The sequence below is a fragment of the Hylobates moloch genome, unplaced genomic scaffold (assembly GCF_009828535.3).
Source record: "Hylobates moloch isolate HMO894 unplaced genomic scaffold, HMol_V3 SCAFFOLD_14, whole genome shotgun sequence".
Lineage (NCBI taxonomy): Eukaryota > Metazoa > Chordata > Mammalia > Primates > Hylobatidae > Hylobates > Hylobates moloch.
Genome location: NW_026652289.1, coordinates 53,496,601 through 53,638,689, shown reverse-complemented (window position 1 = coordinate 53,638,689; position 142,089 = coordinate 53,496,601). Strand labels below are relative to the sequence as shown.

General features: G+C 48.5%; 2 protein-coding genes across 8 annotated transcripts; both read left to right on the top strand.

Moving 5' to 3' along the window:
- Window positions 1–34,109: 34,109 nt before the first annotated feature.
- On the top strand, window positions 34,110–60,560 carry SCAMP5 (secretory carrier membrane protein 5). Of its 3 annotated transcripts, none has more exons than XM_032174977.2 (8): window positions 34,111–34,234; window positions 48,644–48,693; window positions 50,850–50,904; window positions 51,736–51,864; window positions 55,664–55,820; window positions 56,940–57,041; window positions 57,488–57,605; window positions 57,858–60,560. In XM_032174977.2, the coding sequence occupies exons 3-8, from the start codon at window positions 50,898–50,900 to the stop codon at window positions 58,050–58,052; spliced, it is 708 nt and encodes a 235-aa protein (XP_032030868.1). In that variant the 5' UTR covers window positions 34,111–34,234; window positions 48,644–48,693; window positions 50,850–50,897; the 3' UTR covers window positions 58,053–60,560. The 3 variants fall into 3 exon arrangements, with proteins under 3 accessions (XP_032030865.1, XP_032030868.1, XP_032030867.1); XM_032174976.2 differs by lacking the exon at window positions 48,644–48,693 and adding an exon at window positions 46,442–46,509; XM_032174974.2 differs by lacking the exon at window positions 48,644–48,693 and having other exon boundaries at window positions 34,110–34,234.
- A 2,331-nt stretch (window positions 60,561–62,891) lies between these two features.
- PPCDC (phosphopantothenoylcysteine decarboxylase) lies at window positions 62,892–95,611 on the top strand. 5 transcript variants are annotated; one of them, XM_058427835.1, is made up of 6 exons: window positions 62,892–62,992; window positions 67,634–67,840; window positions 83,139–83,234; window positions 84,084–84,212; window positions 88,168–88,336; window positions 95,375–95,611. In XM_058427835.1, the coding sequence occupies exons 2-6, from the start codon at window positions 67,655–67,657 to the stop codon at window positions 95,485–95,487; spliced, it is 693 nt and encodes a 230-aa protein (XP_058283818.1). In that variant the 5' UTR covers window positions 62,892–62,992; window positions 67,634–67,654; the 3' UTR covers window positions 95,488–95,611. The 5 variants fall into 5 exon arrangements, with proteins under 5 accessions (XP_058283818.1, XP_058283819.1, XP_032030862.2 ...); XM_032174970.2 differs by lacking the exon at window positions 95,375–95,611 and adding an exon at window positions 88,766–90,484 and having other exon boundaries at window positions 62,895–62,992; XM_058427836.1 differs by lacking the exon at window positions 83,139–83,234.
- Window positions 95,612–142,089: the final 46,478 nt, after the last annotated feature.

Sequence of the window (142,089 nt, the reverse complement as noted above, 5' to 3'; positions counted from 1 at the left end):
AAAAGGAAAAGAAATTGGGAAAGCCTCAGAAATAATAGCAGTTTTCACTCACAGTGAACTGGTGAGTGGCAAGCTAGACTCCTTTCACCCTGGGAGGAGGTGGTGGTGTAGCTGGGCTAGAGCCCAAGCCTAGCCAATACATATCTGTTAAGGTTCCCTGGGACCTTTCCAGCAGCACACCCTACTTCCTGTGGACAAATCTCTCATGTTCACACTGGAGGGGGATCCCTGGTACAGCCCCTCTCCTCTGTCTCCTGTTGCAGGAGGAGGATGAGGAGCTCTTAAAACCCCTGACCCTAATCCCAGCCTCTTTGGGCAGGGGCTTGGGAGCATGCAAGTAGAGTCAGGAATTAGAAAGTTAGCAGGGCCAGAGGGAACTCAGATTTAGCAGGCACCCACCGAGTGCCCAGCATTGGGTCAGATGTGTTTAATCTCCATACTCTTCCTTTCCAGGAAGGTATCATCATTGTTTGACAGATGTGAAACTGAGACCCAGAGAGGTTAAATAACTTGCCCTACGTACCACAGCTAGAAAGCAGTAACCACAGATGTTTGAACCCAGAATTCTGACTCCCTTTACTATCTCAGCTGAATATAAGAGAAAAATAAACTTTTAAATGACTCAAACTGCCCAAAGGGGTTAGCTTTGGGAGATGAGGGTGTTTCCACAGTGGAAAAGATGTGTTGGTGATCTATTGCTGCATAAAAATTACCCCACAGCTCAGCAGCTTAAAACAGCAAACATTTGGCCAGGTGCAGTGGCTCACACCTGTAATCCCAACACTTCGGGAGGCCGAGGCTGGAGGATCGCTAGAGACCAGGAAGTTGAGACTGCAGTAAGCTGTAATTGCACCACTGCATTCCAGCCTGGGCAACAGAGCAAGACACTGTCTCAAAACAAACAAACAAAAAAAACCCCAATAACAACCATTTATTATTGTGAGATCGCACAATTTCTGAGGGTCAGAAATCCAAGAACAGCTTAAAGAGGTCTCATCTAGCTCAGGGTCTGTCATGAGGCTGCAGTCAAGATGTCAGCTGGACATGGAGGATCTACTCCCAAACTTACTTCACATGTCTGTTGGTCAGAGGCCTCCGTTTCTCCACTGGTCTGATCATGACCTGGCAGCTGGCTTCCCCTAGAACAAGTGATCAGAGAGAGACAAATAAAGAGAGGGACAGAGAAAATAAGCAGGAAGCTGCAGTGCCTGTTATGGGCCAGCCTCCTCTGAAGTTGCACACCATTTCCAGTTTATCATATTAGTTGAAGGTAGCCCAGCCTACATTCAAAGGGAGGGGTTTTAGACTCCATTTCCTGAAGGGAAGGGTATCCAAGAACTGTAGGCATTTCAAAAATCACAACAGAGCTGGGCACGGTGCCTGTAATCCCAGAACTCTGGGAGGCCGAGGCGGGCGGATCACAAGTTCATGAGATCAAGACCATCCTGGCTAACACGGTGAAACCCCGTCTCTACTAAAAATATAAAAAATTAGCCGGGCATGGTGGCGGGTGCCTGTAGTCCCAGCTACTCGGGAGGCTGAGGCGGGAGAATGGTGTGAACCCGGGAAGCAGAGGTTGCAGTGAGCCCAGATTGCGCCACTGCACTCTAGCCTGGGCTACAGAACGAGACTCCGTGTCCAAAAAAAAAAAAAAATCACAACAGAAGGGGAGTGTTTGGGAGGCAAATTTAGGAGGAGACGGAAGAAGGAATCAACATATTGAAGCAAATACATGGAAAGAACAGTGGCCTTGAATCAGGAGAGCTAGGTTTATTTCCTGGCATACAGCAAGCACTTAATAGATGTTTAAGTGAATGCATGATTGACAACTTTTCTGAGATTGTTTTCACAGACATAATAGCAGTTACCACCCCACATGCTCTCCTGAGGATTGAGTGGGATTATGGGTATCAGAGCTCTCTGTAAATGTTAGTGCTGGGTGATGATGCCTGGAAGTGGATGTGGTCTGGGAGACAGGGAGAGGGCTCTGCCATACAAGAGCCTCTGCCCAGGCCAGGCATCTCTTCTGTCAGACCGAGTCCCAGGCCCTGGGGTAGTGCTCTGATTCCAGCTCTCCTTCTCAGCTCTCTATCTCAGCTCCAGTCCAACCTCCTCACCATGGCTCAGCTCTAGGTATTGCTTTTCTCCTTCAGCCAGTCAGAACAGGACCCAGGAGCCTTACCATTGGCCAAGACTCTCGCCTTCAGGCCACTCTTCCTCTTGTGCTGGCTCTGGCCCCACAGATGGGGAATCGGGGTTTGCATTGCAGACCCAGTGAGCTATGCCATTTGAGGACAAGAACCATTAATCTTGCATGAAATTCAATTGCTCTCCTAGCAGATAGGCCAAGTCATCCGAGTCCTGAGAGGAAGAGGGGTGTGTGGGGCCTAGAATGAATGAGGAGAGGTGTCTGTGGAAGGGGAAAGGAGAGGAGAGGCAAAAGCATCCATGGGACCTCCTTTTCATTCTCCTCAAGATGGGATGCTGCCACTAGTTCCCTTATCTTCCTTCCAGACTCTAGAGGCAAGTGCAGCAAAAAGCCACTCACCTGGGCAACATTAGTGTTCCCAGGAGAGCTCCTATTCCTGAAAGACTTCCCCAGAGCCTGCTGTGATGCCCCAAATCCTCCATTATTGCTTCCCTCCTTAGGATCAGTTTTGTCCTCTGAAGATAAGGTCCCTCCAAAATGGGAATTGGTCAAAACAGAATAATCAGGATGCTTGAGAACCTTGGGATGGGAGGAAGATATAGAGCTGATAAAGTGAGGAATCATTATCAATTACAGCTGACATTTAGTTAGCATGTACTATGTGCCAGACACTATACTAAGCACTTTACATGTACAAACTCATCACATGCAACAAGCACTATGAGGTAGCTGCTACCCACTTCATACGTAAAGTAGAGCCAGATCCAGAGACAGATGGTCTGGCTCCAGTGTCTGCTCTTAACCATGGCACTAGACCATTGCAGGAGGAAGGGAAGGCAGGGCAGAAAGCCACCAGCTATCATCAAGACCTCCCTGGCTGTCCATAATGAAGGGCACAGGACTCCAGGGCAACTTCTGCTTTGCATTTGCCTGGTGTGGAAGGCATCAGGGCTGGTGCTTCTCCAGTACTGACCTGGGGCAGAGATAGGGAGCTTGGTTGGGTCTGCTTCCCTAGAAATATATCATATGCCCTTCAGGGTGCAGTGAAGTTTGTTTGTTTGTTTGTTTTTGAGACGGAGTCTTGCTCTGTCACCAGGCTGGAGTGCAGTGGCGTGATCTCGGCTCACTGCAACCTCCACCTCCTGGGTTCAAGTGATTCTCCTGCCTCAGCCTCCCCAGTAGCTGGGACTACGGGCACGTGCCACCACACCCAGCTAATTTTTGTATTTTTAGTAGAGACGGAGTTTCACCATGTTGGCCAGGATGGTCTCCATCTCTTGATCTCGTGATCCAGCTGCCTCGGCCTCCCAAAGTGCTGGGATTACAGGTGTGAGCCACTTCGCCCAACCGAGGTTTTTGTTTACAACTCAGAAAATGCTTGCCCATCTGACACCCAGAAGCAGCTAATGGGGTGGTTACGAGTTTGGACTCTAGAGCGCCACTGCCTGTGTTGGAATCCCAGCTCTGCCACTTACTAGCTGTGGGTCAAGCTATGGAACGTCTCTGTGCCTTGATTTCTTTCCCTGTGAAATAGAAACCATGACAATAGTACTTATCTCTTAGAATTGGCTCAGGTTAGGCTGGACGTGGTGGCTCATGCCTGTAATCCCAGTACTTCGGGTGGCCAAGGCGGACAGATCACTTGAGGTCAGAAGTTTGAGACTGGTCTGGCCAACATGGTGAAACCCCATCTCTACTAAAAATATAAAAATTAGCTGGGCATGATGGCACACACCTGTAATCCCAGCTACTCAGGAGGCTGAGGCAGGAGAATCACTTAAACCTGGGAGGCGGAGTTTGCAGTGAGCCGAGATTGGGCCACTGCACTCCAGCCTGGGTGACAGAGCGAGACAGAGCACAACAAAACAAAACAAAACAAAACAAAAATGAAAAACAAAAAACAAAAAAAGATTGTCTTAGGTTATACCCCAGTACTTCCATGGGGTTGTCACCCCAGTTTTCAGAGATAGGCTAAATCCCTTGTCTATAGACTCAGCTACTGAGCATTAAAGCTTGTAGGGAAACCCATGGTGGTGGGGGAATGGGATAAAAAAACAGAGGAAGGCAGAAGGGGGATGTTGATTTCCATGTGGCAGCCAGCACCGTTGGGCCTCAGCTGTTCGTTGACAGGCAGGACTGCAGGCCCAGTGGTTTTATTTTGATTGTGTGTGATTAAACATTTTCTGCTTCATTTCAATGAGAGTTGGCTCTATCAGCTTTTCTGAGTGTTACATACATAGAACACTTCTTCTTTCACATCTGGTTGAGTCAGGCTCATGACAAACAATGTAATTTCCTTGCTGTAGAGTCCCCTAGGGTCTGGAGTACTGAGAAGAAGCCAGGAAATTTTTCCCTTTTTCCTGGGTCACCTCTCTTCCTGACAGTTGTTCCTTTCCCACTTTCCCATGGTGGTGAGAGTGGAAACAGCATTTTTCACATGCTACCCTTGACACCTCCATCCACCAGCCTGCCAGCCTGGAACAGAGCCCCCAAATCAAGCTGGATGAATTGGGGTTCCTCTCAATTCCAGGAGACACTTGGTCAAATTCCCTTTATGGCCATGAGGATAATTACAACCAGATAATTGTCTTCCTTCTCTTGAACCAATGATGAGGTAAATCAAGTGTGCCTGCCTTCTACTCTGAAGTAAATCACAAAGCACCCTGTATGTATTCTCCCAGAAGATAAATTTTATACATTTCAACAAGGAAAAAGAACATATTTTGTTTGCAAAATTCCCAGGAGAACTCTCTATCTCTCTCTGCCCAGAAATCGTGTGTACCTGTTGTTGAATGACCTGCCTGGTGAACCTGCTTTGGGAGAGATAATAGAGTTGTGATTGGATGTCACCAGCTCTCATCATTTCTGCCCTGGGAGAAGTCACGGGAGCAGGCAGAACTCTTCCCTCCAATGAAGCAGTTGTCTTGTTGTAACCACAGATCTTCTTCCTTCACTGGGGTTGTGGGCACATGTTTAAGATTCTGCCCTGCACCGGGCACGGTGGCTCACGCCTGTAATCCCAGCACTTTGGGAGGCCGAGGTGGGTGGATCACAAGGTCAGGAGATCGAGACCATCCTGGCTAACATGGTGAAACCCCGTCTCTACTAAAAATACAAAAAATTAGCGGGGCGTAGTGACGCGCGCCTGTAGTCCCAGCTACTCGGGAGGCTGAGGCAGGAGAATGGCGTGAACCTGGGAGGCGGAGCTAGCAGTGAGCCGAGATTGCGCCACTGCACTCCAGCCTGGGCGACAGAGTGAGAGTCCGTCTCAAAAGAAAAAGAAAAAGAAAAAGATTCTGCCCTGAAGTCCAAGTGAGCTACACAGGTCCAGTGTTTTCCAAAAAGAAGCCCCCAAACTCATGTTTTTATGTGACAGTTTCAGGTTTTTATTTTTTATTTTTTTTATTTTTAATTTTTTTTTAGATGGGGTCTCACTCTGTTGCCCAGGCTGGAGGGCAGTGGCACGACCTTGGCTCACTGCAACCTCTCCACCTCCTGGGTTCAAGTGATTCTCCTGCCTCAGCCTCCCGAGTAGCTGGGACTACAGGCGTGTGCCACCATGCCCTGCTAATTTTTGTGTTTTTAGTAAAGATGCAGTTTCACCAGGATGATCCCCATCTCTTGACCTGGTGATCCTCCCACCTCGGCCTCTGAAAGTGCTGGGATTACAGGAGTGAGCCACTGCACCCGACCTATTTTTTATTTTTAAATTTCTTTTAGAGACAAGGTCTCATTCTGTTGCCCAGAGCTGGAGTGCAGTGGTGCGGTCATAGCTCACTGCAGCCCTGAACCCCTGGGCACAAGGGATTTGCAGGCACATGCCATGTGGGCCAGTTTCAGGTTTTTAAATGTTGTCGACTGTTTCAGTTATCTATTGCTGAGTAACAAATCACCTTAAAATCACAAATCACCAGGCCAGGCGCGGTGGCTCACGTCTGCAATCCCAGCACTTTGGGAGGCTGAGGCGGGCGGATCACGAGGTCAGGAGATTGAGACCATCCTGGCTAACACGGTGAAACCCCGTCTCTACTAAAAATACAAAAAATTAGCTGGGCGTGGTGGTGGCCGGTGCCTGTAGTCCCAGCTACTCAGGAGGCTGAGGCAGGAGAATGGTGTGAACCTGGGAGGTGGAGCTTGCAGTGAGTGGAGATCGCGCCACTGCCCTCCAGCCTGGGCAACACAGCGAGATTCCATCTTACACACACACAAAAAAAAATCACAAATCACCTTATTTAGTGGCTAAAATAGCAATGAATTTTTTTTTTTACTATTATAATTTTTTTTTTTTTTTAAATAGAGATGGGCTGGGTGCAGTGGCTCACGCCTATAATCCTAGCACTTTGGGAGGCCGAGGAGGGTAGGTCTCCTAAGGTCAGGAGTTCTAGACCAGCCTGGCCAACATAGTGAAACCCTGTCTCTACTAAAAACACAAAATTAGCCAGGCATGGTGGTGGGCACCTGTAATCCCAGCTACTCGGGAGGCTGAGGCAGGAGAATTGCTTGAACCCAGGAGGTGGAGGTTGCAGTGAGCTGAGATCAGTGTAGCCTGGGCAACAGAGCAAGACTCCATCTCACAAAAAAAAAAGAGATGGGGTCTCACTATGTTGCCCAGGCTGGTCTTGAACTCCTGGGCTCAAGTGATCTGCCCACCTATGCTTCCCAAAGGGCTGAGATTATAGGCGTGACACACCATGTCCAGCCAATGATGTACTATTTCTAATGACTTTGTTTTGGCTGGGTTTAGCTGGGCAGTTAGTTCTTCTGCTTCACTTAATGCTGGCTGTGGTCACTCACATGGCTTCATTCAGCTGGGAGCTTGACAGAGGTCAGAACACTCAAGATGGCTTCATTCATATGTCTAGTGCCTCTGCTGGGGTGCCTGGAAGGCTGGGGGTGCTGGCTGGGCCTCTCTTTTCATGGACTCTAGCCTAAGCTTCTTTCTTGAGTGGCTTGATCCCAAAACAGTGAAAATGGGAGCTGTCAGGCCTTATAAGGCCTAGACCTAGATGTCACACGTTATCACGTCCTCTACATTCCATTAGTCAAACCAAGATACATGTCTAGACCAGATTCAAGGGATAAGGAAATAAACTGCACCTCTTGGTGAAAGGCCTGACATGTATATACAGGAATGGGAGGAACTGTTGACAGCCATCTCTGCAGACAATCTACCACATGAACTAACTCATGTTTTTTGTTTTTGAGATGGAGTCTCGCCCTGTCACCTAGGTTGGAGTGCAATGGCACGATCTCGGCTCACTGCAACCTCCGCCTCCCAGGTTCAAGCGATTCTTCTTCCTCAGCCTCCCAAGGAGCTGAGATTACAGGTGCCCACCACCACGCCTGGCTAATTTTTTTTTTGAGGCAGAGTCTTGCTCTGTCTCCCAGGCTGGAGTGCCGTGGCGCAATCTTGGCTCACTGCAAGCTCCGCCTCCTGGGTTCATGCCATTCTCCTGCCTCAGCCTCCAGAGTAGCTGGAACTACAGGTGCCTGCCACCATGCCTGGCTAATCTTTTTTGTACTTTTAGTGGAGACGGGGTTTCATCATGTTGGCCAGGCTGGTCTCAAATGCCTGACCTTGTGATCCGCCCACCTCAGCCTCCCAAAGTGCTGGGATTACAGGCATGAGACATTGCGCCTGGCCTAGCTCATGCTTTTAAACAACGTATCTGTAGGTCAGTTTAGCCCAAGGTTGCAACTTTTTTTTTTTTTTTTTTGAAACAGAGTATCTCTCTGTCACCAGGCTGGAGTGCAGTGACGTGATCTCGGCTCACTGCAACTTCCACCTCCTGGGTTCAAGCAGTTCCCTGCCTCAGCCTCCCAAGTAGCTAGGATTACAGGTGCCCACCACCATGCCTGGCTAATTTTTGTATTTATTTATTTTTTTTTAGTGAGACAGGGTTTCACCATGTTGGCCAGGATGGTCTTGAACTCCTGACCTTGTGATCCACCTGCCTCAGCCTCCCAAAGTGCTGGGATTACAGGCGTGAGCCACCGCGCCCAGCCTCCTTTTATTTTTTTAATTTAAATTTTATTTTTTTGAGACAGAATCTTGCTGTGACGCCCAGGCTGGAGTGTAGTGGAGCAATCAGGGCTCACTGCAAACTCTGCCTCCTGAGTTCAAGCAATTCTCCTGTCTCAGCCTCCCGAGTAACTGGGATTGCAGGTGCCCACCACCACACCGGCTAATTTTTTGTATTTTTTGTATTTTTTTTTTTTTTTAGTAGAGTAGGGGTTTTACCATGTTGGCCAGGCTGGTCTTGAACTCCTGACCTCAGGAGATTTGCCCGCCTTGGCCTCTCAAAGTGCTGGGATTACAGGTGTGAGCCACCGTGTCCGGCCACGCCAAACTAATTTTTGTGTTTTGTTTGTAGAGATGGAGTTTTGCCATGTTGACCAGTCTGGTCACAAACTCCTGGCCTCAAGTGATCCACCCGCCTCAGCCTCCGAAAGTGCTGGGATTACAGGCATGAGTAACCATGCCCAGCACAACTTTTTTTTTTTTTTTAAGACAAGGTCTCACTGCTGTCACCCAGGCAGGTGTGCAGTGGCACTGTCACAGCTCATTGCAGCCTCAGCCTCTCAGGCTCAGGTGATCCTCCCACCTCATTTTTAGATTTTTTTTTTTTTTGTAGGGATAGGGGTCTTACTATGTTGCCCAGGCTGGTCTGGAACTCCTGGGCTCAAGCAATACTCCTGCCTCGGTCTCTTAAAGTGTTGGGATTATAGACGTGAGCCATTGCTCTGGGCCAAGGTTGAAACTTCTACTTGAAACTTTCAGGGAATTCACCTGGAAATGCAGGGGCTTTTTTTTTTTTGAGACAGAGTCTCACTTTGCTGCCCAGGCTGAAGTGCGGTGGTGTGATCTCGGCTCACTGAAACCTCTGCCTCCCAGGTTCAAGCAATTCTCCTGCCTCAGCCTCTCAAGTAGCTGGGACTACAGGTGTGCACCACCATGCCTGGCTAATTTTGTATTTTTAACAGAGACGAGGTTTCACCATGTTGGCCAGGCTGGTCGCGACCTCTTGACCTCAGGTGATCCTACTTTGGGATTGTTTCTACCCATCAGCCTGAATCCCAAAGCTGCCTAGTTCCTAACCTGAAGGGAAGAAGGCCAGGTGATTGGCCAGGCGCAGTGGCTCACACCTGTAATCCCAGCACTTTGGGAGGCCAAGTCAGGCAGATCACCTGAGGTCAGGAGTTCGAGACCAGCCTGGCCAACATGGTGAAACCCCCATCTCTACTACTAATAAAAAAAAAAATTAGCCGGGCATGGTGGCACATGCCTGTAGTCCCAGTTACTTGGGAGGCTGAGGCAGGAGAATTGCTGGAACCTGGGAGGCAGAGGTCGCAGTGAGCGAAGATTGCACCACTGCACTCCAGCCTGGGCAACAAAGTGAGACTCCGTCTCAAAAAAAAAAAAAAGAAGACCAGGTGATCAATGAAATCTATTTATTTTATTTTATTTTTAGAGGGAGTCTCACTTTGTCACACAGGCTGGAGTGCAGAGGTGCAATCTCGACTCACTGCAACCTCTGCCTCCTGGGTTCAAGTGATTCTTCTGCCACAGCCTCCCTAGTAGCTGGGATTACAGCCTCGTGCCACCACACCCTTTTAGTAGAGACAGGGTTTCCCCATGTTGGCCAGGCTGGTCTCAAACTTCTGACCTCAAGTGATCTGCCCTCCTCAGCCTCCCAAAGTGCTGGGATTACAGGCGTGAGCACCACGCCTGGCCTATTTTATTTTATTTTATTTTTTGAGACAGAGTCTTGCTCAGTTGCCCAGGCTGGAGTACAGTGGCACGATCTCAGCTCACTGCAACCTCCACCTCCCTGGTTCAAGCAATTCCCCTGCCTCAGCTTCCCAAGTAACTGGGATTACAGGCGCATGCTGCCACGCGTGGCTACTTTTTTTGTATTTTTAGTAGAGACAGGGTTTCACCATGTTGGCCAGACTGGTCTTGAACTCCTGACCTCAAGTGATCTGCCCTCCTCAGCCTCCCAAAGTGCTGGGATTACAGGCATGACCCACCACGCCCCGCCTATTTTATTTTTTGGAGACAGAGTCTCACTCTGTTGCCCATGCTGGTGTGCAGTGGTACAGTCATAGCTCACTGCAGCCTTGATCGCCTGGGCTCAAGGGATCCTCCTGACTCAGCCTCCTGAGTAACTGGGACTACAAATGCTGCCTAATTTTTGAATTTTTTTGTAGAGACAGGGGCTTGCTATGTTGCCCAGGCTGGTCTCGAACTTTTGGCCTCAAGTGATTCTTCCACCTTGGCCTCCTAAAGCTCTGGAATTATAGCTGTGAGGCACTATGCCTGGCCTGAAATCTCTTTTATTTATTTATTTATTTATTTTTGAGACAGAGTCTTGCTCTGTTGCCCAGGCTGGAGTGCAGTGGTACAATCTTAGCTCACTGCAACCTCCGCTTCCTGGGTTCAAGTGATTCTCCCGCCTCAGCCCTCCGAGTAGCTGGGATTACAGGCGTGTGCCACCACGTCCAGCTGGCTTATTTTTGTATTTTTGGTAGAGATGGGGTTTCACCATGTTGGCCAGGCTAGTCTCGAACTGCTGACCTCAGGTGATCTGCCCACCTCGGCCTCCCAAAGTTATGAGATTACTGGCGTGACTCACCACACCTGGCCCTGAGATCTCTCTTTTTTTTTTTTTGAGACGGAGTCTCACTCTGTTGCCCAGGCTGAAGTGCAGTGGCACCATCTTGGCTCACTGCAAGCTCCACCTCCCGGGTTCATGCCATTCTCCTGCCTCAGCCTCCCTAGTAGCTGGGACTACAGGCACTTGCCACCACACCCAGCTAATTTTTTTTATATTCCTTTAGTAGAGATGGTTTCACCGTGTTAGCCAGGATGGTCTTGATCTCCTGACCTGGTGATCCACCCGCCTCGGCCTCCCAAAGTGCTGGGATTACAGGCGTGAGCTACCGCACCCGGCCCCTGAGATCTCTTTTAATATCCTGTAGTGCTCACCAGTTTTGACTTTAGCCTGAGGAGTCATTGCAGGATTTTAATCAGGCCTGTCTTGATTAGATTAGTACTTTAGAATGTTCACATAGGATGCTAAGGGGCCTTTGTTCCAGTTATCAACTGCTGCATAACAAATTATCAAAAATCTAGTTGTGTAAAACATTTATTTATTTATTTATTGAGACAGAGTTTCGCTCTTGTTGCGCAGGCTGAAGTGCAATGACACGATCTCGGCTCACTGCAACCTCCACCTCCCGGGTTCAAGCAATTCTCCTGCCTCGGCCTTCCACGTAGCTGGGATTACAGGTGTGTGCCAGAACGCCTGGTTAATTTTTTTGTATTTTTGGTAGAAATGGAGTTTCACTATGTTGTCCAGGCTAGTCTCGAGCTCCTGACCTCAGGTGATCCACCCACCTTGGCCTCCCAAGTGCTGGGATTACAGGTGTGAGCCACGGCGCCTGGCCAAAGCAATTATTTATTATGTTCACAGATTCTGTGGGTCAGGAATTTAGGCAGGGCACATTGGAGATGGCTTTGTTTCTTCTCCATGATGTCTGAGGTTTCAGCTTGAATGCTGGGGCTGAATTAATGGCAAAACCTTATCTCTAAAAAAAAAAGTTAAAAAAATTTTTAAAAAATGACCACAGCAGTGGTCCCAACTGCTAGGATTACAGCTGTGAGCCACCACACTCGGCCTATTATTATTATTATTATTTATTCTTTTTTTAATGATTTAGTGCCAGGCATGTTAGCTCATGCCTGCAATCCCAGCATTTGGGAGGCCTAAGTGGGCAGATTACTTGAGCTCAGTTTAAGCCTAGCCTGGGCAACATGGTGAAGCCCCATCTCTATAAAAAAATACAAAAACTAGCCAGGTGTGGTGGTGTATGCCTATAATCCCAGCTACTCAGGAGGCTAAGGTGGGAGAATCACTTGAATCCAAGAGACAGAGGTTGCAGTTAGCCAAGATCATGCCACTGCACTCTAGCCTGGGTGACAGAGCAAGACTCTGTCTCAAAAAAAAAAAAAAAAAGTAATAATAAAGAGAAGCATTAATTCAATGAAATCATTAATAGCCTTTCAAAGTATACCCAGAACTTGAGCACTCCTCCCTCCTCTGGCCTCATTCCCCACACCTTTCCCCTCATCCATTCTGCCTGAGCCGCACCAGCTTCCTTGGGTTCCCTCAAACGTGATGAACACGCTTCTGCAGGGCCTTTGCGCTGGCTGCTCCTTCCACTAGGAATGTGGGTCCCCCTGGTATTTCCCTGACTGTCTCCCTTGTAGCCTTCAGTCTCTGCTCAGATGTCTCCTCCTCAGAGAGCCCACCCGACCATCCTAATATAACAGTCCCCTCCTTCCATCTCTTTTCCTTTCTTTGGTTTTCCTTTTCTTCATGGCATTTACCATAATCTGGCATAACTGTAATTGCTTATTGTTTATTATCTGTCTCCTCCCACTAGAATGTCAGCTCTCCAGGAGGATAGGGACGTTGTTTTGTTCCTAGCTTCATTTCCAGCACCCAGAACGTGTCTGGTACTCAGTAAGTGCTCAAATCAACGTTTGTGGAGTGAACGAAGGATGGGCTTCTTTGGGTGAGAAAAGTCAGCAACCCATGCCTAGGACATGATCTAGAACAGTGGTTATAAAGTGTGGTCCTTCAAGTGTGATCCAGGATCTTTGAGGGTCCCCAAGACCCTTTTGTGAGAGGATCTGCAAGGTCAAAACTATTTTTTTTTTTTTTTTGAGACGGGGTCTTGCTCTTCTTGCCCAGGCTGGAGTGCAATGGCACCATCTTGGCTCACTGCAACCTCCGCCTCCTGGGTTCAAGCAATTCTCCTGCCTCAGACTCCCGAGTAGCTGGGACTACAGGCATGTACCACCATGCCCAGCTAATTCTGTATTTTTAGTAGAGACGGGGTTTCTCCATGTTGGTCAGGCTGGTCTTGAACTCCCGACCTCAGGTGATCCACCTGCCTCAGCCTCCCAAAGTGGGTCAAAACTATTTTTATAAATATACGGAAATATCATTTGCCTTTTTCATTCTTATTTTTTCATGAGTGTACTGTGGAGTTTTTCAAAGGCTGTAGAGCATGTGATGTTTCAACAGATTGAATGCAGAAGCAGATATGGTCCAGGCACAGTGGTTCATGCCTATAATCCCAGCACTTTGGGAGGCTGAGATGGGAGGATTGCTTGAGTCCAGGAGTTCAATTCAGTCTGGGCAACATAGCAGAACTTCATCTCTTTTATTTTTATTTTTATTTTTTGAGATGAAATCTCACTCCATCTCCCAGGCTGGAGCGCAGTGTCGTGATCTCGGCTCACTGCAACTTCTGCCTCCCGGGTTTGAGCAATTCTTCAGTTTCAGCCTTCCGAGTAGCTGGGACTACAGGTGCCTGCCACCACCCCCAGCTAATTTTTATATTTTTAGTAGAGACAGAGTTTCACCTTGTTGGTCAGGCTGGTCTCGAAGTCCTGACCTCAGGTGATCTACCCAGCTTGGCCTCCCAAAGTGCTGGGATTACAGGCATGAGCCACTGCGCCCCGGCTCATCTCTTTTATTAAACAAAGAAAGGAAAAGAAAAGGAAGGGAGGGGAGGGGAGGAGAAGAAGGGAGAGAGAAGAGGAGAGGCAGAAAGGAAAGGAGGGAAAGGAAAGGAGCAGATATGGGAATCCAGCTGTCTTCTATTAAGCCAGACATTAAAGAGATCTGCAAAATTATTAAATGATGCTACTCTTCTCACTGTTTTTTTTTATGCAACTAATTTAAATAAAATGTTTTTTATGTTAACGTGTAATGAGTTTATTAATTTTTTTTTTTTTGGAGACAGAGTCTTACCCTGTTGCCTAGGCTAGAGTGCAGTGGCACGATCTCAGCTCACTGCAACCTCCACCTCCTTGGTTCAACCGATTCTCCTGCCTTAGCCGCCCGAGTAACTGGGCTTATAGGCACGCACCACCACACCCAGCTAATTTTTGTATTTTTAGTAGAGATAGGGTTTCCCCATGTTGCCCAGGCTGGTCTCAAGCTCCTGACATCAAGTGATCCGCCTGCCTCAGCCTCCCAAAGTGCTGGGATTACAGGCCACCTCACCTGGCCAAGTTTATTAATTTTAAAAAGTGAATTAATAATAAATGTTTTCTCTGGGTGTGGTGGCTCACGCTTGTAATCCTAGCACTTTGGGAGGCTGAGGCAGGCAGATGCTTGAGGCCAGGAGTTAAAGAGCAGCCTGGGCAACAAAGTAAGACCTCGTCTCAACAAAAAAATACAAAAATTAACTGGGTGTGGTGGTACACGCCTGTGGTCCAAGCTACTAGGAAGGCTGAAGTGGGAGGTTGCTTGAACCCAGAAGATCAAGGCTGCAGTGAGCCATGATCACGCCACTGTACTCCAGCCAGCCTGGACAACAGAGCAAGACCCTGTCTCAAAAAAAAAAAAAAAAAAAAAAAAGAAAGAAAGAAAAGAAAAAACCTCCAAAACAAAACAAAACAAAATTGAATGAATTAATAATAAATATTTCTGCTGGGTGGTGGCTCACACCTGTAGTCCTAGCACTTTGGGAGGCCGAGGCAGGAGGATTGATTGAAGCCAGGAGTTCAAGATCAGCCAGGCAGCATAGTGAGACCCCCTGTCTATAAAAAATAAAAAAATTGGCCAGGCACAGTGGTTCATGCCTGTAATCCCAGCACTTTGGGAGACTGAGGTAGGTGGATTGCTTGAGCCCAGGGGTTCAAGACCAGCCTGGGCAACATGGTGAAACCCTGTCTCTATAAAAAATGCAAAAATTAGCTGGGTATGGTGGCGCGTGCCTATAGTTCCCAGCTGCTTAGAAGGCTGAAGCCTGAGAATCACTTTAACTCTGGAGGCAGAGGTTGCAGTGAGCCGAGATCACGCCACTGCACTCCAACCTGGGTGACAGAGCAAGACCCTGTCTCAAAAAAAAAAAAAAAAAAAAAAAATTTGCCAGGCACAGTGATGTAGGTCTATAGTCCTAGGTACTCAGGAGGCTGACGTGGGAGGATCGTTTGAGCCCCGGAGTTCGAGACCAGCCTGGGCAACATGGTAAGACCCCATCTCTACAAAAAATCAGAAATTAGCTGGATATGGTGGCATGTGCCTGTGGTCCCAGCTACTTGGAAGGCTGAAGTGGGAGAATCGCTTGAACCTGGGAGGCAGAGGTTGCAGTGAGCTCAGATCATGCTATTCCAGCCTGGGCAACAGAGTGGGACTCTGTCTAAAAAAAATAAAAAAGCGATGAGGATTGGAAGGAGGCTGAGAGACCTGGACCCAGGGAAGAGTTGATGTGTGCAAAGGAGTCCAACAACATGATGCCTGTGCACTCATCGAGGAATAATCTCAGTGCAGCAATCTCTGGGTTCAGAGATGACCAAAAATGCTCTAGGAATAGTCATGTTTAATATTGACTGTTGTTTTATTTTATTTTTATTTTTTGACTGTCCTAGATTGTTTATTAGGTATGAATTTTATAAACTTTACTTATACCAGTGGTAACGTTGGAGCTGGAGAGTATTGTGCCTTCTTCAAGCTGCAGGGGAAGAACCACCAATAGTGTGGTGGAACTTACGGCCCTTTCCAAGGCCACGGCTCTTTCAGCCTGCAGGTGTCAGCCTACGCATTTCCCTGTGCTTGTGGACTGGTTTGGTGATCCACTGGGTGTCAAGATTTCTTCTGATAGCTTTATGGAATGGATCAATGAGGATAACATCAAAAAATTTTTATGTGGAATCTTCATCAACCCAGTAAGAATTCAGGACTCTTAGAGCCCCACAATGGCATCCAGCTTGCTCCTCTGGAAAGGACTGAAGGATTTAAGCAAATATAAATTATACTAAATATATTATATCAAAATATATAAATATAAAAATATAAATATATTATATATTTTATATAAATTATATATAATTATAAATTATATATTATATGTTAGATATAAATTATATATAAATATAAATTATATATTATATATAAATTATATTAAATATATAAATATAAATATATAACATATTCAAAGAGTAAGTTGCATGTAATAATAATAGAATACAGCATCCAGATCCTTGAAATAAAAAAATGAAAAACATAACACTGGTGAATATTAGCTTCAGTTTCTAAAATTGAAAGCCAAGCAGGGAAAGCAATTTTTTTTTCTTATTAAAGTATGAAGATCACAAAATTAACAACTCACAAAAGACAGGCTGATGTATAGCCAATTAGTGCACAAGAGACGGATGGATAAACCAGACACAAACTGTTAAAGGGCCTGGCAATCACATCCTCTGAGTGATTACAGACCTAGGCAAGGGCCATGGGAGGCCAGGTAATGACCAGAGTTATGACTAATGGATCTTGAGTCAGAATGAGAGAGCTAGTTTTATATTTTCTAAATACCATTTCTGCTCATGTTAGCTAGAGGTGGCTTCTTCACATTTAATAACCAAGAACTCTGATTGATCAATCTTTAGCACATGGTGGGTACTTACTGCCTTGGGAATGGCTGAAATATTCCAGGTGTAGGAGTTAAAGAATGACTTGGGTGAACAGAGGGATAACAGTTTTTTGTTGTTTCTATTGGGAGATGCTTGAAGGATAAATAAAAGAAACAAGGAGAAGTTGACAGCGCTGAGGAAAAAGGGTAATTGATAGATCAAAACCCCTGAGGAGATAAGTGATGAGAATCAGAGCACAGTTGTGGGGCTGGCCTGAGCCTGTGAGGAGGGAGGGGAGACATGTCTTCCTCTGAGATAGGTAGGAAGGAGGAAGGGATACAGGAGTACATTAGTAAATGCATCTCCCTGAAGAGGTTCAGGTTGCCTGCAGAGAGTGAACAGAATGGGCAATACTGGGGAAGAATTATCCCTAGTGGGCTTTTTGCAGGTTCCACATTGAAGGACAATAGGTGATAGGAGTTTATTAAGAGGATGCATAGGATACAATGTGGAATACAGTAATGAATCATTATTCATTTATTTTGTTTGTTTTAAAGCCCTGAACTTAATTTTCTATATTAATTCATTCAAAATATTAATTGTCTGTATCACATGACAGGCACTGTTGTGGGTGCTAGGGATATGGCAGTGAACAGCACAAAAGTTGTTTCTGCTCATGGAGGTCACATTTTTGTGAGATGAAAACAACCAAGTGTGTGTGTGCATCCCTGCCCCCCGCCGCCCCCAACCGTGGCACTGAGTCACCAGGAGAGCTGAACTCTCCGTTGCCTCTGCAGCCAGCACATGAAATGCAGCTCAAAGCCACCTGAAAACACTCACTTGGTAACAGGCCTCTCCCTAGTATGGCAGACACCACTGGTGCCCTACTCAGCATCCATTCTCCTTTTCTTCCTTACTAATACAACACTGATTTTATTGGCAGAGGCAATGTGCCCAGCTAAAAGGTATTTTCCAGCCTTCCATGCCAAATAGGAGTGACTGTATGACAGTTTAGGCCAATGGGAGATAAAAGGAAATGGTTGGATAGGGCTTTTTGGAGCTAATTAAATGGGGACGCAGGCTTGGCTGGCATGCCCATTGTCCCTTTGCCCTTCCTTCTTCCAGCTTCTTGCAATGCAGCCATGATGGCTGGAGTTGAGAAGCCCTCTCAAAACTCTGAGGGCAGCTGGGCACAGTGGCTCACACCTGTAATCCCAGTGCTTTGGGAGGCCGAGGCAAGCTGATTGCTTGAGCTCAGGAGTCTGAGACCATCCTGGGCAAAATGGCAAAACCCAGTCTCTACAAAAAATACAAAAATTAGCTGAGGTTAGTGGCATGCGCACGTAGTCCCAGCTACTTGGGTTGTTGAGGTGGAAGAATCGCTTGATGCCTGGGAGGTGGAGGTTGCAGTGAGCCAAGATCACGCCACTGCACTACAGCCTGGATGACAGAGTGAGACCCTGTCTCCCTGCGCCCCCCCCCCCCACAAAAAAAAACTCAGGGAAAGGCCAAGAGAATTTCAGAGACCTCTACCCTGTATCTTAAAGTCACTGAGTCAAGTCACTTATTTGGATTTCTCATTATGTGAGAACAAGAAGAGGTATCTCGTTTAAGGCATTGCTATTTAATATTTGCATTTTCTGTTATATGCAGCCAAGCTTAAGCCATACTTGATATGCAAAGAATCAGTTGTGTTTGTTACCTGTGGCAGCCACGAGAATGGCTTCTCAAATCTCTGACTGCAGGAAGTATAATTAACTAAGGACTCCAGCTGCTGGCTCTGAAATGCATCACTGCATTTATGCCAAGGCCAGATTTTCCATGGACTGCTCCCGGCTAATGACTGAGCATGGATGGGATGCTAAGGCAGTCTCGTTCTTGGGAGAAGGGTGAAATATGGGTGACTTTAAGTGAAGGATGCCGCAGTGGACTTGCTGAAAACTTTCCTTAGAGCTGCACTGCAGTTTAAGGGGTGTCCATTAACTTTTTTCCTTCCCTCTCTTCTGCACTCAAGAGTCAGACTTCTATCATGCTCTGATGTCTCTCCCAACCTTTCTTAGCTCCCTCCTCATTCTTCCTCTCTCTCTTTTTAAAATAGAGATGGGCACTTTGGGAAGCCGAGTTGGGTGGATCACTTAAAGCCCGGAGTTCAAGACCAGCCTGGCCAACATGGCAAAACCCCATCTCTACTAAAAATACAAAAATTGGCCGGGCGCGGTGGCTCATGTCTGTAATCCCAGTACTTTGGGAGGCCGAGGCGGGTGGATCACGAGGTCAGGAGATCGAGACCATCCTGGCTAAAACGATGAAACCCCATCTCTACTAAAAATACAAAAAATTAGCCAGGCATAGTGGCGGGCACCTCTAGACCCAGCTACTCGGGAGGCTGAGGCAGGAGAATGGTGTGAACCCGGGAGGCGGAGCTTGCAGTGAGCCGAGAGTGCGCCACTGCACTCCAGCCTGGGCGACAGAGCGAGACTCTGTCTCAAAAAAAAAAAAATTAGCTGGGCATGGTGGGGCTCACCTGTAATCCCAGCAACTTGGGAGGCTGGAGAATGAGAATCGCTTGAACCCAAAAGGCGGAGGTTGCAGTGAGCTGAGATCACGCCAGTGCACTCTAGCCTGGATGAGAGAGTGAGACTTTGTCTCAAAATAAATAAAATAAAATACAATAAAATAAAATAAATAAAATAGAGATTGGATCTTGCCATGGCTAAATAGAGATTGGATCTTGCCCAGGCTAATATGGAACTCCTGCCTCAAGCAATCCTGCCTCAGCCTCTCAGTGTTGGGAATACAGGTATGAGCCACCATGCCCAGCCCCTCCTCATTTTCTCTAACAGTTGGTTTCCTAATAAATATCTTGCATATTTAATTTTATCTTGGGATCCCACCTTCTCTGAGGACCTGGACTAACACATCCCCAAATCTGTTTATGCCTGTTGCAGGTGCTATTGTAATTACATAATTTAACTGAGCCCTAACTAAACCATAGAAATATGGATACAGAAGGAAAGTGAGTTGTTATTTCTATGAAAACCAAGTTGACTACTTTAGAAAGTTTTGAAAAGGGTATTTGCTTAAAAGAAAAAAAAAAGCTGTTCACGAAAAGACAAATAAGGTCTTTTTACAAAAAGACAAATAAGGGTGTTGCGGCTCATGCCTGTAATCCTAAGACTTTGGGAGGCTGAGGCGGGCAGATCATTTAAGCTAAGGAGTTCAAGACCAGCCTGGGCAACATGGCGAAACCCCATCTCGACAAAAATACAAAAATTTGCTGGGTGTGGTGGAGCAAGCATGTAGTCCCAGCTACTCAGGAGGCTGGGGTGTGAGGATCGCTTGAGCCCAGGAGATTTCAGCTGCAGTGAGCCGTGATTGTCCTACTGCACTCCAGCCTGGGCGACAGTGCAAGGGACTGGAGGGAGGGAGAAATGGGAGTTGTTTAATGGATATGGAGTTTCAGTTTTGCAGGATGAAAAAGTTGTGGAAATCTGTTGTAAAACAATGTGAATATACTTAATACTACTGAACCATACACTTAAAAATGGTTAAGATGGTACATTTGGCACACCTGTAATCTCAGCACTTTGGAAGGCTAAGTAAGGCAGGAACTCAGGAGTTTGAGCCCAGCCTGGGCAACCTGCAGTGAGCCATGATAATGCCTCTACACTCCAGCCTAGGCAACAAGAGCGAGACCCTGTCTTGAAAATAAAATACAATAAAAATAGGCCAGGCGTGGTGGCTCACTCCTGTAATCCCAACACTTTGGGAGGCCAAGGCAGGCAGATCACCTGAGGTCAGGAGTTTGAGACCAACCTGGCCAACACGGTGAAACCCCATCTCTACTGAAAATACAAAAATTTGCCAGGTGTGGTGGTGGGTGCCTGTAATCCCAGCTACTTGGGAGGCTGAGGCTGGAGAATCACTTGAACCCAGGAGGTGGAGGTTGCAGTGAGCGAAGATGGCGCCACTGCACTCCAGCCTGGGCAACAGAGCAAGACTGCATCTCAAAAAACAAAAACAGGCTGGGTGTGGTGGCTCACACCTGTAATCCTGGCACTTTGGGAGGCCGAGGCAGGCAGATCATGAGGTCAGGAGATCAAGACCATCCTGGCTAACACGTTGAAACCCCGTCTCCACGAAAAATACAAAAATTTAGCCGGGCGTGGTGGTGGGCGCCTGTAGTCCCAGCTACTCAGGAGGCTGTGGCAGGAGCTGATTTGCATGACTGAGATAGCCACTGCACCAACCTGGATGACAGAAGAGACCCCATTCAAAAAAAAAAAAAAAAAGGGCCTAATCCCAGCACTTTGGGAGGCCGAGGCGGGTGGATCACCTGAGGTTGGGAGTTCGAGACCAGCCTGACCAACATGGAGAAACCCTGTCTCTACTAAAAATACAAAATTAGCCGGGCATAGTGCCGCATGCCTGTAATCCCAGCCACTCAGGAGGCTGAGGCAGGAGAATCACTTGAACCTGGGAGGCGGAGACTCCAGCCTGGGCAACAAGAGCGAAACTCCGTCTCAAAAAAAAAAAGACAAGTGCAGTGGCTCATGTCTGTAATTTCAGCACTTTGGGAGGCCAAGGCCGTAGAATTGCTTGAGCCCAGTAGTTCAAGATGCTGGGGTGAGACCCCATCTCTACAAAAAATAAAAACTTGGTCAGGCATGGTGGCAGCATCCCTAGGCTCAGCTACTCAGGATGCTGAGGTGGGAGGATTGCTTGAGCCTGGGAGTTCGAGGCTCCAGTGAGCCATGGTCCTGCCACTCCAGCCTGGGCAACAGAGGGATACCCTCTCAAAAAAAAAAAAAAAAAAAAAAAAAGAAATATGGAATTCCAATCAGCAAACCCATACTCAAAGAAAAAGCCTTGGCGTTACATCAAAAGATTGGTGAGTTAGTATATATTTATATGTTTTACCTTAAAGCAAAATGTACAAATACATATCACTTTTTTTTAGGCCAGTCAACTGAGGCAGTGGGAGTGGAGAAGGAAACAAAGAAACCTGTAACTAGTTATAATCAAATACTTGTAAACACCACTGCACTCGGACCAGCCCACATATCTTTTGTTTTTTGTTTTTTGTTGAGACAGAGTCTCGCTCTGTCACCCAGGCTGGAGTTCAGTGGCTTGATCTCTGCTCACTGCAAGCTCCGCCTCCCGGGTTCTGCTGCCTCAGCCTCCCAAGTAGCTGGGACTACAGGCGCCCGCCATCATGCCCCGCTAATTTTTTGTATTTTTAGTAGAGACAGAGTTTCACTGTGTTAGCCAGGATGGTCTCGATCTCCTGACCTCGTGATCCGCCTGCCTCGGACTCACATATCATTTTTAATGATCCTTTTAAACTTACTGTTTTTTTTTGTTTAATTGACCAACTTCTGGTCTCAATTGCATCAAATAAGAAAGCTTCTACCGAAATAACAGTAAGTGTGAATTGCTTTATTGTGTAATTACTATACACCTGGGTGAAAGTCTCGAGTGTCAAGTGTCGATCCAGTAGAAGAAAGGCAGGGAGGAGGGACGTCCCAGGGATCAGGAGGAAGTCACTAATAAACAGAGACTAAGTGAGGGGTTGGAGAGCGGTATTCTTCAAGGTGGAAGGACATGCATGGGGGTATTGAGAGGGCTGGAACAAGAGGAGGCTGTAGTCAAGAAGCAAGAGAGGAAACTGTGATTCAGTGGGTGAAACAGTTTTTGGTGATGACAAAACCTCTGGTGAGGCCAGGGGAACAGGTGGGTGACTGAAGGAGAGACAAAGGTCACCGGAGTTGAGGAGGAATCACAAACCCCGGGTATTGGGTGAGTCATCCTATGAACTCAGAAGTCTACTAGACTGGCATCAAGATTGGGCTTGGAGAGGAAATTGGGGGCAGGTGTCCAAGCAGTAGTGTGCTAGAAGCAGCTCGTATCGGCTCAGGAAAACCAATTGTTAAATTTTCAATTTTGTGGGCTGGTTGTTACACATTGCCATTATTAAAATGTAGTTATAAAGGCCAGATGCAGTGGTTCATGCCTGTAATCCCAGCACTTTGAGAGGCCAAAGCAAGCAGATCGCTTGAGCCCACGAGTTTGAGACCAGCCTGGGCAACATGGTGAAACCCCACCTCTACAACAACAACAACAACCAAAACAAAAAAAAACAAAATTAGCCAAATGTGGTGGTGGGCACTGTAATCCCAGCTACTCAGGAGGTTGAGGTGGGAGGATCGCTTTAGCCTGGGAGGCGGAGGTTGCAGTGAACTGAGATCACGTCACTGCCCTCCAGCTTGGGTAACAGAGTGAGACCCTGTCTCAAAAAAAAAAAAAAAAAGTAATTATATAAACTTACAATTAAGTAAAGTATATTAAAACAAAGGTAATGAATATTCAAAACTCATTACTTTCTAATAACTTTCCTACATCTTACTACTATTCACGCTCTTGGAGTTAATTTCTGCTTCTTGCATCTGTATGGTGGAAATACTATATAATGGTGTGCTATGGTGCATCTCTGCCCAACTCTGCATTCAGTGGCATCATGTTATTAACTCAAAATCAGCTGTGGTGGAAATATTTACACCATGGAAATTAGCCAACACTACAGATACAGAGCTTAAGTTACTGAGTTTTTTTTTTTTTTTTTTTTTGAGACAGAGTCTCGCTCTGTTGAGGTTGGAGTGCAGTGGTGCGATCTCAGCTCGCTGAAACCTCCACCTCCTGGATTCAAGTGATTCTCCTGCCTCAGCTTCCTGAGTAGCTGGGACTACAGGCATGCACCACCATGCCCGGCTAATTTTTTTGTATTTTTAGTAGAGACGGGGTTTCACCGTGTTAGCCAGGATGGTCTCGATCTCCTGACCTCGTGATCCACCCGCCTCGGCCACCCATAGTGCTGGGATTACAGGCCTGAGCCACTGTGCCCGGCCCACTGAGTTATTGTTTTGTGAAATACCTATACTCATTCATCAACTGCAATCATAGATATGAGTTCAGCAAAAAACGACAGCATTCTGTGAGAATCAATTGGTTATATGGAATTTACAATAAAGGGAGTTGTATATTATGTGTAAGTTCTGTGTTAAGCATCCTTTCTATCAGTAAAATTTATAGTAAATATATTTGCACATTATATATATATACACACATATATGTAAATACACACGCACACATACACACACACATTTTTCCCTAAAGAGCTGGTTGTTAAACATTTATGAACACATCACTGAGCCAAGGACTCCTTTCCCTGAGACTGGCATTGGGGTGATGGTAAACAATACCATCATGGTGGGGCTGACCCTCCCTCTTGCCCCCGAGCTCGAGGTCTCATGGGGAGTCAGGAACCGAGGTAACAATACAGCACTGGGTGGCAGGGAGGGAAGGAACTGAGACCAAGTAGAGGTAGGGAGATGTTCAAAGCAAGTGAGATTTATGTAGGCCCTCAAAGGATGAGTAGGAATCAGCCAGCCAAAGGAAAAACATGAGCAAAGGCCCAGCTGTTTTCAGAAACAATGGGAGGCAGGCCGGGTGCGGTGGCTCACACCTGTAATCCCAGCACTTTGGGAACTGAGGCAGGTGGATCACCTAAGGTCAGGAGTTCAAGACAAGCCTGGTCAACATGGCAAAACACTGTCTCTACTATTAAAACAAAAATTAGCCAGGCATGGTAGTGCACGCCTGTAATTCCATCTACTCGGGAGGCTGAGGCAAGAGATTCACTTGAACCCAGGAGGCAGAGGCTGCAATGAGCCAAGATCACATCACTGCACTCCAGTCTGGGCAACAGAGCGAGCCTCCATCTCAAAAACAAAAACAAAAACAAACCAAAAGCAAAACCAAAAAAAAACCCACAACAGGTTATGATGTGCCTGAGGGCAGTGGCCATGGGATGCTCCTCCTGGAGCACCTGGAGAGTGGAGAAAGAGCAGCCTGTACTGGAAAGGGTTTTCTGAACCCTCGACCTAAGAAGAGTAAACATTTCTGGACAAAGGGACAAAGATGGGAGTCAGGTGATGGGAAGAGAGGGTATTCTAGACAGAAGGAACAGCATGAGCAAAAGCAAGGAGGTGAAAGAGAATCTGAATACATAGATCTGCAGGCAGTTCTGGGTGGCTGGAGTGCCTGTCGGGGAGAGTGTGCAAAAGACGAGGCTGGAGAAGTGGCCGTGGCTGAGGCCAGGAGGGCTGAGAGCCAAGCCCAGGAGAGGGTGTGAGTTCTTAGGAGCTGTGGGGAGCCTTAGGAGGGGACTGAGTAGGGAGTGACATGATTAAGATCCCCTCGGCTGCTTGAAGGAGAATGGCTTCAGTGGGTGTCAGGTAGGGAAAGACTGGAGGATGTGATACTTTTGGGAAGATACTGTAGTCACGTAGGTGAGAGATGATGAAATAGGGTAGTGGATGTGGAGAGGGAAAAAAGGAAAATTGATTCCAAAGATATGGGGGAGCGGAATTGAAAGGACTTAACTTCCAGGAGTCTGGCATTGAGGGCTGATGCAGTCGTTTTCGAAGAGAACTGATCCGTTATTTCGTAGAATGTCCCTCCACTGGAGTTTGTCTGATGTTTTCTCATGATTAGACTGAGGTTGGCTGGGCACGGTGGCTCACGCCTTTAATCCTAGCACTGTGGGAGGCCGAGGTGGGCAGATCACTTGAGGTCAGGAGTTCAAGACCAGCCTGGCCAACATGGTGAAACCCCATCTCTACTAAAAATACAAAAATTAGCTGGGCATGGTGGTGGGCTCCTGTAATCCCAGCTACTTGGGAGGCTGAGGCAGGAGAATCACTTGAACCCGGGAGGTGGAGGTTGCGGTGAGCCAAGATTATGCCACTGTGCTCCAGTCTGATGACAAAGTGAGACTCTGTCAAAAAAAAAAAAAAAAGATTGAGGTTACACATTTTATGCACAAATATCACACAGATCAGTGAATCCTATCAGGAGGTACCTGATATACCCATGTCTTATTACTGATGATAGAACCATCTTTGGGGGCAGGGTCACAGAAGGAGGTACACTTATAGGGAAAAGACCTAGCGTTCTGGCTTGGGGTGGGGCTGGAGTGCAGAAGAGAATCAAGATCAGAGACACAGCTTTGGGAACACTCAGCACCACGGAGGTAGCTGAGGACTGGGGAGGGGGCAAGGTTGCCAGGGCAGAGGGTGTCAGAAGGAAGAGAAACAGTGGAAGTGGAAGCAAGACTGGCTTTGCATTGTATCCGAGTGGTCAGGTGGGCGAAGACTGGAACGTGTCCTGTGGATTTGGTATCCAGGGGCTTGGCCAGTGCTGGGCTTAGTGCTCACCAGGGCCAGGCCCAGGCTGGGACTTGTGGAGGGCGTTTTTTCTTTCTGGGCAGTTAATCGGAGCAGATTTGGATGGGCACTCCTGGCCGCACTGTTCCTGTGTGTGTGTGTGTGTGTGTGTGTGTGTGTGTGTGTTTGTGTTTGCTTTGTTTGTTTGTTTGTTTAAGACAGGGTCTTACTCTGTTGCCCAGGCTTGAGTGCAGTGGCACGATCATGGCTCACTGCACCCTTGACCTCCCTGGCTCAAGTGATCCTCCCCCTTCAGCCTCCCGAGTAGCTGGGACTACGGGTGTGCACCACCACACCCAGCTAATTTTTGTATTTTTAGTAGAGATGGGGTTTGCCATGTTGCCCAGGCTGGTCTCAAACTCCTGGGCTCAAGTGATCCACCCACCTAGGCCTCCCAAAGTCCTGGGATTACAGGTGTGAGCCACTGAGCCCAGCTCACTACTTCTGATTTAACTCAACCAGTGAGAAGTGGGCAGTGTTCTGGATTCCATGTTAAGAACTCCTGGCTAAGCTGCAAGAGGTGACAATGAAATTGGCTTGTGTGGAGGCCAGCGGGCTGCCTAGCCCCCAGCACTTCCAGCTGTGGACAGAGCCACCTAGCTGGTGGAGAACTAACTCTGTGGGCGTGGGTGCCCCCAAGTGGTCAATTGGAGGCCCTGCTGTTGGAAGGGAAGCAGTGAAGGGTGGCCATTTGTAAATCTTTGGAGAAATTTCCATTCAGATCCTTTATGCATTTTTAAGTAGATTATTTGTCTTTTTATTATGAGTTGTAAGAATTCTTCATATATTATAAATGCAAGTCTTTTTTTAGATATATTGCAAGAGGTAGAAGGTGGAGTCCTTATTCCCTAGACTCAGGCTGCCCCAGGGATCCGTATATATATATTTTGAGACAGGGTCACACTTTGTCACCCAGGCTGGAGTGCAGTGGTGTCATCACAGCTCACTGCAGCCTTGACTGCTGGGGCTCAAGCGATCCTGCCACCTCAGCTTCCCAGTAGCTGGGATTACCGGCATGTGCCGCCATGCCAGAGTGTTTTTTGTTTGTTTGTTTGTAGAGACGGGGTTTCACCATGTTGCCCAGGCTGGTCTTGAATTCTTGGGCTCAAGTGATCACCTTGCCTCAACCTCCCAAAGTGCTGGGGTTTCAGGCATGAGCCACATCGCCTGGCCTCCCCCTGACTTTTAAAAATGACATTACTTTACTGAGTTCTAGTTCACATACAATAAATTGCACCTATCTTAAGTTTTCAGTTTGATGAGTTCTGATTTTTTTCTTTTTTTTTTTTTTTTTTGAGCCATCTTGCTCTGTCACCTAGGCTGGAGTGCAGTTGTACGATCTTGGCCCACCACAACCTCCGCCTCCTGGGTTCAAACAATTCTCTTGCCTCAGCCTCCCAAATAGCTGGGATTACAGGTGCCCGCCACCACAGCCAGCTAATTTTTGTATTTGTAGTAGAGATAGGGTTTCACCATGTTGGTCAAGCTGCTCTCGAACTCCTGACCTCAGGTGATCCACCTGCCTCGGCCTCCCAAAGTGCTGGGATTACAGGCATGAGCCACCATGCCCGGCTGAGTTCTGATAATTTTATACACTTGTAACTATCACCCTAAACAAGATCTAGAATTTTTTTTTTTTCCGAGACGGAGTCTCGCTCTGTCACCCAGGCTGGAGTGCAGTGGCGCGATCTCAGCTCACTGCGACCTCTGCCTCCCAGGTTCAAGTGGTCCTCCTGTCTCAGTCTCCCAAGTAGCTGGGAGTACAGGTGCATGTCACCACACCTGGCTAATTTTTGTATTTTCAGTAGAGATGGGGTTTCACCATGTTAGCCAGGCTGGTCTCAAACTCCTAGCCTCCAGCAATCAGCCTGCCTCGGCTTCCCAAAGTGTTGGGATTACAGGCGTGAGCCACCGCACCCGGCCAAGATCTAGAATATTTCTATCACCCCCCCCACAACTTTTATTTTTTATTTATTTTTTAATTTTTTAATTTTTAATTTTTTTTTTTGAGACAGAGTCTCACTCTTTCGCCCAGGCTGGAGTGCAGTGGCGCGATCTCGGCTCACTGCAAGCTCCACCTCCCGGGTTCACGCCATTCTCCTGCCTCAGCCTCCCAAGTAGCTGGGACTACAGGTGCCCGCCACCTCGCCCAGCTAATTTTTTGTATTTTTAGTAGAGATGGGGTTTCACCATGTTAACCAGGATGGTCTCGATCTCCTGACCTTGTGATCCGCCTGCCTCGGCCCCCCAAAGTGCTGGGATTACAGGCGTGGGCCACCGCGCCCGGCCCACAACTTTTATTTTTGCCCCTTTCCATTCAATCCACACACCTCCCCAACCAGCAACCACTATTCTGACTTCCATCACATTAATTTTCCTGTTCTTGAACTTTATATAAGTGGAATCATATAGTTTGCATTTTTTTTGGTCTGGCTTATTTTGCTCAACATAATATTTTTGAGATTTATCCATGTGCTGCATCAGCAGTTTATTCATTTTAATTAAGTCATATTCCATTGTATGAATATGCAATGATTTGTCTATTCATTCTCTTGTTGATGGTTGTTTCCAGTTTTTAGCTACTAGGAATAAAATCATAATAAATATTCTTGGCCGTTTTGTGAATATATTTTCGTTTCTCTTGGGTATATACCTAGGAGCAGAATTGCAGGGTCAAGTGATAACTTGTTTAAAAATGCTTAAATTTTGGCCAGGCGTGGTGGCTCACGCCTGTAATCCCAGCCCTTTGGGAGGCTGAGGCGGGTGGATCATGAGGTCAGGAGATCGAGACCATCCTGGCTAACACGGTGAAACCCCATCTCTACTAAAAATACAAAAAATTAGCCGGGCATGGTGATGGGCGCCTGTAGTCCCAGCTACTCAGGAGGCTGAGGCAAGAGAATGGCGTGAACCCGGGAGGCGTAAGTTGCAGTGAGCCAAGATCGCGCCACTGCATTCCAGCCTGGGCGACAGAGCAAGACTCCACCTCAAAAAAAAAAAAAAGTTTAAATTTTTTAGCAAATGCCAAACTGTTTTCCTAAGTGGCTGCACTATCTTACTTTCTACCAGCAGTGTATGAAAGTTCTGATTTCCCTACATCCCTGCAAATATTTATTATTATCTATCTTTTAAATTATAGTAATCCTAGTACATATAGAGTGGTATCTCATTGTGGTTTTGATTTGCATTTCCCTGATGACTAATAATGTTGAACAGGTTTTCACATGATTATTGGCCATTTGTAAATCTTCTTTGGAGAAATTTCTTTTCAGATCTTTTGTATATTTTTAAGTGGGTTATTTGTCTTTTTATTATTGAGTTGTAAGAATTCTTCATATATTCTGGGTGCAAGTCTCTTTTCATATGTATGATTTGCAGGTATCTTCTTGCAATCTTTGGATTGTCTTGGGAAGCTTCCAGTCTGTTTGGGCGAGAAGGGACAAACACACAGATAGGGCAGTGTGGAGCAGTGTAAGGAGAAGAAGCACTGTTCAGGGAGATCGAGGGTGAGCTCTCTGAGCCTCAGGGTTGCTCACTGCTGGAGGAGCTGATCTGACATTTCTGAGGCTCTGTAGCAAGAATGTGTGTCCCTGTATGCTTGGTGCTGTGTAATCAGGCATACATGCTAAGTGTCAGGGAGATGGCATCTCACAAGACCAGGAGCATGGGGGAGACTGGGGGAAGCAGGAAGTTCTTTCTCTTCTTTCTTTCTCCTTCCTTCCTTCCTTCCTTCCTTCCTTCCTTCCTTCCTTCCTTCCTCCTTCCTTCCTTCCTTCCTTCCTTCCTTCCTTCCTTCCTTCCTTCCTTCCTCCCTCCCTTCCTTCCTTCCTTCTCTCTCTTTCTCTCTTTCTCTCTTTCTTTCCTTCTGAGACAGGGTCTCGCTTTGTTGCCCAGGCTGGAGTGCAGTGGTTGAAGAACATGGCTTACTGTAGCCTCAATATCTCAGGCTTAATGTGCTCTTTCCACCTCAGCCTCCCAAGTAACCAAAACTACAGGAGCATGCTACCATGTCCAGCTAATTTCAAAAACTTTTTTTTTTTTTTTTGAGATGAAGTCTGACTCTTGTCCCCCAGGCTGGATTGCAATGGCACAATCTCGGCTCACTGCAACCTCTGCTTTCTGGGTTCAAGCGATTTCCCTGCTTCAGCCTCCCAAGTAGCTGGGATTACGGGCACCTGCCACCACACCCGGCTAATTTTTGTATCTTTAGTAGTGACGGGGTTTCACCATGTTGGCCAGGCTGGTCTCAAACTCCTGACTTCAGGTGATCCACCCACCTTGGCTTCCCAAACTGTTGGGATTACAGGCGTGAGCCACCGCGCCAGTCAGGGGAGGCTCTCTGTTAAGAAAGAAGACTCCATATTGTAAACTTCCACAGGACTAACAGCATGGATAATAACGTGATTAACGGGATTATCATGGAGGTGACATAACATGGCTCAGGAGCCAGGCTGATGGGTTTAGGTCCTGGTTGTAGTAGATGTCACGACACAGTGCCCTTCCCATACCCCCTTAGCCACTCCTGATTTTTTTTACTATAAGCCCCTGGGATTTTCTGCCTGAAGGTGCTCTCTGCTCAGAAGGCACACCGGCAGGCTGGAGGTGCCAGGAACAGCTCTCAACTAACGAAGAAACCATCAGTGTCATCACTCCTTCAGTGGGATGAGTACATTGTCTTCTTCACTCTCCCAGAGATGCCCAATACAATCAAGCTCCATTTGTCCACAGTGGTAACCTGCTAATTATTGCACCCTATATTGCTTTTCTTCATTTGTTTCACTCCCCCTCTCTCCTACTAGTGCTCCACGGAATCATCTCTCAAATGGACCATTTATATGAACATCCTTATCTCAGAGTCTGCCTCTAGGGAAACCCAGCCTAAAGATAGTGGTTCTTTTATTTCTTGGATCTATCCATCCAATTTCCTTGGGCAGATCACTTTACCTCTCTGAATTTCACTTGGCTTATCTATAGAATATGGATAATATCACTTATTCCTTTTTTTTTTTTTTTGAGACCGAATCTCGCTCTGTCGCCCAGGCTGGAGTGCAGTGGCAGGATCTCGGCTCACTGCAAGCTCCGCCTCCTGGGTTCACTCCATTCTCCTGCCTCAGCCTCCCAGCAGCTGGGACTACAGGCGCACGCCGCCACGCTCGGCTAATTTTTTGTATTTTTAGTAGAGACCGGGTTTCACCGTATTAGCCAGGATGGTCTCGATCTCCTGACCTTGTGATCCACCCTCCTTGGCCTCCCAAAGTGCTGGGATTACAGGCATGAGCCACTGCGCCCGGCCCAATAGCACTTATTTCTTAGGATGGTCATGCAGTTTAGCATCTCACTCAGACATTAAAAGTTCAGTAAATACTTCTATTCTTTTTATTTGTTTACTGGCCTGTAACATAAATATTCTCCCAGAGACTCTTGGATGGACATGCCTCATTCAGGCATAGCCAGGCACGGAAAGATAAGCAGCCTGGAGCTGGCCCTGTGGGACACTGATTGATTGGGTTCCTGTTCCCAGTTACTTGCTCCCTCTTCAATGGGATTAAATGTCCCCACCATTTGTCATGCGACTTACCTGGCATCCTGTCTGGGTAGCATACCTCCCTGACCCCCATGAATTAATTTTGGGCTTGCCCATGTGACTTGCTTTGAGTAATGGCATATGAGCAGATGTGACATTCTCCACATCTGCAAAGAAGCTTGAAATGTGTTACTGCATGGTTTGGCACAGGCTCTCTCACTCCTGCCCTCCACTACAACAAAGACATGTCTCCAGTGCCTGCCACACAGTTTGAGCTAGCACCTTTAAATACTTTATTTATTTTTTTGAGAGGAAGTCTTGGTCTGTCACCTAGGCTGGAGTGCAGTGGTGTGATCTCAGCTCACTGCAACCTCTATATCTCCTGGGTTCAAGGGATTCTCGTGCCTCAGCCTCCTGAGTAGCTGGGATTACAGGCGCACGCCACAATGCCCGGCTATTTCTGTATTTTTAGCAGAGATGAAGTTTCGCCATGTTGGCCAGGCTGGTCTTGAACTCCTGACCTCAAGTGATTCGCCTGCCTCGGCCTCCCAAAGTGCTGGGATTATAGGCGTGAGCCACCGCGCCTGGCTTAAATACTTTATTTTTAATTTTTAAAAATTGTTTTATCCATCCATTTACAGATCATTACTTACTGTGTACCAGGCAGTCCCATATGTTACATGTGTCTGCATGTATTAATTCATTTCATCCTTGCAGGAACCCTAAGACACAGGTCCCATTACCACCATCCTTATTTTACATATGTGGAAAACTAAGGTTCAGTGAGGATTAATACCTTGCTCAAATTCACACTGCAGGGAAGGGGCAAGGTCTGCCTTCTAGGTTCATATTCTTAACCACTGCTGTATGCTTCTTCTCATGGTAGGCAATCAGCAAATGCCTATTAAGTAAACGTTTGTTTAAATGATCATTGTTCCCTTCCATTTACCTAATAGGGAAGGTACAATCTACTGGGAGAGAGGTGGGCTTCTGACTTTGGACCTGCTCACTCTTCCTACGTTAGTTGTTTGTCAAATAGGAGACCCTTCTGATTCTTCTGAGTGGAGAAAAATTGTCCGTGGTCATCAGATGGGAACCCCACTATTTCCCTTGTAGGACCTACATGAGCCACAAGATATCTCCTATAAATTCCATGTGGTTCCCAGACATCTTCCTTGTGGATCCCAGTGTGGACCTCAGATCTCTCTCCTAAAGGCCTATGTGAAACCCTATATCTTTCCTGAGGCCCACATGTACTCCCAACATTTTCCCTGTAGCAGCCACACTTGATAACTTCAACAGGTTCCCAGTTGTCATCTCATTGGCTCCTCTCCACAGCTCTGTAAATCAGCCTTGGCTTGCATTATAGCAGGGATAGAGAGCATGTGGGTCAACCAGGGACAGGACTGACACAGAACCCAGTTGTCCTGCCCTGAAGCCCAGGACCCTTCCTTCCTGATTGGCCTGGTGGCGGGATGATGCTTTCTGCTCAGCCCTTCCCAGGCACTGAGGCTCTCTCCCTCCTTTTCCTCTCTGCCACACTAGTTCTTGTCTGCCTTTTTTCACTGCCACCCCCTTTTCATACCAGCTGTGGGAGTGAGGCCCCACTCCTGGCAGGCTGGAGCCAGACAATGGGCCCTTATTCTAGGCAAAGAATCCCTGCAGTGTCTCCCACCCACTAGGGCCCCCTTCCAGGCCTAGGATGGTGTGGGTGGGGGGTGGAGGGTGGGGGTATGGTGTGGGGGAAGGAGCAATTGGCTGGCAGGACAGAGAGTGGCCCTGGCTGTAGAGATCCCACGGAGGTTTACTATGTAAACACCAATCACAGTAAAATCCTGTCTTCACTCCCAGCCCATCTCTCCAAGTGGGTGTCTCTCAAACCTCCAAAGCTCTGGGTTTTTAAACATTTACCCTGACCTCTACTCTCTCTTGGTGTTCATCTCTGCATATCACTGTCTTCTTCATTCCTTTTTCTGAGTCTTTTTCTTTTTCTAAGCCTCTCCTCTCTCTCTCTCTCCCCGCTCCTTTGCGTAATTTGTCTCTATTTCTTGCCTCTTTCTTGCTTCATTATGCTCCCTTACCTATCTTATCTTTCCATGTCTTTTTTCTCTCCAGGCCTTTATCTCTCATCCCAGTCTCTCTCTCCGTGTGTCTCTGTTTCTGTTTGCAGCTCTTCTTTCTCGTCCTCCTATGTCTTCTTTCCGTGGATCTGTGTCCTTGCCTCTCTGAATATCATCTCCGATCTTCTGTCCTCTGTTCTCTGTTTCCCCCTGCGCCTGCAGATCTGAAGGACCTTCCGCAGTCACCACACTCAACTGCTCACCTGCTCTCAGCTCTTTCTCACTCCTTTCTGGCACGTCCCAAAGGCTCCTGGCATTGGCATGGGAGGTTATTCTTCCCAGTTTACAGATATGGAAGCTAAGGCTCTGGCTGCTGGTGCCAGGCTCCCATCTCTGGGTCTCTTCCTTCCACCTACTCGCCATGCTCTTGTCCCTGAGGTGCCCGCCAACCACCTGATCCGGCCGGGGCCCGGGAACTAGCACCTCGGACAGCTCCTGGAAGATGCCGGGGCGGCCGGGTCTTCCTTCTCGCGAGCTCAGGAGGAGCAGCCTTAGGAGTAGAGCGGAAGTCTCGCGAGAGTGACTGCTGCAGGCAGTGGCGGCACGGGCGCGCGCAGAGACGGCCTCGGGCCGGGCGCGCGCAGAGACGGCCTCGGGCCGCGCGCGCGCGCTCCCCGCCCCCAGCCCCGGAGCGGCTCGCGGCCGGCTCCGCGCCGCATCGCTCGGGTGCAGCGCAGCTCAGCACAGCGCGGCGGCCTTTCGGTAGCCGAACGGCCGCGGCAGGTGAGTCTGGGCATGAAGGCTGGGAGGAGAGCTTTGCAGGGAAGCTGGGCGCGGGGCGAGAGGGGTGGGGGTCGCTGGCTGCAGCTTTGTTCCCCCTACACTTCACCTTTGGATGCAGGAAGCAGGCCGAACTGCTGGAGAGGTGGGAGTGGAGGTGACCTTTACTGTTTGGGGCTGGAGGAGAGCGCTCAGGGTGCTCCCAGGTCCCCCAAGCCCCCCAAGCCCCCCCATTCCCATCTGTGGCTCCCGCAGAGGGAACTAGGCCTTTGGGTGACGTCAGACCCTGGATCTGGAGCCTGAGCTTTGGGCCCTCCATCCCCCCGCAGCCCCACCTGGCGTTCCCTGGAAACCGGCCTTCTGGAGATGGCGCGCGCGGCCGGGGATGGGGGCGCCTGGAAGGGGGTGCCCGTGGCTTCCTTTGGGCCTTTCCTTCCAACTAGCGCCTACAGGTGGACCCGGCTTGACTTCCCTCACCTCCCTCGGGCGGCCAACCTTTGGATGGCGGACCTCAGCCGCCCCAGGGTTGCGAGGCGACGGGCGCTCTGGCCCAGGCCACCAGGCGGGCTCCATCAGGGCTTTGGGTGGTGAGTTGGGGGCGCCGGATTTGGCTCATTTCAACGCTGGCCGGAGTCGGTCACGAGGATGGAGGTGAGGTGTTTGGGAACCGATCCTTGTCCCCCGCCTCGGGGAGCTCCTGGTCTGGGGGTTGGGGGAATCAAGTAGAGACTGGGACTGAGCATTCACTGTCACAGGCGGCTTAAACCGGTAATGTCCCAGCTTCCCGATGGGGAGATCAGTGAGGGCCTGACAGACTTTCCCAGGGACACAGAGAGAAAGGGAGGCGACAGCCAGCGAATAGGAGACTTCCAGAGGTGATGGGATTTGGGTGGGAGGAGAGGCAAGAGAGGGCATTCCAGGAGAATGTATGGGCAAAGGCACAGGGATGAAAACGAGCACAGTTGTTGGGGGCTGAGCCTGGGAGCTCAGCCATGTGACCGCCCATGGGGTGGTGGAGTCTGGAGAAATTTGCAACCTGTCCCCTACACGTTCTGCCTCAAGGAGCAGGGCTCTGAAAGAGAGAGATGGTTCTTGCAGGGGCATGATTGGCAGAGAGATTTTGTTTGGGGCTACACAGGTCTTGCTAACTTAAGTTTGTTCTGGGCTTGGTGAGCCTTAGGGCAGTCTCTAGAGCTGAGAGGGGGCTGTCTCTGGTGAATGGGCCCCTGAAAGAGGGTCTTAGGTTTAGCAAACCCCTTGGAGAGTTAGTGGGGTCCCAGGAGGGGAGTTCTGGAGAGAGACCTTGGGCTCTGTGGCTGTTTCTTTAACCGTTTCCTGAGTGGCCACCTCCAAGCAAGTTCCTCAAGTCACCTCCCCTCTCTGGGCATCTCTTTGCTAGCACCTTTCTCTAGGGATGAAATAATAGGACTAAGTAGTGACCTCCCTTGAGGATGCTCCTTGTTCTAGTTTAGAGCATCCCCTCGTTCTTCTCCCTCTTCCTTTTCCTTTCCTCCCCCATCCCTCTGCCTCCCTGTCCCTGTCCCCACCCGTTGCCCCCCACAGCATTTCCTTTACAGGCTGCACTTCCTTCCCTGCTGCCAGCTGGGAGTTTCGGAAGGTTTCCCTGAGGAAGTGTGATACAGCAGGTTTGACAGTAGCTTTGGGCTTAGCCTGATTGGGGGAGGGCGTTAATTCCCTCCCTCCCACCCATTGGGAGAGTGTCCAAGTCTTAAGCAAGTATATGGATTGACTGTGCTCTGTGCTGGGTCCCTCCTGGAAACTCCATCCAGGAGGGAGTGAGGAAGAGATTATGGGAGAAGACGTGAACACTTAGTGCCCAATGACTGACTCAAAATGTATGCAGCGGGATGCAGAGCAGCGATTTTTGGAAAGACTTCCCAGAAGGGGTGGGATGTGAGAAGGTAGCAGGACTTAGAGGAGCTGATAGTGCTGCCAGTTTAGGGGCACTGGAAGCAGAGGGGGCGGCTAGAGATGATCTCCTGCATGAGGCTGGGAGTGTAGGAGGCAGGTCAGCCTGTGAGCAGCCAAAGGTGGCGGGGAGGGAGGTTTGTAGCTGACTGGCACAAAGACTTGAATGCCAGGCAAAGATCTGTAGGAGGCTACTGAACAGTCATCAGTAGGACAGGGATAGCATGGCCAGGAGACTGCTGTTTTCTGAGGATTATTCATAGTTCTGGGATTTCAGGGCAGAAGATGGGGCTAGGAGTGGGATGAGGGGATTGGAGGGGGAAACTTCCATCTTAGCAGATTGGCTCTGGGCAGCAGAAAGGAATCACCATTTCTGTGCCAGGGATGAGGGGCCCATACTGGTGAGCAGGGAGCCCTGGAGTTAGCCCTAGGGCTCTGGCCTGATCTGAAGCCAGGCTTGACCCTCTTCTGCTGCCGGGGGCCTCAGTCTCCCCACTGTGGGGGCTTCTGTCCTAGCTTCACAATAAGGAATGGAATACATTATAGTCAGGGTTTCTTGAACAAAATTCAGGTAGTATTTGCTGTCTTATTGATAATTAAGGAGGCGTTTCCCTAGGCCTACATCTTTGGAGAGATATGTAGCCCCCATCCCCATTATAAAAGATTATCAGTTGAGCAGATTGCTAATTCTTCTGTTTTGTAGTCTAAGAACTTTGGTTTGGCCAGCGCGGTGGCTCATGCCTGTAATCCCAACACTTCGGGAGGCCGAGGCGGGTGGATCACCTGAGGTCAGGAGTTCGAGACCAGCCTGGCCAACATGGTGAAACCGCGTCTCTAGTAAAAATACAAAAATTAGCCAGGCATGGTGGTCCACGCCTATAATCCCAGTTACTAGGGAAGCCGAGGCAGGAGAATCGTTTGAACCTGGTGGCAGAGGTTGTAGTGAGCTGAGATTGTGCCACTGCACTCTAGCCTGGGCAACAGAGTGAAACTCCATCTCAAAAAAAAGAACTTTGGTTTGCAGAGGCCAGTGATTGCTGTCTTCCCCTCCAACCCCCCACCCCCCCATTTCAAAAGCTTCCCTGAAACAAGGGCAGCGAAGCCTAGAGCCTTCTATTTCTGTGACCCTAGTCTCCTACTGCCCTCTCAAGCCCCAGATTCTCTCTGCCCTAACCTTTATATACAAACAAGGCAGCTTTGCCCTGTGCTCTGGTTTCTGCTCTGAATTATTCATACTTTGCTGCACTGACTTCTCGGGAACTGTAAGCAGACTTTTGGGAGATTGTCTGGGACCAGGGACACGGGTTAGGCTGGAGCCCGGTTAGGGAGGAGACTCCTCCTTTGAGGCCCCTACGTTCTAGTTGTTTTCTCCTCTCCCTCTGCTTCCTTGTTTTCCTGGAGGTCTTTAGTGCTGGACCACGGTCTCCCACTCCACATCCCATTGTCTCAGGGGAGGTAGTGCCTCTTTCAGTCACCATTTTAACCAACTATATCTGAATGTGGTCCTCACTGGCATGTGGCCACCTTTGAAATCTTAAACTCTAGTATTTCTCTCTGACCACAGTCCAGCTAATGCTTTATGTGCTCTGACCTCAAGGAGACCTCTAGTTCTCAGACACCTCCATTTTCTCCGTCTCATGAATTGCCTCTTCTGTGTTCTTTGTGAACTCCATGCCCTCAACCACGGTGCCACTTTGCCTGTGTGTCACCCAAGCTGCCAGGAAGGGTTTCCAGTCTCAGCCATCCCTCCATCACTTATAGAAACCCCTGTCCTCATTCCCATCAGTTCTCCTTTCTATTCCATGGGAGGAGTATTCCAAACTGGACTACTCTCCCCAGGCCCTTTGCTCATGTAGAGGGTGGTTGGAGTGTGTGTGGGGGAGGTGGAACCACCCCCATGTTTTCCCGAGGTGGAGCTTGCAGTGAGCCGAGATCGCGCCACTGCCCTCCAGCCTGGGCGACAGAGCGAGACTCCATCTCAAAACAAAAACAAAAACAAAAACAAAAATAAAAAAACACAAAAATTAGCCGGGCATGGTGGTGCGCACCTGTAGTCCCAGCTACTCAGGAGGCTGAGGCAGGGGAATCGCTTGAACCCAGGAGACGGAGGTTACAGTGGGCCGAGAGCGCGCCACTGCACTCCAGCCTGCTGACAGAGAGAGACGCTGTCTCAAAAATAAATAAATAAAATAAAACACTTCCTGATTGCCATATCAACTTGTCACCTGACTGCTTCATGGCCATGGACATTGTTGACCCAGTCGACCAGTCATTAAAAAGATTGAGATAGATCTGTATTCATTAACATGAAAAACTTTCATGAGATATTGTTGAGTGGAAAAAAACAGGTTATAAAACAATCTGTGGAATGATCTCATTTTTGTCATATATGATTCTACATATGTTAAAAATGAAAGCCGGCCAGGCGCGGTGGCTCACGCTTGTAATCCCAGCACTTTGGGAGGCCAAGGCGGGCGGATCACGAGGTCAGGAGATCGAGACCATCCTGGCTAACACGGTGAAACCCCGTCTCTACTAAAAATACAAAAAATTAGCCGGGCGTGGTGGCGGGCGCCTGGAGTCCCAGCTACTCGGAGAGGCTGAGGCAGGAGAATGGCGTGAACCCGGGAGGTGGAGCTTGCCGTGAGCTGAGATCGCGCCACTGCACTTCAGCCTGGGTGACAGAGCGAGACTCTGTCTCAAAAAATAAATAAATAAATAAATAAATAAATAAATAAAAAATGAAAGCCAACAAAATCCACCAAACCTAAAGATCAGACTGTTAAAGGGGTGGCATCTGAGAAGTTGGATTTTGGGAAGACTTTTCTACTTTATGCACTTAGATTTTTTTTTAATTGCATATATTTTTACACATAGCTAAAAAGCAACATATTAATTAACTAATTAGTTTAGAGATGAGGTCTCACTATGTTGCCCAGGCTGTGGTGCAGTGACTATTCACAGGTGCAATCATAGCTCACTGTAGCATCCAACTCCTGGGCTCACACAATCCTCCCGCCTCAGCCTCCTGAGCAGCTGGGACTACAGGCACACGCCACCATGCTAGGCATATTTAAAAAACCTTTAAGGCCATTTTTTTTTTTTTTTTTTTGAGAGGGAGTCTTGTTCTGTCCCCCAGGCTGGAGTGCAGTGGCACGATCTCAGCTCACTGCAAGCTCTGCCTCCCGGGTTCATCCCATTCTCCTGCCTCAGCCTCCTGAGTAGCTGGGACTACAGGCCCGCCACCATGCCCGGCTAATGTTTTGTATTTTTTTAGTAGAGACGAGGTTTCACCGTGTTAGCCAGGATGGTCTCAATTTCCTGACCTCGTGATCCGCCCGCCTCGGCCTCCCAGAGTGCTGGGATTACAGGCGTGAGCCATCGCGCCCAGCCTTTTTTTTTTTTTTTTTTTTTTTTTAAGGAGAAGAATAAAATCATTCAGTGGCTCCCATGATGCTGAGGACAAAGTCCAAATACTGCCCATGGCCTTCAAGGCCAGGATGACCTAGCCCCATTTACCTTTCAACTCCATTTTGCCTTTCCTTTGCTCCCTTCACTTTGAGATTCATCCTCCCTCTGCCTCTTTCGTTCCTTAAGTATGCCGTGCTATTGCTCTTCTGACCTTCACACCTGCTTTCCTGATTGTCTTTCCCTGGCCAACTCCCTTTTCCTTGCTAAAAATTCAGCTCCAGGCCGGGCGCAGTGGCTCACGCCTGTAATCCCAGCACTTTGGGAGGCTGAGGCGGGCGGATCACGAGGTCAGGAGATCGATACTAGCCGAGACCATCCTGGCTAACACGGTGAAACCCCGTCCCTACTAAAAATACAAAAACAAAATTAGCCGGTGGTGGTGGTCGGTGCTTGTAGTCCCAGCTACTCGGGAGGCTGAGGCGGGAGAATGGCGTGAACCCGGGAGGCGGAGCTTGCAGTGAGCCGAGATCGCGTCACTGCACTCCAGCCTGGGTGACACAGAGAGACTCCAAAAAAAAAAATTCAGTTCCAATATCTATGAAGCCATCCTTGACTCCTGTAAGACAGACCAGGGAGGTGTTCTGTGTTACCACAGCTTTCTGAGTCTGCTCTCCCAGAGTGCTCAGGCTGTGTCAGAATTGCTCCTTGATTTAGCTGGGTCCTATATGCTTATCTCCTCCCTCTCACCTTCATCTTGTCTCCTCTATCACGGAGAAAATTGGGCTAGGTGCAGTGGCTCATATCTGTAATCCCAGCACTTTGGGAGGCTGAGGCGGGTGGATCTCTTGAGTCCAGGAGTTCAAGACTAACCTAGGCGGCCAGGCACCTTGGCTCATGCCTGCAATCCCGGCACTTTGGGAGGTTGAGGTGGGTGGATCACGAGGTCAGGAGTTCGACACCAGCCTGGCCAATGTGGTGAAACCCTGTCTCTACTAAAGATACAAAAAATTTGCCAGGTGCAATGCCACGTGCCTGTAATTCCAGCTACTCGGGAGGCTGAGGCAGCAGAATCGCTTGAACCCAGGAAGCGGAGGTTGCAGTGAGCCGAGATCATGCCATTGCACTCCAGCCTGGGCGATAGGGCAAGACTTGGTCAAAAAAAAAAAAAAAAAAAAAGACTAACCTGGGCAACATGGTGAAACCCCATCTCTACCAATAAACAAAACAAAAAAATTAGCTAGGCGTGGTGGCACGCACCTGTAGTCCCAGCTACTTGGGAGGCTGAGGTTTAAGGATGGATTGAGTGTAGGAGGTTGAGGCTGCAGTGAGCTATGATTGCACCACTGCACTCCAGCCTGGGCAATAGAGCGAGACCCTGTCTCAAATAAAAAATAAAACAAAATTGAACGCCTGTGAAAATAAAATAATAAAACAGAATATTGAAGCAGACATCCAGGACGCTCTCGCTGCCCATCTAAGACCTCAAACCTGCCTGCATCTGCTTGGATCCTGTCTGGCTTCCCACCGGTTAGGATCAAGCCTTGTCCACCTCCTTGCACTGGTGCCCCTGTGTCTCCCTCTTCACGGGCTTTGTCTATCAGGTAACATCTGTCTCTACTGTAATTGCAACCTTTCTATGTATCTTACACATCTCTGGCTTATTTCCATCTTAAATGACTCCCTGCTGCAGCCCTCCTTGGGCCCTCTCCCTACCCCCATATCCTACCCAGGTAGTACCCTATCTCTATTCTCTCTGTATATTCTCAGCCAGGGTTCTCTATCACTACCGTCACCACCAAAACGATTCTTGCTGGATTCACAGCTGACTCGATGCTGTTAGTGTCATGAACACGTTAGTCTCGGTAGTGCCATCCTTTCACATGGGAGCCCTCAGTAGCATTGTCACATTTGTCCAATCTCTGCCCCTGGCTATGGAGACTCCACGCTCTCTGGGCTTTCCTCGTGCCTCATCAGCTGCTCCTTCTCATTCTTCCCCAACTATCCTATTCTGCTTGACTTTTTTTTTTTTCTGCTTAACTTTCTTGACTTTTTATTTTTTTGAATAGGTAATGCATTTCTATGATTTACAGTTCACAAAGATGTTCCAAATTTTGTCAGTTCTAAGATGAACATTTTGATATTTCTGAAAACATTTTCATGTCTGTGTTTTAAAATTTCTGGCATCTTACAGTTACAAATTGGCATTTTTTTTTTTTTTTTTTTTTTTTTGGAGATTGAGTCTGGCTCTGTCACTCAGGCTGGAGTGCAGTGTGGCATGATCTCAGCTCACTACAACCTCTGCCTCCTGGGCTCAAGCGATTCTCCTGCCTCAGCCTCCCGTGTAGCTGGGATTACAGGCGCACGCCATCACACCCGGCTAATTTTTATATTTTTAGTAGAGACAGAATTTCACTGTGTTGACCAGGCTGGTCTCGAACTCCTGACCTCAAGTGATCCGCCCGCCTCCGCCTCTCAAAGTGCTGGGATTACAGGCATGAGCCATGGTGCCTGGCCTGCAAATTGGCAATGTTTTTTCTTACTTTTGGTCAATAAAATAATGGTCTGTCTTAAAATTGATGATGTCATCAATTATATGGAAATGGTATAAAGTTATATAGTAAATATTCTGCTTCCCACCTACTCTATATCCATTCATTTTCTTTGTTCCCCAGAGAGCCACAATTACCATATTTTTTTCTTGATATCCTTCCAGAGATTCTTTGTGCATATATTGTCAAATACAGATATGTATATTTCCCCCCACTTTTTATTTTGAAAAATTTCAAAGCTACAAAAAAGTTTAAAGAGTAGGGCAATGAGCTGGGCACAGTGACCTCATGCCTGTAATCCCAGCATGTTGGGAAGCCAGGGCAGGTAGATCGCTTGAGCCCAGGGGTTTGAGACCAGCTTGGGCAATGTAGTGAGACCTCATCTCTACAAAAAATAAACAAATTAGCTGGGCATGGTGGCTCACACCTGTATTCCCAGCTACTTGGGAAGCTGAGGTGGGAGGATTGCTTGAGCCCAGGAGTTCGAGGCTGCAGTGAGCTATGATTGCACCGCTGGACTCCAGCCTGGGTGACAATGTGAGACCCTATCTAAAATAAATAAATAAATAAAATAATGCAGTGAACAACTGTATACCCTTCTCCCATCAATTACTAACATTTTGCAACGTTTGCTTTATCTTTTATTTTTACTTTTTTTTTTTTTTTTGAGATGGAGTTTCGCTCTTGTTGCCCAGGCTGCAGTGCAATGGCGTGATCTCCGCTCACTGCAACCTCCACTTCTGGGGTTCAAGCGATTCTCCTGCCTCAGCCTCCTGAGTAGCTGGGATTACAGGCATGTACCGCCATGCCTGGCTAATTTTCTATTTTTAGTAGAGATAGGGTTTCTCCATGTTGGTCAGGCTGGTCTTGAACTCCCGACCTCAGGTGATCCACCTGCCTCGGTCTCCCAAAGTGCTGGGATTACAGGCGTGAGCCACCACGTCTGGCCTATTTTTACTTTTTAGAGACAGGATCTTGCTTTATTGCTCACTGAAGGCTCGAACACCTGGGCACAAGTGATCATCTTGCCTTAGCTCCTCATGTAGCTGAGACTACAGGCACACACCACCATGCCTGTTTCTGCTTTATATATGTGTATAAAATTTTTTTGCAGAACCGTTTGAAAGGAAGTTACAGACCAGACACTGCTTCTAAAGACCAGCGTGTGTCTTCTAAGAACAAAGATGTTCTACAGGCTGGCATGGTGGCTCACGCCTGTAATCCCAGCACTTACTTAAGAGTAAGCCCAGAACTTCAAGATCAGCCTAGGCAACATGGCGAAACCTTCTCTCTGCAAAAAATACAAAAATTAGCTGGGCATGATGGCACGCACCTGCAGTCCCAGCTACTCAGGAGACTTGAGACTGGAGGATCTTTTGAGCCTGGGAGATTGAGACTGCAGTGAGCTGTGATTATGCTGCTGCACTCCTCCAGCCTGGGTGACAGAGTGAGACCCTGTTTCAAAAGAAAGAAAGAAAGAAAGAAACAAACAAAAACATGCACACACACAATACCCAAGAAATTTAATAGTGAATAGTAGTATCTACTATGCAGCCTATATTCAAGTTTCTCTAGTTGTCCTAAAAATGTCCTTTATAGCTGTGATTTTAAAATCCAGGACCTGGCTGGGCACAGTGGCTCACTGAGCGCCTGTAATCCCAGTACTTTGGAAGGCTGAGTTGGGCAGATCACAAATTCAAGAGATGGAGACCATCCTGCCCAACATCGTGAAACCCAGTCTCTACTAAAAATACAAAAATTAGCTGGGCGTGGTGGCGTGCGCCTGTAGTCCCAGCTACTTGGGTGGCTGAGGCAGGAGAATCGCTTGAACCTGGGAGGCAGAGCTTGCAGTGAGCCGAGATCATGCCACTGCACTCCAGCCTGGGTGACAGAGCGAGACTCTGTCTCCAAAAAAAAAAATCCAAGATCCGGGCTGGTGCGGTGGCTCATGCCTGTAATCCCAGCACTTTGGGAGGCCAACGTGGGCAGATCACCTGAGGTCGGGAGTTCGAAACCAGCCTGACCAACATGGAGAAACGCCATCTCTACTAAAACTACAAAATTAGCTGGGCGTGGTGGTGCATGCCTGTAATCCCAGCTACTCCAGAGGCTGAGGCAGGAGAATCGCTTGAACCTGGGAGGCGGAGGTTGCAGCGAGCCATGATTGCACCATTGCACTCCAGCCTAGGCAATAAGAGGGAAACTCCGTCTCAAAAAAAAAAAAAAAAAAAATTCTGACAGCCTTCCCCATTGCATTTGGTTGCATGCCTCTTTTGTCTCCATTAATTTAGATAAATTCCCCCTGCCAATTTCTGTCTTTCATGACATTAACATTTGTCTTGTAGAATTTCCCACAATCGCGCCTGTAGTCCCAGCTACTCGGAGAGGCTGAGGCAGGAGAATGGCGTGAACCCAGGAGGCGGAGCTTGCAGTGAGCCGAGATCGCGCCACTGCACTCCGGCCTGGATGACAGAGCGAGACTCCGTCTCAAAAAAAAAAAAAAAAAAAAAAAAAGAATTTCCCACAATCTGAATTTGTCAGATTGTTTTTTCATAATTATTTTCAGATTAAACATTTTTTTGGCAACAGTATTCATACATGACCTTGAGTCCTTCTGTGCACAGCATAGCAGGAGGCACATGATGTTCTTTCTTTCTTTCTTTTTTTGAGACAGAGTCTCACTGTTGTGCAGGCTGGAGTGCAGTGGCACGATCTCGTCTTACTGCAACCTCTGCCTCCCGGGTTCAAGCTATTCTCCTGCCCCAGCCTCTGGAGTAGCTGGGATTACAGGCGCCCGCCACCACGCCCAGTTAATTTTTTGTATTTTTAGTACAGAGAGGGTTTCACTGGGTTGGCCAGGCTGGTCTTGAACTCCTGACCTTGTGATCCTCCTGCCTCGGCCTCCCAAAGTGCTAGGATTACAGACGTGAGCCACTGAGCCAGGCCCTCCCTCTCTTTTAAAAAATAAAATAATAATGTCACTTTGGACTCATGGATTTAAAAAAAAAATAATCCATGTGGGCCGGGCACCGTGGCTCATGCCTGTAATCCCAGCACTTTGAGAGGCCGAGGTGGGTGGATGGCTTGAGGCCAGGAGTTCAAGACCAGCCTGGCCAACATGGTGAAACCCTGTCTCTACTAAAAATACAACAATTGGCCGGGTGCGGTGGCTCATGCCTGTAATCCCAGCACTTTGGGAGGCTGAGGCGGGCGGATCACGAGGTCAAGAGATGGAGACTATCCTGGCTGACACGGTGAAACCCCGTTTCTACTAAAAAAAAATACAAAAAAATTAGCCAGGTGTGGTGGCGGGCGCCTGTAGTCCCAGCTACACAGGAGGCTGAGACAGGAGAGAGGCGGAGCTTGCAGTGAGCTGGGATCACACCACTGTACTCCAGCCTGGGCAACAGAGCAAGACTCCATCTCAAAAAAAAAAAACAAACAATTAGCTGGGTGTGGTGGCGGGTGCCTGTAATCCCAGCTACTTGGGAGGCTGAAGCAGGAGAATCACTTGAACCCAGGAGGTGGAGGTTGCAGTGAGCTGAGATCATACTGCTGCACTCCAGCCTGGGCAACAGAGCACAACTCTGTCTCAAGAAAAAAAAAGAAAAGAAAAAAATCCACTTGGTTATTACTTTTGATACTCTAATTGTCCCAAATTTGGTTGGTGGTAGCCCTTTCAGACTGGTTCTTGTGTCCTTTTGACTTGCGTCCATTAGTTATTGAGTATTTTCTTCTTTATGATACCACAAGATGTTCCAGGCTAACCTTGTATTTCCTTTTCCTGGCTTGGGACCAGCCATATATATTTTTAAAATTCTGTGTTCATACTGATACCACCGCTTTGAATCCAGCACCACAAGGCTCTTTATTACCTTTCTGCGGTCCGTATTCTGTCTCCTCCTACAGTGAGAACCCACCTTCCCCAAATAATCAGCACACTGACTCATTTGCCCTCTCCTGTAGTATACAGGCAAAGCTTTAGAGTCATCACAGCAGTACCAGCAGTAAGAGTAAACCTGCTAAAATTCACTACTTGTTTGCAGTTTCTTTTTCTTTTTTTGAGACAGGGTCTTGCTCTGTCTCCCAGGCTGGAGTGCAGTGGCGCAATCACACCTCACTGCAGCCTTGACTTCCTGAGCTCAGGTGATCCTCCCACCTCAGCCTCATGAGAAGCTGGGACTACAGGCACACAACATCACCATGTCCCGCTAATGTTTGTATTTTTTTTTTTTTTTTTTTTTTGAGACGGAGTCTTGCTCTGTCACCGGGCTGGAGGGCAGTGGCACGATCTCGGCTCACTGCAACCTCTGCCTCCCAGGTTCAATCAGTTCTCCTGCTTCAACCTCCCGAGTAGCTGGGACTACAGGCACGTGCCACCACGCCCAGGTAATTTTTGTATTTTTAGTAGAGAAGGGGGTTTCACCATATTGGCCAGGATGGTCTTGGTCTCTTGACCTTGTGATCCACCCGCCTTGGCCTCCCAAAGTGCTGGGATTACAGGCGTGAGCTACCATGCCTGGCCGTGTTTGTATTTTTTGTAGAGACGGGGTCTTGCTGTGTTACCCAGGCTGGTCTCGAACTCCTGGGCTCAAGCGATCCACCTGCCTTGGTGTCTCAAAGTGCTGGAATTCCAGTCATGAGCCACTGCACCCGGCCTGTTTGCAGTTATTTTTGCCCTTGAGGTTTATCTTTCTAAGAGAACACAGAATTACTGTGATCAAAAGTTACTTGGGCTCTTTTTTTTTTGTCTGTGAGATTGTTATCAATTTAAAGTATAGTTAGCTTGATTTGTTTTTGTTTCAGTTTTAGAGTTTGCTTTTCTTTTTGGTTTAAGTTTTTGAAATATGGAAGTCATTTTATGTGTCCAAGTATATTAAAAAAGCTTATTAATAAGTATGTAAAGAATGGAAGTCTCTCTACTCATCCTAGCCCTTCCGTTATGTAGGTGACTATTTCATTACTTTCTGGTTGATTCTTCCTGTGTTTCTTTTGCAAAAATAAGCAAATTCATATGTGCATTCTTACTTCCCCTTTCTTACATAAGGGGTAGCATATGATTTACACTTTTTGTGCTCTGCTTTTTTTTTTTTTTTTTTTTTTTTACTTAATATATCCTGGAAAGCATTCCACAGCAGTTTACTGAGCTCATCTTTATTCTTTTTTTTTTTTTTTTTGAGACATGGTTTCACTCCGTCACCCAGGCTGGAGTGCAGCAACGCAATCTTGTCTCACTGCAACCTCCGCCTCCTGGGTTCAAGCAATTCTCTCACCTCAGCCTCCTGAGTAGTTGGGATTACAGGCTCATGCCATCATGCCTGGCTAATTTTTGTATTTTTTTGGTAGAGATGGGGTTTCACCATGTTGGCCAGCTGGTCTCAAACTCCTGACCTCAAGTGATCCTCCTGCCTTCGCTTCTGAAGTGAGTCACCGTGGCTGGCCTCTCTTTTACATCTGTATAATACTGTATTGTATGATGCACCTCGTATATTCAAATAGTCACATTTAGGTTGCTTTCAGCATTTTGCTAATGCAAATAGTGTCATGTTGAATAACGTGTGTTTGTCATTTCTTATATCTGGGTAAATGACTAACAGGAGCAGCATTATTAAGTTAAAAGGAAAATATATTCTTATTATCTTCTCTTCCTTGTTTTTTAATATGAAAGGTATAACATACAGACTGTTGTACATCTTGCTTTTTTTTAACTACTCATGTTTTTGGAGATTTTTGCATATCAGTACCCAGAGAACCGCTTCCTCTTTTTAAAATTTTTAACAGCTGCAAAGCATTTTTAAAAATAGCTGCGGAACAGTCCATTGTGTGACTGTACCATTGGTTTAATCAGTCCCCTATTGATGGTTTCTAATCCTTTGTTATTCAAAACAGTGCCGCAATTAATGCACCTGTGTATGGGTATCATTTCCTGATTGTCTCTATCATACCCTTCTCTTTTCTTTTTGTGGTAGATGTCACTGGGTTTTTATATCTGTATTTGATCCCATATCACAAAAGAGCCCGAAGATTGTAATTGCCCAATCTTTTAATAAGGTCCAGAAGAATTTGACTGGAATGCTAGAAGTTGTGTGTGTGTGTGTGTGTGTGTGTGTGTGTGTGCTTTTTTCCTTTGAGACAGTCTTGCTCTGTTGCCCAGGCTGGAGTGCAGTGGTGCAATCATGGCTCACTGCAGCCTCTACCTCCTGGACTCAAGCAATCCTCCCACTTCAGCCTCCTGAGGAACTGGGACTACAGGCATGCACCACCGTGCCTGCCTAATTTTTTATTTTTTGTACAGATGGAGTCTCACTGTGTTGGCCAGACTGGTCTTGAACTACTGGGCTCAAGTGATCCTCCTGCCTCGGACTCCCAAAATGCTGGGATTACAGGTGTAAGCCACTACGCCCAGCCTGAAGTTTTTATTTTAAAGCAAACTTCTCATGGAAGTCTAACACACAGGAGATTGCACAATTTGTAACTGTATGCTTGGAGAATGTTCACAAAATCCATACCTTTGTGTATCCAGCACCCCGACCAGGAACAGATGCCGGGCCCCCAGTCGCTGCCCCATCAAGGGTAATACTATCTTGACTTCTAACACCATAGATTTAGTTTTTCCTGTTCCAAAACTTTAAGCAAATTTCTGCCCAGCTTTTAAATGTTGCATTGCCTTAGCACTTGGTTGTGGACCATTTTCTGCTGTTGACTATATAAATGTCCACCAAAGTTACTGTTCTAACAAGGTGATTGCTGCTTGGTTTCCTTGGCCTTAACTTGCCAATGATTACTTAGCATGGGTCAGCCAGGCCTCCTGCTGAACTCCCAGGAGCAGAGCATGTTTGTACCCTCCAGATTCCTATAACACTCCCTGTCCACGTGTCCCCCAGCGTCTCTACCCTGCATGTCCCTAGCACAGCTGCTTGTCCTCCCCTGGAACCTCCACCTCGTGTCACACATGCTTGTCATGATGGGTCTCCACCATCCTTTCGGGGTTAAGTGGGCAGGGAGTCTTCCATTTGCTCCCTTTTCCCTACTCCTTAAAACCAAGACCCCTTCAAACTTGCCTCCTAAGGGTCTCAGGAAGCACATCCTGCCCACCTTGCCTCTCCAGCCTCATCTGCTGCCCCGTCATTTGCACTCTGCTTTGGCCATAGTGGCTGTCTTTCCCTTCTGATGGGCGGCTCATGCCTATAATCCCAGCACTTTGGGAGTCCAAAGCGGGAGGATTGCTTGAGGCCAGGAATTTGAGACCAGCTGTGCAACACAGCAAGACCTCCTCTCTACAAAATATTAAAAAATTAGCATGGTAGTCTGTCCCTGTAGTCTAGCTACTCAAGAGGCTGAGGCAGGAGGATGGCTTGAGCCCAGGAGTGCCACTTTACTCCAGCCTGGATGACAGAGTGAGACCCTGTCTAAGAAAAAAAAAAAAAGTGTGAAGCTCCTTCCTAGTGAGGAACTGTCCCTGTAGGATGCTTTCCCATCTGCCTGGAAGGCTGTTTTGCCCAGGGAACTCCTCTTCATTCTTCAGGTTTTTACTACCACTTGTATTTAATTTCCCTGAGGCTGGGTGCAGTGGCTCATGCCTGTGATCCTAGCACTTTGGGAGGCTGAGGTAGGTGGATTGCTTGAGCCTAGGAATTCAAATTAGCCTGGGCAATATGGCGAAACTCAATCTCTACAAAAAAATATAAAAATTAGCTGGGCATGGTGCATGCCTGTAGTTCCAGCTGCTCAGGAGGCTGAGCTTGGAGGATCACCTGAGCCTGGGGAGGCGGAGGCTGCCGTGAGCTGGGATTGTACCACTGCACTCCAGCCTGGGCAACAGAGACAGACTCCGTCTCAAAAAAAGTTTTTTTAATTAAAAAAATTTCATTTCCCTGGCCGGGCGCGGTGGCTCACGCTTGTAATCCCAGCACTTTGGGAGGCCGAGGCGGGCGGATCACGAGGTCAGGAGATCGAGACCATGGTGAAACCCCGTCTCTATTAAAAATACAAAAAAATTAGCCGGGCGTGGTGGCAGGCACCTGTAGTCCCAGCTACTCGGAGAGGCTGAGGCAGGAGAATGGCGTGAACCCGGGAGGCGGAGCTTGCAGTGAGCCGAGATCGTGCCACTGCACTCCAGCCTGGGTGACAGAGCGAGACTCCGTCTCAAAAAAAAAAAAAAAAATTTCATTTCCCTGACTCCTTAGACCAGATTAGATCACCGTGACATGCTATGTATGTTTTCACGGTGGCTGTGCTTGCCTTTTGTATGATTTACTGCAGAGGTGATTGACTGTTCCATGAGGAGAGCAGGGACCACATCTGTCTTGCTCATTCTCTCTTCCAGCACCATATAAGTGTCCTAATAAATGAACAAAGGCAAAAGGAGCAAAGGGAGGCTAGCCTGTGACCATGGCTGAGGCTCAGTCTGTAATTCAAGGTCAAGGAATAGAATGTCACTTGGCTTTCCCTGTATGGGATCCCCTCCCAGGTTCCTTTTCCTCCCTTGGATGGAGTTTTCAGAGGGTAGATTTTGTGCCTTGAAGCAGAGGGCAGGAGCAGCTGGGAAGATGCAGCTGGTGAAAGGGTGGCTCTGGGAGGAGGGGAGCTGCCTCCATTGCATTCACAGCACTGTGGGAGTATGTACTGGGTCCTGTCCTGGGGAGCTTGCAGCCCAGATGGGGAGTAGAGAGGGACTGGGTTGGGTGCGGCCCTGATCTCATCCTTCTCTGGCTTTTCTTTCCTTCCAGTTCAGGACAAAGAGGTGTGGGCAGGCCACTGGGTCGGCTGGTACCATCATGGCAGGTAAGGAGAGGGGCAGGCTGTGTGGGTAGGACATGACAGTGAGCATAGCGTGGATGGCCCTCTTCCTGGTCCCCTTATCTCCCCTAGTCTTTGGAGGCCAGGTTCTTTCCGTCTTATTGTCCCCAAGCTTTCCCCACTCTCTCCACTGAGGCCTGTCTGAGAACCTCAACATGACATTGTCTAGCCCTCTGTCAGATCTTTGGTCCTATGGACCAGGAATTGAGCACCTTGATGTCCTTGTCTTACTGTCCATCTGCCTGATGAGCCGCATGGGTGGCTCAGCCCTCCTCCCCTCTGGCTCTATTGCTTTCTAATACTCTGAGGCCTTTTTTATCTGGTTCAGAAGGCTCAGAGGTATAGAATGCCAGAGCTGGAGGGAACTTTAGGGACCTACATGGTTCCAGCCCCCACTCCAGCAAATAAACTGAGGTCTAGAGAAGGGCGATGTTTGCCCCAGAGCACAAATGCTGAGTGGAGGCTGGAACCCACGTCTGTAGATTCTCACGCATCCCGCTTCCTCTGCCTGGAGCTGCCCCCGCTGAGAGGGTGGTACCTTGAGGCCCTGAGACAGTGTCACTCAGAGTTAAAAAACAATAAATGCTGTCTGTCAAGGTGACATTTTTTTTATTCTGAGTGACACTGTCTCAGGGCCTTTGGCTACTGTGGGATCATCACAGCTGACCCAGGGAGGTAGGGACGGCTGGGTGGGGAAAGCAGAGTGGCCAGTGGCCACAGGGGCCAATGGGGTAGCACAGCCAGGGTAAGGATGGGCATCTTGGATTGTCGGGTGGAAGACTGGAGGTGATGTTGTGCAACGTGTCTCATCCACAGAGAAAGTGAACAACTTCCCACCATTGCCCAAATTCATCCCGCTGAAGCCATGTTTCTACCAAGACTTCGAGGCAGATATTCCTCCCCAGCATCTCAGCATGACCAAGCGCCTCTACTACCTCTGGATGTGTGAGTGCCATGGGATGGGGGTGGGTCAGGGTGGCTGGAGGAGGGAGGAAGACTGGGCGTGCGGGGCAGCGGGGTGGGGTGCCCACAGGCCTGACTGTCCTTCAGTCCCACTTGTGGCATATGCATGGACCGTAAGTCTTCCCTTGCCAGGCTCCCAGAGGCTTCTTCCATGGGCCACCTCCCCGACTGGGCCTCAGTTTCCCTCAACCTCCCCCATCTAGGCCTCTCCACCCTTCCTTCCCCTCCACCCTCCTTCCCCTCCACCCTCCTTTCACAGAGCATCTGGATGGGGGTCCCTCTCTGCAGTGTAATCCCTGTCTTCTTGCTTCCCCTTTCCCTTCCACTGGAGTAACTTTCCAGGGAACCTCTGGGGACTGTCAGGACCTCAGGATTCTGGATTGGGAGAGGAATCCTTCCCTCAAAGCCTTATTTGTCTTGCTTTCTCTGGAAGAGTGCTCAAAGAGAGGAGGATTCAACTGGGAGTTGGGAGCTGTGGGATCAAGTTTGCCTGGTCACTGTGCTTCCCAAGCAGCAGGTTCCTCATTTGTAGGAAGAGAGTATTGGCTTGGCGATTGCTGTGGTTCCATGCAGCTCTGTGTTGGGTGGTCTATACCTGTAAGAGTCTAATGTCAGGCACAGTGGTTCACTCCTGTGATCCCAGCACTTTGGGAGGCTGAGCCAGGAGGATCACTTGAGGTAAGGAGTTTAAGACCAGCCTAGGCAACACAGCAAGACCCCTGTCTCTACAGAAAATAAAAAAATTAGGCCTGTGTGGTGGCTCACACTTGTAGTTCCAGCTACTCAGGAGGCAAAGGCAGGAGGATCCAATGAGCCTAGGAGTTTGAGACCAGTGTGGGCAACATAGCAAGACCCCATCTCTTTAAAAAAACTAGCTGGGAATAATGGCACATGCCTGTAGTCCTGGCTACTCAGGGGACTAAGGTGGGAGGATCACTTAAGCCTAGGAGTTCAAGGCTGCAGTGAGCTATGATCATGCTACTGCACTCCACCTTGGGTGACAGAGTAAGAGCCTGCCTCTTAAAAAAAATTAAATAATCTAGAATTCTTTATTTAGAAAACCTTAGCATCAATGTTCTAAGGTTTTAAGGTTGAGAGTGTAAAGGCCTCATTTCTGGTGATCTGTAGCAGGTGGTGGGAAAGGTGTCTTCTTGGGGGGATGGGACTTGGCTGTGCTGAGGCTAGTTAGAAGGTACCTCTTAGGCATGTGAGGGGAAGGCAAGCTGGCTATCCTGTGCTGGGTGTGAGCCCCAGGAGCCCAAGATACCCGCAATGTGACTGCAGTTGGGTTCTGCAATGTGTGACATTGCCCTGAGTGAGGCCTGCACTTAGCTGCCTGCCTGGGCAGATGCTTGCACGTGCCGGGAAGGTGGTAAAATATGCTGTCTTTGCAGCAGGTCCCTCATGGCATGGTAGGAAGAGGATGGGGCAGACAGACTCAGTTTCAAGGCCTGGCTTGGCCTTTGAGTGAAGAAGGGATCTCCCACCATGTAACCTGAGAGAAGGGGGGATGGGACAGGTGTGGGTAAGTCTATAGATGTTGGGAAGCAAATGAGGAAGTTACCTCTGGCTTCCATTTTTCCATCAAATATGATGTAGTGGGGAGAGTGAGCTCACAACGAGGCCATGTTTGTCGACAGAGAGTGAGGACACTCTCCAAAGAAACCCGGCCCCTAAGATTTCTGGGCCACACACAAGGTTCATTTGACATTGGCTGATGTGAATTTATAGTCTTCCTCATGGGGTCCCCTCTTTTCTTAGCAACATTCAGCTCAGGTGCAGATGAGAATTATGTTCATCTAGGGTGAGTGTGACCAGAAGACAGGGCAGGGGAGGGAATAAGAAAATGAGTAATGAATTATGGAATCTAAGCTGGATAAGGAGAAGAGTGAAGACAGAAAGAAGCTGATGGCTAGAGAGAGAGAGGGGCTGAGCCCATGGGTATCCATTCCAGAGAGGAAGCAGAATAATTGCAGCAGAGGTGTTTGAGCAAGGGAGCTGGGGACAGATTGGACTAGGGAGAGATGTTAACCAATATAATAGGTTAGTGTCTTTTCTATATAAACAGCAAATAAAATCAGTTTTTAACACCAAGCCTCCAGGAGATTTTGGGGCAATGAACAGGGATAGAGGAAATACAGCTGAAATGTACAGGAAGAAATGCCCACTCATTATGAGGGGCCCTGAGATGGGTGACACGGTGGTCAGGCCAGGCTTGTAGGTCACTCTGTCTGACCTGGGCTCTGGGAATTCGGCTCCTGGGAAAATCTCATCCAGAAGCTGGATTTAAGGGCTATAAATATCTCCTTAAGTCCTCACTAGGCACCCGCAGGTGCTTTACTCCCAAGGAAATATATATAACCCTTGAAGTGCTTAAGGGTTCTATTCGGAAGACAGGACCACAGATGCCTGGCTGTTTGAGGCCATGATTGAGCCCTCCTTCCTTTGTTTATTCAGCAGGTCTTTGTGGACTTAGCTTTGTTTTCAAGGAAGGGAGTGCCCTGATGTTAGATAATGATGTGCTGCACAGACCTGCGTGTGTGTTAGTACCAGCATCACTTTTATCTGTAAATCTTTGAGGTCCCTGCTGGCCGTGACTCAGTGACACTGTACCTCCTAGTTCAGCTAGATGACGTGGGGACAGAGGAGGGGGAGCCTGGGTCCTGTTCTTGGGGAACTTTTAGTCTGGTTGTTGGGCTGGGATTTATATCTGGGGAACCTTGAGAGCAGCCCAGGTCTGTGGAAGTTCAGAGGGATGGGAGATGATGAGGTTGTAGTACCAAAGGAAGACTTCTTCAAGGAGCTGGCATGAGAGTTATCTAAGAAATAGATTAGATAGCTGGGCACAGTGACTCACAGTGACTCAGTAATCCGGCACTGTGGGAGGCCGAGGCAGGTGGATCACCTGAGGTCAGGAGTTCAAGACCAGCCTGGCCAACTTGGCGAAAACTCGTCTCTGCTAAAAATACAAAAATTAGCTGGGCGTGATGGCGGGCGCCTGTAATCCCAGCTACTCGGGAGGCTGAAGCAGGAGAATCGCTTGAACCTGAGAAGTGGAGGTTGCAGTGAGCTGAGATCGCACCACTGCACTCCAGCCTGGGCGACAGAGTGAGATTCCATCTCAAAAAAAAAAAAAAAGAAATAGATTAGATAAAGACTGAGATTCCAGCCGCCAATGCCTGCCCCATTTAAGTGCAAGGTAGATGGCACAATGGCTAGAAGAGATGTTTCCACAAGGCCTTTTATTTTTCCCTTTCCATGCCCCTATCTTGAAAGAGAAAGTGTAAGGTCGGTTTTCCATGTCTTGGGCTTGGTGATTGCGGTGAGTCTGGGAGGGTCAGGGGCTGAAGCCATTCTTATAAGGACAAGAGCATTTCTACCACCCTGAGGCTTTGGGGCCCTTCAAAGGGGCTTGCTGGGCAGAAGCTCTGGGTTCTGGAGGCTGTGCTCTCCAGATTTCTCAGGAGTGGGTGCTGGGGTTGGGGGGTGGGGGTTAGTTCGAGCTCCCAGCTTGCATTCTTACAGTCTTTACTCCTCTGTGTGTGTATGTGTGTCTTACGTGTCTCTGTATGTGTTTGTTGGTACGGGTTGTGGGTCTTTTGTGTGGGTGTGAATCTGTGAATGTGTCTGCATCTCTCTGTGCTTGTCTGCACTGTTGGCCTGGCTTGATTGTGGGTCTCTGTTGCGTTATTGGTGTGTGTGTGCCCATGTCCGGGTGCTCATGTGTCTCTCTATGGGCTTGGGTGTCTGTCTCTGTGTGCATGTGCTCCTGGGCCTGCAGTGAACAGCGTCACGCTGGCCGTGAACCTGGTGGGCTGTCTCGCGTGGCTGATCGGAGGCGGGGGAGCCACCAACTTTGGCCTCGCCTTTCTCTGGCTCATCCTCTTCACACCCTGCTCCTACGTCTGCTGGTTTCGGCCCATTTACAAGGCCTTCAAGTAAGTGGTTGGTGCTATCCGCAGTGCCTAGCCGTCTCTGCCCGTCTCCCGTCTCTTCTCCATATCTTTTCTCACTTCTTTTTTTTTTTTTTACCCTCCCCCAACCTCATTTTCCCTTGTTCACCTTTGGCTCAGATTGCTAGGTAGGGCTTGGGCTTTCTGGGGGTGCCAGGTTGAGGTGAGAGGGCTGAGAGTTAGTTCCTTTCCTCCTCGCTCTACCCTTGGGTGGGGGAAATATAGAGAGACCAGGCCTATTTTTTCTTCTGTCATCCCCTTCCTCGGGCAGCTGCATGTTAAATTTTGCCTGTGGGGCTGCCTGTCTTGGTGGAGCTGCCCATCCTAGTACCTGTGGGGCTAGCTGACTTGATGCCAAGGACACCATCTATCCATGTGCCAATGGGACCAGCCAGCCATGTACCATTGACACTGTTCATGTGCAATGAGGTCATCCAACCGTGTGCCAAAGGGAACAACCCATCCACGTATCAGTGGGGCTTGCTGTTTTGGTGCCAGTGGGTGTCTACCTAGTGCCAAATGGCATTTTCAATCTTTGTGCCAATGTGACTATTCATCAATGTACCAAGGCTATCTGTCTTGGTGCCAGTAGAATATCCATCTCAATGCTAATGGGGCCTTAAATCTCTTTGTGCCAATCAGCCCATCCATCTAAGTGCCAACTAGCTACTATTTTGGTGCCAATAGGGTGTCCATTCTAGTGCCAGTGAGACTTTCTATCTCTGAGCCTATGGGACCATCCATCCATGTACTAGTGGAGCTAGCTGTCTTGGTGACGGTGTCCATCCCCTTGACAATGAGACTGTTTTTTCCTGCCTCAATGGAGCCATCTATTTCTATGCCAATGAGGCCGTCCATCCATGTACCAGTGGGCGGTCTGTTCATGAGGAAATCCCTCCCTGTGTAATGTTGCAACACACAGGTCTACCACGTGGAAACTTGCAAAGATGTATGGGTAAAACTATCCCATTCTGACCTCTCAATTAAGGCCTTCAAATGTCTTCTGTCCATTATGCACTTAAACTTGGAAGGGCTTGGGGGCCTTGAAGGCAGGGAAGCCCTAGCCCTCTGCCCAGGTGACGGGAGCCACCTCCTCTGCTGCAGGACTGACAGCTCCTTCAGTTTCATGGCATTCTTCTTTACCTTCATGGCTCAGTTGGTCATCAGCATCATCCAGGCCGTGGGCATCCCAGGCTGGGGCGTCTGGTAAGAGGCAGGGGTGTGGCCTGGGGCTGGCAGGGGTGGCGTCGTGGGTTTATCTTTTGCTTACCTTTGTGTGCTAAGCTGCCTAGCCTATGGGGCCTGAGTGATGGGTTGTTGGGAGAGTGAGAGGATTCGGGATAGTGTAGTAGTACAGCCATAGCATCAGAGGGAAGGAGAACCTGGCAGTGGTTTCTTGGGGGGTGAGGGGTGTCAGGGATTATGGGAAAACCTGGGGGAAGAAAGTGTTGTATCTGAAGAGCACCTCTGAGCCACAGGGAAGTGGTCTTCTTGAGCCACTGGCACAGGCTCTTTGGGTATCAGTAAGATGGTCCCTCTGCATCCAGTGATATGTTTCCTCCCTGTGGCAATGAGATGGTCCCTTCCTCTGGAGGGGGGGCCCTGGGCACCTCTCATCCTGCCCACAGCCCCACACTGGCCTCTTCCTGCAGCGGCTGGATTGCTACCATCTCCTTCTTCGGAACAAACATTGGCTCGGCAGTGGTGATGCTAATTCCCACTGTCATGTTCACAGTGATGGCCGTCTTTTCCTTCATCGCCCTCAGCATGGTACGTGGTCCCCTCAAGGGTGAGAAGGTGGCTTTGGGAAGGGGCCCTGTTCTGAAACAAGTCCTCCTCCAAGTTACAAGAGGATCCCGAGGTCTTCCAAGGGACTCACTCTGGAATGGTCTGTAGGACTCTCCTACAGAGGCATTCATGGGGAGGGAGCACTGTTTTTTTTTACAGATGGGTCCCATCTGTTTCCTGGATGGGCTGCATTTTCTCTTTGATTAACCCTTCTTTACGCTCTTTTTCCTACAGGTTCATAAATTTTACCGGGGAAGTGGGGGGAGTTTCAGCAAAGCTCAGGAGGAGTGGACCACAGGGGCATGGAAGAATCCACATGTGCAGCAGGCGGCCCAGAACGCAGCCATGGGGGCAGCCCAGGGTGCCATGAATCAGCCTCAGACTCAGTATTCCGCCACCCCCAACTACACGTACTCCAATGAGATGTGAACCAGCCACACCTACCAGGTGGCAGAGCTGGGGCCATTGGGAGAGGGGGCTCAAGCCACATCATCATTTGTGGTTACCAAGCAGGGTTCCCCCTTCCCTTTTCTCCTTCCCTACTTTGTACAAAGGACCAGAGTTATATATATATATATATATGTATATGTCTGTCCCCAGCCCCCACCTTTCAGATTCTGCTCTTGGCACTCAGCTGTGGGCTGCACATGGAGCTGTCCCGTGCGGTAGTGGCTGTGTTTGTGTCCCCTCATGAAATAGTGTGCAGTGGAGGTCTCTTGTTGTGGTGCTAGATGTGTGTTTAGAGCTAAACCAGCCCCCACCCCCACCCTGCACCTGCCCCTCTTGCCTCTGGCCCCTCTGACCCTGGCCCAGGGACCCCTCACGGGGCCAGGGGATGCTTAGCAGAAAGACTGGCCCCTTCTTAGGGTTATGAGCTGGAACTGTTTCTACTTTCAGTCTTCCTGGGAAGTAACAGTACTTAGCACTCTTGGTGGTGGGTGGGAGGGTGGGTACAGGCCAGGGATATTCCCTTGCTCTTTTCATCCCTCCAGGCCTCCCCTCCTTCAGCCTCCTCCTCCCTCATCTGTTCCCTGATGTCACATTCCCTGTGCTATCTTCCCTTGCCCATGGTCTGTCTGTCTCTTTCCTATGTGGCTTTTCTTTGTCTTCCCCAAGGCTGAGTGTCCCAGTTTTATCTGCTCCTGAGACTGAGCCCAGATCCCCAAATCTAATCAGATTTACAGTTCAAGGAAGCTGATGGGGAGCTGGGCCTTACCCCTGATGTAGGAGGGGCACACAGCTAGGGGTGCAGAGCCCACCTGGGTACCTGACCCCCAGGGGATGAAAATGCAGGGGTGAGTCTGCTTGGGCCTGAGAGTTTGATCTGCAGGGGCAGGCTCGTCTTTTCTCTCCCCTGCCTTCTCCTCCTTCTCTCCCCAGAGCCCCCTTGAGCCCCTCTGCCTATGTCTCTCTGCCTCCTCCCCATGCCCCCAGCTGCTGTGGCTTGATTCTCCTACCCTGACCCCACCATGTGCCAGGTGGCATCTGCCTTACTGCCTTCCCTGAGGAGTTGGGACATGCTGGGCAGTTGTCAGATGTAAAGGCACAGCTGGAGCAGAGGGCATGTCAGTAATGATTGGTCCCTGGGGGAGGTCTGGCTGGCTCCAGCACACTGGGGCATCTAGGTATCTCTCGGTGACCATTGGATTCCTGGGAGCAGTAGCTGTTCTGTTTGGATCTGGTAGAAGGGACAGGGCTCAGAGGGCTAGGCACGGAGGGAAGGTCGGAGGAGAAGGCAGGCAGGGCCCAGTGAGAGGGGAGCACGCCTTCTCCCACCCTGGCTTGCTTTTGGTCACAGGGCAGTTCTGGGCACTTGAACTCAGGGCCCAAGCAGAAGCACAGGCCCAGTCCTGGCTGCAAGCACAATAGCCTGAATGGGATTTCAGGTTAGGCAGGTGGGAGGGGAGGCTCTCTGGCTTTAGTTTTGTTTTGTTTTCCAAATCAAGGTAACTTGCTCCCTTCTGCCTACAGACCTTGGTCTTGGCTTGTCCTCACCCAGTCGGAGCTCCCTACCACTTTCAGGAGAGTGGTTTTAGGCCCGTGGGGCTGTTCTGTTCCAAGTGGTGTGAGAACATGACTGGTAGAGGCTCTAGCTGTTGCGGGGCCTGAAGGGGAGTGGGTTCTCCCCCAAAGAGCATCTGCCCATTTCCCACCTTCCCTTCTCCCACCAGAAGCTTGCCTGAGCTGTTTGGACAAAAATCCAAACCCCACTTGGCTACTCTGGCCTGGCTTCAGCTTGGAACACAATACCTAGGCTTCCAGGCCATCCTGAGCCAGGGGCCTCTGGAAGTTCTCTTCCTGATGGTCCTTTAGGTTTGGGCACAAAATATAATTGCCTCTCCCCTCTCCCATTTTCCCTCTAGGGAGCAATGGTCACAGTCCCTGGTACCTGAAAAGGTACCTAGGTCTAGGCCCTTCTTCCCTTTCTCTTCCTCTCCCCTACCCCAGACCTTTGGCTCCCTTTCCCTTCTCTCTCTGGTAGCTCCAGGAGGCCTGTGATCCAGCTCCCTGCCTAGCACCCATGACCTGTTGGATGTTACCTCCAATCAGTTTCCTGTCCTACCTGCCTCTTTGGCTCGGACCTATATGGCCACGCTCTGGCTCTACCCTGATGTCAGTGTGTGGTCCAGCTTGTTCAGGCCCTGGGATGCTGCATCTCCAGGCAACTATGCACTTTCCTGGGGAGAGAACCAGTATGAGAAGCGGGGGCAGGGCACACATTCATCTTCGTAGGAAGGTCTGGCTTGGGGTCGGGTGAAGGAGGGCCCAGGTCAGTTCTGGGGTCCCAGTGACCTGCTTTGCCATTCTCCTGGTGCCGCTGCTGCTCCCTATTTCCAGAGCTGGACGTTCCCCAGCTGGCAGTTGAGCTGCCTGAGCCAATATGTCTGTCTTTGGTAACTGAGTGAACCATAATAAAGGGGAACATTTGGCCCTGTGTGTTCTGCTGTGTATGTGTCTTCCTGTGGGCTTGCGTGGAGCCTCACAGCGGGCTGTGGGGCAGGGGCATGAAAGTATGGGGGTTGGGTGGATCTGTGGTCTGTCATTCCCCGAGACCTAGAGCCATACGACCCTGTGTGGCTCTTTCTCTGAGGCAGTAGGTGGTGAAATTGCCACCTAGGCCCCCTGCCTTGGGAGGAGGAAGTGGAAGAAACAGGCTGGATCGGCCGGGCGCAGTGGCTCACGCCTGTAATCCCAGCACTTTGGGAGGCCAAGGCAGGCGGATCATGAGGTCAGGAGATTGAGACCATCCTGGCTAACACGGTGAAACCCCGTCTCTACTAAAAATACAAAAAATTAGCCAGGCGAATGACAGGCGCCTGTAGTCCCAGCTACTTGGGAGGCTGAGGCGGGAGAATGGCATGAACACAGGAGGCGGAGCTTGCAGTGAGGCAAGATCGCGCCACTGCACTCCAGCCTGGGTGACACAGCAAGACTCCATCTAAAAAAAGAAAAGACACAGGTTGGATCCCTGCGTAAGGGATGGTTTGGCCCAGATGGTCCGCTGCGGCCAAGGGCAGGGGTAGAGCAGAGGCCCCACCTCAGCTCAGGGCAGGGGACCCGCAGCTGGTTCAGCCACCTCAATGAATACAGAGGTTCCTGGGGCCTGTGAAGGCTAGAAAATGAAGGGGGCAGGGAAGCATGCCAGTGTGTTCTCCTGCTGCCTTCCCTTTGCCCATTTGATGCTCTCCACCTGGATCACTATTGGGATCCTGTATCTAACCTCCTCGCTGTCCTTCAAGATTCATTTCAAGTCACTCCTTCAAGAAGGCTTTCCTGCCTAGAGGTGTTGCTTCCTCATGGAGGATCTTACCCTGTCATTTTCTGTGTCCCTGTTTGTCTCAAGAACAGGGACCCATCTGATTTATCTCTGTATCCTGTGCACCTAAAATAGAAGAGGCTTGGTAAATATTAAGTATTAAGTGCCCCGAGCCCTCTTTTACTAAGGACCTGCCAACATGGGCCCCATTCGCACTAATACTATGAAGATAGCCCTTTTCTATACTTCGTCATAAAAAAGTACTACACTCATCTGGGCAACAACTTCCACACAAACAAGCACATGTGCAAGGAGATCACCATTATTTCCAGCAAAAACTCCCCAGGGCCGGGCGTGGTGGCTCACTCCTGTGATCCCAGGACTTGGGAGGCCAAGGTGGGCGGGTTGCTTGAGCCTAGGAGTTTGAGACCAGCCTGGGCAATACAGTGAGAACCTGTCTCTACAAAAAATACAAACATTAGGCCGGGCGCGGTGGCTCACGCTTGTAATCCCAGCACTTTGGGAGGCCGAGGCGGGCGGATCACGAGGTCAGGAGATCGAGACCACAGTGAAACCCCGTCTCTACTAAAAAATACAAAAAAAAAAATTAGCCGGGCGTGGTGGCGGGCGCCTGTAGTCCCAGCTACTCGGAGAGGCTGAGAGGCAGGAGAATGGCGTGAACCCGGGAGGCGGAGCTTGCAGTGAGCCGAGATTGCGCCACTGCACTCCAGCCTGGGCGACAGAGCGAGACTACGTCTCAAAAAAAAAAAAAAAAAAAAAAAAAACAAACAAACATTAGTCTGGCATGATGGCGCACTCCTGTAGTCCCGGCTACTCCATAGGCTGAGATAGGAGGATGGCTTGAGCCCAAAAATTGGAGGTTGCAGTGAGTGGGGATAGCACCACTGCACACTCCAGTCTGGGTGACAGAGCCAGACCCTGTCTCAAAAAACAAACAAACAAACAAACACACAAAAAAACTCCCCAACAAGATAGCAGGCTACAACATGCATGTGATGAAGCTGATTTGAAGCGCTCAGTGAAAGGTATCTCCATCAAGTTGCAGGAGGAGAAGAGAGAAAGGAGAGATAATCATGTTCCTGAGGTCTCAGCCCTGGATCAGGAGATCATTGAAGTATTAACAGATCCTGACATTAAGGCTGACGTTTTTGGACTTTGGCGGTCTGTCCAACCTGCAGGTCACTCAGTCGACAGTGGGGATGAATTTCAAAACGCCACGTGGAAGCTGTTTGAATCTTTTTGAGATACTGTAATATTTTCAATAAACCTAGGACAATAGCAAAAAAAAAAAAACCTCAAGCAACGAGCAGTGTGTGTGGGGCTGATAGGAGTGAGGAGAAGAGGTCGGACAGTTATGCCAGCGCCTATCGAGAGTCCCAGCAATACAAAGAACAGGGAGCCAGGGTTTGCTCCAGGATTTCGCCAGTGGACTACGACTCCCGGAAGGCAGAGAAGTGGACTACAGCTCCCAGAAGGCTGCGCGGCACACAGCCAGCCAGGTGCTCTCGTGAGGCGTGCCAGTCAGATTCCGCGGGAGGGCGGCAGAGATACCGCGATATTTGGGAGCGGCCCCGAGACGCGCCTGGCGCGGGTGAGCAGTGGAAGGGGGCTGGGAAGCTGGGTTCTCGCGGCGGCGAGGGAGGGGAGGTTCGGGGAGTTGTGTCTGCGAGCGTGGGTCCGCGGCTGTCTGTGTGTGTCCTTACTTTCCCCTCTGTGCCCATGATGCTCTGCTTGAGACTGTGCGTGGGTAGGCGGCCGTGCATTTGTGCGACCTCACTTTCCCGGCTGTACGGGTGGGGCCGCCTGGAGCAGGAGGGACCTCCGAGTCCTGAGTGGAGGGTTTGCATCTCTGCCCGTCCAGCCCGACTTTGTGCTGCTCTGCGATTATTTGTCCAGTGTCGTTTAATCTAGTTTAAATGATGGCCGTGTCAGCTTCTCACACTGAGCGCTTACCCGGGCTGCCTAAAGTACAAAGTGTATTTAAAAAGTTGGTAAAATTAAAAAAGGAAAGCCATGGGATGTTGGAGGTAGCCCTAGGCCTGCCAAAAAGTGCTGAGTGATATTTAAAAATTAGGCCAAATCTTGTCAGAAAAGAACTTCCTGCTGTCCTTGAAGTATTTGGAAGCAGGTGCTAGATGGTGAGCAGGAGAGATTGCCAAGTTGGGGAAGTGGTGGGTGTCCTGGAGCAGGGGTTTCCACATCTCTCACAGTGGCTGGGAAGTAGCAATACGCAGTCACTGCCTTTCTAGTAGCCCACGTGTGTGAGTGTGTGTTAGATACATGCATCCCTCTATCCGCAGGGGATTGCTGTATACTTTTTTTTTTTTTTTGAGACAAGGTCTCATTCTGTGACCCAGGCTGGAGTGCAGTGGTAGGAACATGGCTCACTGCAGCCTCGACCTCCTGGGCTCAAGGTATCCTCCCGTCTCAGCCTCCTGTCTAGCTGGAACCATAGGCATAAGCCACCACACCCGGCTAGTTTTTATTTTATTTTATTTTTGTAGAGCCAGGGTCTCACCATGTTGCCCAGGCTGGTCTCAAACTCCTGGCTTAAGCAATCCTTCCTCGGCCTCTCAAAATGCTGGGATTACTGGTGTGAGCTACCACATCAGCCCTCCCGTATATCGTTTTTCTTTTCTTTTCTTTCTTTTTTTTTTTTTTTTTGAGTCAGGGTCTCACTGTGTCTCCCAGGCTGGAGTGTAGTGGTGCAATCATAGCTCACTGCATCCTCGAACTTCCTGGGCTCAGATAATCCTCCCACCTCAGCCTCCCAAGTAGCTGGGACTGCAGGCACGTGCCACCACGCCCTCTGTATAATTTAAATAATCTCTAGATTACTTATAAAACCTGATACAGTGTAAATGCTATGTAAATAGTTATACACTTTTTTTTTTATTGTGGTACTATTATTATATTTTGAAATGGTCTCTCTCTGTCACCTAGGCTGGAGTGCAGTGGCACAAACATGGCTCACTGCAGCCTTCTAGGCTCAAGCGATCCTTCTGCCTCAGCCTCCCAAGTAGCTGAGACCACAGGCATGTGCCACCACACCTGACTAATTTTTAAATTTTTTGTAGAGCTGGGGTCTTGCTATGTTGCCCAGGCTGGTATCGAGTGCCTGGGCTCACGCAATCCTCCCACCTTGCCCTCTTAAATTGCTGGGATTACAAGTGTAAGCTGGAGCAGAAGCCTGGGTGGCCAGTAATGAGGGGATTTGATGTTAGGCTAAAGGATTCAGGCTCATAATGGATCTTGGATCCCTGCCTACCCACCACACACTTCCCTTGTTTGGTTCTGCTTTGTCTTAGGTCAGTTCTCATCTTTCCTGTATTGAGTTTGAACCGATACCCTGTCTGGCCTTGCTTTCCTTGCTCTGTCTTTAGTCTGGTTCTGTGCCAGCTCCACCTTTGCCCATATAGGGACTGGCAGGTATCCCTGAAACCTAAAACTCTGCCCTGAATTAAACTCATCAGAGGAGACTTAAACATCACAAGCTGAGGCTCTTTGCTCTGTCTGTCCTTGTCTTTCTAGAGGATAGAGAAGCTGCCATTTTTCTGGCTGTGGCTTACCTGCTTGGCTAGTGCCCTGGGATCTTGAGGCTCAGTAATCAAAGCCTGTAGCCCTATAACCTGCCTGCTTGCCAACTCTTTTTGCTGCTCAGGAGTTCCTGTGAGTTCAGCAGAGCCCGGGGAAGTCAGGTACTGTCTGCAGCTACCCTTCTTGTGCAAATAGGTGACTCCAACAGGTTCTGGTTAGAGTAATAGACTTACTGGTTTGGAATTTGATCCTCTTTGCAAGCAAACAAAGGAATCCTGCCAGCTGTCACCCTTCCTGGAATTCTCAGGTTGAACTGATTGGACCTCGCCTCCAAATGTTGGTTAAATGATCCACTTTCTATTCCTCAAGTATATTAAGCACACACATACACACACACACCCTCTTTTTTAGGAAGGTAGGTAAGTTTGATCCTTAGCACAGCTTTGCTAAGCAGGCTAAGTACTGTATTTCGGACTATAGTGCCTGCTGTGGGGAAGCAGTTGAAGTCACTAATACAGATTCCTGCCCCAAGTTTAACTGATCGCTTTCTGTAACCTGTTTCCTAGGAATGAGATCAGCTTGATGTGGAGGAGGTTCAGGGGCCTCAGAGATAAAATTTGGCTTCTGGTTTTGCAGGAATCTACCTATCCTAGCACCAGTTGGCTAGGGTGGGATAGGGTCAGGGTTTGAGATCTGGCAGGTAGGTTTCCCTGGAGAATAAATAATGTGCCTCCATCACCTACTGATGATGTGTTCTGGGAAGAAGCTGGCTAGTAGGCCCTCTGTACCTTGTCAGATTCTAACAGGGCTCCCCACTCCCTGGGATAAACTCAGTTCTCCAACTCTGGCCAAGCATTGCCCTGGTTGGGGCCCTGCAGTGGAGCAGACATTGAGATTACTGGCAAATCAAACTTTAGGTGATCTTGCCCTAGGGAACCAGCCTGTGCTTAACCCCTGCTGAGAAGTGGGATAATGCAGCCAAACATGATCCTCAGCCCACGTGGGTTGTGCCCAAGTGCTGAAGTCAAATCCTGGGCAGAGAGGCTAGAGAGCCAGGGGGCCTGTGAGTGAAGAGGAGACAGGCCCCTGTGGATGTTCAGCCATGGAGGTAGCCATTGGATGACTCACCAGCACTGCTTCCTGGGCAGCTGCCTGAGTTTCCCTTGCCCTGCTGATTGTTTTTTGAGTGCATCTTCTAGGACCTTCTGTCTTGTACGGAGAGCCCCTTGCTGCTCTCTTTCATGTATTGACTCAAAGTTTCTGCTGGAAGGAGCTTCAGAAATCATCTGGTCCTACCTCTGCATTTTTCAGATGAAGGGACAGGTCCAGGGAGGGAATGACCCTGGACCAAGGTCACTCCAGGTCAGGAGCACACCATGGTCAGGGCCCAGGGCTTCTGATTCACAGGCTGGGTATCTGTCTTCTGCCCCACGCTGCTTTGGAGGGTATAGTTATTCATTCAGCACATGTTCAGGACCGCCGGCTAGTGGACTGCTGGTTGGCCATTGGACCCGGTCACACATTCAGGGAGCTTGCTGGTGGAGGGAGAGGCAAGGAAACTGATGTGTTAATTGAGTCTGTGATCACCAAAAAGGTACATCCCAGGGAAGGACTGATCTCAAATAATTTCAGACAGGTGTCATTCCTGTCTTCTCAAACTCAACCTACAGATTCCCCAGAGGCAGCTACTGTGTTTTCCACAATTCCTTTGCATGGTGTTCAATGTGATCGGTCCTCAGCGATGGTTGCTGATGAAGCACGTTCTGCTGGCCCAACCCGGCACATGTAGGGTTTGGTGTCCATCAGCCATATTATCACGAGCACTCACTTCTAGCAACGTCTGAGAGCCAGAGGAAGAAGCAAACCAGTTAATCTGGGGTGGCCCGCATCCCCTTCATGCTGGTTTCTTCCGGGGCTTTGATTTGTACGGTGGTGCCCATCTTGATTAACAGGGACAGGGACAGAGAGGCAAATCTCTTGGCTCCCTGGAGCACCCAAACCTCCTTGTTGCCCAGGGTTCCACCTCACGAGCATCTTTGGAACCCATCCCTTCCTGCCACTTCCTTTCACCAGTCAGCCCAGTCCACCGCAGCAGCTCCTCTCGCCCTCCAGTCTCTCCACTAGCAGGGTCCCTTTGACACTATCACCAGGTGTCAGCACCATCTTTCTAAAACCAAAACTCCTCACCCTGGCCCTCGCTGCCCATGGCATTCTGGCCTCACCCTGACTTTCAGCCTCACTTCCTGCCCCTCCACTACCCCCCATCACACTCTGGCTTCACTAGTAAGCCACTCCCTGTTCCCCAACCTGCCACCCTCCTTCAGGACCTTCACCTTTGCAAGATTGTTCCTTCCTTTGAAGTGATTTCTTCCTGTCTCTGAAAAACTAACTCGTCCTTCAGGACTCAACCCCAACGTCATCTTTTCTGGGATGCAGTCTCTAACTTCTAGAGATGGTCACGCTGATCAGCCACGCACCCGGTACAGCCCTTCCCCACAGCACTGCATCATTATCTTGTGACTGGCCCGTGTGTAGGGAAGGTGTCTCACTTTCTTATCAAACTGTGTGCTCCCTGAAGCCAGGACTGCTGATCCCTTCCGCTGCCTCAGCCTCTGGCCTGGGGCCTAATACATGGTGCTCCATACATTCTGGTCGACTGTATGAATGAAGGAGGTGGCCCTTGTTCTGCTTTTAGATCCTAAATCCCGACAGCTTTATGGAGCCCAGGCCTGGCAGGCTCCCAGAACTTGAAGCCACCAGACCCCACATGGAACCAAAGGCCTCCTGTCCGGCTGCTGCACCCTTGATGGAGAGAAAATTCCATGTTCTTGTGGGTGTCACAGGGAGTGTCGCAGCCCTGAAGTTGCCTCTTCTGTTGTCAAAGCTTTTGGACATTCCTGGGGTGAGTATCCTCACCAGATAAGCATGGCAGCCTCTGGCATGGGAGTCCAGTGCTCCCGGGGACGGCCCATTGCTCTGCAGTACATGCAATTTTCTTTTTCTTTATCATGTTAGTCATGCTTGTGGAGGTCCTGTGTGTGTGGTGCTCTGTGGAGGATTCAGGAGACAGAGACCAGTGCCCAGTGTAACCAGAGGCTAGATTAGATAGTACAGACAGAGCATGAGGGGAGGCTGGGAAAGGACCCGGTGAATGGAGGGTTTGGGCTCCCATACATTGACCCTGAGAATCTGTGAAGTCCTGTGTGGGAGGAGGGCTGGCTGGAGAAGTGCAGCAAGTTCTCAGTACCCCCTCCTGCCTTGGGCTCCCATACCCCTGCTTTCATTCCACCTTGAACACTGCGGCTGTGTTCTCCCTCCTCGTGAGACCCCATGGTTATCTTGTCAGTCAAATGCTCTGAAGCCCCATTGCCTGAAGCTCTAGGTTCAAACTTTGCTTCTTCAGGTATTCAGAGCCGCCCCAGGGGCCCCTGACTGTGTGCTGGGGTCAGGGACTATAGCCCCCATCCTTGGCCAGATCATCAACTTAGATCTATTTTCTATATTGGGGTTCTGGTGCAGAAGTTCAAGGCTTTAAACAGCCTGAAATCTAACAGGCAGTGGCCCCACTTCCTAGTTCCGCCTCCGGGGCCCTTTGTTGGTCTGTCTTATCCCCCTTGGTCTTTGCGTGGCTGGGCCCTGCTGGGCTGGCTGTCCTCTCTGCTCCTCTCTTGCCTTTTCACATTCTGTGCAAAACCTTCCCTGTCTGCCCCAGCCCAGCCCCTATGGTTTTGGCCCCTTCTTTTAAACTTATTTGACATAGAACTATAGGTTGCCTTAGACACTGCTGGTGTTACTGGCCCCTAGTTTTGGTGGGGTCTTGTGAAGTTGCTGGGCCCCAGGCCTGGATTTTGCCTCTCTTGTATCAGCTGAGCACCCAAGGTGCGGTGGCCCCGGCAGCCGTATCTGGCATGTCCAGCAGGGGGCGGTGCTTACTCACAGATGACCACGTGGTCCCATCAGCTGGGGCTGGGCTGGGAAGTGTTTCACTTTTTTACTTTCCACCAACTTCCACCCAGAAAGTCACCCCATCACCCCACCCCCAGGGCTGGGATAAGCCATGAAGCTGCCAGCTAGGGATGACAGCCAGGCCGGAGTGGGGGAGGGGGGAGAGTCTCGTGGCACTCTGAGACTGGGTGCTAGACTTTTACGGCAGTGCTGTTTAGGCCCAGCCACCCACTGTGTACCCAGAAGCATTGGTAGGAGCTGGCCAGCTAGAGCCATGAGGGTGGGAGGCCTCTGCCACCACCCCCTGGGGAGGGAGGGAGCCATGCAGTTCCCTTTTCCCATAGCCCCAGAGCAAGTGAGTTTCCGGACTAGGGGTGGATAGGGGCGGGGAGTCCTATCCCAGGAAACAGATGGGCAGCCTCAGAGCGGAGGGAAATGGCAACCCTACCGCTTCCTCCCATCCCACGCAGCCAGCGTTTGGCAGGGGTGGGGGCAGGGGGTGAGGAAAGGGTTGCCTGGAGCAGGCAGGCGTTCCAGCCCACCCCAAGGCCTTTTAGCCTGGGCCTCATGGGATGGCAGGCCATGTCTGGAACAGGACTTGGCTTCCCCTCTCTGGTTGGAGTTGATGCCAAAAGTGAGGCAGCCAGAGGGCACTGAACTGGGAGGGAGGGCTCCCCAACTCAGCCTCTTGGAGCCTGCCTTTCCCATTTGAAAATACGGCTGATTCCTGCTGCCCATCCCCCAGACTCTTGTCAGGCTCCCTGAGATGTTGGCTCGGGTGGGAGGGGTCACAGATGAAAATGGTCTTGTGCCAGTGACTCAGCACAGAGCCTGGCATGTTGAAGCACTCGGTTGTGTGTGTTTCCTGGCCATCACCCTGTCCTTTCCCCTTGTTCATGTCCTTTGGGCCAGCCACATGGTGTGGGGCAACCCCACTGGGAAGAGCCATGGACGCCACAGTTCACCTGCTCTTGTAGGGGGCCCATGCCTTTCATTTGCAGGGAGACAGCTCTCCAAGCCTGGCCTTGCTTATTAGGGTCCTCGTGAGGTGTTGGGATCCAAAGGTAATCCCTGGATTGCCTTGTGTTGGCCTCAGTGGTGGCGTCTATCCCTGCACACTCCCCTTCACTCCCTGATGGCCCTGATCTCCGCATTGCCTCCTGCTGGATCTCCTGCAGGAGCATCATTGTCCCTTGCAGCAGTCACTTTCAGCTCTCCGCCTGCTGAGTCGTGGGTTCATGGGCTCAAGGCTTTCCGGAACTTCCTTAGGTACATCCAGATTTTGTCTAGCACATGAACAGCTGGGGTGTGAGCTGCAGGGAGCTGGGGGATTCTACAGATCTGGCCCGTCACTGTTCCTGATTGACCAGTATGTCCAGACATCCCAGGAAAGCCGCTAACATCAAGGTAGCCAAATCAGGGAGACTGTGAGGGGTGGTAGAGAGACATGGATTAGCCACAAGCCACACACACCAGCAGTCGGGGAGAATAGTCACTAGCAGAGATGACCTTGAGTATGTTGGGGCAGGTGGGCAACCGTGTCACAAGAGAGGCAGCTGAGCACATTTCTGATGCTGGGACCCTGGGCAAGTCAGTTCTTTTTGGCCATAATTTTCTTATCCACACAGTGAAGGAGGGGCAGGTTCTCAAATGATCCATCTCCAGGGCCTCTTCTGGTACTGGTGTTAGAAGATTCTAGATGTGAGGGCAAAAAGGACTAGGACCCAAAGGCAGTCTGAGAGAAGGTCCTGGGGCTCAGGAGCTTCAGGGAGCCAGGGGGTTTTGTAGTTCCATAGTTGTCATGTAATTGAGTGGCAGTAAAATCCGGGTTGTCAGCTCAGGCAATTTCTTCCCTGGGGTTGGCAGCCTGGCCCATGCAGGGGAGCAAAAATGGCTTTCCTCCATCTTGCTAGGCTGCTTGGCTGGGCTATGAGTTCAACTGACTTATAAACAAAATTAACAGGGCTGGGCACGGTGGCTCACTTTGGGAGGCTGAGGCGGGCAGATCACTTGAGGCCAGTTCGAGACCAGCCTAGCCAACATGGTAAAACCCCAGCTCTACTAAAAATACAAAAATTACCCGGGTGTGGTGGGCGCCTGTAATCCCAGCTACTCAGGAGGCGGAGGCATGAGAATCGCTTGAACCGGGAAGGCAGAGGTTGCAGTGAGCTGAGATCGTGCCACTGCACTCCAGTCTGGGTCACAGAGCAAGACTCCATCTCAGAACAATAACAACAACAAAAAACAAGATCAACAGGAGAAAACCATATTTAGTTACATATCTGCACGTGGGTGTACCACAAAATATGAGATTCCCAGAAGGGTGAGATGGCTGAAGCCTGTATAGCAGCCTGAGCTACAGAAGGAAATAGGGGCTTGGGGCTTCTGGGGGTGGTGGCGACACAAGTTATGGGAGGGTGAGGGGAGGAATTATACGGTGAATAAACGTTGTCTTGTTAGGCAGATTAAAACTTCTCAGATAATAAAAGATGCCTCAGCAGATTGTCAGTAACTCAGCCTTCCTTTCTCAGGGTGGGGGACTCAGGACAAGCGGAATCCCTCTTTACGCAGATAAGAGAAGTTCAGAGAAAGTTCCTCCCTGCATTTGTTTTTTCCCCAGTGCCTTCAGGTTTGAAATAATCAGCATACCAAAGCCGCATATTATGGGGTGGCATTTCCTGAACTCCTTTATCCACACCCTTCAAACTTGGGAGGAGAAGACAGACATCGCCCTAGCTTTTGCCAGGACAGGTGTCAGCAGAATTCAGAGCCAAAAGGGGATTTCTAAAGATAGAGAAAACCCCCGACTCAAGGAGTCAGCAGGCCTCGGGCTCAGATAAGGATACATTTCTAGGGTGTCCATCAGGACATCCAGGTCTGTCGAGGGTGAGGAAAAGAAGGCTCTGCTCATATGTAGTGTGGAGTAAATTCTGACTTTCTGGAGGACCACTTGACAATACTCAGAGAAATTAAAACATGTTCATAGCCCTTGATTTACCCACAGGATTAAACTCTGTGGGGTGTATTTACAAAGTAAAAGGATGTCCACTATAACATTATTTATAATTTCAAAGCACAACTGGAAGCAAACAAAATATCCAGCAGTAGAGAGCTGTGGTGCCCTTAGGATTTATGGGACAATCTCTCAGTGGATTACTTGGCAATGATTCAGAAAAATGGGGTGGCTCTCTCTGTGCGGAAGGGAGCAGTCATCAAGATGGAAGCAGAATAAGCAAGGTTTAGGAGCTAGCAAACTGGACCCCCCAGGCCAAATTCGGCTCAGTGCCTGTTTTTGTATAGCCTACAGCTAAGAATGATTTTTACATTTTAATTTTTATTATTTATTTTTGAGACAGGGTCTTGTTCTGTTGCTCAGGCTGGAGTGCAGTGGTGTGATCACCGCTCACTGCAGCCTCGACCTCCCAGGCTTAAGCAGTCCTCCCACCTCAGCCTCCCAAATAGCTGGGACTGCAGGCGTGCCATCACACTCTGCTAATTTTTTTGCATTTTTTTTTGTAGATACAGGATTTCGCTATGTTGCCCAGGCTGGTCTCAAACTCCTGGGCTCAAGTGATCTGTCTACCTCCACCTCCCAAAGTGCTGGGATTACAAGCATGTGCCACTGTGCCTGGCTTGATGTTTACATTTTTAAATGGTTAAATCAAAAGAAAAATAGTATTTTGTCACTCATAAAAAAAGTGATATGAAATTCAGATTTCAGATCCAAGACGATTTATTGGAACACAGCCATACCCATTCATTTACGTATTGCCTATGGCTGCATTTGTGCTACTACAGAGTTGAATCATTACGACAAAGCACAAAATATCATCTGGCCCTTTATAGAGAAGGTTTGCTGACCCCTGGTATGCAGTCTGATTCCTTCTGTGTGTTCTTATACTGAGTTACTGTGCGCAGTTTTTTCGTCTGGTGGTGGAGGGACCGGTGGAGGAAGGGAAACTTGCGTTTTTCATTTTTGTATCATTCTGTTCAGTTTTAATTTTCTAACCTATGTGTATATTTGTATTTTTTTTTTTTAAGTCAGTAGGGCTTTTGGTGGGAATATTGTGGAACATTCTTGGTAACTTTGTGTTTTTTTTGTTGTTTTTTTTTTTGAAGTGCTCACTGAGGAAAGAGCAGAAGACATAAGGCCTGGTTTGAAGATTTCCTTTTTTTTCTGGGTGGGGGCCACCTGCCCATTCTGTGTCCTGATGTGGAGACTCTGAGACCTTTATTTGTGCCTCTGCCTGCTTGGCTGGCCCCTTCCTCCTCTGGCCTGCAGCCCTGTTGCCTGCTCCCCTAGGGACAGAGCTCTATCGGCCCCTGGTCAGAGGGTCCCGCACCCCAGGGTCCTTCCCTGATTGCCCAGAACAATGTTCCTGTGCAGAGCCTCCATAGACCACCTCCCTGGTTTCCTTCTTGAGAATTTTCTGAAGTTGGGGAAGCACACAGAAGGGTTGGCATAAGGAGCTGACACAACCGAACACCAGCTCCCCCAGGGGCAGATGAGAGCGCGACTGTTTCCTGCAGAGCCAGGTGGGAAAGGGTCAGGGTCACAGAAGGGCTGGGGTGGCACGGTGAGCTGGATGGACCCCTACCATGTGGTCTGAATGGCCCATGCATGGGTCATACGGGGAAACCAGGGACAGAGGAAGAGGGGCTCGCCCACGGCCTTCCAGGGAGTGAGTGAGTTAGCAGAACTGGGGGCTTGAGGCCAGGTTTCCTGGGTCCTATCAGTGAGTGAATTGAAGAGCTCAGACCTGGAGCTCATTCTCTGCTCAAGCTCACCAGTGCTTGAGGATGGTGGAATTTGTGGATTCCTATCTTGGTCTGCCTTGCAGTTAGGGGTTACCTGTACCCCACCTATCTGTTAGACTGAGCCCTAGCAGAGGGCAGAGCTTGGATCTTATCAGCCGTGCCCCGACCATGTAAGAGGCTTAGTAAATGTTTGCCGAATAGAGGCATCATCATGAGCCATGGAACCCACTGAGCCAACCGGAACTCCCTTGGGGGTTTTGTTAAGGAGGCCACCTCCTTCATAGCTCCTGCGCCTCATGTGCCAACCGCACTGGGCCCCAAGAATCCTTTGTCCTAGAATGTACCCACCACTCCCCTGCTCAAGTTAGTGTCAGCTTCTTAGCTGGCCGCTAGGACCTGGGCACAGATCTGGAGCATGCCAGCGTCAACACTGGTAGACCCAATGTCAGGGTCCTCTACTGTGCGTCCTGGCCCAGAGGACTGGGCCACCAAAGCCCTGGGTTCCTTGTCTTGTCACAGGTTAAGTGTGGGGCTACCACTTCCTCTTTAGAATCCTCCTTGGTCTCCAGTGGAGGCATCATCACGCCCTGCTAGAAACACCTCCTCTCCAGCCACTTAGCTGCTAGTTCCAGCTGGGCTCTTCACCTTTTCTTCTATATGCCAGAGCTGTGCTATCTGATATATTTAAATTTTCTTGTATATTCCAGAGCTGTGCTATCTGATAAATGTAAATTTGCATGTGGCAGTCGCTTGCCACATTCAAATTTAAATTTAAATTAATTAGAATTTAATAAAAAATTCAGTTCTTCAGTCACAGCAGTCACACCTCAGATGCTCAGTGGCCACATGTGGCCAGTGCTGCCACACCCTACGGCACAGATAGGGCCGTTCCTATCATTGCAGAGATGGAAATGCTCTTCACGGATAATGCTGTAGAGTTGTGGTTCTCAACGGGGGCGATTTTCCCTCCCAGGGGACATTGGATAATGTCCAGAGACGTTTTTGGTTGTCCTAACTTAGGGGTGGTGGTGCTACTGGCTCTTGGTTCTGGTAGGTAGAGGCCAGGAATGGGCTTGGCAGTGGAGACCCAGACCATGGGATTTGTTTCATCTTGTGGCTGCGAAGTGCCTCTTCACGGGTTCCTTTGATAATCTGCCCCAGAAGTAGCCTGGCCACACTAGGGGCCTGAAGTAGAAACGGGAGGTATCACTCTAAGTCCTGATTCCATTTTTCCTGACCAGACCCAAATCAGGATTCCTGATGTCTCTTCAGCAAAGAAAAGGAAACTAGACTTGCCAACTGGTTTCAGGAAGGAATCTCTATACATGCTAGATAAAATGCAGGCAGCTTATGTAATGGGGTCTGTCCATGCCTCAGTCACATACACAAAGAGATTCAGCTTAAAAATATTAGCTGTAAAAACTTTTCTCAGGTAGGCCGAGCGTGGTGGTTCACACCTGTAATCCCAGCACTTTGGGAGGCTGAGGTGGGCGGATCACCTGAGGCCAGGACTTTGAGACCAGCCTGGCCAACATGGTGAAGCACTGTTTCTACTAGAAATACAAAAATTAGCTGGGCATGGTGGCGCACAACTGTAATCCCAGCTACTCTGGAGGCTAAGGCAGGAGAATCTCTGGAACCCAGGAGGTGAAGGCTGCAGTGAGCCGAGATAGTGCCATTGCACTCCAGCCTGGGCAACAGAGCAAGACTCTGTCTCAAGAAAAAAAAAAAAAAAAAAAGGAAAAAAATTATTTTCTAAGTGGTGTCAGCAGGGGACCAAGCCTAGCCGGGAGCTGCCTTTCAGGAATTCTGTAGCATATGGGAAATTCTTTTTTAATGCCCAGCGCTGCTTCTACCAACCCACAAAGGTGTAAGAGAAAGCCAAGGAAGGCTCCTGCCCTCAGGGAGTTTCTGCCCTGCCAGGGCTCCTTGGCATTTGCTGGGAAAAGGTCAAGGTAAATGAGTAAATGGTCAGAATTATTTAGTATCACAGAAGATAACAGATGCTTTTTTTTTTTTTTTTTTTTTTAATGTGTACAGACCCAGGGCCCAGCCCTTGGCTCCCACGACCTTTTGGTGGAGTGAATGAAAATAAAAGAACAAAGCCCATAGGGCTGATGAATCACATCAAGTGACATCCCTCTAAAACCAGAAAAACTAGTCTGGGCCTGCTAGACAGCACTAGGGTCAGTCAGGGTCACCTCCAAGGAGAGTCAGCTGCTTCAGTGGGTCAGAGGTGGGGCATCAGGAAGGACCTGCCTATCACATACTCTTTGCATTACTCCTTAGTGAAGACCTTGACCCCAGGAGGCTCCCTAACAATGTGACTGTAACCTGGGAGGGTGGCTAGAGAGTGGAGCCTCTGAGAGGTTAGGCAGAGAGCTTAGAGGGAAGATCTCAAGCAGGGTGAGAGGCTTAACAGGACCCCGGTTGGAGCTCCCCAGGGGACAGTGGGGGCCTAAAGGCTCTGAGACCTTGAGTAACGGTGTAGGGAAGGAAGAAAGAGTAGAGCTGAGAGGGAGGAGAGAACCCCTGAGTCAAGGGCATTACCAATTTGGGGACAATTCTTTTTATTTTTTTATTGATTGATGATTGATTGATTATTTTTGTTTGTAGAGGAGTTTTGCCCTGTTGCCCAGGCTCATCCCAAACTTCTGAGCTCAAGCAATCCGCCCATCTCTACCTCCTAAAGGGCTGGGATGACAGGCATGAGCCACCATGCCTGGCGCCCAATTTGGGGCTGATTCTGAAGGCCAGCACTAGGCAAGGTCCTCCGCTTTGCAAACTGGGAGATGGTTTTGGGAGCTGGGGAGAGTGGAGGACCTAGACCTTCAGGAAGTAGCTTTCCAAATTTCAGAATAGAGGCGATGAACCTGGGACATTCTTTTTTTTTTTTTTTTTTTAATTAATTTTTTTTGCACACAAAACAATAAACATTTTCTAAAAATGCATACAAACAAAAAGATGCATATCAAACATATTAGGAAGGTTGCACATGGGAAGGCGGGGAATAGAAATGGGGAGTGGGAATTAAAATGAATGAGAGAGGGACTTTGTATGGATCAATGATAATAACTCAATCCTCTATTTGACAAAGAAGAAGGAGAAGGAAGAGGAAGAAAAAGTGGGATAAAGGATCAGAAAGCTCACTATTCCAGACGGGCGACGGGCAGAGGCCCTCACTTCCAGACGGGGCGGCGGCAGTGAGGCCTCTCACTTCCAGATGATCACTTCCCAGATGGGGCGGCCGGGCAGAGGCACTCCTCACTTCGAACCTGGGACATTCTTAAGTAGCAAATGGTTCAGGATGGTTGGGAAGCTCTTAGAAATGAAAGATGGTGGTCCCATGAGCAGAAGTAGGCAGTGTATCAGCAGAGATGTGGTCTCTGGCTACCTGAAGCCTTCTGTTGAAGGAGCTGGAAAACACTTAAATGGAAGGGAGGACATGTAACCAGAGATGAAACAATGAAGCAGTGTCTGGTGCTGGAGGCCAGTGGTAACAATAGCAGAGGATAAGAAGAAATGGGAGGGCCTGGACGTGCTGGCTCATGCCTGTAATCCCAGGCATGTGGATTGCCCTAGCTCAGGAGTTCGAGACCAGCATGGCCAACATGGTGAAATCCTGTCTCTAGTAAAAATACAAAAATTATTCGGGCATGGTGGTGCATGCCTGTAATCCCAGCTACTTGGGAGGCTGAAGCAGGAGAATCCCTTGAACCTGGGAGATTGCAGTGAGCCGAGATTGTACTACTGCACTCCAGGCTAGATGACAAAGTGAGACTCTGTTTTTTTTTTTTTTTTTTTAACAAAGAAATGGGGGGATTCTTTGATCTCATTTTGTTCATCTTCTCTTTGGAGCTTGTGGTGGTAGGAGGGACCTGAACCGAGGCTGGGTGATTCATCTCCTGTCCTGAGAAAGTTCTCTCCTGGGGCGCTAGGGTACTGTGGTTGGTGACCTACAGGAATTGTGGGAAATGTCAAAGGGGCCAGGGGCAGGAGATGGCTAATGTCCATTGATCAAAAAGGTAAAGGAGGTGAGCTCCACAAATTGCTACAGATGAGGCTTGTAAGTGCTAAGAAAAGCTAGATTGGGATAACTAGGAACAAGGCATATTGATTTTAGTTCATGTTTTGGATAGTAGACAAAGTATTTTTCGATTTAGATGAGGCCTTTGATGGAATCCTAGGACCTCTCCCTAGACCACCTGGGGATGTTGTCAGCATGTTATAACCAGTGAAAGATCCAACTTGGAAAGAGTTTCTTCTTGGTTCTTTCTCACCCCTTGCTCTGCTGCCACACCCACGCCTGTGGACCTTGTGGGTGACCTCTGCCCTTGACTTTGTTCTGTTCATAATTTGGATTAGTGTCTCTGGGGGCTACTGATGGTGGTGCTGGCTGAGAGGAGGAGCAACAGGATTGAGCTCTCAGGAGTTCTCCGTAGGCTGAGCAAACAGCAGACCAACTCTGGTGAGGGGAAGTTTACCAGGGACATGTGAGGGACTGCATTTGGGACCAGAAAAATAACTACTCAGATACAGCCTGGCGCTTGTGGCTTAGTAGCAGCATGAATGAGAAGAATTTTTTTGAGTTTTTGCTGATTGCAAACTCCATACATCAGCAGAGGGATGTGGCCACCAGAAGAGCTGCTATGGGCTCAGGCTGCACCGATAGACATGATGCTCTGGTTTCTTCATGAAACTAACAGTGGGGATGCCTTCTCCGACCCCTGGAGGCAGAGTAAATGGCTCTCACCTGTGGGTTCTTCACTTCTGGGAAATTTAATTTTTTTTTTGTAGTTTTCTCCTCTCTATTTTTCTGTTCTCTCTGGAACTCTTTAATCGTCAGATTTTTTAACTTACTGAATTGATTCGATTTTCTCATCTTTTTCTACTATTATCCATTTCTTTATCTTTTTTTTTTCTCGTTTCTGGAAGATTTAAACTTGTGTTGAATTTTTTATTTCACTGTTTATAATGTTAATTTCTAAGAGTTCTTTTTTGTTCCTTGAATACTCATTTTAAGAAGTGTTATGTTCTTGTTTCTTGGGTGTAATCTCTCGTCTTTAAGTTTTCTTCTCCCTCCATTGCCACTGGGTTTCTATTTTCTGTTTGTTTGTGTAATCTCTTTCTTGCTAGAGGACTCTCCTCAAATATCTGATACTCCTTGGCTGTTCTTATTTGGGTGCCAAAAGCTGATTGGAAACTCTGTCTTCACTGCCAGGGACTTGGTACTCATCTGGTACTGAAATGTTTTGTTGGTGGACCTCTGAATTCCATATCTGAAGGTTTCCTTCCCTACCACATCTCCCTACTCCCAGGGTTATTTGGTTTTTCCAGAAAGACCCTATCAGTAGTCTCCTGCCTGGTTGACCTTGCGTTCTTAGGGTCAAGTAGGGGAAGCAGGCCTGGGTCTCTCTGTTTGGTCTGTAGATACTCACTTCTGCTCCAGGACTCCTTTGACTTCTGTTGTGCTAACTCTGCAAGGGTAGTATGTCTGGCTGCCTGGGGTGGGAAGAAGACCTGGGGGGACTTTAGCTGTTCCTTCTACAGGTCAGGAACCAGTCCTCCTGTATTCAGCTGTCTGCCTCACGCTCACCTTTGTGGTACTCACTGCCTCAAGTCCTAGGCTCCTGGGCTCTAATTGGCTTGTGTCTCAGTTACTGTGTAGGCTTTGGATATTTTCTTTTCTCATCTAATCTAATCTGATCTTGCAGGATCCTCTCTGCTAGTGCTTCCTTTCGCTTCCATCTTCTGAAAGCGCATTGGCACGTCTTAACTGCTGTTGGTGGTTGTTCCTCTTCTTTTTGTTCTTGAGAATTTACTTCTTTTCTTTCTTTTTTTCTTTCTTTTTTTTTTGAGATGGAGTTTCACTTTTGTTGCCCAGGCCAGAGTGCAATGGTGCAATCTCAGCTCACTGCAACCTCCACCTCCCAGGTTCAAGTGATTCTCCTGCCTCAGCCCCCCGAGTAGCTGGGATTACAGGCATGCGCCACCACACCCGGCTAATTTTGTATTTTTAGTAGAGATGGAGTTTCTCCTTGTTGGTCAGGCTGATCTCGACCTCCCCACCTCAGGTGATCTGCCCACCTCGGCCTCCCAAAGTGGGATTACAGGCGTGAGACACCGTGCCCGGCTCTTCTCTTCTCTTCCCTTCTCTTCTCTTCTCTGACAAGGTCTCACTTTGTCACCCAGGCTGGAGTGCAGTGGCGTGATCTTGGCTCACTGCAGCCTTGACTTCCTGGGCTCAACTGATCCTCCCACCTTGGACTCCAGAGTAGCTGGGACTATAGGTGTGCGCCACGATGCCAGCTAATTTTTTTGTATTAGAGATGTGGTTTCACCATGTTGCCCAGGCTGGTCTTGAACTCCTGGCCTCAAGCAATCTGCCTGCCTCAGTCTCCCAAAGTGCTGGGATTACAGGCGTCAGCCACTGAGTTTAGATCTTTTTAAAAAAAATTACTTTACTTTTATTTTAGTGGGCTTCTGGGAGGGAGCAGAGTTTACCTTATTTAACTAAAAGCTTTTTCTTCTATTTAATCTTTATATGTTCTTTTGCTTTAAATGTATCTTTTTATACAACATATTGATGGGTTAAACAACATCCAAGATGAGAATCTGAATTTTAATCAAGAAGATGAGCCTGTTATATATTTACTATAATTATTATTATATTAGGATTTACCTATGCTGTCTTATTTAATGCTTGCTTGCTTTTTATTTTTTTATCTTTTTTTGGAGATAGGGTCTCACCCTGTCACCCAGGCTGGAGTGCAGTAACTTGATCTCTGCTCACTGCAGCCTCTGCCTTCCCGGGCTCAAGGGCTCTGCCCACTTCAGCTTCCCCAGTGTAGCTGGGACTACAGGTGCACACCACCGTGCCTGGCTAATTTTTGTATTTTTTGTAGAGATGGGGGTCTCACCATGTTGCCCAGGCTGGTGTTGAACTCCTGGGCTCAAGCAGTCTGCCTGTCTCTGCCTTCCAAAGTGCTGGGATTACAGGCATGTGCGTAATCCCATTACTGCTCCAGGGCAAATGCTTTATCATATGTTCTCTCTGCTTCTTTTTCTCCTTTCCTATCCTTTATGTGTAGATTGAATTTCCTTCTGTGGGTTTGAAAGGTAAAGGTTATTCTTCTTATGGTTACCCTAACTTATTATGCCCTCTCCTTTACCTTATCACTATCTTGTGTCTTCCCCACGAAAGAGACAGGGCCTTCAGCATGGCCCCACCCTGCCCTGCTCTCCCAACCTGTGCTGGCCCAGTGGCATCTCCAGGACTGGGTTCTGGGGAGGGATAATGCAGCCCTGCTCATTTGCCATCTTACTCAGAACGGGGCAAGGCTTATTCAGGGCCATCCTAGGGAGACTCCAGCATTCAGTGGGGGTTTGGTTTAAATGACCTCTAGGCCGGGCATGGTGGTTCATGCTTGTAATCCTAGCACTTTGAGAGGCCAAGGTGAGTGGACTGCTTGAGCCTAGGAGTTTGAGATAATTCTGGGCAACATGGTCAAACACTGTCTCTACCGAAAATACAAAAAATTAGCTGGGCATGGTGACATGCACCTGTAGTCCCAGCTACTGAAGAGGCTGAGATGGGAGGATCACCTGAGCCCAGGGAGATTGAGGCTGCAATGAGCCATGATCATGCAACTGCACTCTATCCTGGGCAATGGAGTAAGACCTTGTCTGTAAATAAATAAATAAGTGACGGACCTCTGAAAAGGTCCCTGAGGTTTTTTAGCAGGTTCTGGGCATGGTAGATCCTAAGGGGGAGTGAGATGGAGAATGGACAAGTCAATAGAACTCGGAACCCCAGACTTTCTGAAGTTCTTCCTCAGTCTTCTTCTCTGAGACTTCTACTCCTTGGTCCTAGCTTTGTTCCTAGGTGCTGTGCTGCTGTGTCACCCACTCTGCCCTGTACAATATGCAGGAAGCAAGCGAGGAGGGGGTGCCTCAGAGAGACAGTAGGGAGGAATGAGGACAAGGTGGAATTGGCATGGGCACGTCCTACAGAGTGAGAGGCAGGCCTTAGGGCACCATGTCGCTGTCACGTAGGAATGTGTGTCCAGCAGCACCGAGCCTTCAGCGTTTCACAAGAACTCAGAAAATTGAATTTTCTATGTGAAATCTTCCAACTTGCACATGTTGGCTCAAGAATGTTAATAATCTTGTGTAGGCCAAACAGCGTGTCTATAGGCTGGATCTGGCCTAGACATGGCCCATGACTATTGCTCTGGCTGGTTGATGGTTCTGTCCTTGTCACCCTTGACTTTTCTTTCTTCTGGATAAATGTCCAGAGAAACAAATGTCCTCTCCTGACTCACTGGTTTCCCCCAAAGATGTGGTTCCCTACACCCCCCTCTCCCCACCAGCTACTTCCTCTGGGCCCCTGTACTTTGCCAGTTTGTTAGTCTAAAATCTTGTTTTACAGGCTGGGTGCGGTGGCTCACACCTGTAATCCTAGCACTTTGGGAGACTGGGGTGGGTGGATCACCTGAGGTCAGGAGTTTGAGACCAGCTTGGCCAACATGGTGAAAAACCTCGTCTCTACTAAAAACACAAAAATTAGCCAGGTGTGGTGGCGTGCACCCGTAATCCCAGCTACTTGGGAGGCTGAGGCAGGAGAATTGCTTGAACCTGGGAGGCGGAGGTTGCGGTGAGCCGAGATCATACCACTGCACTCCAGCCTGGGCAACAGAGTGAGACTCCATCTCAAAAAAAAAAAAAAAAAAATCTTGTTTTACAAATGATAGCCAACCCATCTAGTGCCCTTCACACTCCTGGGTGCTGTTTCTCACAGCCGTGTGTTCTGTTAAGCAGATTGCAGGCAGCCCTGGTTTGCATTAGTAATTTCTTAGTGAATGGGTAGTGTGCGGGTAAACTTCATTCTCACCCCATGAGTGTAGGGCACGCACAGGCTGGGTTTTCCAGGAGCCTGTCTGCAGCCTGTGCCCACGAGGCCTTGTTCCTAGAAGTACGTGAAAGGATACTGTCTGCTTTCTCTTGGAGGCATGCATGCACAGAGGACATGCCGCACCCCAGCCCCCAGCGCCGTGGCCTGCAGAGGGCAGAGCTGCTGTGTGGCACAGAACTCAGGACCTATGAGCCTCCTTGGGTGGCCCCTCCTGCCTGCTGTGGCCTCTGCGGCCCTGGCCTTGACTTCCTTTCCCGTCGCTTCCATGCCTCTGCCACTGGGCCTACCTCTGCCCAAGTGGCAGAAGCTTGCAGCTTTGTATATATGGGCAGTTGGTGACTCATTCCTCAGCAGCCCCTCAGATAGGGAAGTGAAACAGCCACACCTGGTAGGGCCTGACCTTTGGGTGACAGCAGAAGTAGCTAAGCAGACATGGGGCTTGCAGCTAAGGAGGGAAGTCCTCTCTAAAGCCAGCCTGTGAAGACAGCACTTGCCTGCCCTGACCCTCCTGTGGCCTCCAGGCCTGTGGCTCTGGTAACAGTTTCTTCCTCCCTCCCCGCCACCCCCTTTTTCTTGGTGACAGCTGGAAGTAGCAGTGGTCACAACTGAGAGAGCCAAACATTTCTACAGCCCCCAGGACATTCCTGTCACCCTCTACAGTGACGCTGATGAATGGGAGGTCAGTGCTGGGGCCCCCTGGGCTGAGTTCCATTGAGTTTCCACCAGCAGGACAGAGCAGTCCTTCCTGCGGTCTGTGTCTGGCAGCTGGAACAGACAGGCTGGGCTCAAGTCCGTGGTCAGGGCCCTCTGGGCAGAGGCAATGAAGAAAACATCTGTCTAGCTTCTGGCCTGCAGGAGGCCTTAGTCTCCTCCCGGCCCAGGCGGAGCTGGGCTTTGGCCTGGTGCCTGAGGTTGAGTGTCCTTGTACTTATCTGGGCTGATGAAACCACAGAGGAGCTCTGTTCCCACCACCCTTGTCCACGTGGCTCCTGGCGTCAGGGCTGAAGAGAACGCCTCACTTCCCACGGCCACCAGGCTCTGCTGCATCTCCCCTGCGGATGGGTGGGCACTGGCTGATTCACCAGACACTGAGTGTGGGCCTCACAGGGGTTCCCTGCCAGGCATTTTCAAACATTCTCAGCCTAGAACATTTCCGGCTGGCCTGTCTTCCCCGCCCCCACCCCCTCCATTTCTCACTGCCCCGGAGCCTTCCACTGGCTTGGACAACCCAAGCATCCGCCTCAAGCAGACAGGCCGGGAGCTCCCTGCCAGATGTCAGTTCTCTTGAAAGCCAAACCATGAAGGGAATAGCTCAGAGAGACAAGGGGCACTTGTTTCCTCAGGCCTGGTTCTCTCGGCTGCTGGCTCCATGGCTAGCGCTCGCCAGCTTAGCTGCAGGAGGGAACGGAGGTTGGCCTGGGCAGGGCAGGTCAGTGGGCTCCTTAGTCTCCTGACTTACCATACCTGGCCTGCCTTGGTGATGCATCCCACTTCCTCCACACTGACCCCTTTTTCTTCCCTCTGCCAGATGTGGAAGAGCCGCTCTGACCCAGTTCTGCACATTGACCTGCGGAGGTGGGCAGACCTCCTGCTGGTGGCTCCTCTTGATGCCAACACTCTGGGGAAGGTGGCCAGTGGCATCTGTGACAACTTGCTTGTGAGTGATGTCCTGGGGCCCTCGTCCCTCCCTGGGCCTCACACCCAGTTTGCTGAGCTGCAGATATCCTTGTACAAGGAGACCTGCTGCTGTGGGGCCCCGGTCTGCCCAGGGAGATCGTGCTCCGCCATTCCCCCCATCGCCCCCAGTGCTCTCACCTTCTCTCTAGCACATGGGCACAGCTCTGGTCCTGATGGGTCAGCGTGACCTGCCACTGCTCCCCAGGAGTATATCCCTCTCCCCTGCCCTTGGCACCCAGCCAGGTGCCCACAGGTGGACCCTTGTTCCTTGCTCTTTGTCCCTCCCTGTGGGCTGCCTGGTGTGCTCTTCCACTGTCCCTGCTCAGCCCCATCGCCGCCTGCTTCAGCTCTGCCTACTCCGCAGATCTGGGCAATGTGATTGGGGGTTCACTTCTTCATAGATGGCTCATATACACTTTATCACCCTTGTAGCTTTCCTATATATTAGGGGAAGCTTAGAGGGGAAGAGGGGAGAAAGACAGGGCAGTGGCGAGGGCCGATGGGTGGTAGGGAGAAATGGAAGTCCAGCTGTCCAAAGTGGGCACTGTCCTAGGCCTAAGATGCCTCCAGGGAGCTGTTGCCATTAAAGGGGAGCTGCCTTTGTTTATATGATTGTCCTAGGAAGATTTGGGTGTGATTTCTCTCCTCCCTCTCCCTAATTGCCACCCCCCACCTCATTTATTGAGCTTTCGCCTACCACATACTGGGTGTATGCTGAGAGCCTCACAGAACACAGGGAGTGCCAGGCTTGATCACCCATGCCGTTGGGAAGGGAGTATCCTCTGGTGAGGGGTACAGTCCTGAATGACCCCAGTCAGTACTTTGACTATGGAGTCACCACCTTGCATAGTCCTGGGCCTGTGGTAGATAGACATCCAATAAATACTTACTGCATGTATGCGGTAACTAGCAGTTTTACTTTTGCGAGTAGCTGGGAGTTTTTCAGAGTTTCATGTGGTGAAGAAGGTGGATGATGAAGCTGGGACAGGATGTTTTTTGGGGTCACAGATTAGTGTTCTTGTATACTTGTCAATGGGCTCCTAAGGCACTCCTCAAAGAATCTGCCAGTGATTTAAGCATAATTTGAATAAGAGCACAGGGTGAGCAGAAGAACAACTTGCATGGCCAGGAGCAGGGCTAGGGAGTGCAGAGAAGAGAGAGCCTGGGCGCAATGTCATCAAGCAGGCTTTCCCTATAGTCCCAGCTACTTGGGAGGCCAAGGTGGGAGGGTCGCTTAAGCCCAGGAGTTCTAGGCTGCAGTGCCCCTTGATCATGCCTGTGAGTAGCCAGAATAGCCAGTGTGCTCCAGCCTGGGCAACATAGCAAGACCCTGTCTCTATTTAAAAAAAAAAAAAAAAAAAAAAAGGAAAAGGCCAGGTGTGGTGGCTCATGCCTATAACCCCAGCACTTTGGGAGGCTGAGGCAAGAAAATTGCTTGAGCCCAGGAGTTTGAGACCAGCCTGAGCAACATGGTGAAACTCCATCTCTATAAAACATACAAAAAAATTAGTCAGGTGTGGTAGTGCATGCCTGTGGTTCCCAGCTACTTGGGAGGCTGAGGTGGGAGGATTGCTTGAGCCCAGGAGGTCAAGGCTGCAGTGAGCTGTGATTGTGCCAGTGTACTCCAGCCTGTGCTACAGAGGTGAGACGCTGTCTCAAACAAACAAACAAAAAGGCTTACCAGCAGCACTGGTGCCACAACTGACATGGCAGCTGCAGCTAGAACAGTTGAGTTTCCTGGCTGCTCTCATCAAATTGGGTCAGAGTTGTGTGTGGCCAGCACCATCTCACCAAATCTCCAGGCTCCCCGCTGGCGGGTCAGCAGCAGCTGATGTGACAACGTACTGGCCTCTGGGAGCTAAGCCCCGGCCTGGGCCAGCTCTGCAAGGGCGCTTTCCTCCTTCCTGCAAGCTCTGCTTCCCCTTTTCCTTCTAAGCTGCCATCATGTCATGAAATCCCTGGGCTTCCCTCCTCCAGAGTTGGCTGGGAAGTGAAACATGTTCCCAAGACCAGCCCCCAGATCATTTGCCTCAAAGGTTTTCCCTCGAAGTCACAAACGTTTCAAGGAATCTCAAATTTTACAAAGTTTGAAGTGTGGGCATTGGTGGCCTGTGGCTGTGTCCTCTCTCTCTAGCTATTTTCTCCCTACATCCCTGAAAAGAAGTTGAGCCTGCTCCTCCCTCCACAGACCTCCTTTTCCAGCGCCCAGGGCATGGAGTGCTGTGAGGGCAGCATGCTAGGTGTGACCGTGCTTCTGGCCTCCAGGCCCATCTCCCTCTGTCCTCTAGCCCACTAAGGCCCTGGCCTATTTGTGCTAAACAGGCAGTCAGACCTAGAAAAAACAGACAATCTCTCTGGGTCACCAGTCTGGCTAGGAGCCGGTCTCCTGACTGGGATCCAGGCCTTCTCCCCTGCCCACGTGAATTCCCAGCGGCAGAGCCTGAAATGTTGAACACAGCACTGGCCAAAGAGATGTCACCGTGGGAACCGAGGCCCTCTTCTCCTCCTGCCTGCTTTCGTGGGTTCAGAGGAGCTGAGGCTTGTCTGAGAGGAGGTGGAGTGCTGGTTTTCACCCTGGTTGGTGTGCTTTGCTTTGAGGGCACTTAGAAAGCCCAGCCCAGCCCAGCCCTTGCTCCCGCCCTGCACACAGTGGAGCGACTCTTCTAGGTATGCTCTTGATTTCTGCAGAAGCAGCAGGTGGCATGGAGCCAAGAGGAAGTGTGACTGAAACTGTCCACTCATAGCCCAGCTGTCGTATTGAGAGGGCTTGGTGGGAAACTAATGCTGGTGGCTGATGCAAGCAGCCAGGTCCCAGGGCTGTTTGCTGTCCTGCTTCCTCCCTGTCCCTGGGACATGGGGGAGGTGCTGGTCCTAGCCTGTCGGGGCATTGTTCTCTGGACTCCTTTGCTCTTTTCCCAGATGAGCTTCCCTTCAGGGGAGGGGTTTCCAGCCTGTTACCCTGAGGGGCTCACAGCCCTGGAAGAGGTGTCTGGAGCAGTCAGAGCACTGGGAGCTTCTCTGTCCTCCAGGCAGCCCCCAGCCCAGGGAGCCTACGCCTGTGGGAAGCCCAGGAGTCACTACCCTGGAGCTTGTGCTTTGTGCCTGGCCCTGCACTCAGAGCTTTGTAGCCATTCTCACCTCAGTCCTCACAGCTGCCCAGGGAGGGACCTTTCTAGAGAGGAAGCCAGGCCCTGGCCTTCAGTCCCATGTCCAGGTTCTCAAACAGCTAGTAATACAGAGCACAGCCAGGATTTGAACTCAGGGCTACGTAATTTCAAAGTCTGTGGCACAAAGGACTCTGTGAGCTGGGTGGGGTGGCCTGGATTTGGGAGATGGTGAGGCTGTGCAGTGGAACATTGCCTGGGTGGCGCCCATTGTCCGGGTGTGGGCTTGAATGACTGCTTACCTTTCAGGGAGCAGCTCCCACTCTGTGAAATGGGACAGTACCTTCTTTATAAGGTCTCAGTGAGGGTTAATGAGATCCTATACGTGAGAAGGTTTTGGTAACGGCAGATGTTTTCATTGCCAGACTTTAGTTGGCCTCGGAGAGCTGATGTCAGGTAGATGGGCCCCACCTGAGGAGCAGCCTGGTCCTTTGCTTTCTGGTGTAACCAAAAAAGCCTGCCTTCTGCTCCCTAGGGTTGCCTTTCCCAGGAGGTGTGAGCCTACCTGGGGGAGGCTTAGGTACAGGGATACCTGCTGGAGGTCTGAGCGTTGGTTGAGTACCTCCTGTTTGTAGGATCCTGTGCCAGAGCCTGTGGGGAGGTGGAGAGAGGCGAGGAGACACAGCCCCCACCCCTGAGGGATGAGACAGCTCCCTGCAGGCAGGCTGTGCCCAGTCATCTCAAGCCTACGGCTGGGCTGCTGGCTGCAGGGTCTGGAGGGTGGCGGGGAGGGTGGCAGACAGAGTAGCAAGACCCTGGCCTTCTTCACAGACCTGCATCATCCGGGCCTGGGACTGCAGCAAGCCCCTGCTCTTCTGCCCGGCCATGAACACCGCCATGTGGGAGCACCCGATCACAGGGCAGCAGGTAGACCAGCTCAAGGCCTTCGGCTATGTTGAGATCCCCTGTGTGGCCAAGAAGCTGGTGTGCGGAGACGAAGGTGGGTGTCTTGCCAGGCTTATAGCCCAGGGCTGTAGAAAGGGCTTAGCTTTGGGGTCACATCTCAGTTCAGTTCCTGGCCTGTTATGACCTTAGCAAACCATTCTCTGAGCTTAGCTTTCTCAGCTGGAAAATGGGAATCATAATTCCTGCCTCCAGATGGGTAGGGTAAAATGGGATGGAATGTGTAAAGTACCTGGTAGAGTCCCTGGCATGCAGCCCACATGCAGTTAAGGATGGCTACTGGAACGATTCCCAGGGTCTCGCCAGGGGTCTTGGGAGAGATATGATGTGTCTGGCTCAGGCAAAGACAGACCTTGCCCTCTCAGGCCTTGGGCTCTGGGTGGAGCACTCAGGGAGCAATGGGCAGGGGTCTGCAGGGCTACAGGCACTGTTGGCCTTTCTGGCCACAGCGGAATTTTGCTCCCAGGTCTGGGTGCCATGGCTGAAGTGGGGACCATCGTGGACAAAGTGAAAGAAGTCCTCTTCCAGCATAGTGGCTTCCAGCAGAGTTGACCTGGGATTTCTGCCATGGGTGTCCCTCTGTACTCAGAATGGGTTCAGGCCAAGTCGGTGAAGATGGATGTTGGCAAAATAGGAGGATACCCTCATTTGCTGAATAGGGGGCCTGCTCTGAGCCTGCCCAGGGGCCGGTCCTGCTCCAGGTTAAACTGGACGGTAAACTGGACGGAAGGCCCAGGTCTCAGCTTCTTTCAACCAGGAGAGGCCGCTGCCTAGAGCCCCTCCCCACCTTTTCCTGGATGGGCGAAGCAAGCCAGGAGAGCAAGCAGTGTTGTCCTCACGGGAGGAGGACTGAGTGACTGGGAAAACTCGGCTCTACATCTCACCCAGAACGACTTTTAGAAACACCACAGCTGGAGAATCCTGGCTGAGCCTTGGGAGTTTCAGCTCTTTGGCGGGGTGCCCAGGTGCCATGCGATCAGCGAAGCCTGCGAGTTGGCAGGACTCTGAGGTTTCCTGCAGACCATGCCATGAGATTGAAGGTGTGGGGAAATAAAGAAAAATCACCATTTAGGAGACTCCATTCTTTCCCTACAACCCAACTGTGGTCCCAGAGATCAGGGGGTGTTGCCAGGTATGGCTAGGGAAGGGTCTGGGTTGACAACTCACCGGCGCTGTTTAGTCCCTGTATAACATGGTGGTTAAGGATAAAGATCTGAAGCCAGACAGCCCCTAGTTCCAATCCCGGCTTTGCCGCTTACTAGCAATGGCAGTTTGGTTCAGGACTTAGCCTTCCTGACTTTCACTTTCCTCAGCTATCTTTTTATCCTACCCTCAGGGAGTTGTTGAGAGGATTCAGTGAAATTATGTGTGCAAAATACCCATGCCACTGAGTGCCTGGAACATAGTAAATGTCAAATCAATGGAAGTTAAAACTAGGCATGCATATATGCCAGAGAGCTTTCCTAGCATTTGCTGCAATGCCCCGTCTCATTTTGGGAAAAAGGAAATCCTGGATGCTAAGTTGACACGTCCCTTTATGCAAGTGACAGGTAAGCAGCCAGGAGGGTTGACCCTGCCCTGGGTCCCAGGCCTCTTGCCTGCTTCTTGGTTTTCTCTGTTCTCATCCTTTCAGCTTTGCTGGACCTGAGGCAGGGGCCTGGGTGTCTGTGCCTCCCCAACCCCCAGTACACATGAGCAAGGGAAGTAGATCCAGGGACACCATGCACTCTGGCCCAGAAACCCTCTGCTACCCAGCTTTTGACCTAATTGCCATTTGGTGTGGCTGCAGCGGGGAGGGCTTGTCTGCGTATTTGGAGCTGAGGCTGAGGCTGGCTTCCTGCCGTCTGGCTTCCAGGCCAGGTGTGAGGGACATCCCATGTGGGCTCTGAGAGCACTGAGAGTAGAGGTGCCTTGAGGGGACCATGAAGCCTGCTGGCTGGAATCAATGCTCCAGCAGCCTCCACAGCCTTTATCTCAACAGCACTTGACTTCACCAGGTGACCCTTTGGGATAAAATTGCCTTAGGGCACAAAATAAACTATAACTAAAATGGTAGCATCAAGAACCAACTTCTTTGGCTGGTTTCGGGATGAGGCATGGGGAGAACCTGGGTAACTGAAACCCGGAGACAGTCCCAAAAGTCCATTTCCAGGGTTTCCAGCTTCCTTCTTGTCCACATTGCCCTTCCTCTCCCTCAGCAACCCACTAGTAAATGGTGAGGCTTCCCAATTTTATTTTTATTTATTTTTTGAGACGGAGTCTCACTCTGCCCCCAAGGCTGGAGTGCAGTGGTGTGATCACGGCTCAAGCCATTCTCCCTCCTCAGCCTCCTGAGTAGCTGGGATTACAGGTGCCCACCACCACGCCCAGCTTATTTTTGTATTATTTGTAGAGATGGGTTTTGCCATGTTGGTCAGACTGATGTCGAACTCCTGACCTCAAGTGATCCACTGGCCATGGCCTTCCAAAGTGCTGGGATTACAGGCGTGAGCCACCATGTCCAGCCGATTCCCAATTTTAACAGAAACTGATACCACTTTCTGAGTATTCATCGTGTGTGAGGATCTATGCCAGGCATTTTAGGGAAGGCAGTCACCCAGGGAGATCAACCACAAAGTGCCTGTGTGAAAAGGCCATGGGAGCAGGGAAGTTCATAGGCCACTGTCCCAGAGTTCTGAAAACAGCTGTGGCTGCTCAGCAGGACTGCGCCTTGTTGGCTAGAAGGGAACATATATCCCTGTGGACTCAGGCCAGCTGGAGGCCCCTGTCCCTGGGGGTTCGCCTCTCCATCTCCCACCCACAGCAGTCCTGCATCCCTGCTGCCCATTTTGAAGGGGGGTTCTGGATGAATGGGTCTGGGCTGGGCCTAAAGAGCCCAGCTGTTCCCTGAGCCAGACTGGAGCTAAGAGGAGCAGGTGCTGCATTTAGCTGGCCCCATCTGCCAAGGAGGTGCTGAGTGGGGAGTGACAATCACTGCTTTCCCCACGAGGGGTCCAAGCACTTGAAGTTACCTTCATCTTGGGGAGAAATGTTTCTCAGAGAAGATTCTAGCCTCCCTGATGATTTTTTCTAGAATTCTGGAAGTTTCAGAGAATAGAACATTTGGGTCTGAAATGTGTACTCTTTTGTGGCAGCCATGAGCCCTTCAAGGCTGCTGTGGATGCTGCTGGGTGGGAGGCAGAAGCCTCCAAACCAAGGCCCAGCTTCCGCCCTGGGCCGCCTCCAGCTCTTCCTGCACCCCGCTGGTCAGGTCCCGCTGCTGCCTCCTCACTGCCTCAGATCAGGCCCAGACTCCTGGGCAGTACACACCTGGCCCTTTGTGATCTGGCTTCTGCCTACCCTTCTAGCCCTGCCCTTTACCACATGCCAACCCTAAAGGGCTCCCTATTCTCTTGCCAGACTGGACAACCTTGAACTGGCGAGGCCTCTTGCCTGTATACATGCTGCTGCTTTTACTGGGACAAGACTGACTCCCACACATGCCTGTGGATGTACCTGGGTGCTACCTCCTTTGGAAAGCCTTCCCTGGCCAACTGCAAACTCCTTGCCCAGGTTGCCATGGTGCTTCCCACTTATTTTTTATTTTTTATTTTTTGAGATGGAGTCTCATTCTGTGGCCAGACTGGAGTGCAGTAGTACAATCTCGGCTCACTGTAACCTCTGCTTCCCAGGTTCAAGCAATTCTCCTGCCTCAGCCTCCTGAAAAGCTGGGATTACAGGTGTGCATCACCACGCCCAGCTTTTTTTTTTCTTTTTTAAAATTTTTAGACGGCATCTTACTTGTCGCCCAGGCTGGAGTGCAGTGGCGGGATCTTGGCTCACTGCAAGCTCTGCCTCCCTGGTTCACGCCATTCTCCTGCCTCAGCCTCCCGAGTAGCTGGGACTACAGGCGCCCGCCACCACGCCTGGCTAATTTTTTTTGTGTTTTTAGTAGAGACGGAGTTTCACCGTGTTAGCCAGGATGGTCTCAATCTCCTGACCTCGTGATTCACCCGCCTTGGCCTCCCAAAGTGCTAGGATTACAGGCGTGAGCCACTATGCCCGGCCTGATTTTTTTTTTTTTTTGTATTTTTAATAGAGACCATGTTGGCCAGGCTGGTCTCGAACTCCTGACCTTATGATCTTCCTGCCTCAGCCTCCCAAAGTGCTGGAATTACAGGATTAAGCCACCGTGTCCGGCCACTACTGTTTATTACAACAGAATTGTAATTGTCAGTTTACTTTGTGTCCTCCTAACATTGGGTTCTCTTGGAGAGCAGGAGTTGTCCTGTTCCTTACAGAACCCAGCAAGTCACTCCAAGCTTGTGCCGACCAAAAAAGTGTGCGTGTTGGGGCTATTGGTTCCTGCTCCTTTCTGTGCAAGAGACAAAATTTAGGAACCACAAAAGCAAAGATTGACAAATTTGACTATAGAAAAATAGGTTCACTGAGCAACAACCCAAAGTCAAGGTCAAAGGACAACATGCTGGGGAAATTATCTGCAGCTCATAAACAAAGGGTTGATTCTCCTAATATATAAAAAGCTCCTATGCATTGATGACAAAAAGACCAAGGGCCGGGCACAGTAGCTCACACCTGTAATCCTAGCCCTTTGGGAGGCCGAGGTGGGTAGATTGTCTGAGCTCAAGGAGTTTGAGACCAGCCTGGCCAACCTGGTGAAACACCGTCTCTACTAAAATACAAAAAACTAGCCAGACATGGTGGTGCATGCCTGTAGTGCCAGCTACTCGGGAGGCTCAGGCAGGAGAATTGCTTGAACCCGGGAGGCGGAGTTTGCAATAAGCTGAGATCATGCCACTGAACTCCAGCCTGGGTGACAGAGCAAGACTCCGTCTCAAAAAAAAAAAAAAAAAGAAAAGAAAAAGAAAAAAAGAACCAAGAACACGCATTAAAAAGTGAGCAGAAGATACAAAGAATTCACATGAAAAACAAAAAACAAAACCAAAAAACTCAGTCACACAAAGGGCCCTTAAACAGCTGCTCAGCCACATTCATGAGGAGAGTGGTGCAAATCAAGCTAGACCTAAAGCTTTTGCCTGTTAGACTGGCAGGGGTGTGGGGAATTGGTGCCCTCATGCATTGCTAGTAGGAGCGTAAATTGATGGCAACTTCACTAGAGAACAATCTGGGAGTATCTATCAAAACTACGTATGCACCTTACTCTTTGACCCAGCAATTCTACTTCTAGGGATTTGTCCCACAGATGCACTCACTTCTATGACATTATGTCTAAACAGATTTATTGCAGCCTTGTATATGGTACTAAAAGACCAGGCCTGGCATGGTGGCTCATGCCTGTAATCCCAGCATTTTGGGAGGCCAAGGCGGGCAGATTGGCTGAGCTCAGGAGTTCGAGACGAGCCTGGCAACGTGGCGAAACCCCGTCTCTACTAAAAATACAAAAAGTCAGGTGTGATGGTGCACGCCTGTAATCCCAGCTACTTGGGAGGCTGAGGCAGGAGAATCGCTTCAACCCGGGAGGCGGAGGTTGCAGTGAGCCAAGATTGCACCACTGCACTTCAACCTAGGCGACAGAGCAAGACTCTGTCTCAAAAAAAAAAAAAAAAAAAAAAAATTACATATGCACCTTACTCTTTGACCTAGCAATTCTGCTTCTAGGGATTTGTCCCACAGATACACTCAGTTGTATGACATTATGTCTGAACAGGAGATTTATTGCAGCCTCATATATGGTACTAAAAGACCGGAAACACCCTCACTATCTAACAGCCAGGAGATTGGGTAAATAAATTAGTGTTCTTCATACACTGGAACTCTACACAACCATAAAACAAAGTGTTGAGGAAGCTGATTTGGGAAGATTTCTGAGGTACATTGTTAAACAGAAAAAGCAAGGTGCAGAAGAATGTGTGTCACATGCACGCTTGTGTAGAAAAAATGAGGGTGGGGAAAGAAAAGGAGGATATATTCTTACTGGCTTGTGTATGCATCAAATGCCTTTAAAAAGATAAACAGAGAAAAAACATTGTCTATTGTTTTTTCTCTTGGCAGGGGAACTAACTGAGTGGTTGAGAAACAAAGATAGGAGGCAGGCCAGGACTCTGTCTCAAAAAAAAAAAAAAGATAGGAGGTGACTTCATTTTTAATTGTTGGGCCAGATGAATATACTATCTACCACAAAATCAATAAATACATTTTAAAAAGAGTTCCTTCTGGTCAGGCACAGTGGCTCACACCTGTAATCCCAACACTTTGGGAGGCCAAGGCAGAGGGATCAGTTTAAGACCAGAAGTTTGAGACAGGCCTAGGCAACATAGTGAGACTCCATCTCTACCAAAAGAAACACAACTAACTGGACATGGTGGCACACACCTGTATTCCCAGCTACTTAGGAGGCTGAGGTGGGAGGATTGCTTGAGCCCAGGAGTCCAAGGCTGCAGTGAGCTATGGTCATGCCAGTGCACTCCAGCCTGGGTGAGGAGTGAGACTCTCTCTAAAAAATTTAATAATAATAAATAAAAATATAAAAAGAGATTTTTCTGCTCTTTTTGTTTGTTTTTTGAGACCGGGCCTCACTCTGTCATCCAGGCTGGAGTGTAGTGGCACAATCACAGCTCACTGCAGCCTTGACTTTCGGGGGCTCAAGTGATCCTCCCATCTTAGACTCCCGAGTAACTGGGACTGCAGGCACCTGCCACCATGGCCCAGCTAATTTTTGTATTTTTGGTAGATACGGGGTTTCACCATATTGGCCAGGCTAGTCTTGAACTCCTGGCCTCAAGTGATCCGCCTGCCTCAGCCTCCCAAAGTGCTGGGATTACCGGTGTGAGCCTGGCTTCTTTCTGTTCTTTATCTGGAAGTTCTTAAAAATGATGGCAGGGAGTTATTGCAAAGAAACAAACACAAAGACTTGGCAGAGGCATCTGGAAATTTTCTTTTTGTTTTTGAGACTGGGTTTCACTGTTACCTGGGCTGACTGCAGTGCAGCGGCACAATCACAGCTCACTGTAGCCTTGAACTCCAGGGCTCAATCGATCCTCCCACTTTAGCCTCCCCAGTAGCTGAGACTACAGGCACATGCCACCATGCCTGGCTAATTTTTTATTTTTTGCAGAGATGGGGTTTTACCATGTTGCCCAGGTTGGTCATGAACTCCTGGACTCAAGTGATGCTCCTGCCTTGGCCTCCCAAAGTGCTGTGATTACAGGCATGAGCCACGGTGCCTGACTTGAAGATATTCATCAAGGCCTTTGGAGTAGAAATGGGTCTGCTTTTCTTGTCACAAGCTAACAGATGAAAATGAATTTTGAGTATCCTTGTGTGCTTTTAATAAACCTTTGAAATCCCTGATCTCAAGGAGCTTATGTTCTTATGGGAGAAAGACTCACAGTGATCAAATAACAGCAAACAGTGAAAGTGAGACTGTGTGGCATGGACTCTACTTCAGAATTGAGCAGTCAGGATGGGTCCCCTGGACAGACCAGAACTTGGGCTGGGGCTTACAGGAGGACCAAGGATACAAAGGGTGAAGACATGCTGCCATGTGCTTGATGTAGGACACCCAGGGAGGAACTCAGGCTCCACGTGCTGGGAAGGTTGGGAGCTGTTCAGTAGGGGAGGCACATGGTGAGTGTGGCATGCGGTGAAGATCAGCCAGGCTGTATGTGCAGAACAGATTGGGTCTGGATTGAGAAGCTGGAGTCTAGGAGGAAGCCAGGATGCTGAGAAGGGGAATCTAGGTTGTGCTGAAGGCCTTGACCACACCCCTAATTCTGGAAAAGGGGTGACAAAAGTGAGTAACAATGTGAAGAAAAATCAACACCATTAAAAACTGTAGAAACCACAGTCTTTTCCAAAGGTGGTGTGTACTAAAAACAAAACAAAACAAAAAATATCCAACAAACAAAAAAACAACCCACTGTCCTTGTGGCCAGTGGAGGGAGGGAGACTAAATGACACTGTATGCGTGTGTTGGTACAAGATTTATAGCAATCTTCAGCCCCACCCGTGAAAAATAATTTTGCTTTGCTTATTATAGTATAGTTTTTTTCTCTCTCCTGACCTCACAGTGAGAGGTGACAGCGTGCTGGCAGTCCTCACAGCCCTCACTCGCTCTCCGCGCCTCCTGCCTGGGCTCCCACTTCGGCAGCACTTGAGGAGCCCTTCAGCCCACCACTGCACTGTGGGAGCCCCTTTCTGGGCTGGCCAAGGTGGGAGCCGGCTCCCTCAGCTTGCAGGGACGTGTGGAGGGAGAGGTGCGAGCGGGAACCGGGGCTGCATGCGGCGCTTGCGGGCCAGCTGGAGTTCCAGGTGGGCATGGGCTTGGCGGGCCCTGCACTCGGAGCAGCCGGCCGGCCCTGCTGGCCCCGGGCAATGAGGGGCTTAGCACGCGGGCCCGCGGCTGCGGAGGGTGTACTGGGTCTCCCAGCAGTGCCAGCCCACCGGCACTGCACTCAATTTCTCACCGGGCCTTAGCTGCCTTCCCGCGGGGCAGGGCTCGGGACCTGCAGCCCGCCATGCCTGAGCCTCCCACCCCCTCCGTGGGCTCCTGTGTGGCCTGAGCCTCCCCGACGAGCGCCACCCCCTGCTCCACGACGCCCAGTCCCATCGACCACCCAAGGGCTGAGGAGTGCGAGCGCACGGCACGGGACTGGCAGGCAGCTCCACCTGCAGCCCCGGTGCAGGATCCACTGGGTGAAGCCAGCTGGGCTCCTGAGTCTGGTGGAGATGTGGAGAACCTTTATGTCTAGCTCAGGGATTGTAAATACACCGAAGCACCCTGTGTCTAGCTCAGGGTCTGTGAATGCACCAATCGACACTGTGTATCTAGCTGCTCTGGTGGGGCCTTGGAGAACCTTTATGTCTAGCTCAAGGATTGTAAATACACCAATCAGCACTCTGTATCTAGCTCAAGGTTTGCAAACACACCAATCAGCACCCTGTGTCTAGCTCAGGGTTTGTGAGTGCACCAATCGACACTGTGTCTGGCTGCTCTGGTGGGGCCTTGGAGAACCTCTGTGTCGATACTCTGTATCTAACTGATCTGATGGGGACGTGGAGAACCTTTATATCTAGCTCAGGGATTGTAAACGCATCAATCAGCTTCCTGTCAAAACAGACCACTCAGCTCTACCAATCAGCAGGACGTGGGTGGGGCCAGAGATGAGAATAAAAGCAGGCTGCCCGAGCCAGCAGTGGCAACCCGCTGGGGTCCCCTTCCACACTGTGGAAGCTTTGTTCTTTCACTCTTTGCAATAAATGTTGCTACTGCTCACTCTTTGGGTCCACACTGCTTTTATGAGCTGTAACACTCACCACGAAGGTCTGCAGCTTCACTCCCGAAGCCAGCGAGCCCACGAGTCCACCGGGAGGAACGAACAACTCCAGACGCGCCGCCTTAAGAGCTGTAACACTCACTGCGAAGGTCTGCAGCTTCACTCCTGAGCCAGCGAGACCACGAACCCACCAGAAGGAAGAAACTCCAAACACATCTGAGCATCAGAAGGAACAAACTCCGGACACGCTGCCTTTAAGAACTGTAACACTCACCACGAGGGGCCGTGGCTTCATTCTTGAAGTCAGTGAGACCAAGAACCCACTAATTCCGGACACAACAGTATTGTTCAATCTGTCTTTGTGGTCAGACGTAGTGGCTCATGCCTGTAATCCCAGCACTTTGGGAGGCCAAGGTGGGCAGATCAGTTAAGGTCAGGAGTTCAAGACCAGCCTGGCCAACATGGTGAAACTGTCTCTACTAAAAATACAAAATTAGCCAGGTGTGGTGGTGCATGCCTATAATCCCAGCTACTCAGGAGGCTAAGGCAGCAGAATTGCTTGAACCTGGGAAGAAGAGGTTGCAGTGAGCTGAGATCGCACCACTGCACTCTGGCCTAGGTGGCAGAATGAGACTTCATCTCAAAAAAAAACAAAACAAAAACAAAAACAATCTGTCCTGTGGTTCCTGGGCACTTTGTGGTGTGGGATTAGAAGAACAGATTAGCGGTGGCTCACGCCTGTAATCCCAGCACTTTGGGAGGCTGAGGCGGGTGGATCATGACGTCAGGAGTTTGAAACCAGCCTGGCCAACAGGGCAAAACCCTGTCTCTACTTAAAAAATACAAAAATTAGCTGGGTGGTGGCAGGCGCCTGTAATCCCAGCTACTCAGGAGGCCGAGGCAGGAGAATCACCTGAACTTGGGAGGCAGAGGTTACAGTGAACCGAGATCGTGCCATTGCACTCCAGCCTGGATGACAAGAGCAAGACTCCATCTCAAACAAACACACAAAAAAGAAAAACAGATTGAGATACAGAACTGGGAAGATGGGAACAAACGGAGGAGTGAAGGAGCCTTTTTTTTTTTTTTTTTGAGCCGGAGTCTTGCTCTGTCGCCCAGGCTGGAGTGCAGGGGCGTGATCTCGGCTCACTGCAAGCTCCGCCTCCCGGGTTCACACCATTCTCCTGTCTCAGCCTCCCGAGTAGCTGGGACTACAGGCACCCACCACCACACCCAGCTAATTTTTGGTATTTTTAGTAGAGATGGGGTTTCACCGTGTTAACCAAGATGGTCTCGATTTCCTGACCTTGTGATCTGCCCACCTCAGCCTCTCAAAGTGCTAGGATTACAGGCGTGAGCCACCGCACCCCGCCAAGGTTTTTTGTTTTTTTTTTTTTGAAATGGAATCTTGCACTGTCGCCAGGCTGGAGTGCAGTGGCTTGATCTCAGCTCACTGCAACAAGATCGAGGTTCTTTTTAAAGCCGTTTGCAATGTGTGATTCTGAGTGCAGCTGAGCAGGACGGAACTATGTGGAGCCCTAGATAAGACTTGGGTTATGGTTACGTGTTACATGTGCTCCATATTGCCAAGTCTTTCTTTGATCTCATTTCACCCTCCTCACATAACAGCTTCACGATGGAGTCAATTAGCATATGTAGCTGTTTTATAGACAAGAAACTGAGGGCCACACAGCCAGTGCAGTGTGCTAGGGTTTTCTCTTTCTGCCCTACAGCTACCTGCAAACAGGCTCCTGCACAGGACTTCTACCCTCATTTGCATTTACCTCCTTGGGGTCAGTTGAAACACCCCTTCCACCACGCGTCAACACCCCCAGATCCCTGTGCTTTCAGTCCCAACTGGACAGCTCCTTCATTACCTTTTTCTTCTCATGGCTTCCTTCCTTCAGTATTGTGGTTTCTAGGGCAGGATGAAAATCCTAAGTGTCATGCAACTGCCTCTGAGCAAAGAACCCCAATAACTGACAAGTCGTTTACACTGAGAGCTTCCTGGTGGAACCAAATATTCTACAATATTTAAGCCAGGTTTGGTACCCCCTGCGGCAAGGCAATGGGAATGATCAGGCCAGAAGAACTACCAGTTGTCTCATAGCAAAGGAATGTGGGGAGTGGGTGGGTGTGAGGGCAAGAGGCAGATATGTGAGCTTCAGGGCTTTTGGAGGACATGCAGCTAATCCAGGTGGAATCTGGGAGTTATGTTATTCCCTTGCTGCAATGGGCTTATCTCATGGTGGCTTTATCTGCTGAGATTACATGGTGACCCTTTGCCTGCTAGCCCAGACAGCAGGTCCTTACGTGTCCGGAATTGGTGGGTTCTTGGTCTCACTGACTTCAAGAATGAAGCCTTGGACCCTCTCAGTGAGTGTTACAATTCTTAAAGGCGGCGTGTCCAGAGTATTCCTTCTGGTGTTCAGATGTGTTCGGAGTTTCTTCCTTCTGGTGGGTTCGTGGTCTCGCCGGCTCAGGAGTGAAGCTGCGGACCTTCGCAGTGAGTGTTACAGCTCATAAAGGCAGTGTGGACCCAAAGAGTGAGCAGCAGCAAGATTTACTGCAAAGAGCGAAAGAACAGAGCTTCCACAGGGTGGAACAGGACCCTAGAGGGTTGCCACTGCTGGCTCTGGCAGCCTGCTTTTATTCTCTTATCTGGCCCTACCCACATCCTGCTGATTAGTAGAGCCCAGTGGTCTGTTTTGACAGGGCTCCGATTGGTGTATTTACAATCCCTGAGCTAGACATAAAGGTTCTCCAAGGCCCCACCAGAGTAGCTAGATACGGAGTGTTGATTGGTGCATTCACAAACCCTGAGCTAGACACAGGGTGCTGATCTGTGTGTTTACAAACCTTGAGCTAGATACAGAGTGCCGATTGGTGTATTTACAATCCTTGAGCTACACATAAAGGTTCTCCAAGGCCCCACCAGAGTAGCTAGATACAGAGTGTCGATTGGTGCATTCACAGACCCTGAGCTAGACACAGGGTGCTTTGGTGTATTTACAATCCCTGAGCTAGACATAAAGGTTCTCCACCTCCCCACCAGACTCAGGAGCCCAGCTGGCTTCACCCAGTGGATCCCGCACAGGCGCTGCAGGTGGAGCTGCTTGCCAGTCCCGCGCCGTGCGCTCGCACTCCTCAGCCCTTGGGTGGTCGATGGGACTGGGCGCCGTGGAGCAGGGGGCGGCGCTTGTCGGGGAGGCTCCCGCCGGCACAGGAGCCCACGGAGGGGGTGGGAGGCTCAGGCATGGCGGGCTGCAGGTCCTGAGCCCTGCCCAGCGGGAAGACAGCTAAGGCCCGGCGAGAAATCGAGTGCAGTGCCGGTGGGCCAGCACTACTGGGAGACCCAGTACACCCTCCACAGCCGCTGGTCCAGGTGGCTAAGCCCCTAATTGCCAGGGCCGGCCGGCTGCTCGGAGTGCAGGGCCCGCCAAGCCCACGCCCACCCGGAACTCCAGCTGGCCCGCAAGCGCCGCGCGCAGCCCCGGTTCCTGCTCGCGCCTTTCCCTCCACACCTCCCTGCAAGCTGAGGGAGGCCGCTCTAGCCTTGGCCAGCCCAGAAAGGGGCTCCTACAGTGCAGCGATGGGCTGAAGGGCTCCTCAAGTGCCGCCAAAGTGGGAGCCCAGGCAGAGGAGGCCCCGAGAGCGAGCGAGGGCTGTGAGGACTGCCAGCATGCTGTCACCTCTCACTTAGGGACTGGAGGCCCAGCAGACTCCCTTTCAGGCCTCTGGATTCCTGGAAGAGGAAGGAGCATTCAAAGGTGAGTTCAAAGGTGCCTTCCATCTGTGTAGGCAAAACAATGTTACCAGCCATAGCAATGGACTTGGAAGCAGCCAACATGGGTTGAACATGAACACATGGATGCTGAAGATTCTCTTTATATTTTCTTTTCTTTTCTTTTTTTTTTTTTTTTTTGAGACGGAGTCTCGCTCTGTCACCCAGGCTGGAGTACAGTGGTGCTATCTCGGCTCACTGCAATCTCCTGACCTCGTGATCCGCCTGCCTCGGCCTCCCAAAGTGCTGGGATTACAGGCATGAGCCACTGCACCTGGCCCTCTCTTTAAAATTTAAAAAAAAAATTTTTTTTTAACTTTAACTAGGTCCTGACCATACATACAAATTTTTTAATTAAAAAATGTTTTTGGTCAGGCGTGGTGGCTCACACCTGTAATCCCAGTACTTTGGGAGGCTGAGGCAGGTGAATCACGAGGTCAGGAGTTCAAGACCCACCTGGCCAAGATGGCAAAACCCCGTCTCTACTAAAAATAAAAAATTAGCTGGGCGTGGTGGCGAGTGCCTGTAATCCCAGCTACTTAGGAGGCTGAGGCAGATAATTGCTTGAACCTGGGAGGCAGAGGTTGCAGTGAGCCGAGATCATGCCACTGCATTCTAGCCTGGGCGACAGAGACTCCATCTCAAAAAAAAAAAAAGTAAATAAAATTTTTTTAAGAGACAGGGTCTTACTCTGTCATCCAGGTTGGAGTGCAGTGGTGTGATCATGGCTCACTGCAGCCTCGACTTCCCTGGGCTCAGGTGTTCCTCGCACCTCAGCCACCAGAGGAGTAGCCAGGACCACAGGTGAGAGCCACCACGCCCAAGCAATCTTCCTGCCTCAGCCTCTAAAATTGCTGGGATTACAGGTGTAAGCCACCGCTCCTGACCCTGAAGATTTCCTGCTCTCAGAAGAGACCATGGCCTGGCCCTGGCTTGGGAGCTGATATGTCACCTGAAACTTCTGGAAATTGCTCTCCTGGCAGGGGAGAAGTTGAGTTCTGGTGTGCGATGCTTGGGGGAAATTGGCATGATGGAGGGAAGAGAGAGAAGGCCATGGAAGGGAACTCAGGTTTATCTGGCTCCTGGCCTGTGCCAGACCCTGCATTTAAGCCTCCTAAACATCCTTCGAGATGGGCATTGTTATTCCTATTTAAGAAATAAGAGGCTGGGCAGCTGGGCGCAGTGGCTCACGCCTGTAATCCCAGCACTTTGGGAGGCCAAGGCGGGCAGATCACGAGGTCAGGAGATTGAGACCATCCTGGCGAACATGGTGAAACCCCGTCTCTACTAAAAATACAAAAAGTTAGCTGGGTGTGGTGGCGGGCGCGCCTGTAGTCCCAGCTACTCGGGAGGCTGAGGCAGGAGAATGGCGTGAACCGGGGAGGTGGAGCTTGCAGTAAGTGGAGATCCTGCCACTGCACTCTATCCTGGGTGACAGAGCGAGACTCCATCTCAAAAAAAAAAAAAAAGAAAGAAGCGGCCGGGCACAGTGACTCACGCCTGTAATCCCAGCACTTTGGGAGGCTGAGGTGGGTGGATCACAAGGTCAGGAGTTCGAGACCAGCCTGACCAACATGGTGAAACCCCGTCTCTACTAAAAATACAAAGATTAGCCAGGTGTGGTGGCATGCACCTGTAATCCCAGCTACTCAGGAGGCTGAGGCCGGAGAATCGCTTGAACCCAGGAGGTGGAGGTTGCAGTGAACTGAGATCACGCCACTGCACTCCATCCTGGATGACAGAGCGAGACTCTGTCTCAAAAAAAAAAAAAAAAAAAAAAAAAAAAAAAGAAATAAGAACCTGTGCTAGGTGTGGTGGTGTGCACTGGCAATCCTGGCTACTCAGAGGCTCAGGCAGGAAAATCGCTTTAGCCCAGGAGTTCGAGTCTATAGTGTGCCATGATTGCGCCTGTGAATAGCCACTGACTCCCCAGCTTAGGCAACGTAGGGAGACCCTATCTCTAAAAAATGATAATAATAAGAGGAACCTGAGGCCCAGAAAGAAGAATGTAACTGAAATTGACCCAATACTTCCATAGACAGCTTTTCCTGATAAACAGAAATTGACACATCTTGTCTTAAAGCTGGAAACTCACCAGATTCAGACAATGAGATACCAGGTCTCTCAAAATGTATCAAAGAATCTCATACACAGTTTTTCCTGATAAACAGAAATGGACACATCTGGTCTTAAAGCTTGAAACTCACCAGATTCAGACAGTGAGATACCAGGCCTCTCAAAAAGTATGAAAGAACTGAAACTCACAGAGCATAGCATCCAGACAATGAGACCCAGGCCCCTCATTATCATAATTGCTTCCTTACCCCTCAGGAGTTCCTGTTTTCCCTTACATTGTTACGTTTCTTCCCTGCTGTACAAACCCCTAATTTTAGCCAGGGAGATGGATTTGGATTTGAGACTGAGCTCCCATCTCCTTGGCCACAGCACTCGATTAAAGCCTTCTTCCTTGGCAATCCTCTGTGTCTCAGTCATTGGCTTTTTGTGTGACCAACAGCAGGACCTAGACCAAACCCCTGGTGTGTCAGTAACCTAACCACAATCCAAACATGGCCTCTTAGAGGGGAAAGTAGAAATAGTGGTGCTGCTAACACAGGCTGGACCTGAGCTAGGAATAGAAAGAAATACAGATAGGCTGACTGTATTTTGTCTAAACTGGGTGCTTCTGAGAGTGAAAAGGGGCAATTAACATGCTAGGACAGCAGGCATCAACTGGACTGTTCTGGGCAAACCAGCATGTATAGTCACTACTCACAGAGCACCAGAAGGAAGCCATGTTCTGTGAAGCAATGGCCACCATTTACAATTTAATTCTCACAGCAATCCTAAGGTGGATATTGTCCCCTGGCTATTTCTCCTGAGAGCAAGAATTTGACAAATGAGGACGCTGAGGTTCAAATAAGTTACTTAACTTCCTTTTTTTTGAGACACAGTCTCCCTCTGTTGCCCAGGCTGGGGGTGCAGTCTTGGCTTACTGCAGCCTCTACCTCACGGGTTCAAGTGATTCTCCTGCCTCAGCCTCCTGAGTAGCTGGGACTACAGGTGCACACCACCACGCCCAGCTAATTTTTTGTAGTTTTAGTAGAGATGGGGTTTCACCATGTTGACCAGGCTCGTCTCGAACTCCTGACCTCGTGAACCGCCTGCCTTGGCCTCCCAAAATGCTGGGATTACAGGCGTGAGCCACCACGCCCAACTGGTTACTTAACTTTCTCAAGGTCCCATAGCTAGTAAGTGAGGAAGCTCTGGCAGGCTCCAAGCCCTTGCTCTTTCTGTGAGTCATGTTGCCTCCAAGGCCCAGGGCCATTGGAGGAAGACCAGAGGAGGAGGCCAGCTGGAGAGAACAAAGCTTGGGTCTTGGAGGGTGACAGGCCAGTCACCAGGCCATCCCTAAAGTCTCTGTATGGCCTCTCCCAGGGCTGGCTTGCAAGAGAAGGTGAGTGTGTAGTGTGTAGTGGGGGTTTAGAGGCCCCCCAGACTTCCACAAGGATCATCCTGGGCTTCCAGGAAGGTGTGATCAAGGCAGAGGCTTGCCTGGGAATTTTCTAGGAAAGAAGTCATGCCCTGAGTTGCCCCATTTTTATGATTGGAGAACAGAAACACTGATACATCGAATTGCAGGTATCCTGGAGCCAGGAGTGTCCCCTCTGGTCTATAGATTCTGCCATGGCCCTGGCTCAGTCTCTCTGGAACTCTGAGAGAATCATGGTGGTCTGGGATGCAGGAATACTCCAGATTAGCAGCAGAAGGTGTGCAAGCATATGCATGCATGCAGAATTTGTAAGCCTCAGGGGTTCTTGCTCCGTTCACAAGCCAGCCTGACCCTCCAGGGTGGACCAGTGGCCACAGCATAGAAAATGGAGGGCACAGGCCAAAGCTCAGATGGCCTTTGGAATCACCTTGACTTATGACATCACAGGCAGATGGGTAGGAAATAGGCCACCAGTCATCCAGTCAGGTGGATCACAGCATCTCCTCGCACCCGGGCCTGGGCCAGTGCTGGCTCTTGGGGACAAGTCTGCCTGCGGTACTTCAGACAAGCACAATGGCCTGAGGCCTCTGCAAGCCAAAGTTGCATAAGCAAGGGCTGATCATATGTCTTCGTTCATTTATTAATTTTTTTAATTAGTAAAGTTATTTGAAGTAGTTTTAGGTTCACGGCAAAACTGAGTGGAAAGTACAGGAAGTTTCCATATCCCACTGTCCCCACACATCCACAACCTCCTTTCATTCATTCATTTTTTTTTTTCTTTTTTTGAGATGGGATCTCACTCTGTCACCCAGGGTGGAGTGCAGTGGTGCGATCTTGGCTCACTGCAACCTTCGCCTCCCAGGCTCAAGTGATCCTCCCACCCCAGCCTCCCCCGTAGCTGGGACCACAGGTGCCTCCCACCATGCCCAGCTAATTTTTTTGTGTTTTTGGTAGAGACAGGGTTTTGCCATGTTGCCCAATCTGGTCTCGAACTCCTGAGTTCAGACGATCCAACTTGGCCTTCCAAAGTGCTGGGATTACAGGCATGAGCCACCATGCTTGGCCTGTGAGAAAACATTTCAAGTGGTCAGTTTTCAAGGCATGATAAATCTAAGTACTGGCAGCCAGCCTGAAAATGTAACAAACCGCAGGGCTCATGCATCTAGAAGGTCACAATGAACGAACAGAATGTAGAGGAGGGGTCAGCTCATAAAAGGGAAAAAAGTTTCATTATTGGGAAATCTAAACTTAAGTGGGGAAGGGGATGGGGTATAATCTCATAAGGGGGATAAGAAAACGTAGGCAATATCTGGGAAGATTGTAACCCCATCGTACTCAACCAATAAGGAACTGGGGAAGGGACCTCTGTGCTAAGGGATAAATTACCTGCTGTGACTGTCCCGGGCGTGCCTGCCTGCAAGACACCTGATCTTGCAAGACCACTATTAAAAGTCTCACTTTCACTGTTCTTCATGCTTCTAAGTCCATTCTTTGGGTTTGGACAGGTGAGCATGTTTCTCATAACCTGGGGGCCTGTCCGGGATCTCTGTGCCTGCATAGAGTGGGACTCTGGCCAAGAGGGGAGACATGTCCTACTCAATTTAGGTGGCATCCCAGCTCCCCACAGAAGCCATAGACAAACCCAAGACTTATTCAAGAGACAGTTGAGATGACACAGGGAGAAAAGTAGGCACCGTGGCAACAAGGCAACCTTGTGCGTGAGCCAAGGTGGAAAATTGGACTATAAGTACTGCCTTGGTGGTTTGGCATTTTCGGCGGTTGAGTGTGTGTGTGTGACTGAGACGTATCTTAGATACAAGTGAGTGCGGATTCCCAATCCGTGGTTCTGTTCTCCCGAGAGGGAAATGGCTGGACACGGATGAAGCAATTCTCGGGGTGTGCAAGAAACCTCCAGTAAGGGGGGGTTGAGGACACAGGGAAACTCAGACACAGAGACTGACTGAAAATGAGAAACAGGAATTCTAGGCCTAGAGGACAAAGGAAAGAGGGAGCCAAAGAGACTCCTCTGACATTGCCCCAGATAGTCCTTTGGGGAGAATGTGGCAGGTTTGGAGGGACAACCCTTGAACCAGAGACAAGGAAAAGCAAAATATAATAAAGCATTGCTGTTTTATCTGGCCCAAAGACCCCATTTGTAAGCCTTCAGTCTTTTGGCCCAAGTTTGGCTCAGATGAGGATTGGGTGTGCCAAGTTTTAATTCTCTATGTGAATGTTAAAACCCCATCCTCACAAGAAGAGATGTTATGCTCTCTGCTGGATCAAGGAATTAGCCCCCATATTCCCCTTCAAAGAAGAAGAAAAAGAGCCTAGTAAAAAGCCCTCACCCAGGGAAAAGCCCTGGGACCCCCTATCATGCGTGCCCCCTCCATACGTCTCACAAAATAGGGGACAGGAAGATCAAGGGGCAGCAGGAGGGTTACAGGAAGAAAGACCTGGAGACCATGGGGAAGCTGAACCAAATGCTTCTTTAAATCCTTATCCAAATTTAAAAAAAGAATTAGAACAGTATAAGAGGGATATTGAGAACTTCCCTATCCCTTCTGCACAGCAGGCATCTAGCATGTTCCCTTTTAGGGAAGTTCTCATGGGACAGGGAGAGATTGGCTTTGTAAATCTCCTCTTACAAGTACTAATGTTAGGAATTTCAAGAAGGAAATGAAACCGCTCCTAGAAGATCCCTTCGGTTTAGCAGACCAGCTGGACAAATTCATAGGACCCAGCTTTTACACCTGGGCAGAAATGATGTCTATCTTAAATATCCTGTTCATAGGAGAAGAAAGGGGAATGATTAGGAGAGTGGCCATGACTATCTGGGAGAGGCAACACCCTCCCAGGCAAGAAGTCTTGACAGTCGAACAAAAAACTTCCAAATGTCAATCCCAAATGGGATAATAATGATCCCAGGGACCAGGCCCAAATGCAGGACCTCAGATAACTGATAGTTAAAGGGGTCAAAGAATCCACTCCTAGGACACAAAATGTCTCAAAGGCATTCAAGATTCAACAAGAAAAAGAGAAAACTCCCTCTGCATTCCTGCAGAGGCCAGAGATCAGATGGAAAAAAAAAGATACTCCAGATTAAGTACAGAGAACCCAGTAAGGCAAAGCCTTTTAAAAGTTAACTTTGTAACTAAGAGCTGGCCTTGTGGGCCAGGAAGTGCAGCTGCAGGTGTAGGGGTGGCAGGAGTCGCAGAGCAGGAGCAGACAGCTGAAATAAAGGTGGACAGTGTGAGAGAGCTAGTGTGAGTAAATCCCTGATAAAAGAACTAATGTCTATAGTACACAAAGGGAGTCACTGGGGACCCCGGCCTCTGTGTAATGCAATACTTAGTGAGGCAGCCTTGTTGGCTGGGGTGGAAGCCAGCATTCTTGGTCCTGCAGCTGGGGAGATCAGGGTTGCACAGGTGGAGTGGGTTTGGAGCAGGAATTTGGTGGCCAGAGGGAGGGAGCAGTTCTGCATTGAAGGGGGGTTCCTGAGCAGGTTGCCAAGTTGCAATAAAAATGTTTGAGTTTTCATAAATGGACTAGTGAGGAGGGGGCTAGTGAGGAGGAGATGTCTTATCCTCCTAGGGCCTGATGATTTAGTTGTGACCAGGTGTGCTATCTGTTTAGCGCAGAGTTTCTATCAGCCTTTACCCAATTGTGTCACTTATCTGGGAGGGAGAGTGTCTGTGTCTGTTCCAGGCATCTTGCAGCTTCAGGCACCCACCCCCACACCCCAGTCCACTTTTAGCTTCCCTATCTTAGTGTGCCTAAAGGGAAAGGAATGTGCTTATTAAGGCCCACTGTTTTTACTGGGGCCCATTGTATGAGTGTGAAGTTTGGTGATTACCCAGGAGACTTCCCCCCAATCTCAACCCGCCCCCCAACCCCCCTCCTTCTGTGCTTGAGCTCTTTATCTGTGATTTACAGGCTGAGCTTTCGGGCTGCCCTTTGTTAGAAGAGAAGTAATTTCTTTGAACTGCATGAGGTTAGAAAGGGAGCTATTTCTGAGCTGCTTTTTGTTAGAAGGAAAGTTTTCTGCCAGGGACTCACTTTACCCTAAATTTCTTTCTGCCTCCTATAACATTAGGAATTATAGGTGTATAGGGACTGACTGATACCCTCGCTAAACAAGTATGTGGAAATTGTGTAACTTGTCAAAGGATAAACCAAAAGGTAATTAGAAAACAGGCCACAGGAGGAAGACCTCCCAGACTAAGACCATTTCAAAGCATTCAAGTATATTTTACAAAAATGCTCAAAGTAGAAAGATGAAGGTATTTACTGGTGATCGTAGATTACCTTTCCAGCTGGGTGGAAGGAAGCCTTTTCCCTCCCAACAGCCACCACCAGGTATATGGTCAAAATAATATTAGAACAGATTGCACTTAGATTTGGCCTAATGAAAAATATTCATTCAGACAATGAGAGCTACTTTACCTCAAAGGTGTTAAGGGGAATTATGGAAGGTTTACAAATTAGATGGGATTATCACACCCCTTGGCATCCCCCTTCCTCTAGAAAGGTAGAAAGAATGAATCAAACTCTCAAAAAATGCATATCACCAAACTAATCTTAGAAACTAAAATGCTTTGGACCAAATGTCTCCCAATAGCACTCTGCAGGATTAGGACAGCTCCAATAAAAGACTTGGGATTGTTCCCTTACAAGTTATTATATGGGCTCCTGTATTTAGGCAGAGCTACAGATCTCCCTACTATGGAAACCAAGGATCAATTCTTTTTTTTTTTTTTTTTTTTTTTGAGACGGAGTCTCGCTCTGTCACCCAGGCTGGAGTGCAGTGGCGCGATCTCGGCTCACTGCAAGCTCCGCCTCCCGGGTTCACGCCATTCTCCTGCCTCAGCCTCTCCGAGTAGCTGGGACTACAGGCGCCCGCCACCACACCCGGCTAATTTTTTGTATTTTTAGTAGAGACGGGGTTTCACCATGGTCTCGATCTCCTGACCTCGTGATCCGCTGCCTCGGCCTCCCAAAGTGCTGGGATTACAAGCATGAGCCACCGCGCCTGGCCTTCAATTCTTAAGAAATTATATACTGGCCATATCCTCCACCCTGTCATCCCTTAAGTTAAAAAGACTTCTAACTCGAACTCCACCTCTTAAGTTTGTGGTTCACCACTTCCAGCCTTGTGACTTGATGCTGATTAAGACTTGGAAATAAGACAAGCTCCACCCAAGCTGGGAAGGTCCCTATCAAGTGCTCCTGACCACTGAGATGGCCCTGCAAACAGGTGAATGGAGGTGGACCCACTATATTCGAGTCAAGGGACTGGTAAGAGACCCTGGAAGGGAGGGAAAAAGACCAGTGGAAAGTGCCTGAGTCTAACTTTAACTCTTAACTTTAAGGAATCCTTAAAGTTAACTCTTAAGAAAAATCTAAAAAGAAAACATGAGCTGGCCTCATTTCTGGAAATTAACATGGCTGGGATGGGCTAATATACAAAGAGCAGAAGATCAAAATGGAAACTGGCAGGGGACTCCTCTCTACCCAGTCAGGTTGGTGATTAATGTGACCAAGATGGTAGCACCTCGGACTATAAGATTTAATGCCTGCCAGGTTTTACCTTGTGGCAATTTAAAAAATCAGAGACAGATCTCACAGGCAGATAAATATCTTTGCCCTAAACCAAATACAGGTTACAGTAGGGCATCACCCTACCCCAGCTGGGATAATATGTGGTGGACTATCCAATTTCAGGGTTGGACAGTAAACATGGCGTGGGTAACTCCAAGCTGGAGACCCCTAAAGAATAAACTACATCTGTCCAAGGGCTCCCTGCCAAATAACTGCCAGAATTTTTTTTTCTTTTTTTTTGAGCTGGAGTCTCCCTTTGTCGCCCAGTCGGGAGTGCAGTGGCTGATCTTGGCTCACTCAAGCTCTGCCCCTCAGGTTCATACCATTCTCCTGCCTCAGCCTCCTGAGTAGCTGGGACTACAGGCATCTGCCACCACGCCCGGCTAATTTTTTGTATTTTTTAGTAGAGATGGGGTTTCACCATGTTACCCAGGATGGTCTAGATCTCCTGACCTCATGATCTGCCCGCCTCAGCCTCCCAAAGTGCTGGGATTACAGGAGTGAGCCACCATGCCTGGCCATAACTGACAGAATTTAAAATGCAATCCTAGGCCAGGCGCCGTGGTTCATGCCTGTAATCCCAGCACTTTGGGAGGCTGAGGCGGGTGGATCACGAGGTCAGGAGATCGAGACCATCCTGGCTAACATGGTAAAACCCATCTCTACTAAAAATACAAAAAATTAGCTGGGTGTGGTGGCGGGCGCCAGCAGTCCCAGCTACTCGGGAGGCTGAGGCAGGAGAATGGCATGAACCTGGGGGGGCGCGGAGCTTGCAGTGAGCTGAGATCACGCCACTGCACTCCAGCCTGGGCGGCAGAGCAAGACTCCATCTCAAAAAAAAAAAAAAAAATGCAATCCTATACTCATCGTCATTTACAATCCAGCCTTTCTACACCAAAAACCAAAAGCAGCATCTGGGGTATATGGGTTAGGGACAGAGATCACAGGGAAAGACCCCTAGGATGATTTGTTCCCAAACTAATCAAGAACCCACCTTCCCATTTGCTTGGGACTATTCCAACCCCAGACCCTAATAAAACACTTTAGTCCATCAAATAATAACCCTAAAAGGGTAAAAATAATTGAAGTAAAAGATTTAAGGCAAACCTTAGAAATTGAGACAGGGTACGAGGATATAAATGCCTGAGTCAAATGGGTCAAATTTTTGGTACAAGCCCTCAACAAGAGTAACTGCTATGCGTGTACTGTGGGACGACCTCAGGTTCAGGTGGGTCTGTTTCCCCTAAAACGGAATACTGATCCTAAAGGAATGTGTTGCTTGTTGGCTCTATATCAGGACAAGGATGCATGAGGAAATGAGACTTGTAGGAGTCTGTCATTGCTCTTTCCTGCATTGTGGAGGTCAGATCCCAGAGCAGTCCCCTCATTCTCTATAGGGAATATGAACCACTCCTCTTGCCTCTCTATGCAGGGGGCAGGGTTCAATAAGCCTGTGAGAGAACTCTCAACTTGTACCCACACCCTAAACATCACTGGTGAGTCAAGCAGTGGCAGTTACTCAGCTCTCCATATACCCAGGCTAATATCTGGCAGTATTATGGGAAAAGGAACCTCCGTAACCTGTTACTGTCCAACTGGACTGGGACTTGTGCTTTAGTCCAACTGGCCATTCCCTTCAGCCTGGGATTCCATAAAATACCCGAAAATGCACATGGCCACCAAAACCAGAGATATTTGACAAATTCTTTTAATCTCAATATATAAGTTAACTCAATAGGAGTCCCTAGGGGGGTGCCTAATAAATCTAAGGCCCGAAACCAAATAGTTGCTGGGTTTGAGTCAGCACTTTTCTGGTGGTCACCCAATAATAAGAATGTGAATTAGATTAACTACATCTATTATAATCAGCAGACATTCATCAATTATACTCGGGACGCCCTCAAAGGAGTGGCTAGCCAGTTAGTTGCCGCCAGCTGAATGGTCTGAGAAAACAGGCTTGCGCTAAACATGATACTAGCAGAAAAAGGGGGTGTATATGTTACGATGGGTGGGAAATGTACTTTCATGTCCAGCAATACTGCCCCAGATGGGACCATCGCAAAAGCTTTATAAGGACTAACAACTCTGGCCAATGAACTGGCAAAAAATGCTGGAATTAATGACCCATTTATAAGTTAGCTAGAAGGTTGGTTTGGAAAATGGGAAGGCATGGTAGCTTCAATCCTTCCATCTCTCATAATTGTGCAGGAGTCTTAACAGCAGTGAGATATTGTATTATCCCTTGTGTGAGGGGACTAGCACAGAGATGAATTGAAACAGCTATTAATAAGCAAATGCCCATGACTTACCGGCAAAATAACCTGCTACTATTAGAAACCAAATTAAACTCACTCTCCTATAAGGAAGAAAAAAAGTAAACAACTTCTAGAGCAATTCAAAGACCAAAAGGGTTTAAATGAAAATGAGACCAAAGGAAGTCAATAGAAAAGAGGAGGGAATTTGTGAAAAAACATTTTACATGGTCCATTTTCAAGGCATGATAAATCTAAGTATTGGCAGCCAGCCTGCAAATGTAACAAGCTGCATGGGCCATGCACCCAGAAGGTCACAATAAGCAAACAGAATGTAGAGGAGGGGTCAGCCCATAAAAGGGAAGCAAGTTTCGTTATTGGGAAATTGAAACTTAAGTAGGGAAAGGGACACGGTATAACCTTATAAGGGGGATAATGAAACTTAGGTGATGTCCGGAAAGATTGTAACTCCATAGTACTCAACCAGTGAGGAACTGGGGGAGGCACTTGCGTGCTAGGAGATAAATTACCTGCTGTGACTGTCCTGGGTGTGCCTGCCTGCTAGACACCTGACCTTGCAAGACCACTATTAAAAGTCTCACTTTTGCTGTTCTTCATGCTGCTAAGTCCATTGTTTGGATTTGGATGGGTGAGCGTGTTTCTTACCGTCTCATTCATTCATTTTTCAAACTCTGTTCCAGACACCGTTCTGGACCAAGGCCAGCCCTGCCCTCAAGGCGCTTCTAGTTCAGTGAAGTAGGCAGACAAGCAGATACACCAGCTTGGGGGTGGGGGATACCTCAACAGAGATGAGTAAGCCCAGGTTAGACCAGGGTGCTGAGCCCTGCAGGGCACCCTCCAGCCTGCAGGTGAGGCCTGGGGAATGCAGAGGGGAGGCAGAGGGAATGCAGAGGAAGTTTTGCCTGGGCTGAATTCTAAGGGAGGTGTAGGCGTTAGCAAAGAGGGTGATGAGGGCGGGAGTGGGGTGCCAGGTGTGCAAAGCCCTGGGGACCAGATAGCATGCCCGATCCAGATTCTCGGTCTGGCTTTAGGCTATCAGTAGGTGGAGGCAGTGATAGCCATATCTTACAGAGCCCAAAGCTGAAGGGTTCAGTTTGAGGGGGGAAGGGTCCAGATGGGCCACAGCAGGCATGGTGGGGATCTGGGAAGCTTCCCAAAGGGGTGGGGCCTGTATTGGCCCTTGAAAGGGACTGAGGTGGCTGGGGCACTGGATTGTGCCATTTGTGGCTTTACATTTGTCCTGAAGATGCTCCAGGGGTTTTCATTGATGCCTCAAGTGTCAGCCCCTTGAGAATGGGGTCATTTTTCTGATGGGCCAAGGGCTGACACCCCCTCCCCTTCTGCTCAGAAACGGCCTTGGCCAACAGTCTCACATGCCACAGAGAAGTAGCTGAGGTCCGTCCACCAGGGTGTGGGGTTTGGGCCTAGAGGGATTTCTCGGGTTATGTCAAGTTTTCTTATTTATCCCTAGAGGTGGTTCCAGGAAAGAGGGAATGAGAAAAAGCAACTCTTTCCTAATAGACTGAGCACGGGAGGCCAGGGACTTGGAACCCTCTCCTCAGCAAGTCTGTGGCAGACCAGACTCATCTGGCCTCCTGAGCCCCCTGGGAGGGGCAGTAGCCAGGCCCGGGGTAGACGGGGGCCAGGAACTGGGAGCCTGTGCAGCTGGGGCTTAGGCCTCTGCTTGATCAGTCAGAACATGAAGACAGTAAAGGTGCCCTTTCCCTGTGGCTCTTACAGAGGGACAAAGATGATGGGGCTCTGAAGCCACTAGAGAGAACAAGGATGGCCCAGCTTGAGAAGGGAGTATCCCAAGAGCAAGCCACGCCTGAGAGGTGAGCCTGGTCACCACCCCGCTGCTCTAGATCTGCAGCAGAGCAAGCCCTGCCCTGCCCTGCTTGTTCAAGGTGGCTGGGACACACACACACCCTGCTCGCAAGTGCCCTGTAAAGGAGACTCCTGTCCTGAGCACCTCATGCTGGGCCCTTGCATGCGCGACTGTATCACATCCATCATTCCGTGAGGTGGGTACTGTCACCATCTCCATTTTACCGGTGAGTAGACTGAGGTTCCGAGACACGAAGTCACTACAGGTGCACGCTGGTAAGCGGCCATGCTGCAACGTAGGCCCAGATTTTTTTTTTTTTTTTTTTGAGTCGGAGTCTCGCTCTGTTGCCCAGGCTGGAGTGCAATGGCGCAATCTCGGCTCACTGCAACCTCTGCCTCCCGGGTTGACGCCATTCTCCTGCCTCAGCCTCCCGAGTAGCTGGGACTACAGGCGCCCGCCACCACGCCCGGCTAATTTTTTGTATTTTTAGTAGAGACGGGATTTCACCGTGTTAGCCAGGATGGTCTCGATCTCCTGACCTGGTGATCCGCCCGCCTCGGCCTCCCAAAGTGCTGGGATTACAGGCGTGAGCTGCCATGCCCGGCCCCAAAGCACACACTGTTGGCACTGCATCCTCTCGTTCAGCCTGGGGAGGATGGAGTGGTGTGGCAGTCGAGGGCTTTGCATAACCAGATCAACAAGGATGCCTCATTTACAGGTCCACTCAGTCCATCTTTACTGTATGTACATGTGCTCTGTGCTAGGCACTGTGCCCAGTGCTGGGGACACAGTGAGGAACAGAATCCACATGTTCCCTGCCCTCAGGGGCCTTTCTGAGATAGCTGCCCACAGGTAAGGAAGAGTAGACACCCCGATAAGCACCATGGGGGAAAAGTACGGGGTACTGAGAGGGGATAACCTTGGAGCCTAATTTAGGCAAGGGCAGGGGTTTTCAGGAAAGACTTCCTGGAGGAGGTGAGTGGAAGTAAGATGAGTGACCAGAAGTTAGCCAGGGGAAGATGAACCAGAGCATTTCAGACCCAGGCTATTACATGTGCAAACGTGGGAGAAGGGGAAGAGCTGGCTGGGGCACATAAAAGTTTTGTGAGTGGGGCAGAGTGCAGTGGGTGAAGGAAGGCAGATTGGGTAGGGGCCCAAAGAGGCAGGGACTGGGTAGGGATCATAGAGAGGCTCTGGGAAGCCAAGGTGGTACTTGTGAAACAAGAACTCCCTCTTTTTCCCATCAGCTAAATTATAACCACACACTGCCTGTAGCTACCTCCGTAGCTAATAGCTTGGGCTGCATTAATAGTGGTATAGCATGCAGGTCAAAGGAAGTGATTTTTCCTCCTTCTAGCTCAGACTGCATCTGAAGGATTGCGGTCCTTTTGGGGCCCCTGCTGCCCAACATCTGCAGGAGAAAAGCCAGCATGCTGAAGGCTTTGCAAAAGCCAGGCTGTATGAGCAGGGAAGAGCAGCCTCAGGGGACAAGAGTCTATCCTAGAACTCTGAGAAATGTCCTGGAGGCAAAGTTCAGCCCCAGAGAAGGAAAATGTCCTGGCTCCTAGAGCTTATGGAAATGGAGGGAGTGACTGAGGGAGTGAGACTCCTGCTCTGGGGATGTTTGAGGAGACACTGGAGGACCAGAGGTGTGAAGAGGGCCCCTGCTTAGCTTCATGGGTGGCCTAGAATCAGTCCTTGCCATTGCTCGAGCATCTACTGTGTGCTCCCTCCCTTCCACCTTCGGGCTGAAGACTTACCACACATGTCCCCCAAACACAGGATTTTGGACCTCACAAATGGTGGGGCTGACCCAGGCTAGTCTGGGGTGGACTCAGGTCTTTTTTCTGCTCAGACTGCTTTGGGGGAAACCAGGGATTGGGGATGGTGGTGGTCTCAGGCCCATGGGCTGGCTGCTGCTAGTCACCCTCTGAAGTTATCTCCCAGGTCCTGACTTTCAGAGTCCTGAGTGTGTTCTGGTGCCCTGGACCCTCCAGCTGTCAGCCATACAGTCCTCACCTATTCAAAACCTAAGAGAAGTCAACACATCCCTCCTCCACTTCCCCTTCAACTGTGTGCATACTGGGACTTCCCAGTTGTCTCTGGGTGTTCCCCAAACAGAAGGCTGCCCTGGCTCTCATACCCCAGACCTCTCACTCTTGGCTGCCTCTGTCTCTGACCTTATGTTAGTCCCCAGGCCTTCACCTTCTTTCTTGGTAATGGCTCCAAGCCATGCACATGGCTCCTTCCAACTGCCATCACCGGGCCTCCAGACCTGGCTTCCCCGGAGGTCCTGCCACCCACCTTCCACTCCCTGCTTGGCCTGTCTACTCTCTGCTGAGTTCTGAGACCAGGGCCAGTTACAGTTTAAAAAAAACAACATTGAAGTATAACACATATGGTAAAGTGCACACATCTTAAGTGTACAGCATGATGGATTTTTTTTTTTTTTTTTTTGAGAAAGAGTCTCTGTCACCCAGGCTGGAGTGTAGTGGTGCAATCACTGCTTGCTGCAACCCAGCCTCGACCTCCTGGGCTCAGGCGATCCTCCCATCTCAGCCTCCTGAGTAGCTAGGATACAGGATTGTGCCACCATGCCCAGCTAATTTTTGTAGAGACAGGGTTTTGTCATGTTACCCAGGCTTGTCTCGAACTTCTGGGCTCAAGAGATCTGCCCACCTCAGCCTCCCAAAGTGCTGGAATTACAGGTGAGAGCCACCACACCTGGCTGGTCTGCATGATGGATTTTTAGAGGTGCACACACCTGTGAACCACCACCCAGATCAAGCTTGAGAACTTTTTCGGGCCCATTCTCCCAAAAAACTCCGTCCTCTAGGCTCCCACAGCTTTACTGTGGGATACTTGGCAGAAGTTGCCTTACATTCCAACTAGCTGGAGGGCTGGGACCCCTCCTGTTCGCTGTTTTTGTTTCACCCTGCCAACCTAGCATGGTGCAATGCTCGTAGGAAGTGCCCCTGAGGCCCATTAGATGGAGAGGTTTAGAGTTCGCTCAGAGTGTTCCAGAATCTGTGCCCAGTTGTCCCTCAGAAATGTGGGAGAGGCGACACAGATGGAGGATGAGGTCACCAGAGCGCACAGGATCCCTGAGCACCCAGTGTGCTGGTTCTGCTCAGGTGACCTGCCACCCCAGGGATTATATGCACAGGCCTGGAGGCAGACATTCTCAGCAGAGGGCTCAGGAGTGTGGAGCTCCTTGTATGGACGCCCTGCCCAGAGGACACAGGCTGCAGCATAGCTGTGCCTAAACTCCCACCCCAGACCCAGAGACACCTGCCTTGAGTGCCCACCATGGCAGCCTCAGCGATCTGAAGGAATAGGGCCAGGCTGTGCTTAGGGGAGCCTTTGAAGTCAGGTGCCTGGTGCAGAATGCTCTGGGAGAGGTCAGAATGCATAGCTTCTCACCTAGAGGGTAAGACCTCCTTGGCTGGCTTCCCCCTTTCCCTGGAACCTGTCCCTTCCCTCTCCTTGGTGCAGGGCCCAGCTAGAGAGATGACACCACCAAAGGAACAGAGTCTCAGCCTAGACTTGAGCAGCCAGATGGGGATGGCAGGTGGCTGGAGGTGGGTGGGCAAGCAGGGCAGCGTGGGTGTATGGTGCATAAAGTCCAACAGCTGTCTTGGAGAGCTAGGTCTCCAGGCTGCTAGAAGACTAGAAGATGCTTTCTTTGCTCTAAGGCACAACCCTCCAGATCTTTGAGGAGGAGAGAAAGAGCCCTTTTCTGGGGTCCAGATCCTAGTTGTCACTGGGAGTCTTTCCCTTGGGTGGACTCTTGAGTCCTGGAGACCATATTGTTCCTGTCTCCTCTTTGACTGTAGTAAATAGGGGTCTCATACCAGGCTTGGGGCTGCTAGGTAAATCTTTGTTTTTACATCACATCTGCTATTTCAGTGATCGATGCAGGCCTTGGATCCCAGACACCAACATATGTCTTCTTAACCACTTGCTTAAGGCAGCATCGTGGCAAAGTCTTATTATCAGAGATGGTCTGTCCCTCCATGATTGGTAGAGGCATGGCCTTGAGCATATGAGGCCAAAGAGGCAGGGAAAGAGAAGGAAGAGAAATGAACATCAATGGTCAATGCAGGTGGTAAGTACCTTAGATCAACTGAAGTACCTTAGATCAACTTCTGAAAGAGGAAGGCTGGCAAGTTAACATTTCTGGAGTGTCTATTCTGTGACAAGCGCTTGCTTGCTCTTGTGTGATCCACAGGATGTCTTACTATCTTCATTTTACTGAGAAGGAAATTGATGCTCAGGGGAGTTATCCAATCAGAATAAAAAAGCAGGCAGATATGGAGCTGGATTTTGAGCCAGGTGTATCCAACTCCAAGGCTGGCTCCTTCTCCATGGAATGTACTCTCTAGGGGCCATAAGCATGCTTTCATGGCGAGATGTTCTGTCCCACACCAAGGAGTCCCTCTCCAGAGACTTTTTTTTTTGAGATGGGGTCTGGCTATGTTGCCCAGGCTTGTCTTGAACTCCTGGCCTCAAGCGATCCTCCCACCTTAGCCTCTTGAGTAGCTGTGATTACAAGCACAAGCCATCATGCTCAGCTTCTCTAAAGATTTGAGGGAAGCTTCCAACATGTAAGAGAGAGGCCAAAACAGCAGAACAAATGGAACTCAGAGGAAACAAAGATGATGCAAAGAGCAGAAGAAAATGTTGAAGAAACTGCAATTGATCATCTCAGAGAGACTGGAAGATGTATTGCATCCACAAAACAGGAACTGGATGCCATAGAAGGGGGAGCAATCAGAGAACAAGAAATTTAAAATGTGAGAGAGTGGTAGAAAGATAAAATCAAGGAAACCTTTCAGAAAGTTACACAGCAAGACTCAGAGATGAACAACAGGATACAAAAAATAAGAAAATTAGATCAATCTGAGATTCAACATATGACTGATTCAACTTCCTGAAAAAGAGGACAGAGATAATAGGGGATAAAGAGTTAAAAACACAGTAAACATTTTCAGAAAAGACAAAAGTGCTTAATTCAGAGTCTACTGAGTGCCTAGCAAAATAAATGTATATAAACAAAGCAAAATCTCTCACCAAGCCTCATCATTGTGAAATCTTAGAACACTAGGATTAAAGAGAAGACTTTAGGGAGAGGACATCTGGAATGCTGGCAGGAGGAGCTCTGCAGACAAAACAACTATAACTGATGAAAAATAATTTTAAAAACAATCATTCGCATTCTCTGGAATTTTTCTTAAGGCCATATGGCAAATAAACATTTGTTGGCCAGATGCAGTGGCTCATACCTGTAATTCCAGCACTTTGGGAGGCCAAGGTGGGAGGATCACTTGAGGCCAGGAGTTTAAGACCAACTTGGGCAACAAAGTGAGACCCCATCTCAAAAAAAAAAAAAATTAGCCAGACATGGCGGCACATACCTGTGGTCCCAGCTACACGGGAGGCTGAGGCAGGAGGATTGCTTGAGCCCAGGAGGTCGAGGCTGGAGTAAGCCACGTTCGTGCCACTGAACTCCAGCCTGGGCAACAGAGCAAAGGGGCTTGAATTTAATTTGATCGGACTGTGGAGAAATTTATGCCCAAGTGATTATAAAACAATAGAGGAACCAGTCAGCAGTTAGTAGAGGCTAACAGTTGTGTGATACTAATATACAGGTTAACATAAAGCTCAAGAACAGACACAAAGCCATCTTAAAGCCATGGTCATTCCAGGGTGACAGTACACACGCACAAGCCTGTGGCTTCTTAGGCATGACGTCAGAAACTGCACACAGCCGGGAAATAAACTTCCCTAAAATAGTCCAGCCAGGCCACTAAATAAATAAGCAAACAACAAAAACAAGAAGCTGTGTGCATGTGGCAGAGGGGTAGTGGTTAGTATCCAGAGTTGCTGCAATTTATTATCTGAAACATTAATATATTTTATTTTATTTTTTTTGAAACAAAGTCTCACTCTGTTGCCTAGGCTGGGGTGCAGTAGCATGATCTCGGCTCACTGCAGCCCCCACCTCCTGGATTCAAGCAATTCTCCTGCCTCAGCCTCCCAAGTAGCTGGAATTACAAGTAGTGCCACCATGCCCAGATAATTTTTGTATTTTTAGTAGAGATGGGGTTTCACCATGTTGGCCAGTCTGGTCTTGAATTCCTGACCTCAGGTGATCCGCCCACCTTGACCTTCCAAAGTGCTGGGATTACAGGCCCAAGCCACCATGCCTGGCGAATGTTAATATATTTTATACTATAAATATGTATTATTTTAGCATAATATATAACTATATACTATATATAAGTATATTATAAAATACAATTTTTAACAAAAAATTATGGGATATGCATAGAAACAGTAACATGTGAGCCATACACAGAGCTGCCTTTGAGAGGGTCCAAATGTCAGACTTAGCAGGCAAAGACTTCCAAGCAGCCATTAAACAACTAAAGGAAACCACACTTAAAGAAGTAAAGGAGGCCAGGTGTGGGGGCTCATGCCTGTAATCCCAGCACTTTGGGAGGCCGAGGTGGGCGGATCACAAGGTCAAGAGATCGAGACCATCCTAGCCAATATGGTGAAACCCTGCCTCTACTAAAAATATAAAGGTTAGCTGGGCATGGTGGTGTGTGCCTGTAGTCCCAGCTATTTGGGTGGCTGAGACAGGAGAATCGCTTGAACCTAGGAGGCAGAGGTCACAGTGAGTCAAGATCGCACCACCGCACTCCAGCCTGGCGACAGAGCAAGACTCTGTCTCAAAAAAAAAAAAAAAAAAAGAAGTAAAGGAAGGAGGGGCATGGTGGCATGGTGGCTCATGCCTGTAATCCCAACACTTTGGGAGGCTGAGCTGAGAGGATTGCCTGAGGCCAGGAGTCAAGACCAGCCTGGGCTACATAGAGAGGCCTCATCTCTACAAAAAATTTCAAAATTGGCCGGGCACGGTGGCTCATGCCTGTAAATCCCAGCACTTTGGGAGGCCAAGACGGGCGGATCACGAGGTCAGGAGATCGAGACCATCCTGGCTAACACAGTGAAACCCCATCTCTACTAAAAAATACAAAAAATTAGCTGGGTGTGGTGGCAGGCACCTGTAGTCCCAGCTACTTGGGAGGCTGAGGCAGGAGAATGGTGTGAACCTGGGAGGCAGAGCTTGCAGTGAACCGAGATTGTGCCACTGCACTCTAGCCTGGGCGACAGAGCAAGACTCCATCTCAAAAAAAAAAAAAAATTTTTTTAAATTACCCAGATGTGGTGGCACATGCCTGTAGTCTCAGCTACTTGGGAGGCTGAGGCAAGAGGAGTGCTTGAGCCAAGGATTTTGAAGCTGCTATGAGCCATGATCTCACCATTGCACTCCACCCTGGGTGACAGAGTGAGACACTGTCTGAAAAAAAAAAAAAAAAAAGCTAAGCACGGTGGCTCACTCCTATAATCCTGGCACTTTGGTAGGCTGAGGCGGGCAGAGTACTTGAGGCCAGGAGTTCAAGACCAGCTTGCCTAACATGGCAAAAACCTATCTCTACTAAAAGTGTAAAAATTATGGGTGCACACAGTGGCTCGTGCCTGTAATCCAAGCACTTTGGGATACCAAGGCGGGCAGATCATTGAAGGTCAGGAGTTTGAGACCAGCCTGCCGAACATGGTGAAACTCCATTTCTACTAAAATAAAAAAATAATAATTAGCCAGGCATGGTGGTGCATGCCTGTAATCTCAGCTACTTGAGAGGCTGAGGCACAAGAATCACTTGAACCTGGGAGGTGGAGGTTACAGTGAGCTGAGATCATGCCACTGCACTCCAACCTGAGTGACAGAGTGAGAATCTGTCTGAAAAAAAAGACAAAGAAGTAAAGTGTAATGACAGTGTCTCATAAAATAGAGCATATCAACAAAGAAATAGAAATTGTATAAGAAAAAGTGAAATGGAAATTCCAAAGTTGAAAATTACAATAACTGAAATGAAAAATCCAGTAGAGGAGTTCAGTAATCAATTTGAACTGGCAAATGCAAGAATCAGTGAACTTAAAGATAGACTGATAGAGAATATGCAACCTGAAGAACAAGGAGAAAAAGGAATGAAGAAAAATGAACAAAGCCTTAGAGAAATGTGGGCTATCATTAAATACACCAAAATATATATAATAGGAGTACCAGAAAGAGGAGAAAAAGAAAGGAAGACAACATATATTTGAAGATGTAATGGCTGAAAATTTCTCAAAATTGATGAAAACCACTCAGCTATACATCTAAGAATCTTAAGGAACTCCAAGTAGTAGAGAGCCACACTCAGATACACTCTATTAAAACTCTGGAAAGCTAAGGACAAAGAGAATACATTGAAAACAAGAGAAAAATGATTTGTCATGTCCAAGGGAATCTTAATAACAATAACAGCCGCCTTCTCATCAGAAAAAACGGAGGGAAGAAGGCAGTGGGATTACACATTCAAACTGCTGAAAATAACCTGTCAACCAACAGTCTTTTCCAGCAAAACTAGTGTTATGGGATATTTGGGGTTTCGATTTTATGGCCAGAAACCTGTGGTTGGTGGCGCCTTTGCTCAAGTTCTTGTCCTGTGTCCAGGAAGAATGAGGAATGCAGACAAGTGAAGGGTGAACAAGTCAAAGAGGAGCTTTATTAAGTGTCAGAACAGCTCAGAGGAGACCTGCAGTGGGTAGCTCCTCTCTGTAGGCAGGTCGTCCTGTTGAGTGTTCAACTCTCAGCAGAGAGGAGGCCCTGGAGAGGGTCGTTCCCCTCTGCAGGCAGGTCACTCTGATGTCTGCTTCTCTCAGCAGAGAGGAGGCCCTGGAACTTGGGAAGTTGCATGCCACCAGAATTGCTAAAACAATCTTGAAAAAGAAGAACAATATTGAAGGGCTTACACTTCTTGATTTCAGAACTTCCTGCAATGCTGCAGCAATCAGCATTGTTTAGTACTGGCATAAGGACAGACATATAGATTAATGAAATAGAATTGAGAGTCCAGAAGTAAACACATACGTTTATATTCCATTGATTTTTTAACAAGGGTGCCAAGATAATTTAACGGAGAAAAATATCAAATCACTGATGTTGGGACAACTGGATATCTACATGGCAAAAGAATGAAGTTGATCCCTTCTTAGACCGTATACAAAAATTAAGTCCGATCTGCAAATGGCTCAGATACCTAAATATGATAGCTGTAACTCTAAAACTCTTAGAGGAAAACATAATCATAAACTTTCATGACCTTAGGTTAGGCAAAGCCTTCTTACATGCAACAGAAAAAGCACAAGCCACAAAAGATGAAATAGATAAATTGTACTTCATCAAAATGGAAATCTTTTGGCTTCAAAGGACACTATCAAGAAAGTGAAAATACAACACAGAGAATGAGGTAAATTATTTGCAAATTATGTATATGATCAGGGACTAGTATCCAGAATATAAAATAGCAACTACAACTTAAAAACACAAATACCTCAAAAATTGGGCAAAGGATTTAAACAGATATTTTTCCAAAGAAGATACACCAACGGACAACACCACATGAAAAGATTGTAAATATTATTATCCATCAGGGAAATGCAAGTCAAACCCACAAGGAGATGCCACATCACACATACTAGGATGGCTATAATAAAACAGATGGACAATAACAAGTGTTGGCAAGGATGTGGAGAAATTGGAACTCTCATACATTGCTGTGGGAATGTGAAATGGTGCAGCTGCTTTGGATAAGTCTGGCAACTCCTCAAAAAGCTAAATATAGTGTTACCATATGACCTAGCAATTTCATTCTTAGGTATATACTCCGCAAAATGGAAACATATTTACACAACAATTTGTACACAAATATTCATAGCGGTGTTATGCATAATAGCAAAAAAGCAGAAACAAGCCAATGTTCATCAGTTGATGAATGGCTAAATAAAATGTGATATACCCATACAATGGAATGTATATATATATATATATATATTTTTTTTTTTTTTTTTTTTTTGCAGTGGCACACTCTCGGCTCACTGCAAGCTCCGCCTCCCGGGTTCACGCCATTCTCCTGCCTCAGCCTCCGAGTAGCTGGGACTACAGGCGCCCGCCACCACGCCCGGCTAATTTTTTGTATTTTTAGTAGAGACGGGGTTTCACTGTGGTCTTGATCTCCTGACCTCGTGATCCACCCGCCTCGGCCTCCCAAAGTGCTGGGATTACAAGCGTGAGCCACTGCGCCCGGCCCATACAATGGAATATTATTTGCCCATGAAAATGAATGAAGTACTGATAATGCTACAACTTGTATAAACCTTGAAAACATCATGCTAAGTGAAAGACGCCAAATACAAAAGGCCACATATTTTATAATTCCACTTATATGAAATGCCAAGAATAGGCAAATCTCTAGAGACTGAAAGTAGATTAGTGGCTGCTAGGGTATGAAGATAGGAGACAATGAAGACTGACTACTAATAGATACAGGTTTCTTTTGGTGTAATAAAAATATTCTGGAATCAGATAGTGGGGATGGTTACACAACTTTGTGACTATAGTAAAAAATACATAATTGTACATTTCTTTTTTTTGAGGCGGAGTTTCACTCTGTCACCCGGGCTGGGGTGCAGTAGCACCATCTTGGCTCACTGCAACCTCCGCCTCCTGGGTTCCAGCAATTCTTCTGCCTCAGCCTCCCGAGTAGCTGGGACTACAGGCGTGAGCAGCACGCCTCGCTAATTTTTGTATTTTTAGTAGAGATGGGGTTTCACTCTACTAAATATGTCACCATATTGGCCAGGCTGGTCTCGAACTCCTAGACCTTGTGATCTGCCCACCTCGGCCTCCCAAAGTGCTGGGATTACAGGCGTGAGCCACCACGCCTGGCCTATATACTCCTATCATTTAATAGTGAACATTCAAAAAGTAAATTTGTCCATAATAGCACATAAAGAATAAATTTAACAAAAAATAGCATAACATCTGTATACTGTTGACTGTCTTCTGTACACTGAAAACTACAAAGCACTGCTGAGAGAAAATTTAAAAATTTCCAATAAATGGAGAGATATAGGCTGGACGCAGTGGCTCATGACTGTAATCTCAGCACTTTGGGAGGTTGAGGTGGGAGTAACAAGGCTTCTCAAGGCTTGAGGAATTCAATGATTCAAGGCTGCAGTGAGCTATGACCACACCACTGCACTCCAGCCTGACCTACAGAACAAGACACCATCTCAAAAAAAAAAAGTAAAATAAAATAAATGAAGAGACATATAATGTTCATGGATTCAAAGACTGAATATTGTTAAGATGGTATATCTGCAGATTTGATGCAATTGCTCTCAAAATCCCAGCAAGCTTTTTTTTTTTTTTTTTTTTTTTGGGTAGAACTGACAAACTGATCCTAAAATTTACATGAAAATGTAATGAACCTAGAATAACCAAAACAATTTTGAATAAGAAAGGTAAAGTTTTAGGACATATACTACCTGATACAAAACTTTTTATAGAGCCACAATAATTAAGACAATGTGGTATTATTAAGCATACACATGTAGATTAATGGAACACAATATAGATTTCAGTAATAAACTCTTGAATTAATTTTTAGCAAAGTTTCCAAGGCAATTCAATAGGGTAGAAGAAAATCTTTTCAACAAATAGTATTAGTACATCTCATCCATGTACCAAAATAAATAAATAAGAAAAAAACAAAAAATTCTCCACAAATGTGGACTATTACTTTCTCACTATACCCCCAAAATAAGTCAAAATAGATCACAGATCTAAAGTTAATAACCAAAACATCTAGAAAAAAATAGAAGAAAATTGTGATCAAATATTTCTTAGCTTGACAGCAAAAATATGATCCACAAAAGACAAAATTCATAAAAGACAAAAATCATATACTGGACTTCATAAAAATTTTAAAGAACTTTTGCTCTTCAGAAGACACAAGTAAGAAAATGAAAATACAAACCATAAGCTAGTATAAAGTATCTGCAAATCATATCTCTGCTAAGGGACTTGTATTAAGAACAGATAAAGAGCTCTTACAACTCAGCAATTTAACAAACAACCCAATTTTAAAATGGGCTAAAAGTTAAATAGCTATTTCACCACAGTTTCATAAAAAAAAGTTTCATAAAAAGTTAAACATGGCTGGGCGCAGTGGCTCATGCCTGTAATCCCAGCACTTTGGGAGGCTGAGGCGAGCAGATTGCCTGAGCTCAGGGGTTCAAGACCAGCCTGAGCAACACAGTGAAACCCCGTCTCTACTAAAAATACAAAAAAATTAGCTGGGTGTGGTGGTGCGTGCCTGTAGTCCTAGGTACTCGAGAGGCTCAGGCACGAGAATTGCTTGAACCCGGGCAGCGGAGGTTTCAGTGAGCGGAGCTTGCACCACTGCACTCTAGACTGGGAGACAGAGCAAGACTCTGTCTCAGAAAAATAAATAAATAAACAAACAAATAAATAAAATGTGGTATATCCTTATAATGTAATACTATTCAGCAATTAAAAAGAACTATTAATGGCCGGGCATGGTGGCTCATGCCTGTAATCCCAGCACCTTGGGAGGCCGAGGTGGGCGGATCACGAGGTCAGGAGATCGAGACCATCCTGGCTAACATGGTGAAACCCCATCTCCACTAAAAATATAAAAAATTAGCCGGGCATGGTAGCGGGCGCCTGTAGCCCCAGCTACTCAGGAGTCTGAGGCAGGAGAATGGCGTGAACCCGGGAGGCGGAGCTTGTAGTGAGTGGAGCTCGCACCACTGCACTCCAGCCTGAGCGACAGAGCGAGATTCTGTCTCAAAAAAAAAAAAAAAAAAAAACTATTCGTGAATGATATAACACCAAAGAATCTCAAAAATATTATTTAAAAAAAACACCTGACACAGCCAGGCATGGTGGCTCATGCCTGTAATCCCAGCACTTTGGGAGGCCGAGGTGGGAGGATCACTAGGTCAGGAGTTTGAGACCAGCCTGGCCAACATGGTGAAACCCCATCTCTACTAAAAATACAAAAAATTAGCTGGGCGTAGTGCCGGGCACTTGTAATCCCAGCTACTCAGGAGTCTGAGGCAGAATCGCTTGAACCTAGGAAGCGGAGGTTGCAGTGAGCTGAGATTGTGCCACTGCACTACAGCCTGGGCGACACAGTGAGACTCAGTCTCAAAAAAAACAAAAACAAAAACAAAACACCTGACACAAAATACTACATATTTTATGATTTTATTTATTTCAAGTTCAAATAATGAGTCCATAAAGAGATAAAGCAGATCAATTGTTGCCTGGGCCTTGGGTAGGAGTAGGCATTGACACCAAATGGGCAGAAGGGAAGTTTTTGGGATGGTAAAATTTTCTTTCTTTTTTTCTGTTTTTTTGAGCAGAGTCTCACTCTGTCACCCAGGCTGGAGTGCAGTGGCACGAGCTTGGTGTACTGCAACCTCTGCCTCCCAGGTTCAAGCGATTCTCCTGCCTCAGCCTCCTGAGTAGCTGGGACTACAGGTGCATGCCACTACACTAATTTTTTGTATTTTAGTAGAGATGGGGTTTCACTGTGTTGCCCAGGCTGGTCGCAAACTCCTGAGCTTAGGCAATCCGCCTGCCTCGGCCTCCCAAAGTGATGAGATTACAGGTGTGAGCCACCACACCCAGCTGGGATGGTGAAATTTTCTAAAACTGTATTGTGATGATTCCACATGGGTGAATTTTATGGTATATAAATTATAACTTAAAACATCTGTTTTAAATTGTTTTCTCAATCATTAGACAAAAAACCAACTCGTTTTTAAAATACAAATATTTTAACACTAAAGTAGATTATAGATAGCAATAAGCACATTTAAAATGTTCAGTGTCATTAGCCATTAGGAAAATAAAAAAATAAAACCACAATGTGATACCATTACACAACTATTAGAAAGACTAAAGGAAGAATTCAGAAGATGGAAAGCATCTAGAATTCTTCTATGTTACTGGGTGAGATTATGAATGGTGTGGCCATTTTACTGGGTGGAATTGTACAATGGTACATCCTCTTTGGAAGAAAATCTAGAAGTTTCTTGTAAAGTAAAACACATACTTACTATATGAGTCAGCAGTCTGACTCCTAGGTATTTACCTATGAGAAAAGAAAATGTATAACTGCACAAAAAAACCTGTATTTTCATGTGCATACCAGAGTTGAGGAAACAAGCATTTGGGGAGGTGGCTAGAATTTTCAAGGCAGAGTACTGGAGAAGAGAAAGCTTCATAGAGAAAGAGAGTTCCAGTGATCTGCAGTCTTCAGCTGAGCACTGATCAATGTAGATGCGTGGGGACACTACCACGGCTGGGAAGGAGCCACTGGAAAGGACAGGCAGAGTCATCACCAGAACATACAGAACTGGGAATACTTCATGTTCCCAGCAGCAGAGTAGAAAGACCTCCTAGTAAAGCAGGTGTCAGACAGAGGACTGAGAAAAGAGAGTATTGCCAAATGAGCCCTAGACTAAAGGCGACTCTGGGCCCATATTAAAAAACTTAAAGGCAAGCCTCAAAAAGGTCAAATTGTTTCCAAGTAACTTAGCTGCATCCAAGACCAAAGCTGAAAATTAAAAGGAAAAATCCCAGAATACAACGATTTAAAATTACAGCATCTGGCATCCAATTGAAAATGACCAGGTATATGAAAAAGTGGGAAAATGATAATAAAAATAAATCAATACAGACTGAGAAATGACATAAATGACAGGCAGAATTAGTAGACAAGGACATTAAAACAGAAATTATAGACTTTGTATGTTCAAGGTAGACAAATCCTGAGCATAAGAAACATGAAGTCTATATCTAAAAGTCCAAATTCAAAACTACTGGATAATGAATTTGCAATATGTGAGATTAAAAATGCACTGCATGGGCTGGTCACGGTGGCTCACACCTGTAATCCCAGCACTTTGGGAGGCCGAGGCGGGCGGATCACCTGAAGTCAGGAGTTCAAGACCAGCCTGGCCAACGTGGAGAAACCCTGTCTCTACTAACGAAAATACAAAATTAGCCGGGCATGGTGGTGCATGCCTGTAGTCCCAGCTACTCGGGAGGCTGAGGCAGGAGAATTGCTTGAAGCCGGGAGGCGGAGGTTGTGGTGAGCCGAGATCGCGCCATTGCACCACTCCAGCCTGGGCAACAAGAGCAAAACTCCATCTCAAAAAAAAAAAAAAAAATACACTGGATGGGATTAGCAGCAGTCTAGGCACTGAAGAGCAGATTAGTGAATTTGAAGACATAGCAGTAGAAACTATGCAAAATGAAATACAGAGAGAACAAAGACTGGAGAAAATAAAAAATAAAAAAGGAGCAGAAGATCAATGAACTGTGGGACATCAAAGTCTAATTTATATGTAATTGAAGTCCCAGAAGAAGAAGAGTCGAAGGGGCTTAAACATTAAAAGAAATAATGGCACAAAATTTTCTAAATTTGATGAAAATTAACAATAATTACAAAAAAGCTCAATGAACCCCAAACAGAAAAAACCTGAAGAAAACTACATGAAGGTACATCATGATCAAATTGCTTAAAACCAATTATCTGTATTTTATTTTATTTTATTTTTATTTATTTATTTTTTTGAGGTGGAGTTTCGCTCTTGTTGCCCAGGCTGGAGTGCAATGGTGCGATCTCTGCTCACTACAACCTCCGACTCCCAGGTTCAAGCGATTCTCCTACCTCAGCCTCCTGAGTAGCTGGGATTACAGGTGCCTGCCACTATGCTTAGTTATTTTTTTTTATTTTTAGTAGAGATGGGGTTTCGCCATGTTGGCCAGGCTGGTCTCCAACTCCTGATCTCAGGTGATCCGCTCACCTCGGCCTCCCAAAGTGCTGAGATTACAGGGGTGAGCCACTGCTTCTGGCCCCAATTATCTTTAAAAGACAGTATTTACAAAAATGAAAAGGCAACCCACAGCCTGGGAGAAAATATTCGCAAAACAGATCTCCAACAAAGAACTTGTATCTAGAATATATAAAAAACTCTTACATCTCAATAATAAGAATTCAAACAACCCAATAAAAAAATGGACAAAAGGGCCGGGCATGGTGGCTCACGCCTGAAATCCCAGCACTTTGGGAGGCCTAGGCGGGCGGATCACGAGGTCAGGATATGGAGACCATCCTGGCTAAAACGGTGAAACCCCGTCTCTACTAAAAAATACAAAAAATTAGCCGGGCGTCGTGGTGGGCGCCTGTAGTCCCAGCTACTTGGGAGGCTGAGGCAGGAGAATGGCATGAACCCGGGAGGTGGAGCTTGCAGTGAGCCGAGATCGCGCCACTGCACTCCAGCCTAGGCGACAGAGCGAGACTCCGTCCGCGCCCCCCTGCCCCGCCCAAAAAAGGACAAAAGAGCAAAAGAGGCTGGGACAGTGGCTCACACCCATAATCTCAGCACTCTGGGGGAGGAGACAGGAGGATTGCTTGAGCCCAGGAGCTCAAGAGCAGCCTGAGCAACATAGTAAGACTCCCGTCTCTACCAAAAATGAGCTGGGCATGGTGGCACATGCCTGTGGTCCCAGCTACTCAGAGACTGAGGTGGGAGGATCCTTGAACACAGGAGGTTGAGGCTGCCGTGAGCATGATTGTGCAACTACACTCCAGCCTGGGCGACAAGCCCAACTACACCCCAGCTTGGGTGACAGAATAAGACCTTGTCTCAAAAAAAAAAAGAAAAGAAAAGAAAAAGGACAAAAGATAGATCTAAACAGACATTTTGCTAAAGATGATATACAGATGGGAAAGAAATATATTAAGAAATGCTCGATGTCATAAGTCATTGGCTAAATGCAAATTAAAACCACAGAGACAGACCAATATGCCCCCGCTACAATGGTTGACATTTTATTTTATTATTATTATTATTATTATTATTATTATTATTATTATTATTATTTTGACACGGAGCCTCGCTCTTTCGCCCAGGTGGGAGTGCAGTGGCGCTATCTCCACTCACTGCAAGCTCCGTCTCCCAGGTTCTCGCCACTCTCCTGCCTCAGCCTCCCGAGTAGCTGGGACTACAGGTGCCCACCACCGCACCCGGCTAATTTTTTGTATTTTTAGTAGAGATGGGGTTTCACCGTGTTAGCCAGGATGGTCTCAATCTCCTGACCTCGTGTTCCACCCGCCTCGGCCTCCCAAAGTGCTGGGATTACAGGCGTGAGCCACTGTGCCCGGCCGATGGTTGACATTTTAGAAGTTAACCGTACTAAATGTTGTTGGGGATGTGCAGAAACTGAAACTCTCATACACTGCTGGGAGAATGTAAAATAATGTAACCACTTTGGGACAGAGTAGGGAAGTATTTGTGTATGTTTTTAAATAGTTAATTATAGACACGGAAGGGTGGCTCATGCTTGTAATCCCAGCACAATGGGAGGCTGAGACAAGGGGTTAACTTGAACCTTGACAAGTGACCCAGACAAGTTCAAGACAAGTCTGGGCAACATAGGGAGACCCCATCTCTACAATTAATTTTTAAAAAAATATTAGCTGGGCATGGTGTCACATACCTGTGGTCCCAGATACTGAGGAGGCTGAGGTAGGAGGATCGCTTGAGCCTGGGAGGTCAAGGCTGCAGTGAGCCATGATCACACCACTGCACTCCAGCCTGGGTGACAGGGCAAGATCCTGTGTTAGTCCATTTTCACACTGCAATAAAGATACTACCCGAAACCGGGTAATTTATAAAGGAAAGAGGTATAATTGACTCACAATTCCAGATGGCTGGGGAGGCCTCAGGAAACTTATAATCATGGTGGAAGGCTAAGGGGAAACAAGAACCTTCTTCACATGGTAGCAGGAGAGAGAAGAGTGAGAGTGAAGGAAAAACCACCATTTATAAAACCATCAGATCCTGTGAGAATTCACTTACTGTCATGAGAACAGCAGCATGGGCAAAACAGCCCCCATAATCTAATCACTTCCCTTCCTCAACACATGGGGATTACAGATCCCTCCCTCAACACTCTAATCTCTCTTTTTTAAAAATTTAATTAATTAATTTTTAAATTATACTTTAAGTTCTAGGGTACATGTGCACAGCATGCAGATTTGTTACATATGTATACATGTGCCATATTGGCGTGCTGCACCCATTAACTCGTCATTTATATTAGGTATATCTCCTAATGCTATCCCTCCCCGTGACAGGCCCCACTGTTTGATGTTCCCCACCCTGTGTCCAAATGTTCTCATTGTTCAATTCCCACCTATGAGTGAGAACATGCGGTGTTTGGTTTTCTGTCCTTGCAATAGTTTGCTCAGAATGATGGTTTCCAGCTTCATCCATGTCCCTACAAAGGACATGAACTCATCCTTTTTTATGGCTGCATAGTATTCCATTGTGTATATGTGCCACATTTTCTTAATCCAGTCTATCATTGATGGACATTTTGGTTGGTTCCAAGTCTTTGCCATTGTGAATAGTGCCACAATAAACATACGTGTGCATATGTCTTTATAGCAGCATGATTTATAATCCTTTGGGTATATACCCAGTAATGGGATGGCTGGGTCAAATGGTATTTCTAGTTCTAGATCCTTGAGGAATCGCCACACTGTCTTCCACAATGGTTGAACTAGTTTACAGTCCCACCAACAGTGTAAAAGTGTTCCTATTTCTCCACATCCTCTCCAGCACCTGTTGTTTCATGACTTTTTAATGATCGCCATTCTAACTGGTGTGAGATGGTATCTCATTGTGGTTTTGATTTGCATTTCTCTGATGGCCAGTGATGATGAGCATTTTTTCATGTGTCTGTTGGCTGCATAAATGTCTTCTTTTGAAAAGTGTCTGTTCATATCCTTCACCCACTTTTTGATGGGGTTGTTTGATTTTTTCTTGTAAATTTGTTTAAGTTCTTTGTAGATTCTGGATATTAGCCCTTTGTCAGATGGGTAGATGGTAAAAATTTTCTCCCATTCTGTAGGTTGCCTGTTCACTCTGATGGTAATTTCTTTTGCTATGCAGAAGCTCTTTGGTTTAATTAGATGCCGTTTGTCAATTTTGGCTTTTGTTGCCATTGCTTTTGGTGTTTTAGTCATGAAGTCCTTGCCCATGCCTATGTCCTGAATGGTATTGCCTAGGTTTTCTTCTACGGTTTTTATGGTTTTAGGTCTAACATTTAAGTCTTTAATCCATCTTGAGTTAATTTTTGCATAAGTGTAAGGAAGGGATCCAGTTTCAGCTTTCTACATATGGCTAGCCAGTTTTCCCAGCACCATTTATTAAATAGGGAATCGTTTCCCCATTGCTTGTTTTTGTCAGGTTTGTCAAAGATCAGATGGTTGTAGATGTGTGGTATTATTTCTGAAGGTTCTGTTCTGTTCCATTGATCTATAAGTCTGCTTTGGTATCAGTACCATGCTGTTTTGGTTACTGTAGCCTTGTAGTATAGTTTGAAGTCAGGCAGCATGATGCCTCCTGCCTTGTTCTTTTGGCTTAGGATTGTCTTGGCAATGCAGGGTTTTTTTGGTTCCATATGAACTTTAAAGTAGTTTTTTCCAATTCTGTGAAGAAAGTCATTGGTAGCTTGATGGGGATGGCATTGAATCTATAAATTACATTGGACAGTATGGCCATTTTCATGATAGTGATTCTTCCTATCCATGAGCATGGAATGTTCTTCCATTTGTTTGTGTCCTCTTTCATTTAGTTGAGCAGTAGTTTGTAGTTCTCCTTGAAGAGGTCCTTCACATCCCTTGTAAGTTGGATTCCTAGGTATTTTATTCTCTTTGAAGCAATTGTGAATGGGAGTTCACTCATGATTTGGCTCTCTGTTTGTCTGTTATTAGTGTCTAGGAAGGCTTGTGATTTTTGCACATTGATTTTATATCCCGAGACTTTGCTGAAGTTGCTTATCAGCTTAAGGAGATTTTGGGCTGAGATGTTGGGGTTTTCTTTTTTCTTTTCTTTTTTTTTTTTTTTTTGAGACAGAGTCTCAAAGGTGGGTGGATCACGAGGTCAGGAGATTGAGACCATCCTGGATAACACGGTGAAACCCCGTCTCTACTAAAAATACAAAAAAATTAGCCGGGCATGCTGGCAGTCACCCGTAGTCCCAGCTACTAGGGAGGCTGAGGCAGGAGAATGGTGTGAACCCAGGAGGCGGAGCTTGCAGTGAGCCGAGATCGCGCCACTGCACTCCAGCCTGGGAGACAGAGCACGATTCTGTCTCAAAAAAAAAATAAAATAAATAAAAAATAATAATAAATAAAAATATAAGATAACATTCTATAAAATGCAGATTAACCTGTGGTGATAGAAAGTTGACCAGTGGTTGCCTGGGAGCAGGGTAGGGGAAGAATCAAATTAACAAAGACGTACAAGGGCACCTTTGGGGCTGATAGATGTGGTCACCTTTTTTTTTTTTTTTTTTGAGATGGACTTTCACTCTTGTTGCCCAGGCTGGAATGCAATGGTGCAATCTCGGCTCACTGCAACCTCCACCTCCTGGGCTCAAGTGATTCTCCTGCCCCAGCCTTCCAAGTAGCTGGGATTACCGGCGCCTGCCACCATGCCTGGCTAATTTTTGTATTTTTAGTAGAGACAGGGTTTCACCATGTCGGCGCGGCTGGTCTCGAACTCCTGACCTTAGGTGATCCACCTGCCTTGGCCTCCCAAAGTGCTGGGATTACAGGCTTGAGCCATCGTGCTTGGCCTGCATGTGGTCATCACCTTGATTGTGATTATTTGTACACCTATGTCAAAACTTATGAACACTTGTGTACACTTTAAATAATTCAGTTTCTTGTACATCAGTTATACCTCAGTAGAGCTATTTTTAAAAGAATATGTATCTTTGATTAGATCATGGTCTTAACAAAGCCGCTGTAACTCAAATTTTGGAGAAATGTGACATGAGACAAGGTATCACATGATGTTAAGAAATTATTGCAGCCAGGTGTAGCGGTTCATGCCTGTAATCCCGCACTTTGGGAGGCCAAGATGAGAGGATTACTTGAGCCCAGGAATTTGAGACGAGCCTGAGCAACATAATGAGACCCCATCTCTACAAAAATATCAAAAAATTAGCTGGGCATGGTGGCACATGCCTGTAGTCCCAACTACTCAGGAGGCTGAGGTGGGAAGATTGCTTGAGCCTGGGAGGTTGAGGCTACAGTGAGTGATCACGCCATTGCACTCCAGCCTGGGCCACAGAGCAAAACCTCATGTTAAAAAAAAAAAAAAAGATAAATTATTGCTAATTTTTTTTTTTTTGAGACGGAGTCTCGCCCTGTCACCCAGGCTGGAGTGCAGTGACACGATCTCAGCTCACTACAACCTCTGCCTCTTGGGTTCAAGCAATTCTCCTGCCTCAGCCTCCTGAGTAGCTGGGATTACAGGTGCGCACCACCACACCCTGCTAATTTTTTTGTATCTTTAGTAGAGAGGGGGTTTCACCACGTTGGCCAGGCTGGTCTCGAATTCCTAACCTCAGGTGATCTGCCTGCCTTGGCCTCCTAAAGTGCTGGGATTCCAGGCGTGAGCCACCGCACCCGGCCTGCTAATTTTATTAGTTATGAAAATGTAATAAAATGTCCTAATTTATTTTTAAAATGTGAGGAGGGATGGGAGGCCCTCAGATGGGCTCCATAAACAGCTCTGGAGCTAGCTTCCACCTCATGGCCAACCAGGAGTGGCTGTGTGCTAGCCTGCAGGTCTCCAACCTGTCCAGCCCAGTTGTCTTGGAGACGGGGATGGGAAGTGGGCAGAGAGAAGCTCTCAATCCTTCTGACTTCCTTGGAAATGTCCTTGGAGCCTGGTAACATTGTACTTAACAGTAAATCTTTGCCTTCTGCATAGGGACTCTTTGTCTTAACCCTCTGGGGCCGCTGGCTCTGAGGCAGTCGCTGTTGTCTAGATCAAGTTTCTGTCTGTACACCTCTTTCTTTCTTGCTGGCAGAGACACCATTTGTGTGTGTGTCCCACTCCTCCCAGGGGCTCAGGAAAATCATTCTGTTCTACCCAGCTCAAGGGGTAAATCCTGATTGGTGTAGGCTAGTCTTCTTTGCAGAGATTGGTTTAGGAGTTGGCATGTGAATCAATGAGATTTGAGAAAAGGATGGGGAGGGAGACTGTATTAGTCCTTTCCTGCCACTGTAACAAAATACCTTAGACCGGAGAATTGAGAGATAGCATAACCGTATTGCTCACAGCTACAGAAGCTGGAAGTCCAAAATCAGGGCACCAGCAGATTCAGTGTCTGATGAGAGCTTAGTCTCTGCTTCCAAGATGGGACCTTGTTGCTGCGTCCTCTGGAGGGGACAAATGTTGTGTCCTCCCATAACACAAAAGATGAAAAGGCAAAAACAGATGAATGCTGTTTTTTCACGGCACAGAAGGTGGAAGGGCAAAAGGAAGAAAGGCCAGCTAGTTCCCTCCTGCCCTTTTTTTTTTTTTTTGAGACGGAGTCTCGCTCTGTCGCCCAGGCTGGAGTGCAGTGGCGCAATCTCGGGCTCACTGCAAGCTCTGCCTCCCGAGTTCACTCCATTCTTCTGCCTCAGCCTCTCCGAGTAGCTGGGACTACAGGCGCCCGCCACCACGCCCGGCTAATTTTTTTGTATTTTTAGTAGAGACGGGGTTTCACCGTGGTCTCGATCTCCTGACCTCGTGATCCGCCCGCCTCGGCCTCCCAAAGTGCTGGGATTACAAGCGTGAGCCACGGCGCCCGGCCCCTCCTGCCCTTTTGTAAGACACTAATCCCGTCAGTGAGGACAGAGCCCTGGTGGCCTAATCATCTAAAGGCTCCACCTCTTAATACTGCTGCACTGGGGATTGAGTTTCAACATGAATTTTGGAGGAGGTGCAAACACTCGCACCATAGCAGAGTCTTCTGGGAAATGTTTCCTTGCTCTTAAAAAGGGCTCCAAGGGCTAGGCATCCTTCCTCTCATAGCGGATATTGTTGTTTCTGGATATGACGCCTGGAGCTGTGGCAGCTCTCCTGAGACAATACGCAGAGCCCTTCCTAGGACAGACCAAGCCAGTACGCATGGGAGAGGAAAGACAGGAAGAGCCTGAGCCTGACGCTGCTGCTGAGTCACAGATTAGCCCATTCTGGAGCTGCCCTCACCTCCCCACTTCCTGCTGTATGAATTAGTAAACTTTCCTTACTGTTTTTTTGTTTTGTTTTGTTTTTGAGATGGAGTTTCACTCTTGTTGCCCAGGCTCATCTCCTTGATTCCTGCTGTATGAATTCATAAACTTCCTTTTTTTTTTTGAGATGGAGTTTCACTCTTGTTGCCCCAGGCTGGAGTGCAGTGGTGTGATCTCGACTGACTGCTACCTCCGCCTCCCAGGTTCAAGTGATTCTCCTGCCACAGCCTCCTGAGTAGCTGGGACTACAGGCGTCTGCCACCACACCGGGCTAATTTTTGTGTGTGTGTGTTTTTTTTTTTTTGAGACGGAGTCTCGCTCTTTCACCAGGCTGGAGTGCAGTGGCGCAATCTCGGCTCACTGCAGGCTCCGCCCCCCGGGGTTCACGCCATTCTCCTGCCTCAGCCTCCAGCTACGCGGGAGGCCAAGTGATTCTCCTGCCACAGCCTCCTGAGTAGCTGGGACTACAGGCGTCTGCCACCACACCGGGCTAATTTTTGTGTGTGTGTTTTTTTTTGAGACGGAGTCTCGCTCTTTCACCAGGCTGGAGTGCAGTGGCGCAATCTCGGCTCACTGCAGGCTCCGCCCCCCGGGGTTCACCCATTCTCCTGCCTCAGCCTCCCGCGTAGCTGGGACTACAGGCGCCCGCCACCTCGCCCGGCGAATTTTTTGTATTTTTAGTAGAGACGGGGTTTCACCGTGTTAGCCAGGATGGTCTCGATCTCCTGACCTCGTGATCCGCCCGCCTCGGCCTTCCAAAGTGCTGGGATTACAGGCGTGAGCCACCGTGCCCGGCCTAATTTTTGTGTTTTTAGTAGAGATAGGGTTTCGCCATGTTGGTCAGGCTGGTCTCAAACTCCTGACCTCAAGTGATCTGCCTGCCTCAGCCTCCCAAAGTGCTGGGATTACAGGGATGTGCCATCGTGCCTGGCCAAACTTTCCTTATTGTTGAATCCATTAAAGATAAACTAAAATAGGCTGGGCACAGTGGCTCACGCTTGTAACCCCAGCACTTTGGAAGGCCAGGGCGGGCGGATCACGAGGTCAAGAGATCAAGACCATCCTGGCTAACATGGCAAAACCCCGTCTCTACTAAAAATACAAAAAATTAGCCGGGCATAGTAGCTGGCGCCTGTAGTCCCAGCTACTCAGGAGGCTGAGGCAGGAGAATGGTGTGAACCCAGGAGACGGAGCTTGCAGTGAGCCGAGATCGCGCCACTGCACTCCAGCCTGGGCGACAGAGCAAGACTACATCTAAAAAAAAAAAAAAAAAAAGAAAAGAAAAGAAAAAAAAAGGTGCAAGATACAAGGTGCTAGACTTCAACAAAATTGCTCATTGAAAGGGACCATGAAAAAAACTGAAAAAGCAAGCTGCAGGCTGGGAGAAAACGTGCAAAACATATATTTGACCCCCTCCCTCCAAAAAAAATCCATCTGGAAAATATAAAGAATGCCTACAAATCAATAATAAGACCTATTACTTGATTTTTAGAAATTGGCAAAAAGTCTTCAACAGGACTGTTACACAAGAAGCTACTTAAATGGCGAATAAGCACAATAGAGGATGCTCAACATCATTAGTCATGAGGATAATGCAAATTAAAGCCACAAAGCTACCACCATGCACCTACCAGAATGACTAAAGTGAAAAAAATTAATAACAGTTCCACATTTGACAAGGCTGTGGAGCAACTGGAACTCTCATACACTGCTGATGTGAGTGTAAAACTGTACAACCACTCAGGAGACCTGTTTAGCAGCTTTGAATAACGTTAAGCATCCACTTACCTTATGGCCCAGCAATTCTGCTCTGAGGTATATATTTAAGAGCAATGAGGGCATAATGTCTGCAAGACTTATACAAGAATATTCATAGCAACTTTATTCATAATGGCCAAAAACAAGAAACAATCAAAATGCCTATCATCTAGGAGAATAAACAAAATATGATATATTCATATAATGATATAGGACTTAGCAAGTAACAAAACAAACTGCTATGGATACATGCAATAACATGGATGCATCTCAGACACATTATGTCAAGTAGAAGAAGCCAGATGGAGAATTTGTGCTAGGGTAATATCATTTTTATGAAGTTCAAGAACAGGCAAAACTAATTGATGGGGACAAAAGTTAGAACAGTGGGCCTGGTGCAGTGGCTCTTGCCTGTAATCCCAGCACTTTGGGAGGCTGAGATGGGCTGATCACTTAAGGTCAGGAGATCGAAACCAGCCTGGCCAATATGGTGAAACCCCGTCTCTACTAAAAATACAAAAATTAGTCAGGTGTGGTGGTGCACGCCTGTAACCCCAGCTACTTGGGAGGCTGAGGCAGGAGAATTGCTTGAACCCGGGAGGCAGACGTTGCAGTGAGCCAAGATCGAAACACTGCATTCCAGTGTGGGTGACAGGGCAAGACTCTGTCTCAAAAAAAAAAAAAAAAAGTTAGAACAGTGGTTAGCTCTGGGTTGTGTGAATATCAGCTGGACAAGGGCAGAAGGAAACTTTCTGGTGTGATGGAAATATTCTATATCTTGAGCTGAGTGTCAGTTACATGGGTATGCAAATGATAAAATGTATCAAGCTATACATTCAAAATTTGTGTATTTTTCTGTGTGTAAATTATACCTCCATATAGTACTACATTCATGCATTGCTTAATGATAAGGATACATTCTGAGAAATGTATCCTTAGGTGATTTTGCCATTGTGCAAATATTCTGGAGTGTACTTACACAAAACTAGATGGGATAGCCTACTACACACCTAGGCTATGTGTACAGCTTATTGCTCCTAGGCTAAAAACCTGTACTGCACGTTTCTGTACTGAATAGTGTAAGAAAATAGTAACACAATGGTTATTTATGCCATGATAATTTTTAAGCTCCATCATAATCTTATAGGACCACTGTTGTATATGTGGTCCACCATTGACCATGACGTTGTTGTGCAGTGCATGACTGTATTTGCATTTTTTAAGAAATACCATTCACCGGAGAAGCTGGTCTATTCAATTTTTAAAAATAGTTTAGCAGAGGGCCGGGCGCGGTGGCTCAGGCCTGTAATCCCAGCACTTTGGGAGGCCGAGGCGGTCGGATCACGAGGTCAGGAGATCGAGACCATCCTGGCTAACACGGTGAAACCCCATCTCTACTAAAAATACAGAAAATTAGCCGGGCATGGTGGTGGGTGCCTGTAGTCCCAGCTACTCGGGAGGCTGAGGCAGGAGAATGGCCGGGGAGGCGGAGTGTGCAGTGAGCTGAGATCACGCCACTGCACTCCAGCCTGGGTGACAGAGCGAGACTCCTTCTCAAAAAAAAAAATAGTTTAGTAGAGTTGCCAGATATAAATTCAATATCTAATGAATTAAAGTTTAATGAATGTATATACATCATCAATTTAGAAAATGTAACTTAAAAATTTACAATAGCAATGAAAATATAAGATATTGAAAATAAATCTAACAAAAGATGTGTAAAAACCTTTTTTTAAAAGAAATGGGGTCTTGCTATATTGACTGGGCTGGTCTTGAACTCCTGGGCTCAAGCAATCCACCCACCTTTGCCTCCTAAAGTGCTGGGATTACAGGCATAAGCCACTGTACCCAGCCCTGTAAAATCTTTTTTTTTTTTTGGGACTGAGTCTCTCTCTGTTGCCGAGGCTGGAGTACAGTGTCGTGATCTCGGCTCACTGCAAGCTCTGCCTCCCAGGTTCAGCCATTCTCCTGCCTCAGCCTCCCAAGTAGCTGGGGCTACAGGCACCCGCCACCATGCCCGGCTAATTTTTTGTATTTTTAGTAGAGATGGGGTTTCACCGTGTTAACCAGCATGGTATTGATCTCCTGACCTCATGATCTGCCCGCCTTGGCCTCCCAAAGTGCTGGGATTACAGGTGTGAGCCACCACGCCCAGCCTGTAAAATCTTTATGTAGAAAATTATAGCACCTTACTGAAAGGCAATAAGAAAACCAATTTGTGAGCAACACCATGTTTGTGGATAGAAAGACTCAATGCTGTAAAACTGTTATTTCTCCCCAAATTGATTTAATACTGTTTCCATCAAATCATAACAAAAATTTTCACACATTTCACCAAAAAGAAAAAAAAATTAGTGCCTAGATCCTATAAATCAATTAGGAGGACAAAAAATTCAATAGAAAAATGTTTAAAAATATGAACAGGTGCTGGGTGTGGCGGCTCACACCTGTTAATTCCAGCACTTTGGGAGGCCGAGGCGGGCAGATCACTTGAGGTCAAGAGTTCAAGACCAGCCTGGCCAACATGGTGAAACCCTATCTCTACTAAAAATTCAAAAGTTAGCTGGGCGTGGTGACAGGCCTCTGTAATCATAGTTACTCAGGAGGCTGAGGTAGGAGAATCACTTGAACCCAGGAGGTGGAGGTTGCAATGAGCTGAGATCACACCACTGCACTCCAGCCTGGGCGACAGAGTGAGACACTGTCTCAAAAAACCAAACCAAACCAAAACAAAACAAAACC

Bases quoted from the DNA above. Each gene is read 5' to 3' on its own strand.
- SCAMP5 (XM_032174974.2), top strand. The intron at 55,821-56,939 runs GTAAGTGGTTGG...CCTCTGCTGCAG, and splicing joins CCCATTTACAAGGCCTTCAA to GACTGACAGCTCCTTCAGTT. The intron at 57,606-57,857 runs GTACGTGGTCCC...TTTTTCCTACAG, and splicing joins CCTTCATCGCCCTCAGCATG to GTTCATAAATTTTACCGGGG.
- PPCDC (XM_058427835.1), top strand. From the start codon at position 67,655: ATGGAGCCCAGGCCTGGCAGGCTCCCAGAACTTGAAGCCACCAGACCC. The intron at 67,841-83,138 runs GTGAGTATCCTC...TCTTGGTGACAG, and splicing joins AGCTTTTGGACATTCCTGGG to CTGGAAGTAGCAGTGGTCAC. The intron at 84,213-88,167 runs GTGAGTGATGTC...CCTTCTTCACAG, and splicing joins GCATCTGTGACAACTTGCTT to ACCTGCATCATCCGGGCCTG.